The sequence below is a fragment of the Phascolarctos cinereus genome, unplaced genomic scaffold, assembly GCF_003287225.1.
Source record: "Phascolarctos cinereus isolate Bilbo 61053 unplaced genomic scaffold, phaCin_HiC Scaffold_2;HRSCAF=192, whole genome shotgun sequence".
NCBI classification, from domain to species: domain Eukaryota; kingdom Metazoa; phylum Chordata; class Mammalia; order Diprotodontia; family Phascolarctidae; genus Phascolarctos; species Phascolarctos cinereus.
Window position 1 is genome coordinate 352464478 of NW_027555625.1, and position 110815 is coordinate 352575292.

The 110815-nt window shown below is 41.2% G+C and overlaps 1 protein-coding gene and 1 long non-coding RNA gene across 2 annotated transcripts; one reads left to right on the top strand and one right to left on the bottom strand.

Annotated features, from left to right (window-relative positions):
• Positions 1-9022: 9022 nt before the first annotated feature.
• ADSS1 (adenylosuccinate synthase 1) lies at positions 9023-98979 on the bottom strand. The gene is given in 14 exon segments (XM_020979480.2): positions 9023-9208; positions 17262-17411; positions 21072-21169; positions 22776-22900; positions 25495-25649; positions 26958-27084; positions 28341-28422; positions 28676-28783; positions 36508-36551; positions 36553-36575; positions 37424-37474; positions 41146-41208; positions 62725-62827; positions 98650-98979. Coding segments are annotated over 14 exon segments (1374 nt in total). The 5' UTR covers positions 98842-98979; the 3' UTR covers positions 9023-9155.
• On the top strand, positions 28659-38341 carry LOC110203052 (uncharacterized). Its single transcript, XR_002322851.2, has 3 exons — positions 28659-28746; positions 29745-29946; positions 34226-38341. It is a non-coding gene; the product is annotated as an uncharacterized LOC110203052 (long non-coding RNA).
• Positions 98980-110815: the final 11836 nt, after the last annotated feature.

The window sequence follows — 110815 nt, forward strand, 5'->3', positions numbered from 1 at the left end:
TTGCCCTCTGGTTCTAAAATATCAGGGCAGTTTTCCTTGATAATTTCTTGAAAGATGATGTCTAGGCTCTTTTTTTGATCATGGCTTTCAGATAGTCAAATAATTTTTAAGTTCTCTCTCCTGGATCTATTTTCCAGGTCAGGTGTTTTCCAATGAGATATTTCACATTCTTTTCTATTTTTTCATTCTTTTAGATTAGTGTTACAGTGCTGTGATTTCTCATATAGTCACTAGCTTCCAATTGCTCCGTTCTAATTTTTAAGGAAGTATTTTCTTTAGTAAGCTTTTGGACTTCCTTTTCCATTTGGTCAATTTTGCTTTTTAGGGCATTCTTCTCCTCATTGGCTTTTTGGACCTCTTTTGCCATTTGGGTTAGGCTAATTTTTAAGGTGTTATTTTCTTCAGTATTTTTTTGGGTCTCCTTTAGCATCACTCTCAGTTTTTCCCCTACTTCTTTTACTTGCTTCTCAAAAATCCTTTTTGAGCTCTTTCAACAAATAGAATTTTTTTTAAAAGAAAAAAAAAGAAACAAAGCATAACTGATCAACACAGCAAAGAAGTTTGAAAATATATGTAACACTTGTGGCCCTCCCACCTCTGCAAAGGGATGGAGGTGAGTATATCTTCTAGTGTCTCTTTTTTGGAGCCATGCTTGTTTTTTGTAATTTTTTTCAGCATTCACTTTCGGGTTGTTTTATTTTTTTTTTTGGTCTTTTTATTTACATTGTTGTTGTCATTGTGTGTATTGTTTTCTTGGCTCTGCTTCATATTTCATGTTGAATTTTCAGTGATTCTCTGTATTCATCACATTCGTTTCTTATAATACAATAATATTCCATTACTACAGTTTGTTTAGCCATAATCAATGTGTATCTATTTTTTTTCCAATCTTTGCTATCACAAAAAAGGGCTAATATAAATATTTTGATATATACGGGGTCTTTTTTTTTAATCATTGGCCTCCTTGGGGCATAAGCCTATTAATGGAATCTCTGGTTCAAAGAATATGGACATTTTGGTTACTTTATTGTCATAATTACAAATTGCTTTCCAAAATAGTACCACTTCACAGCTCCACTAACAATGAACTAGTCTGCCTATCTACCCACAGTCCTCCAACATTTATCATTCTTATCTTATGTCATCTTTGCCACTTTGGAGGGTGTGAAGTAAAACATCAAGGTTATTTTGATATACATTTCTCTTATTTAGTGATATAGACTATTCTTTCCTTTAATTGTTAATAGTTTGTATTTTATCATTTGAGAACTCTTTGTTCATAGCCATTGACCATTTATCTATTATGGGATAACACATTTGTTTATCTACCTTGTGTACCAAACCCTTATCAGATAAATTTGATACAAAGATTTTTTCCCCCCCAATTTGATTGCTTTTCTTCTTTTCCTAAGTGCATTAATTTTATCCATGCAGAAGCCTTTTAGTTTTATATCGTTGAAATTAGCTTTTTTATCTTTTGTAATTGTCTCCATCCTCACTTGGTTAAGTATACATTTGCTACATATATCTGTGAGAAGTATGTGATCTGATTCCCTTCTGATTTTTTTTTTTCATTATGATCTTTTATGTTAAGGTCACATATCCATTTAGAATGTGTTATAGGATATGATGTAATGTATTGGTTTAAGCCCATTTTTCTGTCAGACAGTTTTCTAGTTTTCTTAGTAATTTTTATCAAATGGGGAGTTCTTTACTATGTGTTTTATATTTTCTAGTTTATTGAACACTGGGGTTGAGTTCCACGGTTTCTGATTCTCTTTTGTCTAGTCTTATGTATAATTTCTATAATTTTTTTTGTTTCTAGCTTATCTATTTATCCTCTAATTTTTAATATCTCCTTTTTTACACTTAATTTAAATTTATTTGTTGACTTTCTAAAATTTTTTTTAGGCAATTGGGGTTAAGTGACTTGCCCAGGGTCACACAGCTATTGTCAAGTGTTTGGTCTGAGGCCAGATTTGAACTCAGGTCCTCCTGACTTCAGGGCCGGTGCTCTATCCACTATGCCACCTAGCTGCCCCTGACTTTCTAATTTTTAATTATACATTCAGTTTATTAATCCTTTCTTTTTCTATTTAGCTAATAAATGTATGTAGGTTTATGATTTCTCCTTGAGGACTGCTTTATCTTAATCCTAGAAATTTTATGTTGTTTCATCATTATAATTTTATTTCACACAAATTGTTACTTGTTTCTGTGATTTGTTCTTTGAACCACTCATTATCTAAGATTTCATTGTTAAGTCTCTATTTTGGGTCTGTGTCTTTTGTTTTTGTTTCCTGAACTGCTTATTTATGTTATCATCTGTAAAGGATGTATTTATTATTGCTGCGTTTTAAACATTTGTTTTCAATATCGTCATGTCCTAATATAAGGTCAGTTTTTGTAAAAGTTCCATATGGTGCTGAGAAATATGTATATTCTTCAGCAATTCCATTTAGAAGATGCTATAAGTCTTAAACACTATTTTCTCCATCAAATTGTTCTGTTCTGTATTTTCCCTTTTGTTTTTCTTTCCATTAGACTTACCCAAAATGAGAGAAGGATGTTGAAATCTCCTGGTATTATTGTGTTGCTATGTTTGTCTTCTTGTAGTTCTGTTATTGTTTCCTTTGTGAATTTAGTTGCTAAGGCATTGGGAGCATATACATTTAATATTGATGTTGGTTTGTTGTCTATAGTTACTTTCAGTATATGTATTTTTCTTGTTTGTCCCTTTTTGTGTTTTGAATATTTATTTTTGCTTTGTTTGATGACATGATTGAAATTCCTGATTTTTAAAAAATTTACCTGACAAATTTTGTTACAGCATCTAATTTTTATCTCGTGCATATTTTTGTTTTTTAATTGTGTTTCTTGTAACTAACATATTATGGTGTATTATTTTATTATTCAATCTGTCATTCTTTTTTGTTTTATTGAATTGTTTAATCCATTCATATTTAAAATTATGAATTAGGTTTATATTTTTCTCCATTTGTGTCTAATATAGTTTTTTCCTCACATTAGAAATCCCCCCCTTTTGTAAACACAGTACTATGTCTCTTTAGTTATTTTAACTTAATCTGTTTTAAAGTAACTCTATTCCAACTACCTCTGTTCTCACCTTCAGGGGCCAACCTCCTTAAATTCCTTTTTGTTACCTTTTACCCCTTTTAGTGTTTTGCTTATTACTTCCTTTTTCATTCTTGATTTTATATCATTATTTAAGCCTTCCCCTCTTAGTCAAATAAAATACCTCTTTTTTTCCTTCGCTTCAACATGTGTTGCTTTTTAGTATTTAAAATCTCATTTGCCCTGCCTTTTTATAAAAAAAAAGAATTCTTTCCCTCATTCTTTTCATTATTTATCTTCCTTTTTTTGTTTATTCTAGACTTTATTCTTTAATTCATAGCTCTTATACTTTTGTACTTCTTTAGTCTCTGTATTGCTGATGGAATGAAAACTTTTAAGTTCTTATTTAGGATTCTTTTTTTCTAAATAGTTTTTGCTTATTTTCTTGTAGATCTTGACCCCCCCCCTCCTTTTTACTGTTGTGTATCATTCTTAGAAATATTAATTCTTGCAGATGACAGAGAGGATATTGTCTCATGATAGGATTTTTCCTAGGTCCCCAACTGTACATTTCGCTGTTGACCTTTGCCTTCCACTTCGTCTTTTTTCCCATTTGTCTAGACGTTTCTGTCCTGCTTCCATGCCCTCCTCCTCTTCTGAGCATCAGTTGTCCCCAGGAGCTTTGATTCCCCTGGCACGACGAGTAGTCTCTCTGAGCATCAAATCCTTTTGGGAGTTAAATTTCTCTTCATTGTTAGCCTTTACCATGATTTAAGATTCGTTATACATTCCTTTCTATGTTCTCTCTCCCCCCTCCTTTATATGCCCTCCAATTCTGTAATTTCATTCCATAAATAAACATTGATTCGCATTGATTTGGGCAGAGCATTGTAAGGTTTAAGGAGGCTAGGTGGCACCGTGGATAGAACACTGGACCTGGAGTCAGGGAAGAACCTTCTTCCTGAGATCTGGTTTCAGACATGTACTAGCTGTGTGATCGTGGGCAAGTTACTTAACGCTGTTTATCTCAGTTTTGTCATCTGTAAAATGGGCTGGAGAAGAAAATGGCAAACCGCTCCTGTATCTTTGCTATGAAAAACCCAAATGGGGTAATGAAGAGTCAGATATGACTGAAATGATTGAACAACAAATTGTTAGATTTAATCTATGGTGTTTCAGGCCTATTTACTATCTTTTTTTATTTGACTTCTCCTTTCATCCTTATTACCCAGTGTGCATTTAGAAAAAAATCTCTTAATGATGTCTCTTGTTATTTTGTTGTTATTTTCCTTGGTCACCATATTTCCTTATTTATTTTTCCAGTTACCAGAGCTCTTTTATTTTTTTAAATTTGTTTCTTTAATGTCATTGTATTTTTTACTCTTCTTATATTTTAGTTGTCTAGGATATTTCAGAAGCAGATAATTTCTTCAGGTTTGTTATTCTTCCTGGGAATGTTTCAAATGACTCTTTTTATTGAACATCTATCTTTTTTCACTAATAGTTAGGCTCATATTTGCAGGGAAAGTCAGTTTGGGTTGCAGCTTGCACTCTTTTGCTTTTTCGAATATATTATTCCATTCCTTCCTCTGGTTTCTGGTGGTTGCAGAATAGTCTTGTGTTATCTGAATTTCTTTTCCTTTATATTTGAAGGTCTTTCTCCTGATCACTTGCATAATTTGCTGTTTGTCAATGGAATTGCTAATTTAATCACTATGGGTCTTAGAGTTTGCAGCATAGGGTTCCCCCCCCCCTTTTTTCTGTAGACTGTCTGAATTCTTTTAGTTGGTACTTTGTTTTCTATATTCAGATGTTCTGGGTGGTTTCCTTATATTACTTCTTGCATTGTGATATTCAGGTTTTTTACTTGTCTTGCTCTTCTGGGAAATTTATAATCTTTAATTTGTCTACCCTGTCTTTAAGATCAATATGTTTTGTTTGTATATTGTCATGCTTTCTAATGTCATTGATTTTTGCTTTTTGTCTTCCAGATTGTCCTTTCATAGCATTAAATTAAGCAGGGTTAAAGTTTCAAAACTGAATATGTAACTTTAAAACTCTATAGAAATAGCCTTCAACTTACATTGAAAACCATTTTGAATGACTGATTTATTATTATTATTTTTTGGACTAGGTCCTTGTGGAAGTGCAGCAGTCACTCATGGGCCTGATATCAACAGGGAAGCTTTGATTTGTTCTGGTTTTCTCCTGGGCCAGTTTTCCTGTCCTTAAGCATCCTGGTGGCTTCCAGCCTTTCCCCCTGGGGGTCGTCATGTTAGTGCTAGACTTAGTGTAGGCACTTGATTGGCTTTAGCCCTACTTCAGGTTAGAATTCCCAAGTTCAGGCCATCCACCTGCTTCAGCCTCCCCCGGGAACAGAAATTACAGGGAAGTGCCACCATGCCTAGTCCTAGGACTGATTCTTTTTTAAAAACTTCAATACTTTTTTATTTTTTGTCTTTATGTCACAGTTATTTTGGGGAAAAAGTGCTCCCCTACCCCCAGTAAACCAACCTTTCCTTCCCTTCCAACTGAACCATCTGATGTCGCAAAGAAAAATAATTAAAATACATTTGAACCTGTATGCCAGAGGTGTCAAAGAGATTAAAATGTAATTGGGAAATATTTAACAAAATAAATAAAAATGCAACAGAATGGAGATCATGTTAATATGTGGTTTCCTAAATCAATAAGGGGCCTTCAAGTATTCTTATGTATGGCTTAATGGCCCCTTGAGTTTGACACCACTGCAGTATACAATATTCTGCCTTAGTAGCCCCCCCTTTTGTTGTGATTGGGGAATATCTTTCATTATCTGTTCTCTGAGATCATCACTGATTTTTCAGTTCTTGGAGTGTAGCTTCCCTAAATGATTTTTTTAGTTACATTGCTATATCATTATTCTGTATATTGATCTTTTGGTGCTGCTTATTTTGCTTTGCATTAGTTTATACAGTTCTTGTGTATCTGAATTCCTCATATTTATTCCTTACTGCACAATAATAGTCCATATCATTTATATTCTATAGGTTTCTTTCAGCCTTTCCTCCCCTTGATTGGCACCCACTTTATTGCCAGTTTTTTGCTAACACAAAGAGTGCTGCTATGAATATTATGGTATATATTAATTGTATGTCTTGATGTCAAGTTTTCATCAGTTATATTTGGTGCAAACCTTTTCCCTACTGCTACAGCTTCTCTTCTAATTATTTGTTAATTTTATTCACGTGAAAGCCTTTTCACTTTATGTAGTCAAAATAATCTGTTTCATCTTTTATGATATCCTCTATTGCTTGTTTAGTTAAACAATGATTTATTCTTGAAGAGTCACTTCTCTTTGAACCAAACAAGTGCCACAACCCTGTCTTAGTCTTATTTAATATCACATTAGCAATTTAAAACACTAACATCTCACATTTATATTGCACTTTAAGGTTTGCAAAGCACTTTTCTTACAACAGCTCTGAGGTGGATAGTTCAAATATTATTAATCCCACAAAGAAACTAATCACCTGAAAGTTTAAATGACTTGCTCATGATCCTATGGCTTGTAAGTTTCAGGCAGAATTCAAACACAAGTCTTCTGATTCAAAGCCCAACACTCTAGCCACCTTAACCAAGCTGCAGTTTAATTATCATAAATCTTTTCCTTTAAGGTCTGAACTGATAGACCTCTGAGATCACATGGTTCACTCATTCTATAGCCAAGGAGATTGAGGCCCTTAAGGAAAAGATACTTGTCCAAGGTCTCACAGCTACTCTGTGACATGGCTGGGACTTGAACCTATGGACGCTTACACAATAACAATGATTATGATGGTAATAATGACTAGTGTTTATATAGTACTTTAAAGTTTGCAAAGTGCTTTATAAACATCTCACTTTATCTCCAGAACAACTCTGAGAGGTAGGTGATATTATGATCCCCATTTTGCGGATAAGAAGAGCAAACAAAGATTATAAGTGATTTGTCCAGAGTCACACAGCTAATAAATGTCAGGGGTTGGATTTAAACTCAGGTCTTCATACTTACAGGCTCAGCGCTCTGTCCGCTCTACTACATGGCTACCACACTATGTTGATTCCAGTCATCTTTCTTTTGTAGTGATACATCCATTTAGGTTGGGAGAAGAAATATAGAGCAGTGGACAAAGTCAGGTGATGTGGGTTGGGTTCCTGGTTCTGCCACTTGCTAGCTCTGTGACATCGTGCAAGTCATTTACCCATGGTGGGCCTCAAATTTTCTTTTTTGCAAAATGGGACTTTTATTTGTATTACCTAACTCACTGGGTTGTTGGGAGGATAGCATGTTTATAAACCTTAAAGTGCTCTAGAAGGCTGAGCTATTATTAACATTTCTATTCTTATAACATGTTTAGTTAGGTAAGACATTGATTGAGATTTGAAATAGCTTCTAAAGAGAAGTCATGAGGAAGTCAGTACAGAGAGAATAGTAATTAAAATCATTAGAGCCTCTCCCACACAGTCATTGTGGGATGGTAAAGCTATTTGATGTCATTGGAAATCCATTTAGAGCTGGGGAGGACTGTGAATGAGGGGACTGAGGCCTGGAGGAATTAAATGCCTCTCTCATACTGGTGGTGAGCAGCAAAACCAGGATTCAGATTCCAAACCCAGTGTTCTTAATTTGTTTTCCTTTATCCTTTTTTTTTTTTTAACACCAGTGGGTATTTACTGAGTATTCAAAGACTGTTAGGGCTGCAAAGGTCCTTAGAGATCACCTAGTTCAGTTCCCTCATTTTGTAGAGAAGAAAGCTGAAGTTCAGAGAGGAATAGACTTTCCCAAGGTCACACAGCTAGCTAACAATAGAGCTGAGAACTTGTTTTGTGCAAAATAGTTTCATTTCGCATTATTTCATCTGAAATGTGCTTTTGTATGCTCCTTGAAGAAAGGGATTGTCTCAGTTTATCTTGTATCCTCAGCACTTTGCAGTTTTTTTCATAGTAGGCACTTAGCAAATGTTTGTTGATTTTTCAAATACTGGCTTGTTCTGTTTTTGTTGCCTGAGAAAATGAGCTGCTTGTCTTTATGAGTCAGAAAAGATCCTGATGAAAGTCTCAGAGAAGAATCTTCAACAGAAGAGTTAGGATGGCAATCTATCCCTGGCCTTTTGGTGCTGAAACTAGATTAAAATTGTATTAAAACTTTGTATGTAATGGCTCTCGTCTGTTGGCAATTATTGTATATGTGTGTACATGTAGAAACATATGTATATTTCTCTCTCTATGTATATATACATATATAAATGATTATTGCTTAGAAAAAGGATTCACATTTTTATTGTGCTTTAAGGTTTAAAAGTACTTTCTTGCAACTCTTCTGTTAGATAGGTTTTATTTATATATACATACATATACATATGTGTATATATATGTATATATATGTATATATGTGTATATACACACACACACACACACACACACACACACACACACACACACACACATACTTTATTTGCAAGGAAAGTGAGGCACCAGTAGGGAAATGATTTGCTTATGGTCAAACAGCCAGTGAGAGTATAATCAGGAATTTAACCCTGCCCTCTTGATTGCAATTTGCCTGCTCTTTCCATAACCCTGTGGTAGCAAAGAAGTTCACATGGAAACAAAATTAGGTGGTTTACAAAACGTTTAGAGTTGGGAGACACTTTAAAGATCACTCTCTGGCCCACTTAATTTTACAGTTGTGGAAACTGAGGTCCAGGGAGGCCCATGGTCACACACACAAGGTGTTAGTGCCAGAGCCAGGCCTAGAGCCAAGGTCCTCCGACTTCCAGGCCATATCTCTTTCCATTGGATATTTTTGGTTTTTCTCATTCTTCACTACAACATTCCAAATTTTTGTGTTTATATGATTTTGTCTTCCAAACCCCTTTTAAATTTCCATGGAGCTTGAGGCCTGAAGGCTTAAATAAATATATAAAAATACAGAAAATATGTTTTTTATTTTTTTCATAATCTTTTCAATTTAGTCTGATCAGTAACAGAATAACTTCTGTGGCCTTGGGGAACAGATGACTATTGAATTGTGCTTCTCAGGACTGAAGTTCTTTCTCTGTTTAAAACAGCTGAATCATGGATTCTCTTGATTTTCCAACACCAACCCACTTAACTGAAAGACACAAAATAACAAATAGTTATTAGAGCAAACAAAAGACAAATTAATTTTAAACATGCTATAATTTTTACATTTCATTAAAAAACTAAAATGGGAGAAAAATGGAGGATAAGCAATATTCTTAATGCCACTAAGGAAGGATTTAATAACAGATTTTAAACATAATAAAGTGCTATATATGGAGGATTGTGAATAACTGTTAACCAAGATCGAATAAGGTTAGAATCTCAGAATTTCAGTGACCTCAGAGATTAATTTCCTTAACTGTAAAATGGAGCTACTACTCTGTGTAGTACAAGGCTGTCACGAAAATGCTTTGTAAATCTTAAAACTCTATAGAGTAGTGAACTATTATGATCATCTCATTTTTATAATTTTCAATGAAGTTCAGATAGAAATGGTTGTGGGACAAGTTGCCATTTTTCTGAAGCCAGGAGCTCTTGTAACCTGAGTTGTGTTGGTCCTTCAAGTGGAAGGCTGCTGCCTGGTCTTCTTGGGAAATGGGAGTGTCAGTCTAGTTATTATCTTTAACCCCTCACTGCCTCATGGAGGAATAATGAAACAATGAAAGAGGACGGCTGAATAAAGATGATGCTTAGGTTTTCTAGACAAAAGAGAGAGGTTCCAACAATAGGTGTGCTGGTAAATTTTTGATAACTAACTCTCAGGAAAAAAAAAGTATGTACAAACCAGTTTTAAGTTCAATTTGCATTATTAACATTTTTCTCCATCACTTTCTTAAGTCTAGGCAATCAACAAAACAATAAGTCAAGCCCTCAGTTTTAGCATTTATCAATATCCGAGGTGTAAATGCTTATATTGAAAATTCAACAGTCACTTAGGGATAGAGACAGTGTAGAGTTTTTCTCTTTAAATAGTGCTCGTTCAATCAAAACAACTCTGAGGTGCCACATCACACCTATCAGATTGGCTAACATGACAAAACAGGACAATGATAAATGTTGGAGAAGATGTGAGAAAATTGGAACACTAATGTATTGTTGGTGGAATTGTGAACTGATCCAGTCATTCTAGAGAACAATTGGAACTATGCCCAAAAGGCTATAAAACTGTCCATACCCTTTGACCCGGCAATACCACTTCTAGGTCTGTATCCCAAAGAGATCATAAAGATGGGAAAAGGACCCACATATACAAAAATATTTATAGTAGCTCTTTGTATGGTAGCAAAGAACTGGAAGTTGAGGGGATGGGGAATGGCTGAGCAAGTTGTGGTATCTGAATGTCATGGAATACTGTTGTTCCATAAGAAATGATGAGCAGGCAGACTTCAGAAACACCTGGAAAGACTTGTATGAACTGATGCTGAGCGAAGTGAACAGAACCAGGAGAACATTGTACACAGTAACAGTGGCACTGTGCGATGACTGACTTTGGTAGACTTAGCTCTTCTCAGCAATGCAAGGATCTAAAACAACTCCAAAAGTCTCATGATGGAAAATACTATCCACATGCAGAAAAAGAACTATGGAGTCTGAATGCAGATGGAAGCATACTATTTGCTTTCTTTTTTTTTTCATTTCTTCTTTCTCGTGGTTCCTCCCATTTGTTCTAATTGTTCTTTACAACATGACTAATGTGAAAATATGTTTTAACATGAATGTATATGTAGAGCCTATATCAGATTAAATGCCATCTTGGTGGGAGGGAAGGAGGGAGAGGGAGAAAGTTTAGAACTCAAAATCTTATGGAAGTGAATGTTGAAAACTAAAAATTAATTAATTAAAAAATAGCACTTGCACAAAATATTTATAGCATTTCTTTTGTGGTGGCGAAGAACTGGAAATCAAAGGGATGCCCATCAACTGGGGAATGGCTAAACAAGCTATGTAATGTGATTGTAATGGAATATTGTTTTGCTGTAAGAAATGATAAGTGGTGCCTTTTCAATGGTGGGGGGGGAGAGGAGAGAGAGAGAAGGAGAGAATTTGGAACTCAGAATTTTAAAAACAAATGTTAGAAATTGTTCTTACATGTAATTGGGAAAAATAAAATACAAAAAAGGAAAACGAAATGACAAGCAGGATGATTTCCGAAAAACTTGGAAAGACTTACAAGAACTGATACAAAGTGAAGTGAACAGAACCAGGAGAATGTTGTACACAGTAACAGCAATATTGTACGATGAAGAACTATGAATGACTTAGCTATTCTCAGCAATACCAGTGATCCAAGACAATCCCAAAGGACTAATGATGAAGCATACCATCTGCCTCCAGAGGAAGAACTGATATTGTTTAAATACCAACTGAAGCATGCTATTTTTCACTTTCATTCTTTTTCTTTTATTATAGTCTTCTTGTACAAAATGATTAATATGGAAATATTTTACATGATTACACATGTGTAACCTATATCTGATTGCTTACTGTCTCAGGGAAGAGGGAGGAGAGGGAGGGAAGGATAGATTTTGGAACTCAAAACTTAAAAAAAAGTTTAAAAATTGTTTTAACATGTAATTGGGGAAAAAAAAATTTTTTAAATAAATCGTGCTTGTTCTCAGGATAGCAGCAAAGGGTGGCCTGCTAGCTGAAGAAGGCTGGATAGGAGGTGGATGTGTGAGGAAGGAAGGAGTTCACAAAGGGAACTGAGGAAGAGGTAGCATCATGGACACCAGTCTCTGATGTCTGGGCAATGAATCATCAGGAAAATAAAATTTAGATTCAGGATGTTAAAGCCAGAAGAGATCTTAGATATCATTGAATCCAACCTTCTCATTTTACAAGTAGGGAAAGGAAGGCCCAGAGAGAGGAAGTGACTTGCCCAGGGTCATGCATTAAATTAGTGGTAGAATGGGAACTAGAATGTAACCTACTTGGTTCCCATTTTGGAGATCTCTATATCTTACCATGCTGCTTCTTACCTTTAAACCACAAATAATTTTTTTTCGTGCAAATAATTGTTTAGATGTACTTCCTCTGTTCTGTATTTGTGTATATGATTTTTGAATGAGGACTTTACATTGGTTAAATTTCATTGCATAAGTCTAGCCTGACCTTTGTTCTAGCAGGTCAGCATCATTTTGGAACCTGACTCAGTTGCCCAATGTATTAGTTATTTCATTTAGCTCTGTAACATCTGCAAATATGCTAAATATACTTGCATTTAAATCTTTGATAAACATGTTGAACAGCACTCACCTAAAGATGGATCCCTGAGAGAAATTCTCAGAACCTCTTCCCATAATTATGCCTTTGTTCCTTTGGGTTGAACATTGCTTTCTCTTGACTTCCTAAAAAATATAATTCCTGCAGGGATCGCATATTCAATCCTCAGCTTCTCCAGGTAAATGAGTTTATAAAATGTTTTCCTCGGACAAACTGGACTTGAGGCATTAGAAGGGCAGGGGTGGAGATAAGGGTTGAAGAGGAGAAAATGTAGGGGAAAAGAGTCTGAAAGGGACAATAAGGGGCGCTTTTTGGGAAAAGTTTGTGGCACCAAAGGAAACTGCTGACTTTATACTTTTTTCTACCTTTCTCTGATTATCAAATCAACTGGATCCCTTTAAGGTAGTCTGACAAGCATTGAGTATAAGGGCAGTAATGATAGCTGACCCTTATATAGCACATTAAAGTTTGAGTAAGGGAGCAGGGATTTTCAGTTATCCCACCTCACTTTAAAGTAAGTAATAATATGCCAACCCCTGATACCTTAGCCAAGTGAGAACATCATCTCAGTCAATCAATGAAAGACTTCGGAATAAGTTTGAAAAGTCCTTGAAGGCTACTGGATGAGCAGGAGTGACAAGCAACAGGTAGTCTGTTCTGATTGATTGAGGGGCCTGGTCATGGAGCTGGGAGCTACTGTATAAAATCAGGAGCTAGTTCAGTACCAAAGAGGTCTGGACCCAGTGGCAAGCAAAAGTTATAGTCAAACAATCCTCAGTGAGCTTTCATTCCTCTTTTTCCATTTGGCATTTCTCCTTTTTGAGGAGTTCATTTTTTCAGTGAATTTTTGTATCTCCTTTTCCATTTGGCCAATTCTGCTTTTTCAGGAGTTTTTCTCTTCAGCGGATTTTTTGTGCTTCTTTTACATTTGGCTTATTCTGTTTTCTTAAGGTGATATATTCTTTAGTATATTTTTTGTGCCTCTTTTACCAAACTGTTGACTCTTTTTTCATAATTGTCTTGCATCACTATCATTTATTTTCCAAAGTTTTCCTCTACCATTCCTATTTGAGTTTTAAAATCCTTCTTGAGTTCTTTCAGGAATTTTTGTTGGGCTTGTGTCCAATTCACATTTTTCTTTGAGGCTTTGCTTGTAGCTGGTTCAACATCCTTGTCTTCTTCTGAGTTTGTGTCTTGAACTTCCCTGTGACCATGGTAGCTTTTTACGGTCAGGTTCTGTTTGTTGTTGTTGTTCGCTCATTTTTCCAGCTTATTTCCTGACTTTTAACTTTATGTTAAAGTTGGGCTTTGCTCTTAGGGTGGAGGGGGCATTGTCCTAAGCTTCTGGTTTTTCGTCCTGCTATTTCCAGAGCTAGTTCTGGGGCTCTGTAAGTTTTCAGTGCTCCCAAGGTGGTATGATCCAAGAAAAAAATGTGGTGACCACTCTCCTGGCCTGTGCTCTTCTCTTTACCAAGGAAGGACCCCTGCTTCCTTGCAGTTGCAAACGCTGGTGCTCCTCTTGGCTGTGGAACTGTGGCCAGGTCCCCTGTACCCCTGCAGCCAAAAGCATTAGTGCTCCACTTAGCCGTGGAGCTGCAGCCCAGAACTGCACACGGGCAAGGTAACAGGGTCCTGTACCTATTACCAACAAAGGATTCCCTACGATCTCTTTCTGACCAGTTGTCCCACGTCCTTACTATCCATGGGTTTGGAGCTCCTGAAGCTGCGGCTGCCTGCATTGTAGTCACCGCTGAGGCCTGCTCCTGGTTTTGGGGTGGTGGTGCTGCTTCTGCCTGTGTTATACTTTGGGCCATCTGTGGTGACCTCCCAAGTTGTCTTGGGCTGGAAAAATGGCTCACCTTGACCTTTTGTTGGCTCTGCCACTCCAGAATTCGATTTGAGGGATTGTATAAAGTTGTTTGGAGGGGAAGGTTGGAAGAGCTCAGCTGAGGTTCTGCCTGTGCTCCCCTGTCTTGGCTCTACAGCCAAACAATCCTGAGAAGAAATTGCTAGAGTGGGAAGAGGGGAGGATGGAGTGGGAGGAGGAGGAACAGAGGAGGGGGGGAAGGAAGAGAATCTTCGGCTTCAGCCTCCTCCCTGCACTCCCTCATGCGTGGTCAGAGGATTCAGATTTTTCCATTGGCATCCTAACAGCATCCCCTGGTAGAGAAGCAGCTGGCAGCAATGTCTGCATCAAGAGCCAGGAACAGACTGGTTACAGTGAGGAACAGGGCTCTCCAAGAGGTCCTCTGACTGCAGATGCAGCATTCTTTCCATTGTATCACCTTGCTTCCCAAAGCCCTCTCCAACTGAGATGCTGTGAATGAGCAAGTCATTGCTTACTCCGAGTCCTGGATCTGGTATTTATTAGCTTTATGACCTTGAGCAAGTTACTTGCCCTGCCTTCCTTACTGAGATGTGAGGAAAGTTATTGGTAACCTACAGCACTTGTTAACTGTGACCTGTCTTAACCTTTGGCCCAGTACCATCATGCCCGACACTTTGTTCATTATTATTTGCTTGTTATTTCCTGATGAATCTGGACGGCGAAATTAGCCTAGTTAGAACATTTTGATCAGTCCTCCCTCTAATCTCCACCCTGCCATAAAAGATTTTTTAGATCAAAAAACAAATCAAGATTTGAAATAACAATAACAGTAATAATATTATGATATTGAAAATGATAACTTCTCTAGGACTTTACAGAGTGTTTTCTTCCTAACAAGCAGGGAAAGTAGATAATGCCAGGGGTTATTGTATCCAGGTTCTCAATCCTTGAGTCATCAGCCATGACTCTTGTCATTGACCTCCATGTACAGTCAATTGCCCAATCTTGTCAATGCTACCTCCACATTTCCCCTTCCTTCTATTTATACAACCTCTACCTTAGCTGAAGTGCATAATTTCTTGCCTGGACTACTGTGATAGCTTCCTAATTGACCTCCCTGCCTCACGTCTCTTCTTTCTTCAGTCTATACTCCACACACCTGCCAAAGCGATATTCCTAAAGCATAGATCTGACCATGTCATCCTTTTACTAAAAAAACCCTTCTATGTCTCACTATTATTGCTAGGATAAAATGCAAAATCGTCAACCAGGGTTTTTCTAGTCTTATTTTACATTACTCATCTTCATTCTAGACAAACTCTCCTCCTGTTCCTTGCACGTGACCTTGTATCACCCACCTCTGTACATCTGCACAGACCTTTGTCTGGAATGAGCTCACTCTTCTCTGCCTTAAGAATCCCTACCTCCTTCTCTAAGACACAGTTCAGGCGTCATCTCTTCCACGAAGTCTTCCCGTTCTGATTTTCTCGCCCCTCCCCCTAGTTGCTTTGTATTATTTGGTGTATACTTTATGTTTACTTGTCTTGTTCCCTCTGACAAAATAGAAGACCTTAAAGATAAGGTCTCTTTTGTCTTAGGATCCCCAGCACCCTGCCACAGAACCTCACTCATAGCAGACACAGCGTATGTTTGTTTGATTGACTCTTGACAGATGACAAAACTGAGAGATGACTCGGAGAACTGAAGTCACTTATCTAGTCGCACAGATGCTACACACGGGCTCCAGGGCTCAAGCTTGAGCATTCTGTTTCCAAGCTCGGCGTCTTTTTACTGTTACCTTTCAAGTTGAAATTAATTGTTCCCTTTTACATACCACTGTGGTTAATGATGTGGCTAGCTGGTATAGTAAGTAGAGTGCCAGGCCTGGAGTCAGGAGGACCTGAGTTCAAATCCAGTCTCAGACACTTACTAGCTGTGTGACCCTGGGCAAGTCACTGAACCCTGTTTGCCTCACTTTCTTCATTTCTAAAATGAGTTGGAGAAGGAAATGAAAATATCTTTCCTAATCTCTAATATCTTTGTCAAGAAAACACCAAATTGGGGCAGCTAGGTGGCACAGTGGATAGAGCACTGGCCCTGAAGTCAGGAGAGCCTGAGTTCAAATCTGTCCTCAGACCAAACACTTGACACTTACTGGCAGTACGACCCTGGGCAAGTCATTTAACCCCAGTTGCTAAAAAGAAAAAAAAAGGAATGAAAAAAAAAAAAAAGAAAACCCCAAATGGGGTCACAAAGAGTTGGATGTGACTGAACAACAAATGGGTAATGATGGCATTCTTTCAGTGCTTTATACTTTCACAAGTATGATCTCACCTGAGCTTCACAATAAGTGAAGTAGATATGATTGTCCTCTTATTTTATCCTTCCATTTTATATGAGGAAAATGAGACTCAGAGGTTAAAACAATTTGCTCAAGATCACCCAGAAAATCAGTGGCACAAACAGGAGCAGACTCCATGCCTGCTGATATCCAGACCAGGGCTCTTTCCAACTCTCTGTTTCTTTTTCAAAAAACCCCACACAGCTTACATTTCAGATTTTTACATTCCATCACTGTCTGTCCCATCATCCCAGACCATTTTAATTACAACATAGGTCAGCACTTGAGGAGATCTGAGTGTGCCTAGTGTCCAGGACAGACCTGGTGGGTGCGTCCCAACCAGACAAGTAGTGCAGGGCAGCTAAATGATGCTGCGGAGAATCAGAAAGACTCATCTTCATGAGTTCAAATCTGTGCTCAGACTGTGTGTGTGTGACCCTGGCAAAGTCACTTAACCCTGTTTGCCTAGTTCCTTTAACTGTAAAATGAGAAGGAACTGGCAAACCACTCTAGTATCTTTGCCAAGAAAACCCCAAAATGGGGTTAGGAAGAGTTGGAAGTGACTGAAATGACCCAATAAAAACACACCTGCTGGGGCAGCTAGGTGGTGCAGTGGACAGAACACCAGCCCTGAAGTCAGGAGGACCTGAGTTCAAATCCGGCCTCAAACCAAACACTTGACACTAGCTGTGTGACCCTGGGCAAGTCACTTAACCCCAACTGCCTAAAAGTTAAAAAAAAAAACCCCACCTGCTACGCCAATGTGATTCTCCACAAACCGGATGTAATTCTGAGCCTTAGGAGGGAGGTCTTCCCATTTTCTGGCCCCAGTTGTATCTGTTTTCCATCCAGGCATGGTTTCATACTCCACTTCCACCTTCTGAAGTATTTCCTGATTAGCTAGGGGAAAAAACATGGATTCATCGCATCTCATAGTCACAGAATCAAAGGGCAAACTTCCCACCCAATGAAGGAGTCCCTTCTACATCCCCTGTCATAGTGAGGTTATTCAGCCTCCTTGTATAACTCCAGAGACAGGGAACTCGCAGTGTAACAAGGTAACACAAATCTCCTTTGGAACCAATTTATATTCTAGTAGTACCACTACTAGGTCTCTATCCCAAAGAGATAAAAGAAAAATGGAAAGGACCTATATGTACAAAAATATTTTAGCATTTCTTTTTGTAGTGGCAAAGAATTGGATTATTAGGGGGATCCCCATCAATAGGGGAATGGCTAAACAAATTGTGGAGAATGATTAGGAAATAGCAATTGAATAATAGTGAACTAGGTATGATGGTACCAGGCTAAAATTGTGTGTGTGTGTGTGTGTATGTGTGTAGTCTGACAAGTGGGGGTGGTTTCAGAAAAACCTGGTTATGGGGAAGAGGAGGAAAGGCTTCAAAGAGGAGTTAGCATTTGAGCTATGCTTTAGAAGAGAGCTAGGAATATAATAGTGGAAGGCAAAGACAGGATAAAGACACATTGGTGGCATGTACAAGTCATGTTCAGGGTCAGTGAATGGTGCTGGAGCATAAACTCTCGAGAAGAATATGAGAGATAAGGCTGGAAGTGAGCATGGCCTCAGATTGTGGAGGATCTTGGATGCCTCACAAACAAGCTTTAATTTTAAAGTGAGCAATAGAGAACCGTGGACAATTTTTGAGTAGAGAGACAGGCAGAGCTCTGTGTGTATGTCTGCTGAGTTGTTATTACTGTAATGATGACCAGGTATATGAATAAGGAAGATGATTTTGGCTCTATAAATTTTGATCCTATCCCCCACTTGGCCTGTCTCCTTCTGGAGACCTCAAGGGCTGTACTGATAGATTCCCAGAAACAATATTCAGACAACCTTTAGGATCACTTCTCTACTGTACTTATCATGTGATCCTTTATTTTGGTGTTGTGTTCCAGGGTTACCTGGCTACAAGCCTGCCCTGTTTATTCTCTCTGTGAATGGAGGAGGGAGTCACAGGGCTCTGAGTGCTGGCGCTCTGTTCCAGCTTCAATTTCCTCATCTGTCAAATGATATGTGTGTTATCTACCTTACGGGAATGCTGTGAGGAAAGCACTTTCTAAACCCTTAAGTGTTATGTAAATGTGAAGTATTATGTAATAATAGTTGTGTAACCATGAACAATTCATCTGACTTCTCTGGGTCTCAATTTATTTGTTAAATGTGGATAGTAATAGCTATACAGACTGCTGTTACTCAGGACTGTTCTGAAGAAAATGTGTAAACCCTAAAATGCTTTAGAAAGGTAGGTATTGTTGTGGTATCATTTTTTATACAGTGTACGGTGTGGCCTAGTAGAAGGAGAGGAAGGCAGACCTTAGTTTAAATCTCACCTTTGATGATAGCTGTGTGACTCTGGGTAGGTCACTCAATGTCTTTGGCTTTAGGCAATTTTGTGGGATTTATCTACTCAGTCATAGAGCAGTTGTGATCAGCATTCATATATTCTGGTATCATCTTTAGTCACCCCCTTTCACTGCTTCTTCATTCCTCCAAGAGGCAGTAGGGGTTAAAGATAATAACCAGGCTGACACTTCTGTTTCCCATGAGGCCCAGGTAGTGTCCATCCACTCAAAAGCACAAGGCAACTCAGGTTACAGTGCCAGAGGGCTCAGATAATGAACCAGAACACAGATGAGGCTGGAGGTGGGATTGGGGGGGAGGGGACAACCTAAGGCTTCCACTCTCTAAATACAGCCTGCTCTGAGCACAGCAGCAAAGGGTGATCAGCTAGCTGAAGAAAGCTGGGTAGAAGGTGTTGTGTGTAAGAGGGGACAAAGCGAAAATAGGGCAGTGGGAAAGAAGTAGCATCATGGTGAAATACAGACTCAGTGTGTCATAGCCAGGAGGGATTTTAGAGATCATTTAGTGCAACCTCTTCATTGTACAGAGAGGGAAACTGAGGCCCAGGGGCAGGAAATGACTTGTCCAAGGGCATGCAGTAAGTTAGTAGCAGAGCAGAATGGGACTCTCTTGTCTCCCAGTTCTGGCAGCCTTCCACTATACATACTATTCTGCCTCTTTTTCTTTAAACCAAGGACAGTTGTGTGCCTTAAAAAAAAAAAAAAGAATGGGACCTGTCCATTTTGGTAAAATCAAAAGATTTTAAGTTATCCATGGAAAAGCTCCTTACTGTATGAAATTATTTATAGCAGTCCTTCACTTTCCAAAGGGCATTCACATGCGTATTTCTTTCAATACCCGTTGCAATTTCAACAGGTGCTTACAAATGTTTAATGAATGACTGATGAATGAATGAATGAGATAAGGAGGCAGGCAGGCATGTATTATCCTTCGTCTTCATCAGAGGTTTCTGAGACTCAGAAACCTGAAAAGAACTGTCCAATGTTACACGACTAGAAAGCAGAAAGAGTTAGAAATAGAACCTAGGTCTCTTGCCACTCAGTCCCAGACTTCTGTTGTTCTATTTCTAGCTGATAATAACCACAGTAAGAAGTAGTGAGTAGGAAGTTGTCCTCAGGGTCAGGAAGACCTGGGTTCAAGTCCTTTCTCTGACACATACTGGCATATAATCTCTCAGTGACGTAAGCATTGGTGAAAGGAATTCCTACACAATCATAGGTCCAATTAAAAAAAGCAAATCATAGGATCTTGGGGTTGGACAAGACCGCCAAGATGATCTAGTTCAGTCCTTACCTGAACAATAATCTCCTTGGCAACAACCCTGACAAATGGTTGTCCTGCTTCCCTGGAAAGAGTGACATGGAATCCACCAATTCCCTAGCAATCCATTCCACTTTTGGACAGCTTCAATTGCTATGCCCTCCTTCATGTTAAGCCCAAATCTTCCTTGCCGCAGATGTCTTACAAGTTCTGCCCTCTGGGGCTAAACAAGTTTAATCTCTCTTCTCTATAACAACCTTTCATATACTCAAGATAGCAATCACGTCCACCGTGCGTCTTCTCTCTTCCAGGCTACAGAGCCCCAGCTTCTTTGACTGAGCTTCCGGTAGGACGATCTGTAGTCCCTCCCTTGTCCTAGATGTCCTCTCCAGAAATCTCTAATTTGGCACTGTCCCTCCTAAAATTGATTCCGTGGTTTACCAAACATTTTACACATACCATGTTATTTAATCTTCCTAGCAAGCAAATACTGTGATTTACAGAGGAGAAGACAATCTCATAGAAGGGAAATGACTTATCAGAGGTTACAGAGAGGAAATTGCACAGTGAGACTTTGAACTCTGGCCCCCTGATTCCTGGGCCAGTGTATTCTCTACCATGTCCTGTTGCTTAAATGACTGCGCTGCGGTGCAAGCAGATCTATCTCACCGTAGTCCTATTTATTATTTTGCAAGGCAGTGTGTCTCAGTGGCTCATAATCAGACCATAATAATCAAAATTCTTGTGTCAAATTTTAGGGACTGAAGGAACGGAAAAGATGCCTTTCTAAAGAACCTTTAATGAAGGTCTGCCCCAAACTCTGCCCCAAATTCTGACAAAGCCAACAGGGAAGGTGATGCACATCATTTAGGAAGGAGAGCTGACTAGGAAGGCAACCATGGTATACTCTAACTTACCTGGAAAGTACGGAATTCTTTTTCCATTCAGTTTGTATGAAACACCAATTTTAATCTCATCTAGGGCATCCAAGATATCCAGTTTGGTTAATGCCAGCCTATTCAAAACCAAAATATTTGAGAAAATGGTATATAACCAAATATTACAATATTAATAGCTCATATAATGCTTTAAAGTTGACAAAGCAATTTCCCCACAACTCTAAAGTAGGTCTGTAAGGGATCCCCATTTTACAGATTAGGAAAGTAATGCCCAGAAAAGGGCCCCTCTTCCATTGTCTTGTTTTCAAATTTCATTTTTTACCTGTGTAAATATTGTTTTCCTAGCTGGGCTATGACCACTATCTGTGGGTCACGAACAATGTTTCTCCTCCATCGTGCCTAGCACTGTGCTGTACACAGCACAGTGCTCAGTAAAATTTATAGAATGTTTCCCAAACTCAATTGGCCATTGAAAATTAGGAGGTTGAAATCTATACAAGCTTGTGCAGGAGAATGGGGATCTGGATATTCTGGGTGAAAAGGGGATTTAGAGAAATTGTGGAGCAAAATAGAGGAAATTAAGCAAATTTTAATGCAAAAAACTTTCACTTTAGGTATTTTTCATACATATATCAGTAATATAATAAATCTAATTTTCATATGCAATATAATTATACTAATAATATAAATATTTCATACCTATAACAAAATTATACATACATATGATATAATTAACATTTGACCTTTAGAGGGGAATATAGTGCTAATGTTGAAAATGTTAACATTCTCTGCCCAGCCCTATCCACAGCAATGAACAGCATCTTATAAAACGCTGTTTGAGAATGCTGTTGGAGATGGCTGAACAAATCAAAGAAGTGAACCTAATCCCAGTGCTCATCTTTCTACCGGAAGAATATCATCATTGGATAATGGTCCTATGAGGGAGCATGATATACTGGAAAGAGCACTGCACTCAGGGGTCTCCACTGCTTATGAAATGTGTAACCTTGGGCAAGTTACTTTTCTTCTCTGAGGCTCAATTTCACTGTCTTTAAAATGGGAATAATTATAATAATGCAAGAACTAGATACCTCACAGGTGTATTGTGAGGAAAGTACTTTGTAAAATCTGCTTCTTCCTGTCTTTCTAGTGTTCTTACACTTGAGTCACCTCCATACACTGCAGTCCAGCTATACTGGCCTACTTGCTTGTTCCTTGCACAAGACTCCCAACTGAGCCTTTTCCCTGTCTGTCCCCCACACCTGGAATGATCTTCCTTCTGGCTTCTCTGGCTTCCTTCAAGGCTCAGCTGGGATGCTACCTTCCGAGAGAGGCCTTCCCTGGTCCCTCCAGCTGCTAGTGTCTTCCCTCTGAGAGTAACTTCCATTTTCATTATGTATATGGATGTGTATGTGTCTACCTATGATACATATCTGTGTATCTATGTATGTATATGTACAAACACACATATCTTATATTTACAATTTGTTTTGCATGTTGACCTTCCCCTTAAAATGTGAGCTCCTTTTTTTTGTATCCTTGGCCCATAGCAGAGTGCCTGGCACACAGTAGGTGTTCATTGACTGACTGGCTTCCCTAATACCTCAGACTGTGAAATTCCCTAGGTGCTACCTAGGGTTGTTCTTTCTCAGTCTTCTTCCCAGTGTGGCCTAGTACAGGACTGAACAAAGACTAGATGCTTATCAGGGAATGATTACTTACGCAGTAAATCCATTGATCATGTGCGCGTATCTCAGAATCATAAGGTCTAACCAGCCACAGCGCCGCTTTCTGCCTGTGGTCACTCCCCACTCATGGCCTCGATTCTGTAACAGGTCTCCAATTTCCTGCACAAAGAGAAGGGAGATTTAATGATGCTGATTTATGCCTCTATTCTTTCCTCTCTGCCCAGTTAAAACACTCATCCTTCAAGACCCAGCTCAGTTCCCACTTTGTCCGTGAAGACATCCTGGACTATTCCATCCCAACGTTATCTCTTTACTTTCCGGCTTCAGAGTGGGAACCCCTTAAATTTAACACTTAATTCACAGAACTCTTGAATACCAGTGCAGAGAATTTTCAAGGTTATTTACTCCAGTGCCCACACAGAGGGGAGCTGCTAGACTCAATACCATGCCAAGTTCAGATCAGTTTCAGGAACTAGGTATATTTAGCTTAAAAAGAAAAGACTTAGGGAGAACATGATAGCAATCTTAAAATAATACACCGAAGAGGAATTTCATTTGTTCTCTTTGCCCCCAGAGGGCAGAAGTATATACAGAGGTCTATTTCAGCTTGATAGAAAAGAAAAACTTTGAACAGTTGGACATGTCCAGGTGAACCAGAGTGAGTGCCTGGCGAGGTGCTGAGTTTGGCATCACCAAAGCTTGTCCAGTGAAAGCTGGAGGGCCAGTTGTCTGGGATGTCGTAGAAGGGATTCTTGCTGAGATATGGGTTGGGTCCCTTCCAGCTCCGAGATTCTATAATTTTAAGAGCCAGGACCAAGTTCACGAAGCAAGTTAGTGGCAGAGCTGGGGGTTTCCTTCCTAGCCTGAGTTCTTCCCACACTGCCATAATTATCCCTTTTCTTGTCCTGTTTACTCTTTTACATTTATGACTATGTTTCAAAACTATGAGATCCCTGATGGCAGGAATGATGTGTTCTTCCCCCAGACTCCCTGATGAATGGCTGGGTAAAACACCTGGGGTGTTGCTGCCCTTCTTCCCTCTCCCAGATGTGGGACTGGTCAGAGTCCCCGAGGAGTCTGACAGGGTCCTCTTAACATTCTAATTACAATAGCTAACATTTCTGTGGCTCTCTAAAATTTTCTTCACTATTGCACTGGGAAGCAGATGGTACAACTGTTAGTACCTTCATTTTATAGAGGAAGAAACAGAGGTTAAGAGGAAATGACTAATCTACAAGTCTTGCACAGCTGGTAATTTGCAGACTCTGGATCCCTTCCACTGCATTAGAATGCTTCCCACACTGACATTTTTACAATATCCTGCACCATGTAGAGGGCAGCTGTGTGGTGCAGTGGATACAGCGCTAGACCTAGACTCAGGAAGATTCCTTTTCTTGAGTTCAAATCTGGTCTCAGATACTTACTAGCTATGGGACCCGGGGCAAGTCACTTAACCCAGCTTGCCTTAGTTTCCTCATCTGTAAAATGAGCTGGAGAAGAAAATGGCAAACCAGTATCTTTACTAAGAAAACGCCCAAAGGGGTCACGAAGAATCAGATGCAACTGATTATGTGCTATGGACTGTGCTAGTCACTTTACAGATATTATCTCATTTGAAACTCACAGTCAACTTGGTAAGTAGTGCTGTTATTATCCCCATTTTACAAATGAAGAAACTGAGGGAAACAGAGGTTATGTGACTGGCCCAGGATCACACAACTACTAAGTGCTTGAGATTCAATATGAACTCAGGTCTGTCCTGACTCCAGGCTCAGTGTTCTGTCCACCACCTCACAGACATCGGAAGCTGCAACTCAAAGACTTGTTCACTGTGCATAGGCGAGGGTTTCTGGTTTTTGTCCCAGTTCAGCCCCATGGATTTAGAATCAAAGAACATTTGGACCTTGGAGATCATCTAGCCCGACTCCCTCCTTTTACCATTGAAGAAACAGAGATCCTGAGAGATGGAGTGAGTCTTTCCTAGGGCTGCTTGGATAAGTCGCAGATGCGTGATCGGGACTTGGGTCTCCTGACTCTAAGTCTGGGGCTCTTTGTAGTCCATTTCACTTTCTTCTTGTTTTGACATTGTTTGGGACATGAAAGTCAAGTCAGTCCTCAGGTTCTTGGGGGCCAGGACTGTGAGTTAGACTTCTTATGTAGAGCAATAATGCACATAGCCCAATAAGTCTCTCCTGTTTATGCAGGACTACCATTTTACAAAGCACATTCATACTCCTTTTCTCTTGGGTCCTTAAAACAGCCCTGTGAGGGAGGCAAGATGCTACTTTATAGATGAGAAAACCGAGACCTACTGAAAGGAAGTGATATCTAATCAGTACCGGCTTTTCTACTTATTACTTGTCTGATTAAAGGAAACATCTCTGGGTCTCAGTTTCTTCATCTATAGAATACTGTTGTTGTTGTTCAGTCTGACTCTTTGTGACCTCATTTGAGATTTTCTTGGCAAGGGTACTGGAGTGGTTTGCCGTTTCCTGCTCTAGCTCATTTACAGATGAGGAAAGTGAGGCAAACAGGGTTAAGTGACTCACCTAGGGTGACATAGCTAATGTGTTGGAGGCTGGATTTGAACTCAGGTCTTCCTGACTCTTAGGCCCAGCACTCTATCTACTGCACCACCTAGTAGGACTAAATGATCTCTGAGGTCCCTTCCATCCAGCTCTACATATTATGATCTCATGGTACTCAGTAGACTCTCAGTAAGATAAGCTAGATGGTTGAAATGGCAGACTTACATTGATTTGTTCAGTAGGAAAGGCACCAATTCCCACGCGGGTGGTATAGGCCTTAACCACGCCAAATACCTCTCCCACATTCTGTGGCGGGATCCCCAACCCTGTGCATACTTCCCCGATGGTGCAGTTAGACGAGGTCACGAAGGGGTAGGTACCTGAAAGAGACAAGAGATTTCAACTAATGACATTTGAGGTGCCCCTGTTTTCCTTATGCAATTAAAAGACACTTGTTCCTTGGGAGGAAAGCTATGGCAAACCTGGACAGCATACTAAGAAGCAGAGACATCCCCTTGCTGACAAAGGTCCACGTGCTCAAAGCTGTGTCTTTTCCAGTAGTAATATTTGGCTATGAGAGTTGGACTAGAAGGAAACCTGAGGACCTCAGCATCAATGCTTTCAAAATGTGGTGTTGAGGAAGACTTTTGAGAGTCCTTTGGACATCAGGGAGATCAAATCAGTCAGTACTTAAAAAAATTAGTTCAGGCTATTCACTGGAAGGTCAAATATAGAAGCTGAAGCTTAAATACTTTGGCCACATAATGAGAAGACAGGACTCATTGGGAAAGACTCTGATGTTGGGAAAGATTGAAAGCAAAAGGAAAAGGGGATGGCAGAGGATGAGCTAGATAGATAGTGTCATGGAAGCAATTAACATGAGCTTGGACAGACTTAAGGAGATAGAGAAGGATAGAAGGGCCTGTTGTGCTACGGTCCATGGGGTTACGAAAAGTCAGACACAACTGAAGGACTGAACAACAACATAGCTGAGTAAAAGACAACTGGAGGTAAACATAGCAATATATTAAAAGTGTATTAGATAAGTACAAAACCAACAGCGATGTGAGGTCTGAGGGGTTATAGATGACTGGGGAGATCAAGGAAAGTTTTGTGGACAAAATGGTATTTTGATGTGGCCTTTAAAGTATAGAAAAGGGTGAGAGAGGATATTCTGGGCATTAACACACAAGATTTAACTACCAGTGCATTAGAGAGGTTCAAAGAAAATGCTCAGTAATGGGGTGGGGTAGGTGATTTACTGACAGATTAGAGAGTTAAAAGTGCTAAATCGAAGCCAAGAATTCTTCAGCCTAATCCACTTCTGTTCCTATAGGGGACAATGAATGGACATTCCAGCTTTCCCTTGGCTACTTCTCTCCTGAGATCCTCCACCCTCACGAAAACCTTCAGAGAGCATTACTCAGCTCTAGGGCTCCCCCACCATCACCTCTGAGCTGCAGATCAAAGAAACGGGTTCGACTTTACTCTTACCTGTCCATGACCTTGTGAAATCAGCATCCCCCTGTCCATGCCTGAATGTGATCTCGCCCTCTGTTTATTGAAACCTATCCCTGTCTCTAGCCTAGCATTCTCTAAATCATGCCAGACACTTAAGTAACTAACTGTTCCCTAGATACCAGCTATGACTTTGGGCCTGAGCTGGTTCCACTGGATTCTTAACTTACCAAAGTCAATATCGAGGAGGGCTGCATTGGCACCTTCCACAAGGATCTTCTTTGGGGGCCCATGGAGTGCTTCATATATAAAATATACTCCATCTCGTACCATGGGTCTGATTCTTTCAGCAAAGACCTGCCAGTACCAGCAGAAATGGAGATGATGAGCAACTTAGAGGAAAAAGTTCTCTCGGGGGCAGCTAGGTGGTACAGTGGATAGAGCTCTGGCTTTGGAGTGAGTAGGACCTGAGTTCAAATCTGGCCTCAGTCACTTGATATTTACTAGCTGTGTGACTCTGGGCAAGTCACTTAACCCCAATTGCCTCACGTACACACACACACACACACTCACACAAAAAGGCTCCCTCCTCCCGCCCTGACTTCTTCAAAACTCAACAATACTTTCTTCCAGCAGAAACATAGAGAAATGAGAAACCGTGACTCTAGACCTTATTGGGAGGGAGCCATTGGTATATGTGTTACCATGTTTACTTCTCTGCCTTCTTAGGATTCTAGGATTAGAACTGGGACTTAGAGAGACCACCTAATTCAAAACTCTTATTTTTAGAGACCAGAAAATAGAGGCCAATGGGTAAGAGAGAGAGTATTCAAGGTTACATGAGTAATACTGAGTCAGTCTCTTGATCGGGTCTTCTGATACTAAATCCAGCCTATTTGCTCTTAAAACAATATTGCTGTTACTGTATACAGTGTTCTCCTGGTTCTGCTCATTTTACTCCTTGTTATTTTGTGCAGATCTTTCCATCACTGAGATCACTTTTAGATCACTGAACTCATCATTTCTTTTTTTCTTCCTTTTTTTTTTTTTTGGTTAGGCAGTGGGGTTAAGTGACTTGCCCAGGGTCACACAGCTAGTAAGTGTTATGTGTCTGAGATGGGATTTGAACTCAAGTCCTTCTGAATCCAGGGCCGGTTCTCTATCCACTGTGCCACCTAGCTGCTCCTGAACTCATCATTTCTTATAGCACAGTATGTGGCTTTGGTTAAGTCACTGCTACTTTCTGGGCCTCAGTTTCCATACCTGTAAAATGATGAGCTTGGACTAGATCAGGAGTTCTTAACTGTTTGTGTGTGTGTGTGTGTGTGTGTGTGTGTGTGTGTGTGTGTGTGTGTGTGTGTGTTACGCACCTCTTTGGCAGTCTGGTGAAGCCTATGAACCGTTTTTCAGAATATTTTTTTTTAATGCATAAAATAAAATAAACAGGATTACAAAGGAAACCAATCATATTGAAATATAGTTATCAAAATATTTTAAAAACAAGTTCACAGGTCCCAGGCTAAGAAGCACTGGATTAGGTCTTTTCAATTTGAATTGAATTATTCATCCCATTTTGCTGTCACCTTTAGACAGCCCAGGCGCGGCATCTGTACCTTGAGTTTCTTCAGCTGTCCTTCTGTATCCACTTCCAAAGTAGGAAACATGGACTGGTACTGATAGGCCAGATTTTTGAACCTATAAAACAGCAGACAATGTGGTCTTTTCTCAGGTAGACTTCCAGAAGTACCCAGATGTACTGAGGAGCAGCAGCCTTTGAACTCCCCATAGCCTGGCTCTTAGAGAAGCTGACCAGAGGAGGGTAACTGCTAACCCTAAGTGTGTCCGTTCTTTCTCCTGTCTCCTGGCTTTGCGGTGTGCTTAGGGGCAAACATTCTCCGCCTTCTGTCTCCCTTCGAAGCAAATCAAAGGTTGAAGCTTCTGTCCATACCTTGCAGAAAATTCATCAAAGTCTGAAAGGAGGTCACAGATGCGAAGTCCTGTCCTCGCAGCTTTCGAAGAGTATGTTGGGCCAATTCCTTTCTTTGTGGTACCGATACTGAAACAAAGAGAGTGGGGGTCTAGTTAAGATCTGGCAGAGTCCAAAAATATGACTGAAGTATTATATACAGGTTGAGTGACTATGGGCGGGAATATTGCTCCTTCTCTCCTACCACAGGAGTCTCTTTCCTGATGGGAAAGTCCTTGTATCCCTCTCCACTCTTTGGTCCCCAATTAGTCAACCAATCCTTACCTTCTGGCATGCTATTCAATATAGAGGGTATATTTTAAAATGTCATGTCTTTGAAAAAGTCATTTCTGCTATTTGAGCCTCAGTTTCTCCATCTGTAAAAGAAGGAGGTTGGACTAAATGGTCTCTAAGGGTTCTTCCAGCTATAACATTCTAGGATTCTATGAAATATATTTCAGAAAAGTCCAGTCAATGGAATGATTGGATAAATTAAAAATCTGTGTCCCAGCTTATTTCAATATTCAGTGATCTGAAGCCAATTATCCACTTGGTGATTTATCTAGTGTAACCAGTTGATGAGAAAACAAATAAGCCACAGTGTCCAACCCAGGTCTCAGCTGCCCCTACCCTGGGGTTTGAGGGGAGACAGAGAAGAAATGGATCTGGGTTTTGTCCTTGGGGACCTTACAGGCTTGTTAGGGGATGAGGAGAACACACGACCATTTAACTGACTATAAAACAACATATAGTAACTTCCAAATGAGGGGCACAGACCTATAAGAGTTGAGGGGAGAGAGGGATGTTTGTGGGCTGGGGTGATCAGAGAGGACCGTAGGCCTTAGGAAGGAGTCAGGACTTAGGCTTGAGCTTGATAATTGGACCTATGATTGTAGTCCAGAAGAATCTAGTCTAAACCCCCTCATTTTAAAGATGAGGAAACTGAGACCGGGAAAATGAAGTGACTCACCCAAAGTTACATAGCTAGTTGGGATTAGAGTAGGGATTTGAAGCTAGGACCCCTGAGTCTGACTCTTAATTCTCTTTCTAGAACCTCATAGCAGAAGAATGCTGTGTGAGCAAAGTGCCAGCGGTCTGCCTGGAGCAGGGATCCCAGCATCCTCTCTTCTTGCTCTTTAGGCAGGCCTTGGCCCGTCTTGGGGCTGCACCAGAATTACCACAGACCAGAGGCTCCTTCCAAAAGAAAATGACTGGGCTTTGGGAGGAGATGAGCCCTGTCATGTCCCACCAAGGTGAAAGATCAGGGGGACTGCATGAGACAGACCCCGAGAAAAGGGGAAAAAATTGGGGGGCAGGAGTCAGTGCAAACTCGGTCAGAAAGCAGCCATAGAAGAAAAGAGGACAAGGAGAGGAGAAGATGGTCAGGCAGGGAAGCAGGGTATAAAGGGGGAGGGTTCCTGTTGTGAGATTTGGAGGTGGTTTGTGAATCAAAGCCAATTATTATCTTTGAATTGACTGGGAAAAACTACGTGAAGAAAAGTCCTTTTTTAGGGATAGCAACTGTAATTGTGATTTTATTGCTATAGGAGTCTCCCAGTGAGCCTTTCCCACCTACCTCCAGTGAAGGTCCTATCTATACTACTGCTAAAATTTGGGTAGAGTGAGTTAGCTAACACATTAGTAAGTAATAGAAATGCCTTTGCAGGCCATCAGAAGGCTTTACGACTGACTAATTGTGAGCTGGGCATTGTAGAATGGCCCAGAGAACTGGGTCCAGAGAACCCAGAGAAGCCTGGTGGGGGTATGTATGCTGGGAGTGAATGACATTCTCATTCTTTTGGAGGCTGCTAGATTTGGCTGCCCAGGGGAATTAGGATGAGCCTAGCATAGGCCTGGACAGCTTCAGTTAAGGGCATATGAAAAGATTAAAGGGGTAGCTAGGTGGCAGTTAGATGGAGCACTAGACCCGGAGGCAGGAAGGCTTGAGTTCAAATCTAGCCTCAGACACAAGTCACTTAACCCTGTTTGCCTCAGTTTCCTCATCTGTAAAATGAGCTGGAGAAGGAAATGGCAAACCACGTCAGTACCTTTGCCAAGAAAACCCCAAAAGGGGTCACAAGGAGTCAGACACAGCTGAACAACAGCGGAGGACTTAAAGGTCACTCAGCCTGAGAACAGGGAGCTCTTCTGTTTACGTGCTTGTAATGGTCTTTCTGTAGCCTGCTGTTTCTGAATCTATATATTCTCTAGTCCCTTGTGAATAAATCCTGGAAAACACCCTCTTAGATTCTGAAATATGTGGAGATAAAGCGGAGAAGGAAAATAAGTGAGACCAAAATGTTGGAGAAAGTGACAGAGACAGGAAGAAAAGAAAAGGTAATTAGGGTCTGGAGATGGTATATACCATTTTTAATTACTTGACTTGTGATTTAATTATTATAAGAAACTTCTTCAGAGAGGAAACTCCAGTCTATCAATGCAAATCAGCAACTTCTCTGTGATTCACAGTCTTAAAGAATTACCTAGGTCACTGGCCCGTGGTCCCATCGGCAGTGTCAGAGGTGGGATGTGACCCCAGGTCTTCCTGACTCTGAGGCCTGCTCTCCACACCACGTGGCCTGTCGTGGGTATCCCAGGATCATGGATTCAGAGCCTCCAGAGACCTCGGCACTTAGCTGCCTACTTCTCTCGTAGTACAAGACGAGGGAGCTGAGGCCCAGACAGTTTATGTAACTTACCTAAGATCAGGCAAGTAAATGAGACAGCTGGGATTCAAGCCCAGGTTCTCAGACCCCACATCAAGCGTTCTTGATCTCTGATCCCAGGGAGCCAAGTAGGCGGAGAGGTCAGCAAGCTGAGAGAATCTGGGGTCTTGGTTGGCATTCAAAGATCAGGGAAGTTTAATAGAGAGAAGTGGCCTGGAAGAGTGGAAAGAGCAGTGGCCTTGCTCTCAGTGGCTCTGAGTTCCAGTCCTGACATTGCTACCCTGTGAACTTGGTCAAATCACTTAACCCAAAGGGGTGTCAATTTTCTGGTCTCTAAAATGAAGGGATGGGGTCGGATGATGTCTGAAGTCCCTTTCAGCTCTAAATTGTATGAAATGATCTTCTGTGACTTGGTGAATAGGCCTCTTGTGAGCCTAAGGAAGGTGCAAAAGGAGAAAATGCTTGGACAGAAGGCGAGAGTCTCCTAACTGGCCTGAAGATAAGGAGTTGGAACCTCAAGGAGGCTCAGAGCCATATCCTTCAGAGAACATCACTCATCTTTCACTTTTCCATTGGTCTGGGCTTGTGTGTGTGTTGGAATGTGAAGAGCGTGGCAAAGATCCCCTCTCTCCCCAGCTAAGTTCTCTTTTGTTGTTTTTCAGTCGTTTCAGTCATGCCCAGCTCTTACTAACCCCTTTTGGGGTTTTCCTGGCAAAGATACTGGAGGGGTTTGCCATTTCCTTCTCCAGCTCGTTTTCCAGATGAGGAAAGTGAAGCAGACAGGTCTAAACGACTCACCCAGGGTCACATAGCTAGGAAGTGTTTGAAGCCAGATTTGAACTCGGGCAGATGAGTCTTCCTGACTTCAGGCCTGGTACTCTATCTACAACATCACTTCACTGCCTGAAATTCCTCCATTATTTCTTCATTCTTCTCAGTCTTTTCACATATGTTCACTTTTGATAGCTAGGTGGTGCAGTGGATAGAGTGCTAGGTCTGGAGTTAGGAGGACCTGAATTCAAATCTAGCCTCAGATGCTTTCTTTAGCTGTATGACTTTGGGCAAGTCACTTAACCTCTGTCCAGCTCAGTTTCCTCAACTGTAAAATGGAGGCAATAATAGCATCTACCTTGAAGGGTTGTTGTGAGGATCAGATGAATAATACCTGTAAAGTACTTAGCATAGTGCCTGGCACACAGTAGGTGCCTAATAAATGCTTCTTCCCTTCCCCCTTCCCTCCTTTCCCCCCTCTTACAGGAAGGGGCACAGTTTTCAGCAGGAACAGGATTGATTAGGGGAATCCTTGCTAGGCAGTGATTGGCTGGTGATCAGAACAGTGACAATTCAGGATCTTGCTCAAAGTTCATTAATTTTTTTTCCCCCCAGAACAAAAACAAAATGAAACTTAACTATGTAATTATAATGACTAAACTTGGCCCTGGAGAAGAGTGGAGAAAATTTAAACGTTCTCCCTCTGCAGAAATGAGGGACTATGGGCGTAGAATATTACATATACTGATAAATAGGATTTGTGTCTTGGTTAATTTTGCTGAGCAGCTTTTCTTTTTCTTTTTAAATCTTGGCTATAAAGAGATGGCTTTCTGAGTATTTTTAGAAATGATGGAAATATAAAAAAAGAAAGTTATCAATAAAAACAAGATTAAAACAACCTCTTTGTGATTCCTGACAGAGGTTCTCAGGCCAGTCCCGATCAGTGTTTCTCAAACTCGTTTGGGTATGGTTCACTTTGGTGCTTAAAATATATGAATTGACCCATAAATCCTAGGATGAAGAGACTAGGTTGCTGAAAGACCCCAGGAGATGAGGGAAGGAATTTTTGGAGCAAAATAGAGGTGTAACAGCCAGCTGAAAGAATATTTACATGAGACTTTCCTCATTGGTTGAGATTTATCATTCAGTGCTCCATGCCTTTGTGAGGGGTGGAGTTATAAGAGTTGAAGGAGAAGAGATCTTGGCTTTTAACTGAGAGAAAGAGAGAGACAGAGAGACATAGAGACACAGAGAGAGACAGAGGTAGAGACAGAGGGAGGGAAGGGGAGAGAGAGACTGAGACAGAGAGACAGAGTCAGAGATACACACACAGAGAGAGAGAGAGAGAGAGAGAGAGAGAGAGAGAGAGAGAGAGAGAGAGAAGATATGTAATTCTGGATTCTCTTCAGCTCCCAGAAGGGAGAGAAAGACTCTGGTAAGAAACTGTTATGTAGAGAAGCTGGTGACCTCAATCAGTCATATCCTTATCCCCAGCTTACTATACTGGGAATTTTGGCTGCAAGGGAGGTATGAACAGATAGCTCTAGAATCTCCTCTGTCTACCCTTCTCCAAAGGAGACTTTGATTCCTGCCAGGAGGAGAAGCAGGAGGTTCGGGCCAGATGATCCTACTCTGCTCTCTTTAAAAAGAGGGGGGACTGGGCTAGAATTATATCTATCTGCTCTCTTAAATATTGTTAGCGCAGGAGAAATAATTTAAAAGTTCAAGCTGTGCTCCTGATCGCTATCCCTTAATGGGGCAAGAGTGCCCTGAGCTATATATATCCAAGGCTTGACTCCTTGCCACAATGAACACATGTAGTAAAGAGCAAACAAACTCATTTATCCCAGTCAACAGCAAAACTGACATCAGAGAAAGTATACATGGGAGACTATATATTAGACAATGCACAGAGTAAATGATGCCCTCCATTGAGAGTAAGATAACTCAGCTCATCCAAGAGAGAGTCTCAGATCTCGCCCATGGGAACATTCCCTGAGGTCTCTAGTGTAGCAAGCTAAGAATAGGGACATGAGTAAGGTCACCAGTTCCTCTACATATTGACCTCTTCCCAAAAATCTTTCTCTCCCTCCAGGGACCTGAAGAGAGTCCAGAATCAGGTGTCTACTCTCTTGAAGCTGGAAGCCAGAAGACCACACAGAAGATCTCCCTTCTCTCAAGCTCTCACCAGCTCTGCCCCTCATAAAAGTACAGAGCATTGAGTGATAGATCTCCATCAATGAGGAAGTCTTATGCAAATGACCTTCGAGCCAGCCATTGGAGGAAATGAAGCCTGTTTTTCATGTGGATTGTCAGGTATAGTCATTTGTTCACACACACACACACACACACACACACACACACACACACACAATTTGATATTTAACATTAAGAGGGAAGAAAATTGCTAATAGTAGATTGTTGTATTGTGGCTGTAGCTTTTTGTTCTTGAAGAGGACCATGACATCAGGAAGATGATGCCATGACTTGCAAATGAATTGGCTTACATTGGAGAGAGCTGTGCAAAGTCACCAGCCTCACTTTCTGCTCCAGAGCTACCTGGGTCCAGCGGCCAGATATAGATCAGGATGACTGGAGATGATCCAGGCTAATAGCAGAATTTCCTGACAGAACATGTTAGAGTCATGGGAGAAGAAGGGAATGGAAAGGAATAAGCATTTATAGGCCGAGTACCCTGCAAAATCATTTGTTTTTTTTAAACAAATACATCTCATTTGAGCCTTACCATAATCCTTCGAGATAGGTGCTGCCATTATCCCTGCTTTATAGTTGAGGAAACTGAGGCAAACAGAAATAAAGTAATTTGCCTAGGGTCGCACAGCTAGTAGGTGTCTGAGGCTAGATTTGAACTCAGCAAGATGAGTCATCTGGACTCCAGACTCAGCACTCTATGCACTATGGTGCCACCTAGCTGCCCTGGACCATGGTACCAGCTACCTAATTGTTTTCTTTGCCTTAGCCTCTCCTTCCTTCAGTCCAGCTTGAACATACTACCCGAGTAATCTTCCTAGTGTGAATAGGTATTACTCCTCTACTCTAAAGCCTTCAGTAGCTTCCCATTGTCTAGCAGAGTACATAAACTTCCTAACCCTACATGTGAGGCCCTCTCCCATCTGGCTATTCCTCCATGAGTAGACGCTTGATTGGCTGAAATCCACCGGGTACCTCCCTCCCACTCTAAGTAAATAGCACTTTCCAGGACCTCTCTTTTGTACTTACCTCACTTTCTTTTGTATCCTAGATATTAGTGTTCTTTCCCCATTGTGCCCATTAACTATGTAAATATTTTGAAAGTAGGTTCTGAATTGTAAAATAATAATAATAATAATAATAATAATAACAGTGGCATTTTAGGGTGCTTTAGGGTTTACACAGTGTTTTAAAAATATGATTTGATTTTATCCTCACAACGTTAGGAGGTAAAAAACAAACAAAAAGCATTCATTAAGCACTTACTGTTTACCAGGCACTCTTCTAGATGCTTTACAAATATTATTTCATTTGACTCTTACAAAACCTCTCTGAGGTGAGTATTTTACATTTTACAAACTGAGGCAGGCAGAGGTTAAATGACCTCTCCAAGGTCACACAAATACTAAGTGCCTGAGGCTGAATTTAAACTCAGATTTTGTCCTATCCTCTGCACCACCTATCTACTTCTTATACCCCTCATGATGAACAACAAGGCCTCGCATATGGTACTTATTTGCTGAGTTTGTTGAACGAAGCATCAGGATTCCATGGGACACTAGATGGGAAATGTTGACCTGGAGAATGAAAGGAAAAAATCCTGCCTAGGAATGAGGGACCTAGAGAATACAATTAGTGCAGGCCTTATTGTGATTCATACTTCAAATAGAATGGAATTCCTCAGAGCAGAGAAGTCTTTGGGTCACATCACCCAGCCTTATGTCCCAGCCATGTCCATAGTCAGGATTAGAGATTGACAGTTGCAAGAGACAGATCCCATGAGACAGTTAGCTCCTGGAGAGCAGGGTCTATTTTCTGCCTTTCTTTGTTTCACTAGCACTTAGCATAATGCTTAGCAAATAGTAGGTGCTTAATAATTGCTTGCCAACTGACTGAATGCCTGACTGAAGGGATCTTACAGGTCACTGAATCACCTCCCCTCTCCCATTTTACTGATGAGGAAACTGAAGCCTAGAGACCTTAAATGACTTGCCCAGAGCCTAACAGCCAGTAAGTTTGAAGTAGGATTCAAACCCGGGTCTTCCTGACTCCGGTCCAGCTTTCTCTCCATCAAACCAAGCCACCTTCCCCCCCACCCTCACCCCATGCACCAACTTGCCAGACTGAAGAATCACTAACAGAAGGAAGATGTTGAGATATAATTACTTTTTCCCCTCTTGAGCCTGTCGTTGCATTTCCTGAAGTCCGTCGAACTGCTTGGTGAAAATCAAACACTGCCAAGCAAAAGGGGAGGGATGGGAGAATGGAGAAGGAGAGAAGCATTAGAAGGTGGACACCACGCCCAGCAGCATCAGTGTCAGCGTTAGGAAAGGAATGATGAAGCTTGGAGATGGGAGGCCTCTTGCTGGAGCAGAAAGGACATTTGGGAGGGGGGCGGGGAGAAGGAGGTGCCAGGGCCTGAGATTTCATGCTGGCTTCATTGCTTCCATACTATGTGACCTAATGCAAGTCACTTGACCTTTCTGGGTCTCAGTTTCTTCACCTGTAAACTAAGGATGACAGTCCTTGCCTGGTTGACCTCTAGGGGCTCTAAGAGGAGTCGTATGAAATAATGCATGGTAGAGGGAACTGGAAACAATAAAGCACTATATACACATAAGGAAAATGGGCAGGACTGAACTCTGCCCTATGAAGAAAAAGGTGGCACCAAACGCCATTGCCTTTTGGAGCAGAACAAGCCCAGTTATGGGACAGACAGATCAGGACTTTTTCCTTTGGCTGATAAGCTGAGTGTATTCCCTCCAGGAGGAATGTTACACTGTAGGAAAGGGACTGCTTACTCTTCTTCTCATTCATTTGACTCTCAGGGCAGTGTGGCCCAGTGGAAAGAACACTGGGCACTACTAGTTGGCTCTTCCACATATTAGCTAATGTGACTTTGGGCAAATAAGTTCCCTGAGTCTCAGAGCCTCTTATTGTAAAACAGAGATAATACTTGTACAGTTTACCCTCTAGAGGTATTGTGAGGAAAGTACTTTATAAACCCTAAAGCTCAGTAGAGATGGGAAGGAACTATTCCGGTTTGTCTGGTGGGGCTCTCTGGAAAGGTGGGAGTACTCACCAATGTGGGCTCTGTCTGAAATGATGAGTCTTTTTTCCCAGTCTTTCAGACCTGCCAAAGACAGAACCCCATAGCTCAGAGCTTGTGATACTTTAATTATGGTGAAAGAATAGAAGAAAATGACTTTCTTTTTCGCTAGATCTCCCTGCTCTGACTCTCCTGGTAACGTGTACCTTTGTGTAGGATGGTCTAAAACATCACTGAAAAATTATTTCTGTGCAGGCATATCCTGTAATTCTGTCATGTGTTCATGATAGCTTCAATGTATCTTGACCTGTACCAGTGTTTTTAAACTTTTGGGGCTCAGGACCTCTTTACATTTTAAAAAATTAATGAGGATTCCAAAGAGCTTTTGTTTATGTTAGGTATATCTATCAATATTTTCTATATTATCAAGGAAAACAAAATTTTAAAATACTTATTAATTCATTTAAAAATAACAATATGTGGTATATGATTGTAATAGAATGCTGTTGTGCTGTAAGAAATGATGAACAGGATGATTTCACAAAAACTTAGGCTTACTTAAACTGATGCAAAGTGAAATAAGCAGAACCAGGAGAACATCGTACACAGTAACAGCAACATTGTATAATTATCAACTATGAACGACTCAGCTATTCTCAGCAATATAATGATCTAAGGCAACTCCAAAGAACTCATGATGAAAAATTCTATTCACCTCCAGAGAAAGAATTGATGGAGTCTGAATGCAGATTGCAGCATACTATTTTTCACTTTATTTTTTCATGTTTTTTTGTTTGTGTTTTCTTTTATAACATGACTGATATGGAAATATGTTTTACATGATTGCACATATTTAACCTATATTAAGTTGCTTACCATCTCAAGGAGAGAATTTGGAACTCAAAATTTTTTAAAATGAGTGTTAAAAATTGTTTTTACATGTAATTGGGGGAAAACAAAATTTTATTTTAAAATAACAACAATAAACTCATTAGAAATTAGTACAAATAATGTATTTTTATAAAATAACTATATTTTCCAAAACAAATTTAGTGAGAAATGTGGCGTCTTTTTACATATTTTTTGCAAATCTTTTTAATGTCTGGCTTAATAGAAGACAGCTGGATTCTCATATTTGTTCCTGCATTCAATCTGTTGTGATATGTTGTTTTGGTTGAAGTATATGAAGAAAGTACAGACTCATGCAGATATGTAGTTGGAAAAGGGAGGAGCATTTTAATAAGCAAATTACATCTTAGTATTATTAAGAAAATAATTTTGACTTTACAGACCCCCTGCAAGGATCTCAGGGATTCCTAGGGGTCTGCAAATCACAGTTTGAGAACTGCTGGTCTATACTTTCTGTCCTCAGAACTAGACAACTTACAATATGGGGATGTCATGGAACCATATACTCATAGTGTAAGAAGCCTGGAAAGACAGGAAGGGGAAGGTTGTGAAGAAATTTGTATTTGGTCCTGGAAATAACAGGGAGTCTCTGGTGCTTATTGAGTAGTGCGGGGGGAGGTGACACGGTCAGACATATTTTAGGAAAATCATTTTGGCAGCTGAATGGAGGATGGATTGGAATATGGAAAGACTTGAGTCAATAGTCCAGGTGAAAAGTGATGAGAGCCTGCACCAGAGTGGTAATAATATGAATAGAGAGAAGGGAGCATGCATGAGAGATGTTGTGAAGGTAGAAATGAAATGATTTGACAACAGATGTATGGCGTGAGTGAGAATGAGGAGTTGAGGATGGCACTGAGGCTTGGGAGTCTAGGTGATTTGGTAGATGGTGGTACCCTTGACAGTAATAGTAAATTTGGGAAGAAGGGAAAGTTTGGAGGAAAAAAATAATAAGTTCTGTTTTGGATATGTTGAATTTGTGATGACTGTGAAGCATCTAGTTTGAGATATCCAAAAAGCAATTGGTGATATGGGGCTAAAGCTCAGGAAAGAGGCTAAGGCTGGCTATATGGGGCTCTATAGAGATGATAAACGGATTCACATGAGCCAATGAAATCACCAGTTGAGATAGTATAGAAGGAGAAAAGAAGTGCCTGAACAGAGCCGTACTAGATACCTATATTTAGTGGGTGTGATGTGGATTAAGCTCTAGTTTAGGAGGGGTCAGATATGTGGGAGGAGAATCAAAAAAGAACAATGTAATGAAAAGAGGGTTGGGGTTTGGCAAGGTGGAATCAGTGATAGGCAAGGGATTGCTGAGTAAAGGAGAGTATAGAGTTGAATTGGTTCACCAAGGGGTCAAGATGGGGAAGGAAGGAAAGCACTGCCAGGGAAGGAGTAATAGCTTAAGAAAAAACTAAGGGATGGAGGGATTAGGGATCAAGGTAAGGATGAATAACAGGATTAGATGCCATAAGGCATAGAAAAAAATGGAATGATGAAATATAATCAGATAAAGGAATTTCAGAGAACATTTTTCGGCAATGGTAAGATTAAGGCTGTGGCTGTGTCTGTGTGTAGCTGAGATGGAGGGGAGGTGTAGGTAATGGGAAATGAGTAAACTGAGCAATGGGGAAGCTCGAGGGTTTGCGGGAATATCAGTTTGTATGTTAAAGTCCTTTACTATGAGGGAAGGAGTTGGGGTGGGGAAAAACACTAGGATCCAGACACCGAGCTCATTGAGGAAGCATGGAGAACTACTGTGGATTGATAGATGAAGGTCACTGGGGTCCAGATTGTCTTGCTTCTCCTCCTACCGTCTGCGCTCCAGCACAGCTAATACAATTTCTCTTCCACATCATAGATGTTTTAAATACTTGAAGACAGTGATCGTATCTTGACCTCCCCTTAAAGCCCCCTCATCAATGAGTCTTTTGTAGGCTCCACCTGATCCTCCTATGGATTGATTTCCAGTCCTCTCCTCATTCCTGGCTGCCCTTCTTTGGATGCTCTCTAGTGACTCTAAAATGTGGTACCCAGTACCCCACGTCTGAGCAGGGCAAAGGATGGTGAGACTGTCAACTCCCTCATTCAAACATAATACTTTTGGCAAGGTCAGTTCAGATCCCCCTAGCTTCTTGTGGCTGCCATGGAACTTTTGAGTTTTATTAAGCTTTGCAAAATAAACTTTTAAGAATGAAAAACTCTATGTCTTTTTTCAAGAACTGTTGTCTAACAATATCTTCTACAATTACTTGCATAATTAGTTTTTTTTTTAAATCCAAGCAGAAGACATTGCATTGATATCTCTATTAAATTTCATCTTGTTAGATCTGGTGCATTGTTCCAACTTGTCAAAATCTTTCTGGATAGCAACTCTGCCAACAACTCTGTGGTCATCATATGTCTTCACTTGGTTTTTAAATCAAAATACTCTCAACTTATCTCATAAATTTAGTGTATAACTAAAAGGTAAAGAGGGTAGTTGGTAACAATCAGATAATTGTAGACTGTGGAGACATTTAATCCCTAGTTTCTTACTGATCTGAACCACTGTGTTCCAGGTAAGTTTAATACTTGGGTCTTATTCTACAAGACCAAAGTGAATCAGAAAATCCATGTGATCAGCTGGGTAAACCCAAATGAAAACACCCCTGTACTTTGGCCAGAATTAACCAGTAGCTATTGAACTGGTCCTGCCAAAATTCTCAGGGATTTGAAAAGAACTAACTCAGAAAGGAGAAGATCTAAAAGCATTGTCCATGAAATGCTTTCTCGGGACCTAATGGAGTTGGAAGAGTGGATGTGGTTTTCAGAGTAAAGGAAGCAAAATATGTCATACTTACCTTTCTTCTCATTTTTTTCTGCTTCTTCAAATAGGCCAGGTAAGTGGATGACCACACCATTGCCTGAGAAACATACATGGGAGAGAGGTTTATTGCTTAAATATGGAAACTAAGAAAACACACATTTTAAAATAGTTTATTTTTAAAAAAAAGAAAATTGGAGATAAAAAGTGCAGTTAATGACATCCACTTAATCTGGTCTCTCTCTCTCTCTTAACATTTTCTTGGCACCCATATTATCTGAATCTTTCTTTGCCCCATCACATTCTGTCTTGCATCATAACTTTTTGTTTACATATCATGTCATATTTCTATATGGCACTGTAATAACAATAATGATTCCCATTTATGTAGTACAACAAACCTGGGAAATAGACACCATAAGTAATAATAATAGCTTGTATTTAAGGTTTTCAAGGTGGTTACAATTATTATCCCATTTGATCTTCACAACAACCCTGGGAGGTAAGTGCTATTATTATCCCCATTTTACAGATGAGGAAATTGAGGCAAACAGAGGTCAAGTGAACTTTCCAAAGTCACACAGCCAGTAAGTGTCTGAGGCTGGATTTGAACTCAACTCTTCCTAATTCCATGCCCAGCACCCTTATCTACTGTGCAATTTCGCTCCCCTATCCCCTATTTTACACATGAGGATGCTGAAGACGAGCACAGGTAAGTTTTGGAGGCAGTATTTGAACCTTGGACTCCTGACTCAAGATACAAGACACATTCCACTTCACCACATTACCCCACTTAAGTCCAAAGACTGGTGGTATTTTTCATCTTTGCCTCTCCAGGGCCCAGCACACAGCTCTTTGTATAGTAGTCCTTTAATAAATGTTCATGCTTCCATACTTTAAGAATCTGTGATTTTCACTGGCATGGTTACTAGCATTGACACCAATGGCAACCTCCATGCCTTTGCAAATGGACTTTGTGAGGAATTTGTAACTTCCAGTCAGCCTTGTCCATTATTGGACCTATACTTGAACACTTTCTGTCCTGACCTTAGAATCTTCCAGAACTTGCTCTCTTTCAATCAGTCAAAAAAAATTTATTAAGCAGCTACTCTGCTCCAAGCCCTGGGAAATACAGAGACAAAAGTGAAACAGGGTCTTCAGTCTTGCCAGTACCCTTACCTAACAAAGGTAGAAAGGTAGGTTGGGGTCAGATTGTAAAGGGCTTTAAAGACCAGATGGAAGAATTTATATTTTATCCTAGAGGCTATGGGAGCCACTGGTGTTTACTGGACTAGGTGGGTAACCTGGTCAGAAATGCATTTAATAGGATAGCCACTTTGGCAGCTATATGGAAGGCAGATTATAATAAAGGGGGACTCAAGGCAAGGGAACCAAATAGGAGATCGTTGTAATAGTACAGGTGATAAGCGATGCAGAGCTTGAACGAGGGTGAAGGATGGGTGGGTGTAGAGAAAGGGTTGGATGCCACAGGAGAGGTAGGAATGGCAAGAACTGGTATCTCGTGCAGTATATGGGATGTGGGAGAGTGAGACATAGAAGTTAATGCTGAGTTCACAAACCTATGAGACTGGAAGGATGTTAGTTCTTGACAGAAATAGAGAAGTTCTGAAGAGGGGTGGGTTTAGGGGGAAAGATGAATCTTGTTTGGGACATAATTGTGTTTGAAATGACTCTGGGGCAATTGGAGATGATAATTGGATGCTGGAAATGTCCAACAGGCAGTTTTTGAGATAGGACTGGAGCTCAAGAGCAAAACTGGGCTGGGTGTGTGATTTTGGGAATTGAATACTTAGAGATGGTAATTAAACCCACGTAAACTGATGAGGTCATGGTTTAGAGCTGGAAACAACCTTAGAGGTAACCTAGTCCAACACCCTGATTTTACCTCATTTCCTTTGGTTTCATTTCTTTTACATCAATTCATAGTACTCTTCTCATATTCATGGCTCATTAGAAGATAATAATATTTCATTACATCCATTTTTTTCAGCTGTTCTTCAATTGATGGACATCTTTTTAATAGCCAGTTCTTTGCTACTACAAAGAATGCTACTGTGAGTAATTTAGTATATGTTGGGACTTTGTTTTGATTTTTGAGCTCTTGGAGGATATGCCTGGTAGTGGGATCACTGGGTCAAAGGTTATGAACAGTTTAGTTACTTTTCTTGGATAATTCCATTCATGGTTTCACCAACAGTGTATTAGTGTGCCTATATTCCCACCTTTGCCAATTTTCATAGAGTAAGGTGAAACCATAGAGTTCTTTTAATTTGTTCCTTTAATTTGTATTTATCTTACAGCACTATGAGTAATTTGATTATATTTTCAAATTGTCATTTAGTTTGCAGTTCTTTTTTGGAAAACTTCATTTTTTGAGCCCTTATCTATTGGGGAATGGATCCTGGTGTTATATAATCAATTCACTATATATATATTGAATATCAGACTTTTTCTTGGTGCCATTTAATTTAAATGTTTTCCTAGTTGACAGATTCTCTTTTTTTAATTAAACATTTTCCAATCAATGAAATTCTGTCTTCTCTTCCTCCTACCTCCTCTTTCCCCATTGAAAAAGAAAGGGAAAAAAAAAATGCCACAGTGAAGCAAAACAAGTTTCCACATTAGCCACGTCCAAAAAAAATTTCTCAGGCTCTCACTTCTCTATCAAGTGGTTAAGTAGCATATTTTCTTATGAGTCATCTGGAATCATGGTTGGTCATTGCTTTGATCAGAATTCTTAAATCTTTCAGAGTTGTTTGTCTTTAAAATATTGTTGTTGCTGTATAAGTTGTTCTACTGTTCACTTCACTCCACATGAGTTCATAAAGTCTTCCCAGGTTTCTCTGAAACCATCCCCTTCATCAGTTCTTACAGGTGCAACAGTATTCCATTCCATTCATGTACTTGGTTTGTTTAGCCATCTACCAATTGACAGATACCCCCTCAATTTTCAATTCTTTGCCACCTCAAAAAGAGCTGCAGTAAATTAAAAAATATATTTAGGTCCTTTTCTTCTTTCTTTGTCTCTTGAGGGTAAAGACCTGGTAGTAAGCAATTTGGCTGGGTCCAAGCATATGCATGGTTTAATAGCTTTTGGGGCAGAGTTCCAAATTGCTTTTCAAGAATGGCTGGAGCAGTTCACAGTCCTACCAACAAGTGCGGTATCTGTTTGCCCACAGTGCCTCAAGCATTTGTCATTTTATCTTTTTTTGTGAACTTTGCCAATCTGATTAGCGTGAGATACAATCTTAGAGTTGTTTTAATGTGCATTTCTCTAATTATTGGTGATCTAAAGAATTTTTTTTATATGGATATTGGTTGGATTTCTTTCTCTGAAAGCTGCCTATTCATCTCCTTTGACCATTTATTGTCTGGGGAATGGCTCTTATTCTTATACATTTGACTTAGTTCCCTATATATCTTAGAAGTGAGACCTTTATCATAGAAACTTTCTTCAAAAGTTTTTTTTCCTCCACTTATTTGCTTCTCTTCTAACCTCACCTTCATTTGTTTTGTTTGTGCAAAACTTTAAATTCTATGTAATCAAAATTTCCACTTCACTTTCTGTGATTCTGTGTCTGGTTTCTTCATGAACTCTTCCCTTTTCCATGGACCTGACAGGTCATTTCTTCCTAGCTCCTCTAATTTGTTTATGATGTCACCCTTTTGTCTAAGTCATGTACCAATTTGGAGCTTATTCTGGTTGCTTTCCAGTTATCTCAAAAATTTTTGTCAGTTGGTAATTTTTTACCCCAATACTGGGATCTTGGGGTTTATTAAACACTAAGCTATGGTATTTGCCTTTGTATATGGTATATATAATCTGTTTCATTGGTCAGCCTTTCTATTTCTTACTCAGTTCCAAATGTTTTGATGATTACTGCTTTGTAATATAGCTTGGGATCTGGTATTGCTAGGTTTCCTTCCTCTTTAATTTTTTTTTATTATTTCCCTTTAGATTCTTGAAGTTTTGTTCCTTCAGAAGAATTGTGTTTTATTTTTCTAATTCTGTAAAGTAATCCTATTATAGTTTGACTGGTATGGTACTAGAAGGTAAATTAATTTAGTTAGGTAGCATTAACAGATTCTCTTCTAATTTTCTTTATTCCTATGTAAGCTTTTGGATTTTATGTAATCAGAATTGTCAGTGTTTTATGATCTCTACCCCTTGTTTGTTTCAGAATGTAACTTGAGGAAATCTTGAGATGCCTACATCTTCCCTTACTCGATCTAGTATCTCAGGTTGTATGTTTGTGGGGGGGGCGGGGGCGGGTAGGGAGATGTGAATCTTATCACTCATCTGCTTTGTTATAAAATTAATAGTTAAATTCCACAAAGGTTGGATACTATGCCCTGAGGATATAGATACGGAGTGACTCACAGAGACCCTGGTGGGATAACACCTGATTTCTGCTCCTCCTTAGCTTTAGAAAGAAAGATTTACCTTTCTGCACAGGAGCTTCCAGGGCCCTCTTCCCCAATGAGACAACTCCTGTTATTCCTGAGAATAGGTGGCCTGGGATTTCAGAAAAACCTGGAAAGGCTTACATGAACTGATGCAAAGTGAAGTGAACAGAACCAGAAGAGCATTGTATATAGTAACAGCAACATCATGTGATGATCAACTATGAACAGCTTAGGTTTTCTACAGTGATCAAAGACAATTCCAAAGGACTCATGATAGAAAATGCTAGAGCTAATGGAATCCAAATGCGGATCAAAGCATACCATTTTCACTTTTTAAATTTTTGAGTGGTTCTTTTCTTTTGACCTGCTTCTTCTTCCATAACATGATTAATATGGAATGTTTTACATGATTGCATATTTATAACCTGTATTAAATTGCTTACCATTGTAGGGAGGAAGATAGTTTGGAACTCAGTATTTTAAAAAATGAATGTTAAAAATTGTCTTTACATACAATTGGGAAAAAAATACTTTTAAAAAAAGAAAAAAAGAAGAGGTGGTCTGGTGTAGTAGAAGGAACAGGTCAGAAGACCTGAGTTCAAGTGTTTGTTCTGCTAGCAGCTCCCTGAGCAAGCTCGAGCAAGTCGTTCTCCCTCTCATGGCCTTTCTTTCCTCCTCTGTAAAATGGGGGGTGGTAGTGGTGGAAATAGATAACCTCTTACGTCCCTTCTAGCGCTCACATTCTGTGATTCTCCCAGGATTTCAGAAGTCTCTACTCGGAACTTCATTGGTTGAGTCAGGCCTGCTGCTACTGAGGCACTAAGCCATGAATGTTCCAAGGGGGACTGATCATCACCCTGGGAAGGGGTCTAAAGCTAAAGTGATGGTGATGAGGAGCTAGATGGCACAGCAAATAGAGTGTTCTGTGATTCTCCCAGGATTTCAGAAGTCTCTACTCGGAACTTCATTGGTTGAGTCAGGCCTGCTGCTACTGAGGCACTAAGCCATGAATGTTCCAAGGGGGACTGATCATCACCCTGGGAAGGGGTCTAAAGCTAAAGTGATGGTGATGAGGAGCTAGATGGCACAGCAAATAGAGTGCTGAGCCAGGAGTCAGAAAGATCTGGGTTCAAAACCTACCTCAGATACTTATTAGCTGTGAGACCCTGGGCAAGTCACTCTGTCTGCCTCAGTTTCCTCGACTGTAAAAATGGACATAACAATAGCACCTACCTCCCAGGGTTGTTTTGGGGATCAGAAAAGATATTTTGTTAAGTGCTTAGCACAATGCTTGGCACAGACTAAGCTATTAATAAATCCTTGTTCCCTTCCCTCTAAGCTAATGATTAGGAACAAATAACAGTGGAAAGATCTTTCCTTGGAAGAGAAGTTGTAATGAAAGTTGTGATTAGAAAGAGAATAGGAAGCCTGTTGTGGTGAAAGCAGAGTTCATAGGTTAACCAAATCTGAAGGGCTAGAGTAGATAGAAAAAACGCAACTGGTCAAAAGCTTAGCAAGTCAATATGGATAATAGATACTACAGAGAGAGACTATACGTTCCGTTGTGGCAGCTAGATGGTGCAGTGGATAGAACGCTGGGCATGGAGTCAGGAAGACCTGAGTTCAAATCTGCAGCTTACTAGCTGCATGACCCTGGGCAATCATTTAACCCCTTTTGCCTCAGTTTCCTCCTCTATAAAAATGAGTTGGAGAAGGAAATGTCAAGCCAGTCCAGTATCTTTGCCAAGGAAACCCCAAAAGGAGTCACCAAGAGTAGGACATGACTGAATTGACACGTTTCCTCGAGTCTCTCTCTCTTTATACTCCCTTGAGAGACTTAGTATTTTCCCAACATGCCAGGTGGCTCTGGACTGCAGGAGGAAAGAGATTAGTGTGGGTGTGAGGGTGGTAGGACAGGATTTAAAGAGAAGAATCATTGGACTGTCTTCAGGGGAGTATCAATCATATTCCAGAAAAAATATATTTTTACAATTTACAATTTAAAATTTAAAAAGGAAATTTTAGATTTCAGTTGCCCAGTTGAGGCTTTAAGGATATGTAAATGAAAGCCAAAATAAACAGTTTTGTGTCACAAATAAAGCAGAAAGAAAACCTGTAGGAAATATTGATGGAAATCGTTATCCTCACCAGACCTGGAAGGAACCTGGGAGACTTTTTAATTTAATTCTTCTTATCACAATTTCCCCTAAAGCCTACTTATTTGGTCTGTATCACAGCCCTCCCTGTTGCCTCCTTACCGTCTCCTCTCATTAGATTCTGATCTCTTTGAGGGAGAAGACTGGTTTTTCCAACTTGTATCTTCCCTAGTACTGGGCTGTGAGACCCAGGAGAAGTTGCTTAACCTCTGTCTGCCTCAGTTTCCTTAACAGTAAATTGTGTACCCTGCACATGACCAGAATGTAATAAATATGAAAGGGATGAGGGAAGTGACTTGTCCAGGACTAGAGTCTAGGCGTTTGACGCATCCTCCAGGCAGGCCACTTCCCGCTTTAGCTGGCTGCCTCTCTGATCACCTACTACCACCCACTCCTTCCCTTGGGACACAGAGAAGGCAAATACCTTTCTACCACGTGTTCTTAAACATAGGAGATTTGTCTCCAGTGGGATTAGATGTAGATGAGCGACCCTGCCAGGCAGAGGAGCGACAGGGTATGAGTTACATTGTGGGAGTGACTCAAAGGCTTTGGACACGTCTCAGGAACCAAAGGTCATTCGAATGCCAGATGCGCTTTGTTGGAAATGACTGAAATAAGTGGCAAGAGTGCTGACTGTGGCGTCTGAGGCCCTGGGTTTGAGTCCCATCTCTTCTCCTTGGTAGGTGTGTGACTGTAGGCAAGTCATTTCCCCACTTCTGGGTCTCAGTTTTCTTCTTTGTAAAATGAAAGGGTTAGAGCAGATGATCCAACTCTAATCCCCGTAATCCTATGAATGTCTAAAGATGGCCTCCTGGGATGTTTCCCGGGATGAGAAGCAGCAGCTGCTGCTGGGTCAGGACATTCTGCCTGTTGCTAGGAAAACGCAGAGAACCCTGCGTACACCTTGACTCCAGGGCCATCCGACCCTCTGGAGGAATTACCTGGCTGCCTCCTCAGGACCAGCTACAGGTCTGGTAGGTTTGGCCTTAGCTCACCTGGAAAAGTGACTGATTCATACAATCACTGCTTTAGAGCTAGAAGAGACCTTGGTCAGGTCTTCTCATTTTGTAGATGAAGAAACTGAGGCTGAGAGAGATTCAGTGACTTGCCCAAAGTCACAGAGATGGTAGCAAGAGCTAAGATTTGGACCCTCTAGCTTGTTAATGTTCTTCCTAAAACATACTGGCTCAAACAACATGGCACTTGGGCCATGGCAGAGCACAGGAGAACTAACCTTTCCCTCTTTCTGGACATTGTGACTCCTTGAATGTTGAGTAAGATCAGCTTAATCAACAAGCATTCATTAAGCACCTACTGTGTAATGGGCACTGTGCTGAGGGCAGAGCAGAGAGAAGGGGACCAATGGGAAAGATCATCCTACTTTGTCCAGCTGTCCCGTATGTCATTTTTTTGACTTTACACCCAACTCAACCTATCTCCCCTCCACCCTGCTTTGATATAAATTGTTATTTATCCATGCCTATCCCTCTTGTATTTATAAGGTTAATTACTGGCAGTCAAGGGTGACTAAATTTATCCATACTAAATTCTACAATATTAGATTCTGCCCACCTTTCCAACCTGAGAAGCAGAATATGAGTGTAATGGGGGTTTGGCACATGCCCACCTAAACTGGAGGCACCCATGTGGAAGATGCCAGGGACCTGCTTCTGGGAGTCAGAAGGACCCGCACAGGTGGGGACGTTCTGCATTGGTCTACTGTGTGGTTGGGAACAGCTTCTTTGCAGCAGTAAATCGACCTGACAGAAGTACAGTTACTCCAAGGGTGAAAGAGTCATTCACTCCCAGCAGGTGACACCATTCAGGAATCAGGGAAAGGCCTGTGGGCCACTTCTCCTTCCCCTTAGGCTATATGGTCCTAGGAAGTGGGATTGGGTTTTTTTTGGGGGGACTTGATTTTTGTGAGGCTAATGCTACATAAGGACTGAGTTAAGCTATGAATCTAATCCCTCCCTCCTGAGACTGAAGTGGTGGTGGGTGGGGGAATCTGTACCCCCATATGTTGGGGAAAATATTTCTATATTTACCCTTGTTAAACCTTTTAAGCAGATGTTCCTTTGTAAGAGCTAATCTGTCTGCTAAGTGGAAGTAGGAGACTTGGAACCCTAATATTGAGAGAACACAATTAATGAAGGCTCTTGCCAATGGTTGAGAAGAGGGACAACCTCAACTCTCTAAGGGTACTGGAGAAGTGTGGGAGAGGGATGAAATGTAATGGACTTTACCCTTTGGGAGAAGGGTCAGAGGAAACTCATGTCACTAGAAAAAAGAGCAGGATTTGGAATAAGAGGCCCTGGGTTTGAATTGTGACTGTACCACTTGATTATACTCTTGGCTTCTTCCAGCAAACTATTAGATAAAATATTTGGATGTGATTTCCAAGATCCCTTCTGGCTCTATAATCCATGATCCAACTGAGATCATTTTGCATCTAGTCTGTCATTCAACATGTCAACTATCCCAATTTCATGTCATCTGCAAATTGAAAACTCTGCCTTCTTCCCAAGTCATGGATAAAAATGTTGAAAAACCACGAAGTCAAGTGGATGGATTCATGGCCTACTCCTCTACAGATTTTCCTTCAGTTGGTATTACATTACTGATGACCCTTTGAATCTGGTTATTCAACCCATTCCAAATCCATCAAATCATACTGTCATTTACTTGTACCTCTCTTATTCACAAGGATAATGAAATGTCAAACCCAGGACCTTGAATAATTTGCTGAAGTCTAAGGGTCCATTGTCTATATATTCCTTTGATCTGCCATTCTAGTTATGCCGTCTAAAAAGGAAATGGAGCTAGCCCAATGTGACCTATTTTTATGAAGTGTTGGGCCAACTACCAGTTCTTTAAGAGTATATTAAAAAAAAAAAGTAGTATAGTCGACGAGCAGCTAGGTGGGGCAGTGATTACAGCACCAGCCCCTGGAGTCAGGAGTTCAAATCCAGCCTCAGACACTTGACACTTACTAGCTGTGTGACCCTGGGCAAGTCACTTAACCCCACTGCCTAGACAAAAAAAAAAAGAGTATCGTCGAGACTTCTGCTGGGAACTAGCAAGCTCATGGCCTATAATTTGAACACTCCATCCCTCTTCCCCTTTTGGAAAATCAGGACAGCCGGTTCTGTATCACCTCTCCCATTATCCACCATTTTTCAAAGATCTCTTACAGCGCTTTAGCAAAACCACATCCACCAAGGGTTTCAGTACAAAGTGTAATTTGTCCAGGCCTGGTGAATTGAGTACCCCAAGATGCTGTGACCTCACTTATTTCGAGCTTCAGTGTCTTACCAACTACTCTGCTTCATCTCACCCAGTTTGGACTCTTAGAGGCTTGAGTCATTCTTCTATTCATACTCTTTCACTTTGATGATCTATATATGTCTTTATAAAATTTAAGTGGATTGAATAAGTCCCTATGTAGCCATGTCTTTCTCTTTAGCTCGCCATCTTCTTCCTCATTAGGCCCGCTGGTGTTTGTGGCTTCCAAATTTCATTCTTGAAAACTTCCTGTCCCTCTTGGGTTCACTTCTGCAGAATTTTAGATCATGGGAGCAGAATTGTAGAATTTCAGAGTTGGATGTGATCTTAGTGGTCATTTAGACCAACCCAGACCCAAAAAGAATTCCCAATCATTCAGTCGGTCAATAAACATTGATTGATGTCTGTGGTATTCTAGGCATGCAAAGAAAAGTAAAAGATAGTCTCTATTCTTTCTAAAGGAGCTCATAGTCTAATGGGGGAGATGACACACAATTATGCAGAAACAAACTATATACAAGATAAATTAGAAATGATCAACAGAAAGAAAGTAATAGAATTAAGAGGGATTGGAAAAGGCTTCCTGTAGAAGATAGGATTTTAAATTAAAAAAAAAATTTTTTATGCAATTGGGGTTAAGGGACTTGCCCAGGGTCACAAAGCTAGTAAGTGTCAAGTATTTGGTCTGAGGCCGGATTTGAACTCAGGTCCTTCTGACTTTAGGGCTAGTGCTGTATCCACTGCACCACCAAGCTGCCCCAGAAGGTAGGGTTTTAGCTGGGACTTGATGGAAGCCAGGAGATAGAGATGAGGAGGGAGAGTGTTCCAGGCATGGGAGACAGCCTGGGAAAATGCTGTGGGAGGTGGAGTGTTATGTGCAAGGAACAGAAAGAAGGCCAGTCACTGGATCACAGAGTACCTTGGTGGGGAGGGGGTGAAAGGTATAGGGAGACTGGAAAGCTTTGGTGGAGGCAGGTGATGAAGGGCTTTAAATGCTAAACAGGATTTTATATTTTCATCCTGGAGGTGATAGGGAGCTATTGGGGTTTATTGAGAGAGAGAGAGAGAGAGAGAGAGACAGAGAGAGAGAGAGAGAGAAGAGAGAGAGAGAGAGAGAGAGAGAGAGAGAGAGACAGAGACAGAGACAGAGAGAGAGAGAGAGAGAGAGAGAGAGAGAGAGAGAGAGAGAGAGAGAGTGTGTGTGTGTGTGTGTGTGTGTGTGTGTGTGTATGTGGTGCTTTAGGGAGATACCTTTGACAGCTAAGGATGGCCCAGAGTGAGGAAAGACATGAGGCGGAGAAAAGGCTGTTGTAGTAATCTAGGTATGAGGTGATAAGGGCCTGAAGCAGAGTAGTGGTAATGTCAGAGGAGAGAAGAGGATGTGTGCAAGAGATGTTAAGTAAGGTATACTTGACAGGCCTTGGCAACAAATTGTCTATGAGGGGTAAGGGAGAGTAAGGAGTGGAGGATGAGATGTAGATCATGGGCCTGGGTGACTTGGGAGGATGGTGATGCCTTCAACAGCATTAGAGAAGTTAGGAAGAGGGCAGGGTTTGGGGGGAAAGGTAGTGAGGTCAGTTTTGGACATGTTGACTTTAAGATGGGACACAGAGATAAACGATACATGTGATAAGTTGCCATCTGTCCCCTGCTTTAGGACCTCTAGTGTAGGGAAGCCCACCACCTCCCAAGGCAGCCTATCCCACTTTGGGACGGCACTAAATGTTTGGAAGTTTCTCTGGAATCAAAGCAAAATTTGGCTCTGTGCAACTCCCAACCACTGCCTAGTTCTGCCCTTCGGAGTGAAATAAAACCGACCTTGCCCCTCTTCTACAGGATGATCTTACAGGTACCTGAAGATAATTATCGTATCTCCCTCTGAGTCTTCTCTTGGGAGTAGCATCCCCACTTCCTGTAACCAATCCTCACGTAGCATGGATTTGAGGCGATTTTGATTGCTATCCACTGCACATTCTGCAGTTTTATGAATATTGTTTCTAAAATGTGGTGTATTAAATTCACTCCTCCGGATTGTGGGCTGACAGGGCAGAGGAAAACAAGACTATTGTGAACATAGTCCTGGAAGCCATGCCGCCCTGACTGCAGCCCAAGATTTTTTTATTCTTTTGCTGAATGTTTGGAAATTTTGTTCCCAGAATCCAGGGTGCACATCAGGCTTACCTCGTTTTCTCTGGATATTGGTGGGCCTCTCTGCTGATATTCTTCCTGTATTTTACCTGGTCCTATCTGTGGTGTCTGGCTTGGTAGACATACAAAGGCAGGTCTTTCTTACTCCATTTTTAGTTTAAATCCCTTTGGAAGAGATTCACAAGACTTTAAGACTTCAGTATATTTTTACTGGCCCTCATTAGGTATACTGTACCCCACTGGTATATGAACAGTATTGGTATATATTTGTGTGTGTGTATGCACATACATATATATATAATATACATACATACATACACATACATATATGTATATATATCTTATATCTTAAGCCATGGCATAGAAATATAAATCCTATCCTCACCATCTTCTTAACCTGCTGTTTACTTAAAAAAAATAAAATATTTATGGTTTTATTATAAAATGAATTACTGAAACATCTGAACAAATCAGTGTTTGGGCTTCAGAGGCAGCTTCTGTTTTCTCCTATTTTGTTTTTAATTTACAAAAGTAACTTGGAAACTACCAGAGCAACAATGCAAATGTCAAATTTCTGACTAAAGGAGATAATTATAATTAATCAATGAGGTTTGTAAGAAGAACGTAAAAATTGGTTAGAATATAAGAATATTAAATATGTTTTGCATGACTGCACATGTATGACCTATATCAAATTGCTCGCCTTTTCTGTGGGTGGGGTGGGAAGAGAGGCAGAGAATTTGGAACTCTAAATCTTTTAAACAAATGTTAAACATTGTTTTTTACATGCAATTGGGGAAATGAAATATTGAATTAAATTTTAAAAAAGAAAATAATGATGTTGTGAGAAGAGCAAAAGGGTTTTTGAAATACATTGAGATAGTTACCATGATAATAACTACGCAAAATTCAAGTGTTCTCTTTTGGCTGTAACTGTGTGTGTGTGTGTGTGTGTGTGTGTGTGTGTGTGTGTGTGTGTGTGTGTGTGTGTGTGTGTGTATTCTTGAAATGTGAATCCTGAAATGAGAAGCAATTTGTGGAAATGGACTGAAATGAATTCTACTGAAAAACAGAAAAATGTGAAACCTTCTACTTTCCATATAAAAGAAATAAAAGCTTATTTTCTTGTCCAAATAAATGGTACAGCAATTTTTAAAAAGACAACTTTTTTTTAAAAAAAAGACAACTTTTTCTATTTCTTAGTCTTTCTGAAGCACTAACTTGTACAACAAACTTCCTTCGTCCATTGCAGCTAGTTGACTTCTAGATATCATGCGCAATAAATGCTTCTGCCACTATATGGCGGTTACTCACTACAATCTTGCAGGTTTGTGTATGATAGTTGGAGTGTTTCAAGGGGGTCAAGGGAAGGAATGTGAATGCTAGAAGGAAGAGAAATAGAGAAAGGGAAAGAGCCTGAGTGCAGCAGGAAGAGGGGGCTCAGCCAAAGTCATGCAGTGCTAGCCTGAAGGTGTAATTGGTTTACACCCAAGCATCACTGAAGTTATTTCATGGGAACATCTGGTAGACTCTCATGATGGGGGCTTCATCAACTTTTAGCTATCCCATGGACCATACTGAGTATAAACCTGTCTAGGTAGGGTGGGCTGGTGGCCCTGTGTGTGGGTTTGGAAATTTACTGTATGTCTCTCATTTGAGGACCGGACTAATGATTTTTTTTTCAGCTTCAGTAACACTAGAAGTCCAGGGACTTGTGATTGGTATTGATGGGAGGGAGGGAGGAAATAAGCATTTATTAGGCCCCTACTATGTGCCAAGCACCATGCTAAGTTCTTCATAAATATTATCTCCTTTGATCCTCAAAACTCGGTGAGATATGTGCTGTTGTCACCCCCATTTTACCAATGAGGAAACTGAGGCAGATACAGGTTAAATGACTTGCCCAGAGTCACTTAGCTAGTATGTGTCTGATGCAGGATTTGAACTCAGGTCTTCCTGACTCCAGGTCCTATCTGCTATGCAACATATTGATGGAGAAATATGCACACTGATAAAATCACAGATCCTTAAAATAATGAAGAAATCATCATAGGAGTTTGTAAGCTAATCTGTAATTGGTATAAGACTTTTGGGGTGGGGGAAGGCCACGAACTAGTAGTAATAATTACAATAACTGACATTTGTATAGCAGTTTAATTACAAAGCACTTTAAATTCATTATCTTACTTGAGCTTCACAAAAATGCTGTGAGAAGAGTAGTAGGAGGAGCAATGATGATGATGATGGTGGTGGTGGTGGTGGTGGTGGTGGTGATGATGATGATGATGATGATGAGTACTGTAAGGGTCATTATCCCAGTTTTACACAGTAGAAAACTGAGGCTCTGAGGTCTGGTGACTTGCCCACGGTCTCCCAAAGAGCTTCTATCAAAGGTAGAATTTGATCCCCTGTCTTTTCTGCCTCAGAGTCTGGCACAGTGCCATCTTGTCTGTCTAGTGAACCTCACTCAAGCCAGTCCGCATACCTGCTTCTCATTTCTTGTGCAAACCTTGTCCTGGTCCTCCCATAAATCTTCCTTAAGTGGAGGCACTGCAGGCTTTCCTGTAGTGGATATCAGGGCTTCGGTTCAAATCCTGGTTCTGCCACTAAATCTTGGGCAAGTCAGTTCAGCTATCTGAGCCTCAGTTTCCTCATCTATAAAACAAGGGGGTTGGACTAGATCATCTTGGCAGTTCTTTCCAGCTCTAATTGCTATGATCCTAAATCTCTTCCCACCTCTGGTCTTCAGTTTTCCCATTAGTAAAATTAGGAAGAGAGAATAGATAACAAGATGATAGATTTAGAGCTGTGTGGGAATTTGGAAGCCACCTAGTCTAATCCCCTCATTTTATAGATGAGGAAGCTGATGCCAGAGAGGTTAAGTAACTTACTCAAGGTCACCCAGGTAGTGAGAATTGGATCTAGGCTCTCTCACTCCAAACCTCGCATTCTTTCTGTAGCATTACGTGGTCTCCTAGGTCCTGGTCCGTTGTGTTCAGTTCTGATGTTTTCTTCCAGCTTTGACATTCTGTGGTTCTGTGATTGTAATTGAGTACTGAAAAACTTCATCTCTCATTAAAAGAGAGTGAAAAAGGAGGAATTGGAAGTACCAGGAACCTCTGATACCTCCGAAATGTGAATGAGATGAAATCATCCATAAAATGGAAGAATATAACAGAATGGATAAGAAAGCAGAATCCAACAATATGTTGTTTATAAGAAACACACTTGAAACATAAAGATTCACACAGTTAAAATAAGAGGCTGGGAACAAAATCTGAAATAAAACCTTAAAAGCTCCGATCAGTCTAGTTACCAACCATAATTCCAGAGGTCTGAAGATGAAACATGCTATCTATCTCCCGACAGAGGGGAGATGGATTCAGAATGAGACACGTTTTTGGATACTGCCAATGTGAGAACTTGTTTTGCTAGTCAACCAGGGGGAAGAAGGCATCCAGAAAAATAAAAAATTAATAAAACCTGAAAAAGAAAGTGATCACTTCACCTTAGCATGTGTGATTGAAGAGAAGAAGGTTAGGCATAGTTTAACATGCACTCTATATTTTGGGAGAGCAGATTTTAAAAGTTTCATAGAAAGGGTAAAGTAAGTCAGAATGGCCTAAAATCCTTCAGAAAAATCCATCCCCAGGCTCTCAGAAGCCCCCAAGGATGAAATTCTGAAGATACAAAGAGAAGTTAGGAGAAGGAATGAATAGTCTAAAGCTTCAGTTTCCTCATGTGTGAAACTGGGATGATGATACTGGTCATAGTGTTAGTTATTATTATTGTTATTATTACTACTACTACCTGTCTGTCAGGGTTATTGTGAAGTGCAAATAAGATAATGAATGTAAAATGCTTTGTAAACATTAAATTGCTACGTATGTGGTCTCCTAACTCTTTTCATTACATGCTCTTATCAGTAAAAAAAATTTTTTTTGAGCATTTAACATATATATATATATATATATATATATATATATATATATATATATATATATTTACAGGGCAGCTGGGTGGCGCAGTGGATAGAGCACCAGCCCTGGATTCAGGAAAACCTGAGTTCAAATCCAGCCTCAGACACATAACACTTACTAGCTGTGTAACCCTGGGCAAGTCACTTAACCCCATTACCTAAAACAAAACAAACAAAACCATATATATATTTACTTATTTATAAGTTATACATATGTACTATTGCACTAATGTATATTATAAACCACATGAAAATAAACATTAGAAATGATGAGATAAAGATGAAACAATATCTTGAAAATAATATTTACTTGTTAATGGTTCATGTTCAGTCATTTTGCAGTAGTGTCTGATTCTTTGGGACCCCATTTGGGTTTTCTTGGAAAAGTTCTGCCATTTCCTTCTCCAGCTCATTTTATAGATATGGAAACAGGCAAAGTTAAGTGACTTACCCAGGGTCACACAGTTCCTAACTGTCTGAGGCCAGATTTGAACTCAGGAAGATGAATCTTCCTGACTCTAGGCCCAGCGCTCTATTCACTGTGCCACCTAGCTGCCACTTATTAATAATGCAAAAATATTTTTCTCTAAAATATTATTAATAATGACATTTTAAATGAGAACAATGAGAGAGTATATGCTTCATTATTTTAAATACTTTTCTATAATGGCAATTCAGAGGTCTAGTTCTAAGTTCACTTTATTTCAATACATGCTGTAGCTGAAAAAGATACCTTACAAAGATACATTGATCCAAATGAAAGAAATACATCATTGGGTAGCTTATTAAATCATGATACTCATTTTTTGATCCCATCTACCAGTTATTCACAGATTTCTTATTAAATTCAACTGGTAAGTTTCCATCTTTAAAATCAAGCAGTTGTTCTTGCAAATTATTGGAAGGTGCTGTACTATGTACATATGTATATGTATACGTATACATATATGTAAATGTATACATATACGTAAATGTACATGTAAGTGTATATGTATGTATATATGTATGTGTATGTGTATGTGTGTATGTGTATGTATATGTACACGTACATGTAAATGTATACGTACATGTACATGTATGTGTATGTGTATGTATATGTGTGTGTACATGTACATGTAAATGTATGTGTATGTGTATGTGTATGTGTGTATGTGTATGTGTATATATGTATATGTATATGTATATGTATATGTATGTACGAGTTCAAAATCCACTGAAATCCTTCATTTGAAAGATTTTTAAACGTTAAAAAATTTTGTCTGAGGTTTTTAAGTGTGATAATATGAGAGTTTTCGATAGGTGATACACATTTTCTGCCTCTAGCAGAAAAGATGGTAAGCAGTGTCAAATGCTTCAGAGGTCAAGAAGGTTGTGGATTGATAGAAGACTGTCAGATTTGGTAATTGTCGTTGGTAACTTCGAAGAAAGCACTTTCAGTTGAATAAAGAGTCAGTGATAACACAGGGTGTCCTCAAAGTCTTAGCTAATATTTTAAAACTATTCAAGCTTAAAACTTCCCTAAGACTTTTGAGACCCTCTGTACACACAGCTAGGTGGCACAGTGGATAGAGTGCCAGGCCTGGAGTCAGGAAGACTATCTTCTGAGTTCAAATCCAGTCTCAGATACTTAATAGCTGTGTGACCCTGGGCAAGTCACTTAACCCTGTTTGCCTCAGTTTTCTCATCTGTAAAATGAGCTGGAGAAAGAAAAGTATCTTTGCTGAGAAAACCCCAAATGGGGTCACAAAGAGTGAAACACGACTGAAAAACAAGAACAACAGTACATACAGCTAGCGTTTTATAAGGGGCTTTAAGGTTTGTAAAGTGCTTTACAAATATCTCATCATCACAATAATGCAATGAGATAGGTACAATTACCCCATTTTACAGATGTGGAAACTGAGGTTAAGCAACTTGCCCAGGGAACTGGGATCTTCCTGACTCCAGGTTTGGTGCTCTATCTACTGTGCAATGCACCTCCAAACTCATCTATGTTTGATTATCCGTTTTACTCTTTCCTCCTACAAGTGGGGCTGTGAGGCTTGGCCATTGCCATGGAAAGCAAAACCTGTCCATTGTGGGGCACCTTGGCAGCCATGGTCTGATGGGAGGGGAAAGGGGGCAGGCTGTGGGGATGTAGGTGGTGGTGGTGGGGGGATGGATTTTGCCTGCACAGCTGCTACAGGTCTCTAGCCAGTGGTGGGAAGAGGAAGAATGGAGAAGTATTGGACTGTAATAAATGAACGGAGTTGTGTACTTGTGTTGAAGACAAGTACATGATTGGCTGTCATAGGGATGGTGCTTTCTGATTGGTTGTTCACACATTTTAGGGTATAGCCTCCCAGGCCTCCCAGCCTTACTTGAGAGACCACCTATCTAAAGGATAACAAAAAGGTGATTTGTTTTGTTACATTTTTAGTGATATTGGGGTGAGGGGGTGGGGAGAATCAAAGAAGGCCCTTGTACTAGAAAGGAGAGAATAAAAATATCTGATGTGAAATTAAAAACCAACAGTAGTAAGAAATAAGAGAATTCTTAGTTACTCTTGTTAAGTTCAGACCGGTCCCTATGATTAGTAAGTCACTAATGATCTTTGAAAGATCCTGGACAGCAGAGACTGAAGGAAAGAAGAAAGAAAGGACGGGAGGGAGGGAGGAAGGAAGAAAAAAAGAAGGAAAGAGAAGAGGGAGAAAGGAAAGTAGGGAGGAAAGAAGGAAAGAAGAAAGATCAGACGTAGACAAGAAAAAGAGTGTGTCTCCATTGTCAAAACAGGAAAGAAAATGGAGACTGTAATCTATAGCCTTGTGAGCCTGAATGGTATTTTTTGTAAAATTATAGAGTATATTTTTAAAGAGATTTTAGTGGGGGCAGCTAGGTGGTGCAGTGGATAGAGCACTGGCCCTGAAGTCAGGAGGACCTGAGTTCAAATCCGGCATCAGACTAAAACACTTGACACTAGCTGTGTGACCCTGGGCAAGTCACTTAACCCCAATTACCTAAAAAAAAAAAGAAATAAAGAGATTCTAGTGAAGATCTAGAAAAGAAAGAGATGATCACAAAGAGCAAGCATGGTTCATCATGCCAAATTGACTTCATTTCCTTTATCAGCAGAGTTATTTGACTGTATGTATAATTTACCTAGATTTTAGCAAAGCATTAAACCAAGTCGCTCATTAAGTCATTGTGGAAGAACTGGAGAGATGCAGGCAAGATAATAGTGGCATGGATTTGGAACTGAAGTAATGGATGCAATGTTCATTATTATCTTAGAGGGCAGTGCCTCAGGGATCTGTGCTTAGATCTTTTCTGTCTGACATTTTATCCATGATGTGGATACTGATAAAATTTGCAGATGACAGAAGGCTGATAGTGATAGGCAAATTGTTTGGATAAAATAAAATCTGGATTAGATCTCAACAAACTAGACTATCTAATCACATAAAATCTAATAGGGATAAAAAAAATTACTTTCCCAAGTACAGAGTGTGAGAAGTTTGTCTAGATACGAGTTTATGTCAAAAAGATCTGTGCTTTTAATGGGTCACAAACTTAAGGGATCAACAGTTCTACACTAGCAAAAAAAGAAAAGAAAAGAAAAGAAAAGCTCATTTGGGCTGCATTAAAGGAGAGGTGGAGGTGATAGTCCCATTACGCTCTGTGCTGGGCAGATTACACCTGGAGCGCTGTGTTCAGTTCTGGGCACCATATTTAAGGAAGGACATTGATTAGTTAGAAAGTGTTCAGAGGAGAGTGATCTGGATGATAAAAAACCCAGAAGATCAAACTATATGAGGATCAGTCAAAGAAACTGGGGATGGTTGGTCTGGCAAAGGGAGGAGGTAGGTGATAGTTATCATCAAATACAACAACTGTCTCAGAAACACCTCTACCTTCTTTCTTTTTCTGCTTTTCTTTGTATTTGCACAGGTGCAGAGGAGGGAGACAATGTGGTAATGGTTGGGGAAGAATACATTTCTCATAAATTTCCAGCTTCAAGAGCATGGTACTGATTGGAGAAGAGCAGGGATTAATTTCCTCAGGAGTCCAGGCAACCTGGAGGTTGGCACTGATTGGTGGGGAGAAAGAAGGAGATTTCTGGTGCTGAGGAGGATCCAAAGTGGAGGGAGGGAAAAACAACGGTGGCATCCAAGAAAACCAGAGGAATGTGGTAGCTTTAGCTCCCAGGCCACCCATAGAGAGTTAATGAGATAAACAGAGCAGGGAGAGGAGGCATTCTGGCTGTAAGAAGCCGCAGAGCTTGGCAGGACCCAACGAGGAATGGAGAGAGATGCAAATTCTGTCCTTGCCGGAGTCCTCAGCTCCTCATTTCAGCCATAGAGATTATGGACTTTGTCTAGGACTGTGTGTTTTTGGAAGGCATTAAGACCCTGGGATAGAAAAAGAATCAGGAGAAGGGGAATAAGACTAGAGTCCCTGGGAGTATGGGGAGTGACTGCTTTGTGGCTTTGTTTTCCATTTCTGTCCTGAATAAATAGTGCACACTTCTAAACTGAGTGGTGGCCTTGGTGTCCAGCAAGCATGGACCCAATAACTTAGATACAAGTTACCCATGCCAGAAATGCCAAGAAGCATTTGGGTGGGAGCGAGAGTTATTAGTTAATGAGAAGTCTCCAAGATAGAACCTGGGGTCTGTGTGAGTCCAGAGCTGCCTTAGGCTCCAGATGTTTGATGCAGAAGGACTGAAATTGTGCTGCTTGGTCCCAGAGGGCCAAATTTAGTAGGCAGATTGTTTGGACGTAGGGAAAAGCTTCAGAGCTGTCCTTAAGGTTGCCTCAAGAGGAGGGAGTGCATTCTCCATCACTGAAAGTCCTTAAGTGAATAATAATAATAATAATAATAATAATAATAATAATAACAACAATAATAATAGCTAACATTTATATTTATATTTAAATGGCACTTTAAGGTTTACAAAATACTTTACACATTAACTCATTTGAGTGAAGACTGCTCCACCCCCTGTTGGTGATGTGGTAAGGGGGAATTCTTGATTAGGCACAGATTGGGATAGATGGCCTCAGAAGTCCCTTCCAACTGTGAGATTCTGGGATTCTGAGAGAGGGAGAGGGAGCTGTCCAAGGTTACTAAGCTAGTAAGCTAAGGGGTGGTGAATATCAACATTGTTAAGACAAAGACCTTTGAAAGACTTAAGAACTCTGGTCATTTTAAGGTTTTTTTTTTGTGTTATGGTGAGGCAATCGGGGTTAAGTGACTTGCCCAGGGTCACACAGCTAGTAAGTGTCATGTGTCTGAGACTGGATTTGAACTCATGTCCTCCTGACTTCAAGGCCAGAGCTCTATCCACTGTGCCACCTAGCTGCCCCAAGAACAACAATGATTCCAGAGGACCTGTGATCTCTCTCTCTCTCTCTCTCTCTCTCTCTCTCTCTCTCTCTCTCTCTCTCTCACATGGACAATGGAGAAATTTGTTTTACTTGATTATGCACATTTGTTACATGGTTCCCCACCACCCATCCCACTCCGCAGTGATGAGAAGGGGGAAAAGTGGCAGGGAGAGAAAACAGATTTTAGTTAAGTGAAAAAAAATTAAATCTTTGGAAGGCATAACAGTGGAGGTTGCATAGGATAGTCTGCTTACCAATGAAGGACACAGCCTTGGTGTTGATGATGCCACTGGGCAGCAGGTGGAAATCGAACTCTTTACCATCAACCACCACAGTGTGGCCAGCATTATTTCCTCCCTGGAAAGGAAAATAATTCATCAGAGAGTGAAGGGTCTTGGGAAGACTTGGCTGAGCCCCTAGCCCTGGGGCCAAACCTATATACTCTCATCCCTCAGTCACATCACTCTATCCAGGCCTTGGCCTGGCTGAATATTGAGTTATTTAAAATGGCATCTTTTGGGCCATCGAACTCAACACTTGGGGAAAGGGAGTCAGTTCTTACAGGGCTAGTTAGCTGTGCATAGAGAGTTACTGCTCCCGCTGGCCACAGGCTAAACCTTGACCCTGGCTCCAGAGAGTTTCAACCCTAGTCCCAGCCTGAGTCCTGACCCTGTCCTCAGAATGAACCTTGACCCTAGCTCTGTCAGCCCAGTCAGGGAAACAATAAATGGCAGCCCATTTTCTCCTATTCCATTATGTCCCACAGGCAACTTCCCAAGGAAACGTGGCTATTTAGTTGTTGGGTTTTTGGGGGGGGGCAGAGAAGGGTATTGATAGGGTGTGTGAATAATCAAAGTCCCTTATATTGCTTTTCATTTCATGTGCCTTCCTGAGCCCTTCTGGAAACCTACGCCCCATCTTCCTTTAAAGAATAAAGAAAAAAAAATGCACAGTCCAGCTTCTCAGGGTGCAGGATAGGATTAATTTTGACCACAATTTAGTTGGTTTTTGCCTTTCTTATTTCTCTGGCTCAAACCATTTCTAGGACAAAGACCCTTGGACCAGAGGCCAGAACATCTGGGTTATAGTATAACCTTGTCACTGACTGTGATTTTAGGCAAATCACTTGCCCTTTCTGATCCTTAACTTCCTGGTCTGCATAAATCCTTGCCCTGCCTCTCTCTCTGGGCTGCTGAGAGACTCTAAAGAGACAGCAGATGGGTGCTTTGTACTCTCTAAATTGGTCTAGGATTGTGAGGGAATCTCATTTAGAACAGAATGTCAGAACTGGAAAGCACCTTAGAACAGAGAACAAAAAAGGTCTGAGTTGGGAGGGAGCTGAGGGATTAGTTAGTCCAGTCCTTTTGTATTCCAGATGAAAAAACCAAGACTCAGGAAAGGGAAAAAAGGCATTGAAAGGTCATAGTAAAGACAGAATTAGGACTGGAATCCAGTTTCCCTGGCTCTACTCTTTCCACTGCACAAAACTATTTGCTTCCTATGGGCTCACTTTCAATGGACAGCAGGAAAAGCAGGGATGGGGAAATCGAGAGGGTATTTTACAATGTGCCCCAGATAATGTACAAAATAGGTAGCTGAGTTATTGACTACAGTTGGAGGCAGCAAGATCTATGGGAAGACCATGGGTCTAGGATTCAGTAGGCCTGGGTCTGAGTTCCTACTCTGCTACTCATTTGCTGTATGACCTTGGGTAAGTCTCTTCAATTCTCTAGGTCTCAATTTCTTTATATGTCAAGTTTTTGTTGTTGTTCGGTAGTTTCCCTCATGTCTGACTCTTTGTGATCCCATTTGGGGTTTTCCTGGCAAAGATACTAGTGTGGTTTGCCGTTTCCTTCTCCAGCTCAATTTACACATGAGAAAACTGAGGCAAATAGGGTTAAGTGACTTGCCTAGGGTCACATAGCTAATAATAACAATATTAATATGCCCCATCTTCCTTTAAAGAATAAAGAAGAAATATTTTTGTTTTATATTATTTATAATTATAATTATATTTTGATATGGTATTAAATATATAACTGATTATAATTATTAATAATAATAATAAGTTTGGAGCTGAATTTGAACTCACCAAAGATGAGTTTTCCTGATAGCTCACATTTATGTAGCACTTGTATATGTTAGGCATTGTCTCTTTTGATCCTCACAACATCTCTAGGAGATAGGTGTTATCATTACCCCGTTGTTATAGTTGAGGCAACTAAGGCAAACAGAGGTTAAATGATTTGCCCAGGTCACACAGGCTGGATTTGAAGTCAAATCTTCCTGACTCTGGGCCCAGCACTCTGTTTCCACTGCTGTACCTAGCTGCCTCCAATTAGTTATAATAATTTCTGCCCAGCCACCTTCAAAAGGTTATTATGAAGTCCAAATAAAATAGTGGAGGTGAAAGTGTTTTTAAAAGTTCGAAGTGCTTATATCAGTGTTGGGAATTATCACCAAAGCCTGCCTGTTTGGCTAGTAGGGACCCCTCATCCTACAGGCCCTGAGTCTGGGGCTTCCATTGCTGTGATGACCCAGACCCTGAGCCCACCAGATACCATAAGAGCCTAGGCAGGGGCACAGCTAGATGGAAACACAAGCAAGTGTTAAATACTCCTGTGATCCTTTTAGTGATTAATAGTGAGGGCCTCACAGATGTGTGGCATATGGCCAGCCACAGTACCCACAGTCTGCTTGCCCATCAGGAGCCAGATGCAGAAAGGGCATTTTTGGAAGGAAGGATGCTCCAAGGCTCCCTTATCCATCTGTTGGTCCTTGCAGCTGGACAGCATTACACATAAACTGGGTGTCTAGAAACTTTGGGAATGCTGGATTCAGTCTTTAAAATGGTCTGCCTCATGGAATGGTCCCTGGACTTGGAATCCAAAGATCTTGGTTCATATCCTGGCTGTCGCTGATGGTGAGACCTAATGAAAGTCCCTTTTCTCTGGGATGCAGTTTTCTCCTTGGTGACTAGAGAGATAATAATCCCTGTCCTTGTTTCCATCAGGTGAGGATCAAATAAAATAACGAAGGGAAGGAAATAAGCATTAATATAGTATCTACTGGGGCAGCTAGGTTGCTCAGTGGATAGAGCACTGGTCCTGGAGTCAGGAAAACCTGAGTTCAAATCCGGCCTCAGACACTTGACCCTTACTAGCTGTGTGACCCTGGGCAAGTCACTTAACTCCACTGCCTCGTCCCCCTCCCCCATATATATATTATCTACCATGTGCCAGGCACTGTGCTAAGCATTTTACAAGTATTATCTCACTTGATCCACACAACCACCCTGCCAGGTAGGTACTGTTATTATCCCCATTTTAACAGTTGAGGAAACTGAGGCAAACAGAAGTTAAAGGACTTGCCTAGAGTCGCATAGCTAGTAAGTGTCTAAGGCTAGATTTGAACTCAGGTTTATCCTGGCTTCAGGCCTAGTGCTCTATCCACTGTGCCATCTAGCTGCCTCACATTAAAGTATTTTGAAAAGTGTAAAAAATGATAATCAAATAAAAGATGTCATTCTGGTTCCTTAATGTGTCTATATTATGTCCCCAAGATATTCTCATTGTGAGGCAATGTAGTATAATGGTAAGCACTGAATTTGGACCCTAACATTGGGCATGTCACCTAACCTCTCTTGTGCATAGAATAAAAGTAATATGAACTACTGTTATTATAGCCCCTCCCTACAACCTCAGGGAATCCTAGCTCCTTCCACACCTCCCTCCTGGACTCTGCTCATAGCCTAAGCATCCTCTCTATCCTCCTGCAGGTCTTTTTTTTTTCTTAATAAGGCTATTGGGGTTAAGTGACTTGCCCAGGGTCACACAGTTAGTAAAGTATCTGAGGTCAGATTTGAACTCAGGTTCATCTTGACTTCAGGGCTAGTGCTCTATCCACTGCACCACCTAGCTACCCACCTCCTACAGCCCTTGCGAACAACCCCTCCCTGTCCTTCATCCTTCACAACCCTTTATCTGTATGGAGAAAAGAGTCAGATTTCCTGCATGGCTTAGAACTGAATGAGCTGAGGATGTGACTCAGTATAAGGAAACACTTCCTAACAATCACAGCTGTCCCAGACTGGAATTGTCATGATAGGTAGTGAGCTTCCCCTTCTAGCAGAAGCACCTGTTCTAGCTATTGTAGAGAGGGTTCCTGTTCTCTGTCCTGTTCTCTGTAACATCTGAGATTCTTTCCTTCTGACTCTGAAATTCTGTGATTCTGTGGTCAGCAGAACTTTTTCCAATGTGTCTTTATGACCTTCCTGAATCAAGACTACTGAAGCTTGGAATGGCCTCCTCCCTCCATCCCCCCAACCAGCCTAATGATCTTAGAGCTTAGTTACCTGTCTATCAATACCAGTTTCCAGGACTGTATATATGTGTGTATATGTATATTTTATATATTATATACACACACACACACACGCATGCATACATATATACATACATATATACATACATATATATGTGTTATAGATGTATACATGTGTGTGTATGTGTATATATGTATGCGTGTGTGTGTGTGTGTGTGTGTGTACACACACACACACACACACACACACATACACACACAGGCAAGTTAGATGGCTCAATGGATAGAGTGCTAGGCGGACAAGTCACTTAACCTGTGTTTGCCTTATCCACTGGAGAAGGAAATGGCAACCCACTCCGGTATCATTGCCAAGAAAACCCCATGGATAGTACTGCCATGCTATTTGCGCTGTCTGTCCACGGGGGCATGAAGAGTGGAACACGACTGAATGACGATATAATAACCATGTATGGGTCACAAATATAGGTGCAGTTCTGAGTCATAGGTTTTTGAGGTTGGAAGGGACGTTACAGACTCTCCGGTCCAACTTTCTCTTTTACAGAAGTGAGAACCCAGGCCCAGAGCTAGAGGAAGGTGCTTGCCCATGGTCATAGGGCCAGCAAGAAGACAGAGCCACTAGAACCTAAGCTTTCCTACTCGTAGACCACAGAGTGGCAGAACTAGAATTGGACGTTAGAAATGATCTAGTGCAACCTTGTCATTTTACAAAAGGGGAAATTGAGGCTTAGAAAAGAGAAGTGATTTGCACAAGTTCACACAACTGTCTAGTGGAAAAGCAAGGACTAAAATCAGAGAATAATGCAGTATGTAATCAAGTGCATAATTACATGCTAGGGGATAATTTAATGAAGGGGGCTTTTGTGCTCTCATTGCAGATACCCTGTGAAACTTTTCTGTCTCTTCTTTATGTTTCTGCTGCATGGAATAAAATGGGTTTTCTAAGGGAACTGAAATCTGTGGGGAGTGACTTCAACATTGGAGTATGAAAGAGGGAAATCAGAGAAAGGATTCCTGAAGCACCTAGAGGCCGCATTTGTGAAAAACTACAAGGGTCCTTTGATTATATGTGCTAGTAAAATGGAAGATTCACTGTCATGGCTGCAAAGGCTTTTGATACCAAGCTGGCCGGAAGATCTAAAGCAGAATTTCTTAACCTGGGGTCGTGAACTTAGCGCATATATGTGTGTGTGTGTGTGTGTGTGTGTGTGTGTGTGTATACACATATATATGTGTGTGTGTATGTATATGTATATGTATGTATGTATGTATGCATGTATACACATGCACATGTGTGTATATAGATTGATATATGTATAGGTATAGATAGATGTAGATATCTAGGTATAGATAGATATATGGATATAAATACATATATATAGATATATAAATTATATATATTATATATATGTATGTATACACATGCACATGTGTGTATATAGATTGATATATGTATAGGTATAGATAGATGTAGATATCTAGGTATAGATAGATATATGGATATAAATACATATATAGATATATAAATTATATATATTATATATATGTATGTATACACATGCACATGTGTATATATAGATTGATATATGTATAGGTATAGATAGATGTAGATATCTAGGTATAGATAGACATATGGATATAAATAGATATATAGATAGCTATAAATATACATAGGTATAGATAGATACACACAGGTATAGATATATAGATAGATATAGATATATAGATATACATAAGTATAGATAGATATAGATAGATGCACATATACACATGTGTATGTCTACATGTGTATGTGTATATCTAGATATACATATACGCATATACGGCTATATATTGAAATATAATTATATATTTTATATATGTATGTATGTATATATGCATATATACATACAAGTATAAAGTATATAATTATATTTCAATGGAACTGGTTTCCTTTGTAATTCTATGCATTTTATTTCATACATCCAGCCACACTGAGTCTTAGTTTCTTCATCTGTGAGATGGGGATAATAACAGTCTTCATAGCACCTTGTATCCCTCCATGTACCCTTTGACCCAATGGCATTGGTCTCCTTGCTTTTCCTCATACACCACACTCCATCTCCTGACTCAGCATTTTCACCAGCTGTGCCTCATGCCTGCAATGTTCCTCCTCCTCCTCCTCTTCACCTCCTACCTTTCCTGGCTTCCTTCAAGTCTCAGCTAAAGGCCTCCCTTCTTTAAGAAGCCTTTCCTGATCCCCCTTAGTGCTACACAGCCTTTCCTCTAGTGATTATCTTTAATTTTAGCTGTCTGCACATAGTTGTTTGCATGACACAACTCCATGTGAACACCATGAGAGCAGGACTGGTTTTTGCCTTTCTTTGTATCCCTAGTGCTTAGCACAGTGTCTGGTACACGTTGTTTAGTTGTGCCTGATTCTTCATGACCCTCTGGTCACACCAATGCGATCCATGGGGTTTTCCTGGCAAAGACACTGGAGTGGTTTGCCATTCCCTTTTCCAGTGGATTAAGACAAACAGAGGTTAAGTGACTTGTTCAGGGTCACACAGCTAGGAAGTGTTTGAGGTCACATTTGAACTCAAGCCTTCCTGACTCTAGGCCCAGTGCTCCATCCACTGAGCCAACTAGCTTCCTCTTAAACGCTTATTGACCGACTGGGATTTTAGAAACATTATTCAGAGGAGATACTGTTCTGGGCTTCACTAGAGTGCCGTAGAGGTCCAAGACACATAAAAAAAGTTAAGGACCTCTGGGCTGTTAAAGCTCTTTTCCAGTTTCTGGAGGGAGCTTCAAAGGAGATAGAGGATGACTTAGAAAGGAGGTTTCTATTAAAAGTCTATGACTAAGACCAGGATTAGATTGAGCTGTGGTAACAACTCACTGGAAGAGTTATGCTGTATGTAAGTAGGTTGAAACACTTGACCACTGATATTGTCTGCATAAGACGTGGCGTAAAAGGTATTGTCAAGGTGACCAGGGTCTAAACTAGAGTGGCTCTGGGAGTAGAGAGAAGGGGACCAGGGGGAGAACTGTTGTGGAGGCAGCCTTATTGGATGAGGGGGATGAGGAAGAAGGAAGGGTCAAGAGTTCTTAAGGTGGAGGTTCTAAAGCTGTGATCATTGGGAGGACAGCTAGGCCCTCAGCAGAAATAGGGAAGATGGGAGAAGGAATGAAGAAATCATGATTCCATTCACATATTGACGTAAATATTGTATTTACTTGAAGCATTTAATTTCTCAAATGTTTGTGTTTTGATTATAACCTTGGGTAAGTCAGCTGCTCTGAGGCTCAGTTTCCATCTGTAAGACCCAGATAATCATAGCTATAGTGCCTACATCATGGGAGATCAAATGAGATAATACAGGTTAAATGCCTATAAACCTTAAAAGTGCTATTTACCTGTCTGCTATTATCATTGGCTTATAATATGCTGTGCAACTGGATTGTGAGTTTACTAAGAGTGGGCCCTGTATCTAGTCCTTTGATTCCCGTCTTCTCACAAATGTGTGTACCTCCCTACTCTCCACCTACCTCTGTAGCCCAGGTTAGGGCTTGTTCCCTGTGACCGCTAACAAACAAAATTTGGTGTTCTGAATTTTCATTGGATGGCAGGTTTAGGTCTCAGGTGGTGATCGAACCTTTTCAAGACTGAGTCTGCAAACCTAATTATAAACTGGTAATAGCCTCATTCTAGCACATCTGCCCTGACAGCTGAGGAAGAAGGCAGACAGAGGGACAACGTCCAAAGGGAAACAATGCAGACCATTCTCTCAGGTCTCCCTGGAACTTCCTTCAGGATACCCAGAGAGGGTAAAAGCATAAGATTCCTGCACTGGCCTTGTAGGTGCCTGTGTCTATAGGAGCATTAGGATTCCATAATCCATAGGAGCCAGACAAGGCCTGGGCCTCAGAGGTCAATCTTGGGGCTCCCTCTCTCTGTTAGCCAGTCAATCAATGGACCACCCAGGATCCATTCAAATAGAGAAGGAAACCTGAGATCTTCACTTGGGGAGCACGAAGTCTGGGGAGAAAAAGAGGAGGAATAATATTAGCACCTGCCCTCAGCGAGCTTATAGTTTTTGAGGAAGAGAAGAAAGAAGAGGAATAGATCCAGCTCATTCCTCACCCTCAGGAAGCTCCCAGTCTGTTGGCTATGGGGGGAGATGGGACTCACATACATAAAAGAGTCAGAGAACAAGACAAGACAGAGGTCTAGTGTTCTGCTCAGAACATAAGCCTTGCCTTGGATTAGATGAAGAAATCTGGACGGGGGGAAGACAGAAAGGGGAGACTTTCATGCAGGGGACACCACGTGAGCAAAGGCTAATTAACAAGGCGTTGATTCACTAATGAGATTGTTCTGCCTGGAGCAGAATGGGAGTTGTTAGAGATTAAGCTGGAAAGATGACTTGGGTTTAGACTGTAGAGCGCCCTTAATTCTAGTATATGGGATCTATACTCTTTGGCAATACACTTAGAAGCCGTGGAAGCCAAGGAGTTATGTGATGGGATCTGTGCATTAAGAAGATAACTAGCGTGTACAGAGGATGAGTTGGAAGCCAGTTAGAGGCTATGAATGCACTAGTTCAGGCCAAAGGTGATGAGAAGCTAAACTAGAGTTTAGGCCTTGGTCATGGGGGTGTGAATGGGGGACACATTTTTAAAAGGAAGAACAAGAAGATTCAGTAGATCGACTTGCTAGAGGGGAGAAAGGAGAAAGAAGAGTCAAGAGTGACTAAGGTTTCTTGCCCAAGATGCTCCATCCCAGGCTCTTGTGTCTTCCTTCATCCTCTCTTGGTGGTTCTGCCTGCCTGCAAAGCCTCCCCACTTCAGTTCATCCTTCATTCAGCCACCAAAATGATTTTCCTGAAGTGCCGCTCTGACCATGTCATGCCCCTACTCAGTAAACTGTAGTAGCTCCCTGTTTCCTCCGGGATGGAATACAGAACCTTCTGTTTGGCATTCAAAGCCCTTTCTAACCTCGTCCTTCCCTATCATTCCAGTTTTCTCACACTTTATTTCCTATCCTATTCTCTTAAGTGGCCTCTTTGCTGGTCCTTGAACAAGACACTCCATTTCTTGGCTCTGGGTGTTTTCTCTGGCTGTCCCTCATGCCTGGAAGGCTCTCCCTCCTCATCTCTGCCTTCTAGCTTCTCTGGCTTCCTTTAGTCACAGCTAAAATCCCATCTTCTATGAGAAAGCCTTTTCCAATCCCCCCTTTTTTATTGCTTTTTGGTGAGGCAGTCGAGGTTAAGTGACTTGCCCAGGGTCACACAGCTAGTAAGTGTCAAGTGTCAGAGGCTGGATTTGAACTCAGGTCCTCCTGACTCCAAGGCCAGAGCTCTATCCACTGTGCCATCTAGCTGCCCCTCCAATCCCTCTTAATTCTAGTGCCCTCTCTCTAGGATCATTTCCTATTTATCCTGTATATAGTTTATTTGTATGCTGTCTCCCTCTTTAGACTGTGAACTCCTTGAGGGCAGGGACTATCTTTTGCACATAGTAGGTACTTAATAAATGCTTATTGATTGACTGATTATCTCTACATTTTCTCTGTCCCCTTCTCCTTCTCCTGTCTCTTCTCCCTGTGTTCTTAAGCTATAATATTGAGAGGGAGCTTACGCTTATGATCATAGATCCAATACTCTCCTTTAACAGATGAAGAAACAGCCCTGAGAAGCTAAGAGGTCACACAACTTCTAAATATTAGAGCTGGGATTTGAACGTAGGTCATTTGACTCTAAATCTAGTATTCTTTCCACTGTACCGTGCTGCCTCCTTGAACAGTTTTAGAAGAAGATCTCACTACCAAGCATTTGACCCAAGGAGGCCAAAGACAGAAAGAAAGGTTCCACATATGGCAAAATATTCGTTTCAACACTTATTTTTTTGGAGACAATCAAGGTTAAGTGACTTGCCCAGGGTTACACAGCTAGTAAGTGTCTAAGGCTGAGATTTGAACTCAGGTCCTCCTGACTCCAGGGCTCTCTCCACTGTGCCACCTAGCTGTCCCTCATTGTAACACTTTTTGTGGTAGCAAAGAACTGGAAATAAAGTAGAGCCATTGACTAGAGAATGACGAAACAAATCATGGAATAGGAATATAATCAATACTACTCTGCCCCAAGGAAAGATCAATATGAAAAATCCAGAATAACATGGCAAGTCTCACATGAACTGATGCAGAGTAAAATAGAACTAGTTAGACAATGTAGATGATGCCTTTGTAGACATAAAGAACAACACAACGGAATGCTGTGTAACTATAATGATTAAGTTTGGACGCAGAGAAAAGTTGAGAGGATGTACCTTCAATACAGAGGTGGGGAGGGGGAGAACATTGCATATGTTTCACACATAATTGATAAGCAGCTTTTCTGGTTGGTTTTGACAAACTGTTTTTCCTCTTCCCTTTAAATTCTTTGTTACTGGGTAAGGGATGAGGAGGGATATATTCAGAAATGGATATAATAGGGAAAAAAAGGAAAAGATACAACTTTAAACGGGCAGGTAGGTGCTAGGCCTGGAATCAGGAAGACCTGAGTTCACATCTAGCCTCAAGCACTTACTAGCTGTGTGACCCTGGTCAAGTCACTTAACCCTGTTTGCCTCAGTTTCCTCATTTAGAAAGTGAGCTGGAGAAGGAAATGGCAAACCACTTCAGTATCTTTGCCAAGAAAATCCCAAATGGGGTCCTAAAGAGCTGGACACAGGGGCAGCTAGGTGGCCTTGGAGTCAGGAGGACGGGAATTCAAATACAGTCTCAGACACATGACACTTACTAGCTGTGTCATCCTGGGCAAGTCACTTAACCCTGATTGTCTCACCAAAAAAAAAAAAAAGAGTTGGATACAACTGAATAACAACAACGTTACTTAAGGAGGCATTCCCCAATATGAAAGAAAAAGGAAAAGACTTAGGAGACAAGATCATCATCTGAAAGGCTGTCATGTGGAAGAGTGATCACACTTAAACTCACTGAGCCTTGGGGGCAGAAGTACAAGGAATAGAAGCAAATTTTATCCCAAATATTAGAAAGGATTTCCTAATGCTCAGAGCCATCCCAAAATGGAATGAATCCCTCTTGTGGTAAAGGACAGGCCAATGAGTCCACAGTCCTTAGAGTGGGGGTTCTTAACCTTTTTTTTTTATTTTTGTGGGGTAAGGAGAAGGGCAGGGATGGACACCTCTGGCATTCTGATGAAGTCTATGGATCTCTTCTCAAAATAATGTTTTTAGTTACATAAAATAAACTTATGAAGGAAATAGCTTTCAAAAGATGTATATTTTTAAAAAATAAGCTCCTGGACCCCAGGTTAAGAACTCCTGGTCTAGAAGGACATGGTGTCCTTCTTTTATGGTGCTCTTACAAAGTGCTCCTCCTATATGGGAGCAGGAGCGGCTGGGCCTCCAGGTTAAGAACCTCTTCCTTAGAACAGCATGGATTCAGACAACATGGTAGGGGATAATAAGATGGTTTGGGTCAGTACCTGTTGCCTCTCTCTCCATCCCTGAGGGATACAGCAGTTCTTGCCTAATTTGCCACCAACCAGGGAAGGTTCTTCAGTTCAGCTGAGCCTTTTGTATACACAATTACAAATTACACAATTACCAGGCTTTCCCATCACCACTCAGTAAGCTTACAGGAAACAGTCAAGGGATACCCAGGCATGCTGTGAATTAGGGGCAGAGTCCCTCCTTTACACACCATCACCCAGTTACAGAAACAGGTTCAACAAACATTCTCATGGGATGGTGCCAAATAGAACATATTACACACATGCTCTAAGGACTGTGCCCTCATTGGCCAGTTCCCCTTCCCCCCACTCCTTATACCGTGACAGGTAGTGAGCTCTCTTATCACTGGGGGTGTTCATGAAGGAGAAGTTGACTTGTCAGAGGGATTTCTATACTGAGAGGAGATTGCACTTAGAGAGCTAACCTTGTCACTCTCACGGTTATCTAATGCTGACAACACAGAGATTAAACCCAGTCCTGAAACACCCAGCACAGCAAAACATACACTGGCTGCCTTTGTTTGGGGGAAACACAGAATCCAAGGTTGCCATGGTAGGGACCGAGTCAGTGGGCATCAGGTGACTCAAAGGTCAGCGCTGGCCTTTAGTGGTCTGTTTACTTATGTTTTGGGTACTCTGTCCACAGTCTCCCTTGGCATGCAGGCACAGAGCCCAGGAATTAGGCTTGGGACCAGGCCAGCTTTTGGCTCCCCATCTAGGCTACTGACAGTGTCTCACCAGGAAAGCAGAGAAGTCCTCCTGGCTCAAAGAGTGAAGGAAGCTCCTGTGAGAAACAAGATAGGCCTGAGTGATTCCTTGTATACTCACTAAGTTGTGGTGTCGGGCATTTGTAAACCTCAGAGCATTACAGAAAGGCAATTCATCCAATTCATAATGAATTTTTCAAATTACAAAGAACAAGTATGGCCCCAAAGAAGAGATATGAGAACTGCCACCAAAATGTTTACAGAGGGGAGTGTGTGTGTGTGTGTGTGTGTGTGTGTGTGTGTACATGTGCATGTGTGCGTGTGTGTGCATGTGTGTGTTGAAGTGTCTAAGAGTGTGTAACATTTTACCTATTGTTAGATTTTTAAAGATATATTGTTAAGTTGTGGTATATGAATGTAATGGAATACTATTGTGCTATAAGAAATGATGAACAGGTGACTTCAGAAAAACCTGGAAAGACTTGTATGGTCTGATGCTGAGTGAAGTGAGCAGAACTAGGAGAACATTATACACAGTAACAGCCACATTGTGTGATGACTAATATTGATAAACTCAAAAGCTTATTGAAGTGATTGTTGATAATTTAAAATAAATTATTAAAAAAAGAAAAAATAATAAAGATATAGTTAGATATATTGTTATATCAATATAACAATAGATATATAGTTAGGTTTTTTGGATATATTGATTAGTTTTGCTGATATTTTTTCTTTTTCTTAAAGAAAAAGAACTTTGTTACATGGAGGGAGAAGAGGAGGGATATGGGGGAAATTTTTGTTGTTGTTGTTGTTCATTCATTCAGTCATGCCCAACTCTTTGTGACCCCATAGACCACAGCACGCCAGGCCCTTCTGTCCACTGTCTCCCAAAGTCTGTCTAAGCTCATGTTTGTTGCTGCTATGAAACTATCTATCTATCTCATCCTCTGCCATCCCCTTTTCCTTTTGCCTTCAATCTTCCCCAACATCAAGGTCTTTTCTAATAAGTCCTGTCTTCTCATTATGTGGCCAAAGTATTTAAGCTTCAACTTCAGTATTTTTCTTTCCAAGGAATAGTGTGAACTAATTTCTTTAAGTATTGACTGATTTGATCTCCTTGCTGTCCAAGTGACTCTTGGAAGTCTTCCCCAGCACCACAATTCAAAAGTGTCGATTCCGTGCCCTGAGCTTTCCTTATAGTCCAACTCTCACAGCCATACATTGCTACTGGAAAAACCACAGCTTTAACTATATGGACCTTTGTTGGCAAGGTAATCTCTCTTTTTTTTAGTATGCTGTCCAGATTTGTCATAGCTTTCCTTGAAAGGAGCAAATGTCTTTTAATTTCATGGCTGCAGTCACTGAATGTAATCATCTTTGAGCCCAAGAATATAAAATCTGACATTTCTTCCCCCTCTACTTGCCAGGAAGTGATGGGACCAGTTACCAAGATCTTGGGTGTTTTGATGTTAAGCTTCAAGCCAGCTTTTACATTCTCTTCTTTTACCCTCATCAGGAGTCTTCTTTATTCTTCTCTTTCTGCTGTCAGAGTGGTAGCATTGTTGATATTTCTCCTGGTAACCTTAATTCTGCTTGCTCATCCAGCCTGGCACTTCACGTGATGTCCTTTGCATATAAGTTAAATAAATAAGGTGACAATATACAGCCTCGCAATACTCCTTTTTTAATCTTCAACCAATCAGTTGTTCCGTGTTTGGTTCTAACTGTTGCTTCTTGGACTGCACACAAGTTCCTCAGGAGACAAGTAAGATGATCTGGTATTCCCATCCCTTTGAGGACTTGCCACACTTTGCTGATCAAGTGCTTTAGTCAATGAAGCAGAAGTAGACGTTTTTCTGGAACAACCTCGCTTTCTCTATAATCCAGAAATGGTTGGCAATTTGGTCTCTTGTTCCTCTGCCTCTTTGAAAACCAGTCTGCTCTTCTGGTAATTCTCAATTCACGTATTGCTGAAGCCTAGCTTAAGGATAACCTTGTTGGTGTGTGAAATGAGCACAATTGTTTGGTAATTTGAACACTCTTTGGCATTGCCTTTTTTTTAGGGTGGGGACATAAACTGATCTTTTCCAATCCAAAAGTAAAAGCAAAAGATATTATTAAAGATTTATTTTTTTAAAAAGATGTTATTATTTTAAATAATAATTTCTCCCTATTCCAATGCCTCAACATAGTGTTGAGGTTATCCCAAGTATTTGAAGATGCTGAATACATTCCCAGTTATGGACTGTCTACTACTAGAAGACCAACCTACCAAAGCACAATGAGACCAGTATGTTGAATAACAGATGATTAATTATTTGCCCATGAGAACCCACGAAATAAACAAGAAAAGCAAAATATCCCTTAGTCTAACATGGTCCCCTTCCACCTGGAGCATTTGTGTCCAAGTAGCAGTAAAGGGGTGGAATGTACAAAGAATCACATTTTTTAAAATCTAGAAACATGAAATTATTGTACTCTAAATATAAGATCATTTTCATTGAGTTGTTATTCTACTAGAGGAACTGAACCATATCAATATTGGCATTTTCCCCCCTATAAATAAAATCGGTAGACAAAAGGAAATTGAAGCTAAATGAAAGCAAGGAAAGTAATCTGGAATTATAAAAAAACAAAAACAAAAACAGCAACCTTACCAAACAGCTTAAGCCACTGCTAGACCTAGGCAGAAAAGAGGTCAAAGAAAGAAGAAAAGGTCCTTTATGTACAAAAATATTTGTAGCAGCTTTTTGTGTGGTGGCAAAAAACCTGGAAACTAAGAGGATGTCTGACAATTGAGAAGTGGTTGCCTGAGTTGCAGCATAGTTGATAGTTGAGTACTGTTGTGCTCTAAGAAATGAGGAAATAGATGATTTCAAAAAGACATGGAAAGATTTACGTGAATGGAAGCAAATTAAAGTAAGCAGAGCTGGATGAATAATTTATACCATAAAGTTGATATAATTTGAAAAATGAGCAATTTTGAGGACTTCTTTAAACTAATAAGTAATGAAATGAGCACAACCAGGAGAACAATTTCTGTAGTGACAACAACTTTGAAACAGAAATAACTTTGAAAGCTGTAAGAACTAGGATCGGTACATTGACTATCCATAATTTTAGAGAACCAGTGATGAAACACGCTATCCATCTCCTGACAGAAAGGTGATGGATTTAGGGTGTGGAATGAGACATGTATATTTTTTTGTGCACAGCCATTGGGGGATTTTGTTTTGCTTGACTATGTATATTTGTTACAAGAAATGTGCTTTTTTTTCTTTGTTTTTCTCCAGTAGGATAGAGAGTAAGAAGAAGGAAGCTAGGAGATGCAGTAGACACAGCACTGGGCCTGGAGTCAGGAAGACCTGAGTTCAGATCTGGCCTCAAACTCTTACTAGATGTGTGGCCCTGGGCAAGTCACTTAACTTTTGTTTATCTTGGCTTCCTCATCTGTAAAGTGAGAATAATAATAGCAACCCAGGGTTGTTGTGAGGATGGAATGAAATAATAATTGTAAAGTGATTAGCCCAGTGCCTGGCACACATAGTAACACTATATAAATGTTAGCTATTATTATTATTATTATTAATTTTAAAAATTAGAGAAGTTGAGGAGGTGCTACACATGTGAAATGTTGCATGAATTTAGTGTTACTTAACTGATTAAGAAATCTCTCACAAAGTGAGAGTAATCTGTAAATGTAACATAAAAACAATAAAATGAAAGTGTAAAAAAATGTTTTTTAACTAAAAGAAGGCTTAGATTCCTCGTGAAAATGACAAATGAGGGAATTGGTGGAATTGCTTTTATCATGTTTCCAAAGGCATTTCACGGGAATGATCTTCTGACTGTTGTGATGTTTATGATGAGCATAAGCAAAGAAATCATTCTGAGGATAACTGCAGCTTATATTTGTTACAATATTTGTTACAAAGGATGAAGAGGTAGAGAAATTTTATGAAGAACTGGCAAAGATTTTCCAGTCAGTATATACTGATACTTGATGACTTCTATGTGAAAGTAGGCACAGGAGAAGATGGTGAAATATTTTTCAGAAAAAAATGATTTCGCATTAAGAGTTAAAAGAGACAAAAGGCTTTATTTAGGCTATGTAAGAATCTCACATCTCTATGTCATGAATACTTTCTTTTATAAGAAAGTTGGAAAGTTCTGGACATGATGAGCACTAAACATCACACACACAAAAAGAACCTGACTGTATTTTAACAGATAGGAAATGATTGGTCACCAATGTGAGAATCATTTCTAAATCAGCTGTTTGTAAACAGGAAGGCTATTAGTAAGTTAGGGCAAAAGTAAAAATCAATACCATACTAAAAGAAAAAATATACGAGAACACATTATGGATAATTACCGTAGCTCTAATAGGATCTTTTGAAAAAAGCTATTTTAAAAAATGGGAAATAGATAAAGTACAAGACATTGATTCGGATTATCACTATTTTCTCCCAAAGTTTATCTGAAATGTAAATTGATTAAAAGCAAACTCCATAAGCAAGAGTCCAGAATAGCCCAGAAATTGCCTTGGTCAATGCTTGATCCTCTTGGACTACTCCTAGACTTCATCATGGTCTCCAGAAGTTCATTATCCTGCAAGATAATCAACTCTGAATCTCACACCTCCTCAGTATCTCTCCTACTCTTTGTCTCTTCCTCTAACTGGAGAGGGTAGAAGGTGCTCATAGGTGAGAGCTCCTCCCAGATTCTCTGTTTAAGGAAAGGACCCATCCTGTCATTTCCCACCCAGACTTCATCATGTCCCTGCATCTGGTTCTTCTTCCCCTTTCCACCCCCTCCTTCAGCTTCTTTTTGTTTACTGTCTTTCCCCAATAGAATGTGAGCTCCTCGAGGGCAGGGATTATTTTTTGCCTTTCTTTGTTTCCCGAGTAATTAGCACAGTGACTGGTACATTAATTGACTGGTACTTAATAAGGTTTATTGACTGACTGAGTGATTGACTCTTGCCAAGCAGAAAGACACAGCTGCTAAAGACACCAGTTTGATATATAAACATTTCTAAAGAAGAGAAGGATAGAAGATTACAAGCAGCCATGCTTCACAAAGCAGCAAAGTATGCTGGAGAGGAAAATGAATCTGGTAAACCTGACTAAGCCACATCATCTCGAAAGCATTTCTAGATGAACCTGTAAGGAAAATAAATAGACAAAAAATGAAACAGATCCGTGAAGATTTCTAAAATGATATATTTTCTTCTTCAATGTCAATAGAGCTTTACAATGAATATTTGAACTCAACATTTCAGTCCCTATTGTGCTACGTAGAGAAGTTGAAATGGAACTTTAAAGTTAGAAAGAGCAATTGGCCTGTAACAAGTAGAGTATACATAGAATCAATCTATTGTCAAGGTAGCACTCTTTTTCAAAGCACTGAATGTCTATTCTCAAGACATTTGAAAAAGGATAAGATACCAAATGACGGTAAGGTCCTCCAGATGTTAGTGTCTGTAGATGACATAGTATTGATTGCATCAACCCACAAGAATAATGTGGAGTCACCTCAGTGAGATTCATGACTCTTCTAAAGAGATTGGCTATATTAGCCATTCTGTATGACTAATGTTAAAATACATTTCTTTCTGAGTGCAGTGTTTCATTTGCTGTTGGTTAAAAGTCACTATATTAGATGTTAAAGTGCTTTGTAAATCTTAAAGCTCTAAATAAATATTAGCTATCATTGTTAATGACTATTATTATTTAAGAGAAGTTATAATTGGAGGCTGTATATTGCAAAGTGATTGTTGTGTCAAAACAAAATGTATAAATAAAAAAAGAGACTAGATAAATAATCTACATAGGAAAAACTGAAGAGATGAAGATATCTATTGTTCAGACTATGACATGCAGTTGGGATTAAGTGAATATATCAGTGCACATCTCCTGGGCAGTCACTATGGATAAACAATAAGTCTTCCATGAAATCTCTGCTGATTCCCCCGTCTGTTAGGACTCTGTCCTTCAAACATTCCTAGAACAAGCACATTGTCAGATCTATCTTTGATCGCCCTAACTCCCTAACCTTTCATCATGTAGGCATGTTTTATTTCCTCAGTAAAATATAAGTTCCTTGGGAACTTTTCATTTTTGTTTTATAGGTGCTTAATAAATATTTAATACACTAAATTGAACTGAAATGAAATGAACTAAATCCAAAATTGAACAAGAAGGAGAGTGTTTGAGATCCTGTTTGGGAAACTGCCTATCACTTCAGGAATCCTAAGCTGCTCTTTGATGCAAGAACCTACTTTTTAACCTTAAATTTCTCCTGGTGATGCTATATGGCTATGAATCCTAAAATACTACAGTCTCTGAAAAATCAAAACTTCAGATGACGCCAGTGGTGAAGGAGAACGCTGTGAACAGCAAGCATCAGTAGATGGCAGCATATGACTCACACTCAAGAAGTGGTCTAGAGGTCAGCAAATAAACACAAGATTCAGGTTAATCATATGGTAAAAATGAGGGATAGCCTAGGCTGTGCTGATTCCCACGTAATGTGAAAAAGACAGTCTTTAATGTATTGGATTGATCCTCTTTGGCACTGGTTTTCAAAGCGTAGTCTAGGGACCCTTGTGGGTCACTAGGACCTTCTCAAGGTGAAACTATTTTTATAATACTACTAAAATGTTTCAACTTCTAATGCAGCACATTTGGATAGATATTACCCACATAAACAAAAGCTCTTAACTTCTAAGGACTTTTAGAAATCTCTAATTACAACCCCCCCCCAGTTCGGCTTACAGAGCTCCTAAACTTTCAACCTGGGAAGCCCCAAGATAGAAATCACTTGATCCCCAAAAGGAAAGTGCAAATCAGAATTTCCTTATGAAGCTCATAAAGGATCAGCCTAATGCTTAGAGCATGGGTTCCTTTTTCCATGGAAGAGTTAGGTTTATCTTGTTTTCCTGATTTACTCTTGCTCCAAACTGAGCCTCACCTTTGACTATGGATTTTTTTTTTCCTGACTCAAATCTCCAGTATGTTAATATCCACTGATAAGGAGATAGAGGGGAGAAGGAGAGGAGGCATCTTCTCAGGAAAGAGGAGAACTTTAGGAGAACTTAGGACAACTGATTGACTGACAGCCCCATAAGGGAGACAGAAGGGATTAGTATGGGTTACCATGGCATTCCAGAGAGGGCTGTAGCTAAAGACAGCAGAAGAACTACAAGGCATTCCTGAGAGAAGCAGAGGAGAGGTGCTGCATACAGAGATTTGGACTTGGTTCCCTAAAGGAGAAGAAGACTGGGCAAAACTGAGGTCCCTCCGATGGACTCATGGGAAACCACGTGGCCCCGGGAGAACGGGGAGCCATGTAACCCTAGAGGCGGCAGTGGCTAAAGACGGCAGTAGAACTACACGGCGTTCCTGTGCCAGGCCAAGCTGGGAGCTGCAGGAACATGAGCTGACAGGAGAGAGGTGACAGTGACAGATTGATGGAAGAATTCTGAGACCAAGAAGCCGCTGAAGCCAAGAAGCAGCAAGGGGCACTTATGATATGGAAGGGCCAACCTCAACTTTGCTTCTCACTAGTACTTATGAGTTATGTGAATGGTGCATGCCCAGGGGATATTCTGCTTTGGGGAGTTGACCCAACCAGGGTGATACTCTAAGGCTGAAATACTGGGGCTCCATCAAAAGGGTTGTTTGATACTGTGGCAAACCTTAAGTACTTTACACCCTACTGGAGTGGGTGTGGGTGGGTGTGGGAAGGACTGGGGCTCAACCAAGGTAGTACTAGAAGTCTAAAGGTGACTATATAGGAGGCGGTGCTCATTAGAGAGAGGGGTCAACTTTTTATGGACCCCAGTTCTTTTCCTGTATGAGAGAGAGGGGAGAACTTTCAACCCTGGGGTAGTCTCAGAGACGGGAGCTCACCATAGGGGAAAGGAAAATTTTTTACTTATTTCTAGGCTTGGGGTGTGTGTGCGTGAATATTTTCTGTTTTATTCTTTATATTGGGCCAAATAAAGCCTGCCCTATGTTCCATGTGTTGTTAACCTGAATGCTTTCATAGAGGCTGAGCCCTTTACCTTTTTTGTACAGACCTACCTATATGTGGAATGAATCCTGATGCTCCCTAAAGAAACCTTGAGTGGGCGCTGCAACCAAAGAGGATGATTCATGAGAAGACTCCCTCCCCCCCCCAGCTTGAACCCACTTTGTATAAGCCAGCAGCTGTGGTTCCGGGCCACAGATTATATTGTTATTGGCATAAGTGCCTTGCCCTGTTCCTGGCCCTCGCACGTCAGCTAGCTCCAGCCTGGGGATGGGTGCCCCTAAACTATATAGTCTGTTTTCTGGGCTGGACAGGCTGACCAAGAGACAGGTTTGTTCTGAGAGAGGATCAAGAAAATCAGGCCGAGATTTGCACCTGAGTAGGGTAGCTGTGGCAGTAGCTGTGGTAACTTGACCCCCCTGACCTTCTCCTTCTGTATTTATAACCCTGGGTGACCTCACACTCTGTCCACCAAGAGAGGACTGGCTCTCAAAACAGCTGTGTCAGAGTATCTCCCCTCAATCACCCAGACAGGTCAAGCCCCAACCAGCCTTATCTGAGGGAAAAGCCAGGTGGGTTGTGAACCGAGTCCTGTAGGGGATGGCTCAGCAACTTCAGAAGAACAGAGATGAGGCACCCTACTGGGGTTTGGAGGCAACGTACACACGGCCTCTTCCAGGAAGCTCTCTCAGATTCAGGGGAAAAGTCAGGATTATCCTCATACCCTGCCCCAAGAAAGTGACCTCTATTTAGTCAGGCCAAGAAAACCTGACTCAGCCCCCTTCCAGGGGAGTAAAGAATGCTTGGGGGGGAGGGTGGGGTGCAGTGGGAAGTCATTATTATGTTGAAGTACTTGACTGGTTATCCCATGGAAGATCTTGTTGAATTGATGCATCATTCTTGTTCTGCTTGATCTTAGAGGGCACTTTTAAGAGCAATAGAAGTTGCCAGGGCAGATTTTGGCTCAATTCAAAGAAACATTAATAAATAATAATAATATTAACTAATAAATGTATATCATACTCTATAATAATATATAATAATTAATATTAACTAATAATAATAATGAGAACCACACCAAAATTGAATGGTCCATTTTGCAAAGCTATTAGTTGTCACTGAAGAAGAATTTCTTCATTCTTCTCTTTGCATGTAGGCTGGGTAACTAAAGTCAGATAATCTAAGACTGGAAAGGGATCTTAAAAGCCACAGGCTTGTATAACTCCCATGCATTCAGCCTGACTATGACCACGAATTCCTTCTGTAACACTGTTTACCAGTGGTCAGTATGTGTATTTTTATTTTTTTCTACTGTTCTGTGTTCCCAAGGGAAAGGAAAGGCTGGGATAAAACAAAGTGACATATAATGCCCAAGTCACTTCAATATTGGTTTGGATAGTTAGACACACACCTTTCTGTGCCAGCTACACACCTCTTGGCACCACCCTGCTCAGGTGCTGGCAAGGACTTGAAGAAGGCTGGGGTCACACAGAGAATTGAGAACTGACTTTAAACTGAAGGTGTGTGGGGAGATGGAGGGAAAAGAGACAGAAAGAGAATAGAAATCAGAGAGGGAGAAAATAAAGAGAAAAAGGGAGAGTGGAGAGAAAATAGAGGGAATGAACAGAAAAGGGCAAGAACAGAGAAAGGAAGAAAATAAAGAGGAAAGAATAGAGGGGAGGAGAAAAGGAATGGATAGAGAGAGGATACAAAAAGAGAAGATGGAGAAAAGGAGAAAGGGAAAAGGGAAAGAAAAAATGGAAAAGAAAAGGGAGAGAGAGAATATGAAGAAAAGCAGGAGAAGGAAGGGGCTAGAGATGATTATGGTAATTCTATAATTAGGCGGAAGCATGGTAGTAGATGTAGAGAAGGATAGAAAATCGAATAGGATGCCCATTGACTCTTGAGTCAGGAGACCTGGTTTCAAGCCCTCTGGTGCTTACTGCCTATGTGACTGTAGGCAACTCATTTAAACTCTCTGGGCCTCAGTTTCTTTTTTACCAAATGGGGAGATTGGACTAGAAGTGGTCCTGTTCATCTCTAGATTTATTGTCTTATAATAATATTTCCCCCTTCCATAGTGCTTTAAGGTTTATAAAATGCTTTCTTCACAATAATGATATTGGTATTATTATTATATTTATTATAATAATTATATTACCATGATATATTATCATTATCATTTATTGTTATCATTAGGATTTTATTATTCCTATTTTATAGATGAAGAAACAGACTCAGAACAGTACAATGACTTGCCCATAGTCACACAGAAAGTGCCTGGACTGAGCCAGGCTTCCTGAATTCCAGGACAGCACTCCTGTTCTACCACCTGGCACAATATGATGGAGAAAACCCTGCCTAGAAAGTGGGAGATTGGTTCTAGTTTGAGCCATGCCACTTAATAGCTACATAACCTTGGGGAAGATGAGCTCTCAGATCCGGAAAGTCTGTTTTATGTTAAAAGATCTGGCACAGCTTTCACATTGAATGTTCTAAGGTTCTTCCTTCAGTAATGCTGTGTCTTTGTAGAACTTAAAAACCTAGAAAGAATCTCAGTGGCCAACTAGATGAACCATGGATCCCCTCTACAACAGCTCCCATGAGTGGAGCTTGGCCTGTGTTAGAGACCTTCATTGTCAAGAAACTCATCACTTACTGAAACAGCCCATTCTATTTTTTTAATATTCATTTTACCACATTTTATCCATTGCTCCTAATTCTGTCTCCTAAAACCAAGCAAAACAAATATAATGCTTCTTTCATATGACAGCCTTATAAATACTTGGAGAGACATAGACCATTTTCCTGCAAAATTTTCTTCTGTGTATTAAATACTCCTAGTTCCTTCAATCTTCCTTAAGTGACATAACATTTGGTTCCTTCTTCTAGATCAAGAACTTTATGTCATTTCCAAATTGTGGCACATCAAAAGGAACACCGACCATGGCAAAATACCTCTATTAATTCAGCCTAAGATTACATTAGCCTTTCTGACTGTCATCATGCTGTTGACTCACACAACAGAGTTTGTAGTCCATCCACTAAAACCCCCACTCCCTAGAATATCAGACCTTTTTCTTCTGGACTATTGTTTAGCTGAACTTCCCCAATCTAGTTCTTGTGTAATTAATTTTTTGAACCCAAGTGTAGGACTTTACATTTATCCCTATAAAATTTCATCTTCTGAAATTCAGCCCATCATTCTAATCCCAGTTTAAAACCCACCTTCTTTAGGAAGCCTTTTCTCAGTCTCTTAATTCTAGTGCCTTCCTTCTGTTATTTATTATTTATTATTATCTGATTTTTCCTTTTTATTCTATATATGGCTTATTTGTATTTAGCTTTTGCTTGTTGTCTTCCTCCATTAGACTGTGGGGAGAGCAGGGACTGTCTTTTGCTTTTCTTTTTATCCCAAGTACTTAGCTCAGTGCCTGGCATATAGTAAATGCTTAATAAATGTGTACTGACTGACTGACAAGCCTGATGTTATATATCCTTCTCAGCTTTGTTTCACTTAATGTGATCAACATGTCTTCATCCAAGTCTTTGACTAAAATATTGAACAGTACACATAAGGCCAGTATTCATGTGGTAATCTATTAAAGACATTCTTAACTAATTGGAATTAACTGGAATTAATTCAAAGCATTCGTGAATTTATTAATCACTGCTTTCGGGGTCCAGACAACTGGCTTCAAATCCATTTATATCATATAGCCTACATCTCTTCATTTTGTTCACGAGGATGTTTTAAGAGACTGCCAGATTCCTCGCCAATATACAAGTATGCTGTGGCAGTCATTTGATTTTAATAGTTTACTGACCCTATCCAAAAAAATGACATTAGTCTATCAGGATTTTTTTCTGTGCTGGTTCAGAGTAATCACCACTTTCCATTTTAAGTGTTCACAAACCATACCTTGAGTAATTTGTTCAGAATTTTGCCAGGAGTTAAATTAAGCTGACTACCCTAGGCCATAAATCTGAAGAATGTATCTTTTTTTTTTTAAATGCAGAACATGGCATTTGCCTATTTTCATTCTTGTAGCAGCTCTCCCATTTACTACAGATTTTCACAGATCACCAACACTACTGGCTCAGCATTCACAGCTGTCCCTTTCAGTAACTTGAGATATAGTTTGCATAGGCCTTCGTGACCTGAAGTTAATTAAGGACTGCTAGGGCAGCTCTGAACCATCTCCCTCATTTATCTTCGGTTTCATTTCCTTGGTAAATCATTTTCCTCCCTATGCTTCTAAGTCTGAAGATCATTCTGTTTAGCAGAGAAATGTTTTAAAGCCTCCTAAAAATTGAAGGCAAAAGGAGAAAGCAGAGGATGAGATGGATAGAGTGTCACAGAAGCAACAAATGTGAGCTTGGGCAGACTTTGGGAGACAGTGGAGGATAGAAGGGCCTGATGTGCTGTGGATCGTGAGGTCATGGAGAAACGGACATGACTGAGTAACTGAAGAACAATAGCAAAAATCACATGTGGAACTTCTCTTTTTCAGGCTAAGCATACTCAGTGTTTTCAACTACTTGACAGGGCTTTCACCTTTCGGTCACCATTCTCTGAACAGGTGCAGTTGATCATCCTGAGTGTTTGAAAATCTAAATTCAATATTAAAAGTACAACTTTGACATTCTATGTACTAAGGTTCTTTCTTTAATGATTCTATATCATCCTGGACCTAGGTACAATTTTGAGGAGGTCTTCCACTAAATTGTTCTGGCTTCTAATCCCAATCCAAGAAATTTTAGGAATGCCTGTATTTGACTCATTTTTGTCTCTCCTACAGGGCCCTCAGGTTCCTATGCAAGCACTCAGGCTAACAAATACATCTATATGATGGGTTTAGTTTATCCTAACAAAGAAATCTAGAATGGGTTTATAGCCCTTTGACCATCAGGAAAATTCTCCTCCACCTTCCACAGGATTCTAAACAGTCTTTCCAACATACAGTGTTAGATTTTGTTGCTCATGGTTGCTAGAGTCTATCTCCCTCCTGGGAGCCACCAAGGCCATGTAACTCAGAGTACCCAGAAAAAGGATAGCTCCATGTACCCTGAGTGCATCTGTTTCCCTGTTGTGCTGATCCCTCTAGTACTAACGAGAGCAAAGTCCTCAGGTTTGTTCCTCCCATGATGCCTCCTTAGTTATCATTCTTCAATGCATGGGGTTCTCTAATAGACCTTTAAGGGAAGACAAGGTCCTTGGTTTGACTTTCTCCCACAGTTGCTCCCATTGCTCTGTCTCCATTGGCCATTGGTTCTTCAGCGTACATGGCTTTCTTTCCAGATCCTTTGTGTAATTAGATTTGTATATCTCTTTCTAGTCTTATCTCTTTCTAGACTCTTTCCAGTCTGTGTATTCTCTTTTCTATCTGAAAGCAACCCCAGGAGTTCCCTGCAAATAAAGGGGGAGAAGTTTGGCTGAACTAGTGGAGAGGGGCTTATCCTCATGCCCTATACCCAATGCTCTTCCTAAAGCATAATGCTCAAAATGAAATCTAATCCTCCCGCTAACCTGACCTCATTTTATAGAGGATGATGATGAAGATGACACTTTACATTTCTATGTTGCCTTGAGGTTGTCAAACACTCCTCACAAAACCCCTTTGAAATTGATAGTACAACTTTTAATCAAAATAATTGTATACATGAAAACAGAGGCCCAGAGAGAAATCAACGAAATCTCAGGGTTGGAAGGGCCTTTAATTTAGTACTGCCCAACTCTCACGTGAACAAAGCTCAGCTATGTTACCCTGAAATTGGCAATCCAGCTAGTAGCAGTCAATCCTTCTTTGATTCATTTCTTTTCCTGAATACACCTACCTCATCTATTTTAGATGTCTTTACTGTGTCTCCCCATCTACCTTACCTCCTAACAGGAATCTTATAGACATGTGCTATGCTTTTATATTCAGTGTCCAATATTTGCCCTTGCTTGTATCTCTCAGACATGGGTATTTTTCTTTAAAGAAACCCATTTATCCAAATTGGTAGTAAGATAAAATAAAAATAAGAGAAAGCATACATAGGAGAATATTTACCAGACAGTACAGAGTGAAGGAACTCTCCCACTGGGAGTGAGGTAACTCAATTCAAGCAAGAGAGTCCTGTCTCTTACCCAGGGAAAAATTGAAGTTGATTGGTGAGTTCTCTATGCATCCATATCAATCTCTTTAGACAATTAGTCCTTTTTCTTCACTGTAACTTTTTCTCTTTGTGTATTCAGGTAGTTATGTGATACAGTGGAAAGAGTTCTAGACTTAAAACTAGGAAGACCTGGGTTCAAATCCAGCCTTTGATACTGTTAGCTGTGTGACCCTGGGTAAGTCACTTAACCTCATGGAGCCTCAGTTTTCTTGCCTATAAAATGGGGGTAATAATAGCCTACCTCATAGGGTTGCTCTAAGGATCAGATGAGATAACATATAAAGGACCTTGCAAATCTTAAAGTCCTATGTAGTTCTAGCTATTATTATACCTCCTGTACTGACTTCTCCTGTAGAATTTTTGTCCATAGAATCTTACCCTTTTTCTGTAGCCTTTGAAATTGACTCTTTAAAAATTTAGGGAACATCTCTAGCTTTCCTCTTCTTGATCACAAATTCTAAGGTAGAATTGTCACTCCCTACCAAAGTTCCCATCATTGCAACCGCAGGAAGTAGTTTTTCCTAGTGATGTGAATCTAGTCCTTTAAAGCAGAGAGATAGTTGAGTGTAATGGATGGAGAGCCATCTTCAGAGCTAGGAGCATCTTAGTTCAGTTCCTGCCTTTGACATCCAATGGCTTTATGAGCCTTGGCAAGTCATTTAACCTTCAGAAATGCATCAATAGAGGGAGTTCCTTCATTCTCATGTTCCCTTTAATAATAAAATCACAGGTCTGGTCATGCCTTCATGCCAGGTATCTGAGCCCTTCTAAAAACCCTCATCTATTTCCTCCTTCTAAGTCCAAGTGGTCTGTAGTATATTCCCACAAAAATATTGTTTCTATTTTTGTCTTCATTGACCTTCATCCAAGTGGTTTTTCTATGCTTCCCTCCTCTGATTCTTGGTTTTCTTCCATTTGTCTTGTCTGTCTGTCTGTCTGTCTATCTATCTATCTATCTATCTATCTATCTATCTATCTATCTATCTCAGTATTTAATTATAGTATATGTATATCTATAAATGTGTATATATGTTTGTGTATAGATGTATATGTATATGTGTATATATGTATATACACACATGCACACACATATATACATAATACTCTGCCTTCTCTTTTGCCTATCTTATTTCTTCTGAATAAGGCATACCTTTCCAGGGCCATATTTTAGTCATGGGACTCATTCCACTCAGTTTCAGTGAGACAAAAGAAGGGAAAGAGACTTGCCCAAGGTTTCGTGGAAATTCACTAGCAAAGTTGGGACTGGGATCACATTCTCCTGATTCTCAGACCAGGGCTTTTCCCATGTACACTCTCTAGTGGACCAGCCCCTCAACTTGGAGTCACTGTTCCATTAGCTACCTGGGAAAGGACAGGGCTGCCAGATAGGATTCTACCCACTTGGCCCTGTTCTTGCTAATTTCTGCAAGGCCCAGGGACTGGATTCCCAAACTTACTGCTCAGTCTTCTTCAGTCCACTGGTCCGCTCCTCTCACTAAAAACTAGATAGCTTTCACAACTGCCTTCTGATGGTTTCCAGACAGGCCTCTATCCATTCTCTTCTATAACACCTCTCTTCCTATTGTACAAAAGTCCAATTCACACCCAAGACCTGACCCAATATATTAAGGATTTAGATGTTACTTATGCACATACCAAGTAAACATGCATATTGAAAGTTAGTTTTCTTCTAGGTATGGACACTGAATTAAGAGTATAGTTTGTAAAGTAGTTTTATCTTTTCCAATCTAGAGGTAGAAGGAATACACAACATAGTGCTTTAAATATAGCTGGCACTTAATGAACATGGAATTGTTTTATCTTGGGCAAATTATTTCCCCTCTCTGAGTCTCAGCTTCCTCCTTTCTAAAATGAGGATAATGATAATTATATTCCCTACTTTATAAGGTTATGGTGGGAAAAGCACTTTGTAAATAATTTTGTGGCTTGGGTTTTTTGGTGGTTTGGGGATTTCATCAATGTGAGGATCTCCCCATTCCATATAGATCAACAAGTGGGCTGTAAATCATAGCTTCAGAGAGTTGCCTGGGGTCCTTTGAAGTTAAATGACTATTTCTTGGTCATGTAACTAGGACTTGAACTCAGGTCTCCCTGATGCCGCAGCCAGGGCTAAAGATCCCCTACCCCAGCAGTTCTCCAACTTTTTGGTCTCAGGACCCTTTTAGTCTCTTACAGAATATTGAGGACCCCTCCCCCTACAATGAACTTTTATTTATGTGGGTAATAGCTACCAAAATTTACTGCATCAGAAATTAAAACATCTTGGAATTATTATGAACGACAAGTCTTTGTTGACTTCGAGGACCCCCTTGAAAGAGTCTCAGGACCACACTTTTCAAAACTGCTACAGTACATTATGCTGCCTGTTAAAATGTCATTTTTGTTGCTGTTCCTGTTATTGTGATTGTTATTATTACTATTTGTCCTGGTTCTGAGAGTCACTTCTCATTTTCTGCCTTGTGGATTATCTAAGGCTAATTTTTAAAGCCCATGCTATTTTTAAAGTATCTTTAATGACTCTGAAGTCCTGGGCAGGAAACAGAAGGATGTGGGACTTCAATGTTATTATTATCTCTTCTCCCAGCTCTAGGTAGGGACTCTGGAGGAGAGAGGAGGATGTGAGGACAGAACAAGTCAATAAGCATTTATTAAGCACTTACTGTGTGCCATGCACTTTGCTATATGCTGAGGATACAAAGAAAGGCAGTCCATGCTGTCAGGATACCCACATCCTAATCAGGGGAGACAATATGCAAACAACTATATACTTATAAGACATATTTGTATAAATGGGAGGTCATCTCAGAGGGAAGGAACTGGGAGGAGGGGCTGAGGAGGAGGAAGGAGCAAAAAGCCACAACTGGGAAAGGCTTCTTGCGGAAGTGGGGATTTTTAATGGAGTCTTGACAGAAACCAGGGAAGCCAGGAGGCAGAGATAAAGAGAAAACATTCCAGGCATGGGGGCAGAAGTGAAAAGCCATAGGTGGAGCTAGCAAAAGGTAGCCAGCGAGGTGGCATAGTAGATAGACAACTGGGCCTGGAATCGGGAAGATCTGAATTCAAATTCAGCCTCAGATACGTACTAGCTGTGTGACCTTGGGTAAGTCACTTAACCTCTGTCTGCCTCAGTTTCTTCAACTGTAAAATAGGGATGATAACAGCTTATTCCCTTCCCTGTCCCCCATGAAGTCTAGAGATGCTTTGATAAGTGTGAGGAACAGCAAAGAGGCCAGAGTCCCTGGATCATAGAGTGATCTTACAGAGGAATGAAGTGTAAACAATTTGGAAAGGTAGGATGGTACCAGACTGTGAAGGTTTTAAAAGTTCAAAAGATTTTGTTTGGTCCTGGTAGCTATAGGAGCACTGGAGTTCATTGAGTAAGGGAGTGACATGGTTGGAGCTGTTCTTTAGGAAGACCATTTTGGTAGCTGGGTAAAGGATGCACTGGATAGGGGAGCAACTTGAGTCAGGGAAACCAACCAGCAGGCTATTGCAGATAGCCTGGAAGAGAACTGAGAAAAAAACCGTTAGACTTGACTGTGGAGAGATGACTGGTAGCTTTGGAGAGAGCAGTTTTAGTTGAATGATGAAGTTGGAAGTCAGGCTGAAAAGAGTATAGAAAGCAGTGAGAGGAGAGAAAGTGGAGGCACTTATAGGAGTTTAGCCATGGAAGGAAGGAACAATATAGGATGACAGCTAGTAAGAAGGTGAGGGTCTTTTTTAAGGATGGGAGACATGTTCGTAGGCAGCAAAAAATAGCTAGTAGACAATAAGAGAGGGATAATTATTAAAAGTGGGGATGATGGAGAGGCAATCTGCTGGAGAAGATGGGAAGGATTGTGTGGGATTAATGGTTCCTGGAGATGGTTCTGGGCAAAGGGAAAGGGGTCAAGTCTTCATGTGAAAAGGGGTGAAGGAGGAGGTAATAGGGGAAGACGTGTGAGTGATATGAGATAATGAGGAGAGGGAAAGAGAAAACTCTTGGTGAGTGGCTCTAATTTTTTTCAGTGAAATATGAGGAAGGGTTCTCAGTGGAGAGGGTGAAGGCAGGAGCTACCATAGGAGGTATGAGAAAGAAGGGATGAAAAGATTTGGAGTGGCTGTTCTGGTGAGTGGATTAGGGACGTGTAAAAGGATCACTTTGTGCCAGAGAGGGAGAGTTGAGATTATGTAACAAATTTTCAGGGGATACACTCAGCATGGTTTTGTGGCTTTTCTCCAGCTCTGTTCAGCAGCATGGGAATAGGGGCAAAGACAGTGAATGGTAGGAGTAATACAACACTGAGGCCTGGCAGGTGGAGATTGGTGATAGGATAAGGGGGAAAGACACTCGAGTGTACAGTGCCTTGGTGGAGTCAAGATAGGAAATGGATGAAAAGGTAACCAGCACGGGGGGGATGGCTTGGGAAGGAACTGAGGGGTGGGGAGATTGAAGGTAGAATTGAGCAAAGTGAAAGATAGAATGATAAGATGTTATGATCAGATAATGGAATTTCATGGTTAATTAAGTAGAACACTTGTGGGTGATGGCAAGATCAAGAGTATGACCATCTTTGTGTATGGTGAGATAAGGTGAAGATCATGGGAAATAAGTAAATTGAAGAACCAGGAAACTAGGGTATTAGATGGAGTATGAATGTATATATTGAAGTCCCCTAGCATGAGGGCAGAGGTGGAGAGAAAGACTGTGATCTAAACGTTGAATGCATTGAGGAAGGAAGGAGAGTGTCCTGCAGATGCTTGATTGGGTGATGAATATGGATTGAATGAACCTCAAAAGGAGGAGAGCTCATTGAATTACTGTGGTAGGACAGTCTGGAAATGGCAGTGGGGATCAAGGAGTATTATGACTCTTGTACCATGACAATACCTTCACATAGCATGAGTGAAAGTTCAACTGGTACTGTAAAGGGTGGCCAGAGAGGCTGTGTCCTAAGGACGGAGCCAGGTCTCAGTGAGAGCAAGAAGATGGGAGGAGTGAGAAAGGCAAAGGCTTAAGATGAAAGCAAATTTGTTACCTATGGAACAGGCATTCCAGAGAGCACAGTGGAAGGCTCTGGAATGGGACATTTCAGGGGGTGTGGGAGGGCATTGAGGGGTATGGGAAGAAAGGAACTCAATGGGGGTTTGGGAAGGGGATTTGTAAAGAGTTCAGAATGGGGAGGGGAAGTATGATAAGGTGGGTGTATGCTACCCTTTGAGGAATGAGTCCCACTAGCTACAAAGATGGTATTAGAGAATGGAGTTTTGTTTTCAGGGCTCAGTGGGCTCCTGCCAAAGGATGTATCGAATAAGTACTGGGAAGAACGTTTAACAGGATATTCCTGAACCTGATCAAGAGATTTCTAAATGGGGGAAGAAGGGGAGATGTGAGATAATTGTGATATAGCCCAAATAACACTGGAATCAAGAAACACTGGGTTCAAATCCTGGTTGCTATCTATTAGCTGTGTAAATCTGGGCTAATCCCTTTCTTTCTCTGGGCCTCAGTTTCTTCATGTGTAAAGTGAAGATAGTAGTAGGTATGTGAGCTATCTTACAGGAGCATTTCAGGGAAAGTACTCTAAATCTCAAAGCGCTATAGAAATGTGAGTTGTTATTGCTACAGTGAGCAGAGTACGGTAACAAACTGATTTTGAGATCTTAATACGAGAAAGCATACCAGACTAGGAGTCAGGAAGACCTGAGTCTAGATCCTGTAGTAGTCCAGAAACTTGCTGACTTGGATGTGACACCAGGAAAATCACTTTCTCTCTCTTAGACTCAGTTTCTTCATCTGTAAAATGGAGATAATAAAAGTGCCTACCTGCAGGATTGTTGTGAGGATCAAATGAGATAATATATGTATAGTACTTTGAACACCTTAAAGTGCTATATATATTATACTATTACTATTATTCAATATTCTAAGGCCCCTTCCATTTCTAACATTCTATGATTTTAAAATTCTGTGAATCACAGGTTTGGTGGAATGGAATATAAGATTAAAATCCAGAAACAAAAAGTTGTGTTGCCAGAAGAAGCAAGGTTTACGTGTGTGTGGAGGAGAAGTAGGCATATAGAGCTACTAGACCATAGCTCTACCAGGGAAGGTAAGATGTCGTATTTCATTTTGTGTCCTCTACGGTGATGGCTACCAAGCCCTGTTCATGCCATTCCTCTACCCAAAAACTTTCAGTGGTTTCCCACTGTTGTTCAGTTATTTCAGTCATTTCTGACTCTTTGTGACTCCATTTGGGGTTTTCTTGGCAAAGATACTAGAGTGGTTTGCCATTTCCTTCTCCGGCTCATTTTACAGATGAGGAAACTGAGGCAAACAGGGTTAAGTGACTTGCCCAGGGTCACACATCTAGGAAATGTTTGACTTCAGGGCCTGTGCTCTATCTACTGTGCTGCCTAGCTGCTAGCTCCCCATTGCCTATCAGATAAAGTATAAACTGGCATTCAGTGCCCTCCAGTCTGTCTCGGACCCTATCTAGCCAACCTTACCTCACACTACTCCCCTTCATACTACATTCCAGTCAAACTAGACTACTCTCTCCCATCTCTCTGTCTTGATTTAAACCCTACCTCATGCATACCCTCTCCACCTCCATTATGCCATTAGACTGTGAGCTCCTCAAGAGCAGGGATTGTCTTTTGCCTTTTTTTTTTGTATCCCCAGCACTTAACACAGTGCCTGGCATTAGTAGGCATTTAATAAATGCTTATTGACTGCCTACGTCACTGTCTTGTATCACTCCTTCCTAATTGGTTCCCTGCCTCAAATCTCTCTCTCTCTCCAACCTCTTTACAATGGCCAAGGGGATATTCTTAAAGCTCAGTCTCAACAAGTCACTCCTCTGCCCCAACATGTCCAGTCCCCCCATTGCCTCCAGGATCATATACAAAGTTCTTTGGCATTTAAATTCCTTCACAATCTGGCTTCAATACAGCTTTCTAGACTTTCTATAAGAGCACATGACTTCCCTTCATGGGTTCTACTTTCCAAAAAAACTGGCCCTGCTCCAAACAGGACATTCCATCTCCAGTCTCTGTGTCTCTGTACCTTTTGCACAGGCTCTCCCCCAAACCTGGAATGCACTCCTTTCTTATCTCCACCTCCTAGAAACTCTAACATCCTTCTCAACTCATTTCAACTCTTATATTAGCCTTTTTCTGATTCCCCCAGCTATTGGTGCCTCCACCTACCAAATGACTTTGTGTTTGCTTTCTATCTATTTTACTTATTTATTTTTTTTATTTTTAGGCAATTGGAGTTAAGGGACTTGCCCAGGGTGACACAGCTAGTAAGTGTCAAGTGTTTGGTCTGAGGCCCAATTTGAACTCAGGTCCTCTTGACTTCAGGTCCAGTGCTTTATACACTGCGCCACCTAGCTGCCCCTGCTTTCTATCTATTTTATACAGACCCAGGAAGCCATGGGTTCAAGGACCATTTCTGACCCATGTTAGTTGTATGACCCTGAGTGGGTCACATATCCTCTTAGCTTGCTAGGCAACTCCCAGACTATAAACTACATCCATTTATTGGTAAAGCATCTACATCAGGGAGATTTCTGGGAAATCAGGGTCCAGTCCCTATCCCTATACATGTTATATTTTACTTTTATTTCTACATGTCATTTCCTTTCATATAATGTAAGGTCCCTGAGGCTGGGATGGTTTCATTTTTGTCATTTTTACCCCTATTGTCTACTATAGTAGCTAGAACATAGGAGGGGTTTAATAAATGCACATTGGTTGATTGGTTTGTTGAAATCTCTTGTGAGTTCTGGAAGTCAGGGACTGTTTTTTGCCTCTTTGTATCTCCAGTTGTTAGCACCAGTGCCTAGCACGAGTAGGTACTTAATAAATATTTATTGACTGACAGTTCCAGGCTCACTCAACTGAAATGCAACCAAGCTCCACGAAGTTAACTCTGATTTATCCAAGTGAGAGAAAGTCATAATTCTGCCTTCATCACTCCTTTGCACTTATCTTATGGAGTCATTCATTTAAAGCTGGAAGACACCTTACAGTTCTTTTGAGCTCAAACCCCTCATTTTACACATGAGGAAAGTAAGGAACAGAGAGATTAAATAACTTACTTTAGGGTCACCCACCATACTAAGACACTAACATATACTAGGCAGGATTTGAATTCAAGTCTTCTTGATCCAATGCTTCATTCACTATACAGCCTGTTTATTTCACTCCCTTTGCATGGCAGTTATTTGTGTGGTGATAAGCAATTTGAGAGGAGAGTTTTGCATATTCCCAAGCACTTAGGACAAGGATGTGTTTAATAAATGTTGCTTGAATTGCTGAAATATTCCATTTTATAGATAAGGAAATTGAGGCATCATGGCTTTAGAGCTGGATCTTAAGGGTCATTTAATAAAACCTCCTTGTTTCAGATGAAGGAACTGAGGGGAGAGAGATTAAGTAATTTGACCAAGTTTACACAGGTAAGGAACAGAGCCAAGATTCAACCTAGGTCCTCTGACTCTAAACCGAGTGGGTATAGAAGGAAGAGAAGGGAAGGCAGATACCTGACACTAGGCACTGTCCCAGCCCCCTCTCCTCCTCCACCTCCCCCCACCTCAGGATCTGGTGTCCACAGCTGAGTAGCTTCTGTGGCTTTTGTTTATTTATAGCTCAGCCTTGCACCCCACCCCCTCAGCCTTGTCCCTCTCCTTTACCCTCAAGGGAGGAGGGGGCTATTTGGGACCAGGGCCGCTGTTGGGGGGGGCACTCTTGCAGGGCAACCTCCATCTCCAATCCACCCCCACTCCCAGAGGATTGCCCTGAGAAAAGGGGTGGGGGGCATTCCTCACTCAATGCTCTTTTCTTTTCAGCTCTAAAATTGTATGAGGGGGTGTCCAGAAGGAAGGGTGTATGGGAATGGAGTAGGGGTGTTAGCAGAATGAGGGAGAAGATAAGAGGAATCCTGGTGAAGAGAAGTGTGTGTGTGGGGATCTGTGTAGGTGATGTTTCCTGGGATGGCAGCAGTTGATATTTGAGGAAGGGGAGTGAAGCGATTCTCAGGGGTCTCTGAAAGCCAGGAAAAGATTTGAAGGGGTCCTTGAGGAAGGATTATCCCGAGTCCCAAGTTCCACGGCACGGTTGAGGGCCTCCAGGGAGGGAGATGTGGGTCCTATAAGTAGGGGATCCCGAAGGTCCGAGGGAGGGTAGGGGGTGGAGATTCTGGAGGTCTCTGGGGGTGGGGGATGAAGCCCTGGGGAGGTTATGGGGTCCCAGGTGTTGGGGTGGGGTTGGAAAGGGGTACGGAAATGGTTGGAGCTGAGGAGCCGGACTCCAGCAATTAGAGGCCATCGAGAGGAGTGCTGCCCCCCCGTCCCCAGTTTTTGGGGGAGGTCGCGGCCCCTCGAGCCCTCTCGCGTGCACGCACCTGGCAGCGGCAGATGACGTCGGCGTCGGTGGCCAGCAGGTCCACCACCTTGCCTTTGCCCTCGTCCCCCCACTGTGCGCCCAGCACCACGGTCACCCTGGAGCCCACGGCCCCCGCCTCCTGCTGCAGCCTCCCGCGCTTCACGCCCCCAGGGCCCGCTGGCCGCTCGTTGGGGGCCCGGGGCCCGGACATCTTCCCGCTGGCTCCGCTGGGCTCCTCCTCCGAACTCTGCTCGGCCGCCACTGCCTGGGTGCTGTCCCCGCGCGAGGTCCCAGCGTCCCGACCATTAAATGGAGCCGGGGACTCCGGGAGGGGGTGGTGACGTCATGTCTGTAACCTCCCGGGCGGGGCGGGGGTGGGGGCAGCCCCTTGGCAGGGCCAGGGCGCCCTGACTGGCAAGGCAGCGGGGGGCATTGAGCGTGGACAGCGGGCATCGCGGATCTGTGTTAAACTCCTCTCCCGAGCAGCCAGATGAATTGGAAAGGGAAACTCGGCTCGAGTCCTGACTTTCCTGCCGTAACCTTGGGCAAGTATCTTGCCCCCTCCTGTCCTCATTTCGTCCTCAGTATGTAGAAGGGGTTGGAATGGATTATCTACGAGTGCGCTCTGAGCTTCTAGGGTTCCGCGAATCGTGGGCAGGGGGCTGATAAAGTAATTCGGCTCGGTTACTTACTACATGTATGACCTTGGGCAAGTCTCTTCTATGTTTTCTCTCTGTAAAATGAGGGGGTTGATCTCTAAGGCCACTTCCAATCTGGGGGCCCCCCTTCCAAGGAAGGGGGCACTTCCGGTGCAGACATTAGGATTGGGATGACAGAACAGAAGTGCTCTCCTTAGGCCCAGCTTAGAAGCCTGTGTGTCTGTAAAGGGCGACACTTAATCTCCCTTTGCCCTGGCTTCCTTTGCCTAATTTTGGCTTTCCCTCTGGTCTACTCCACCAATTTTTATTTGCACCCGAGGATGCCCCACCCTCCCTTCCTCCCCCAACCACTCTCAGCGTGGACCGACTGTTCTGTAGGCAGTGCTCTGTGCTGGGCCCTGGGGATGCAAAGATTCAGTTCAACAAACATATGTGTACAGAGTACAAGGCTCTGTGAGACCCTGGGGATACAAAGATAAAGCCAAAACAGCCCTTAGTTCTACCCTCAAGGAGTTTACAATCTACTGTGGGCAGGGTGGGGGGAGAAATACAAAATGCATACAACTAATGAAGTACAAATATATACAAAGTTTCCAAGTCATTAGAGGCAGTACTAATTACTGGGGGCTGGGGATCAAAGAAGGACAGCTCTTGTCCTCTAGAAGCTTGTAGTTTAAGAAGCATATGAAACACAAGGTAGAAAGTGATTGGGCAAGAGATAACTTTCCATGGTGGAGATGGCATCTGAGTAGAGGACCTTAAAACAAGCAAAGAGCTTCAGTAGAACAAAGGCAAGTGAGATGCACAGCTCCGAGGTACTCTTACTTGCATGGTGTCTAGTTTGACTGTGGAGTGTAGTGTACGTGAAGGCACAGTAATTTGAGATGTCCAGACAAGTTAGAGTTGCATGTCAATGGTAGAGTTTATATTTTATTGTGTAAGCCATTGAAAGCCACAAAGGTTTTTGAGATGAGTGATGTGAAAGCAAACATTAAGAAGATAGTTCAAGTAGCATATAGATTATTATTTTGGGAGAGGGAGATTGAAGGCTAAGACACCAATTAGAAAGCTGTTACCATATTCCCAGTGAAGACTTTGAAGTAGGGTCTGTACTGGGGTGGCTTCAGTGAGAGGAAGGGAGGGGGAGAAATGTACAAAAAAAAATGTCGTGGAGGAAGGATCCAGAGGATTTGCTGACTCTGTGTGTGTGTGTGTGTGTGTGTGTGTGTGTGTGTGTGTGTGTGTGTGTGTAGTGTGAGAGAGAGAGAGAGAGAGAGAGAGAGAGAGAGAGAGAGAGAGAGAGAGAGAGAGAGAGAGGAGGAACCAAAGATAACTCTGGCTTGGATGCTGGAGAGGATTGTGGTGCCTTCAAAAGAGTTGGGAGAAAAAGCAGACTGGAGGAAGGAAGCAGATGAGTTTAGGTTTTGACTTGTTGAATTTTATACCAATGGGAGGCACATGTGGTCATAAGGGACTTGGGCTGGATATACAGATTTGGGAATTGTTGAGATCACACAGGGAAAGAATATGTAGAGAGAAAAGGCTAAGGACAGAACCTAGGAAAACACCTACAGTGAAAGAAAGAAAGGTGAGTCAGCTCAAACTGCCTCAGGAGAGCTGGTTATTAAATTTTTGGAGTGAATATTTGTACCTCAGAAATGGGCAAATGCTATAAATTAGGGCTTGATGTATTGTTTTATTGATTGTCTAGACTTAAGAAAGTGATGGAGAAAATTCAGATGAAACTTAAAACTCTACCCTCTATTATTCCTGTAAGTTACCCAGACAGTGTAGGTCCTAGGGGAAGGACCTTTAATAGCAACCCTGGCTTTGTCTTCCTCTGGGGGGAGTCCTTAAGACAGTACCATAAGACTTGCCATCTGTACACATGCAAGGGTGAGATTGGGGCTTACCAGTTGTGGGGTTGCCTCTCTAGTAACATCAAGTTCCTCTTTCAAGGAGAATCCAAACCAGGGGGGTGATGTTGAGTCTAAAGGATGATATAGGGCTCAGGGGCAAGGGTGGGGTGGGGGGCAGGCTGGTCTTAACAGACAAAGAGAAGAGTTATGTTGATTGTTTGTGAACTACTGTGAGTCCTATTCTTGATATTCCTTATTACCTTGAGTGCTTGTTTAGGAGCTAGAGATCCTTTTATACACATCTCTGGAGACCCAGACATGAGCTTTGTTCTCGTTGTACTTGGAGATTTCTTGGAGGCTCTGGGTGGACCAAAAAGAGCCAAAGAGAGTGATTTGGGGAAACACTCCCAAAATTTGACCTAGTTAATGAAAATGCAGATTTTAGAGCATCTGGAGCACTGAGCTACAGTATGCACAAATAGAAGAATAAAACAATCCCTGCCCTTAAGGAGCTTGTATTCTGATGGGATATACAATATATACATAGATATGTAAATGGAAATTGATTTGAGAAAGGAGAGAACACTAGCAACTGAGCTGAACCTTGAGAAAGCTAGGGATTCTTATAGAGGTGAAGAGAAAGTACCGTCCAGGCATGGGGGACACCGGGCAGGAGACAAAATGCTGAGTTGAGGAACTAAGTAGGCACATTTAGCTAGACTATAGATTACACATAGGGGAGTGACTTGAAATGAGTCTGGAAAGGTCAGTGGGAACCAGGTTAGCGAAGGCTCTAAAAATGGTTTGTATTTTACGCCAGAGGTAATAGAGAGCTACTGAAAGTTTCTGAGCAGAGGAGAAGCTGCTCAAATTGTCTTCAGGAACTTATTGAGGCAGTTTGGGGAGGGTCGGTTGGACAGGAGAGAGACTGGGATCAGGGAGGCCAGTTAGGAGGCTATTAAAAGAGTCCTAGGGAGAGGCAGTGAGGGCCTGAACTAGACTGGGAGCTCTGGGACTGGAGAGGAGGGGGCAGATTAGAGGGATGTTGTAGAGGCAGAATTGATGACTTAACAATTAAGCAATATGGGCGTGAGGAAGAGAAAAGGGTCAAGGAGGGCTACAAGGCTGTAAACTGGGTAATGCTCATAATAGAAACAGGGACATTTGGCAGAGGGAAAGTTTGGATAGGTGGGGGGACGAGTTCTATTTGCACAATGGGATATTGAGGTAAAGATGTCCAGCAGGCTATTGTTGGCTTTGGCAGTCATTTATATGTATGTACATATGTGTCTGTGTATATATGTGTGTGTGTGTGTGTGTGTGTGTGTGTATAATATATACACACACATATATACACACATACACATATATACACACATATATATATGTATGACATAATCACAATTTTATTATTTGCTTTTAGCATTCTTTTTTTTTTTTTGAGGAAATTGGGGTTAAGAGACTTGGCCAGGGTCACATATTCTGTATGCCATGTAACAAGCCTAATCCTTCTTTTTGTCTCTAAGTAAAATAGCTTGCAGGTTCAGAACCTCAGTCTCCCTCCCTGAGGCTGGATGTATAATCGATAGCTCTCCTACAAACTGCTAATTAAAGAGAATTTCTCAAGGGAAACATTATCTCAGATGCACCTGAAAATCATGCCTGCTGAGAGAAGTTTGTTGCTTCATGTAACTTCGGTCTCTGAGAAGCAGAATGATATCTGTGTGCCATCCTGAGAACCAGATTAAGTTGATCTTGTCCCACACTAAGGTCCCATCCTCACAAATTTCAAGTGACTTTATCTTAAGGCCAGGTGCCTCCAGGACTGGTACGCCTGGTATCCTGATCTGGTGTCCCGGACCTCAAGATGCAGCTGGACCCCATAAATTCATGCAAGCATTCCGTAGAGACAGAGAGGGGTGAGCCAGATTGCCTTCTGTAACCAACCATAGTTTCCTAAATCCATGATGTTATCAATCCTGTAATCAATGATGTGATTTTTTTTCTCTGTTCTTTGTTCTATGCTTATAAAAGTGTAATACACCTCCAATTTGGGGTCTTTTGACTACTTGAGGGACTTGGGTGGTAGTGCCCCCATTAATAAAACATACCTGTGCTCAGAGAAAGCCTCCCTCGATTTACCCCTTTGTTAAATTTCAATTAAAATAAGGCATTCCCCATATCTAGAAAGTACTTTTTATATCTACCTTTCAAATTCACTTCCTTCTGGGCTCCACTCAGGTACTACATCCTCTATGGAGCCTTCTCTTGATCATAGCTATGCTCCCATGTGAGTACTCTTTTACCCTTCACTTCATATATTCCTAGAGCTCGTTGTTCAATCTTTCCTTTACTTCCCTGACATCCTATCTGGTGTATATGTGTGTGTGTGTGTGTATGTGTATAATATACACATATGTGTGTGTGTGTGTGTGTGTGTGTATATATATATATATATACACACACACACATATATCCTATTGCTGATACTTTTTCCACATAGAATGTACAGTAGAATGCAAAATCAGTAGAATGTAAACTCCAGGTTTATTCTCTCTCTCTCTCTCTCTCTCTCTCTCTCTCTCTCTCTCTCTCTCTCTCCTCCTCTCTCTCCTCTCTCTCTTGTTTAATGATAATTTCTAAGCAGATGACTCAAAGAGGTATGTGTCCAGTTCCAGTATCTCTCCTGAGCTCCAGCCTCTCATCACCATCTGCCCATTGGACATTTCAGACATCTCAGACTAAAGCTGAGTTCTTTCATTATCTTTACCCCCAAACCCACTTTTCCACTGAACTTCCCTATTTCTGTAGAGGACACCACCATACTATTCTCAGCTCCTCACTCTCCCTAGTCCCATATATCCAATGTGTTGCCAAATCTTGCTCTTTCTCTTAGCTTAGGTTCTCCACAGTCTTCATGCATCCTATTGCACGTTTATGGGCCCCAAGTCTCTCCCCACTTCAATCTATCCTCCGCTGAGCTGCCAGAGGGATTTCCCTTAAGCACAGGTCTTGCTGTATACCTTTTCTTTTTAGTAAATTCTAGTGACTCCCTATTATCTCCAGGATCAAATATAAATTCTCCTGTTAGGCTTTTAAAGTTCTTCACAAACTGGCCTCAACCTGTATTTCCAGCCTCATTAAATTGTGCTTCCCTTCCCACAGTCTGCAGTTTCTTTGCTTTTCACCCAGAGCATCCCATCTCTGGCCATCTCCTGTGTTTATAATGCACTTTCTTCTCATCTCCACTTTAGAGAAGTCCTCACTTCAAGATAATGCTCGAGCACCATCTCCTCTAGAAAGGTTTACCTCCCACACCTGCTAGTGCCCTCCTTTCCTGACTACCTTGCATTTAACTATCTTGTATTTATTTTGCATATATTTTTTCTGTATGCATATATATGTGTATGTACAGATATATATATATATATATATATTTGTGTGTGTATGTATGTACATATGTGTGCATATATATGTATGTATGTATGTATAGTCTCCTCAGATGGGATGTAAGTTCCTTGAGGACAAGGATTCCCTTGAAGGCAGGGATTTTTTTGTATCTCCAGTATCTAGCACAGAGCTCAACACAGTAGGTGCTTAATAAATGCAGGTTGTTTGATTGAACTAGAACTCTGGGGTGGCAGAGGTATTAAGAGGATACTATGGTAGATGTGAGGTGTTGGGAGATCACAGAGGATCAGGGGAAGCACAGGATATTTGAGAGGGCACAGATCATTAAGGGATCCATGTATTATCAGGGTAACCCGAATCACTGGGGGGATACTACACTAGAATTGGACATTATGGTAGACACAGAGCACTAGATACATTTGGGCAAGGAAAAGAAGGTAGTTAGAGCTTATGGTAGATCCAAGACATTAGGGAAATCAGAGGAATTCAGAGGACACAGTGTCAAGGGAAGCATGGAGTCACAGCATTAAGGGATGCCTAGAGCATAGCAGCAGGTCCATCATCTCTCACTTAGAGTGCTGTAGTAGCCTCCTCATTGGTCTCCCCGGCTCAGAACTCTGCTCTCTCCAGTCTGTCCTCTGTTCCTTTGATCGTTAACCTCGGCTGGCTCCCTTGTACCTTGGACCAAATACAGACTCCTCTGCTTGGCTTGTAAAGCCCTTCTCCATCTGGCTCGGACCTGTCTTTCCAAGCTTCTTATGCAACAATTCATACATGCCCCCTCCAAGCACCTCAGTTTGGTTGCTCCTTACACATGACATTCCATGTCATTTTCTATATCCTTTGTACTATCTGTTTCCCAGGCCTGGAATTCACTCCTTCCTCACCCTCTCTCTCCAAGAATCCCTAGTTTCTTTCAAAATTCAACTCAAATACTATCATTTCCTTATTGGTACTTCCCCACATTTTACCTTGTATATATTTGTATGGGGCAACAGGTGGCTCAGTGGAGAGAGCACCTACCTGTGCTATTCAGCACATAGTAGGCCCTTAATGAGTACCTTTTTTTTGGGGGGGGCAATTGGGGTTAAGTGACTTGCCCCAGGGTCACGTAGCTAGTAAGTGTTTGATCTGAGGCCAGATTTGAACTCAGGTCCTCCTGACTTCAGGGCCAGTGCTCTATCCACTGTGCCACCTAGCTGCCCCTAATGAGTACTTTTTGATTAATACAGAGAGTTAGAGCTGTTAGAAAGAGAAAAAAGACATTGGGGCAATACAGTGTTACTGGATTCACAATACAGGACATGGGATGGTGGTGGTGGTACTGTATAGGACATTATGGATAGATATCAGGGGCAGCTAGGTAGCACAGTGGATAGACTGCAGGAATCAAGAAGACTCATCTTCCTGAGTTCAAATCCAGTGTTAGACACTTCCAAGCTGTGTGATCCTGGGTAAGTCACTTTACCCTGTTTGCCTCAGTTTCCTCATCTGGAAAATGAGCTGGAAAAGGAAATGGCAAACCACTCCAGTATCTTTGCCACGAATACCCCAAATGGGGTCATGAAGAGTCAGACATGATTGAAAACGACTGAGTAACAATAACAAAAATGGTAGATATAGGGCATTAGGGGAGGCACAGTCTATTGGTGAGGGGCAGAGGGCAATGGGAGGATATGTGGTGCTATGGGAACACAGGACCTTATGGGAGAATTGGGCATTATCACACAGGAGATAAAGGTGTAATGGGACACAGGGCATTAAAAACGGCACAGAATTAAAGGAAGTCACAGGTTGCTAGAGGAGACAAAGGCATTAGGAGAGGCATAGTGTGTGAGAGGAGACATTTGGCAGTAAGGGAGGCACAGGGTGTTTATGAAGGTGCAGAACAGAAGGGAGGCATAGGGTATTTTGGCAAGAACATGATGTTACAGGAGGCAGAGGGTGTTAAGTGAATTACAGGGTATTAGGAGATGCTTAGGGTATTTTTTGGGGTGATGGAAGCAGTTCACAGGGTGTTTAGGAAGGCACAGGGCATTACGGATTCCAAAGAGTACACACACGTCCCACAGGCTTGTTGTGGAAACAGGACATTAGGAGTGCACAGAGCATCATCTGAGGCACAGCTAAATTAGAGAAGTTCCAGGACCTTAGGGGAAACATTTGTGGACACACAGGGTTTTCTTGGAGTGGCACAAGGCATTTTGAGAAGTGCAGGACATCAGGAGTATAGGGCATTTTGGGAGACAGACTTCAAAGAGACAGGTGACATTAGGGAAATCATGGATTATTAGGATATATGTTAGGATATATATATATATGTATACATACATACATGCATACATATACATATATATATGAAGACAAGAATGTTAGAAGAGGCACAGGGTGTAAGAGGAACACAGGGTGTGAGGGATGCATCTGTCATTAAAGAAAACAGAAGGTGTTTGTCAATCCCAGGGGTGGGGAACTGTGGCCTCGAGGTTTGGGGCCACACTTGAAGACTTAGAGGGCCACATGTCCTCGAGGCTACAGGTGGCCTCTCCCTGACTCAGCATTGGGTGAAGTAGAATGTGTTAGGGAAACAAGGCATATTACAGGAGAAAGACACAAAGCATGAGAGAAGATAGGAGAAGTTATGAGAGACATAAGGCATCTAGCAGAAACAGGTCAGTAGGGACATTAATATGTGACATTAGGGAAGGTGTAGGGCAATATGGCAACTTGGATTGCTAGAAGAAGCACAAGGCATCATGGGAGGTACAGGATATTAGTAGAAAAAAAAATCACAGATTTAGGACTAACGTCATCTAGTCTACCCCTCTCCTTCTTCTGCTAAAGAAACTAAGGTGGATGGCAGTTAAGTAGGTTAATGTAGGAATTAGATGGCAGATTGAATTCACCTCTCTACATCCAGTGCTCTTTTGTCAGTGCCACCAAAGGGCACCAGGAAAGGTCTGGAGCAATGATGGAAGCATAGGACACTTGTGGAGACACAGGGCACTGGGGAAGACAGTGTATTAGAGGAGCCTGTTGGGTCATAGAGGAGACAGAGAGTGTGAGGGGAAGAAGAGGGCTTTCCAGTAGAATGTAAGTTCCTCAAGGGCAGGGGCTCTAGGTATTTAACAAGTATTTGTTGAATACGTGAATTAAGGGAGGCCTAAGGAGTGTGGGGAAGCACCAGATAATCGGGGAAACAAAAGAATCAAGGACCATAATTCAATTTAATGCTACCAATATTTATTAAGTGTCTATTATGTACAAGGGACTCTGCTAAATGTTGAGGATATAAAGGCAAAAGTAAAACAGTCCCTGCCCTTAGGAAACTTATACTCTACCAGGGGGATACAATATCTGCACAGATAAATAATTTGAGGAGAAAGAGAACACTGTCACCTGAGGAAAGGGTAGCATTCAGGGAAGGTTTCCCAGAGCAAGTGGGAGCTGAGCTGAACTGGATGGAATTCTCACAGGCAAAGGTGAAGGTAGGAGGGAGGGGAGGAGTACATTTCAGACATAGAAGCGTGCAAAAAGTATGGAGGTGGAGGAAAATGTTTAGTACTGGGTACAAGTAGGCTGGTTGGGTTGGAATCTATGGTATATGATGGGGGAAAATGTCAAACGAGCCAGTAAAAGTAGATAGGAGCCTGTTGTGGGGGTGTTGTCTGAGGAATTCTTATTTTATTTCGGGAGCAATGAGAAACCGTGGAAAATTTTTTTTTTAGCAGGGAAGGGACATGGGACATGTGCCTTAGGAATATCATTTTGGCAGTTGTGTGGAGGATGGATTGGGGAGGGGGAGGTTGAAAGCTGGGAAATCCATTATGATAGACCAACTGATGAAGGCCTGAAATGGGCTGGGCCTCTTAAGGGAAAAGAACTGAATGGACATGGCTACTTTTTGGACATGGAGATCATGGAAGCAGGAAGGGTCAAGGATGACTCTGAGGTGGCAGACCTGGGTGATTGGAAGGACAGTGGTGCCCTCAACAGACGTCAGGAAATTTGGGTCAGGTGGGGGACATTGAATTTGTGTTGGGGCACCTCAGAGATGTTGGCAAAGCTGTAGTAGAGTTCTGGTCTAGGGGACAGTTTTGGGCTAGACATATAGACCTGGGAGTCACCTGCATAGAGATAATTGAAGCTGCAAGAGCAGATGAGCTCACCAAGGGAAAGAGTTTTAAGGGACAAAAGATGACACAGACAGAATACTTTTCTCACAGCCTTCTGCAATGACTTTTGCAAGTATTACTTCCATTTTACAGATAAAAAACTATGAGGCCCATAGAGATTAAATGACTTGTCCAAGGTCATGTGGATAATAAGTATCAAAGACTGCTTTGTATCCTGTGTCCTGACTCTGGGTCTCACACTCTTCCTACTAAACTGTACAAGGCATTATGGAAGACAGAAGGCTGGGTGGGGTGAGGGGTGTCATGCGCAGCATAGGACATTGGTGGAGGCACAAGGTACTTGAGGAGACAGGGTGTTAGGAGGGCACATGGAAGTTAGAAGAGGCATGGTATCTTAAGGGTGGCACAGGGCATTGGGGAAATAACTGTGTGTTACAGGAGGCACAGTATCAGGGAGAGGTAATAGGGTTTTGTAGGAAGCACAGGTTGGCAGGAAAGGAAGAAAGGCTGAAGGGGGGCTTAGAAAGTTGTGGGAGGTAGAACACTGGAAGGTCTTCGATGGGGAGCAGAGAGGGTTATAGGGGCCAGGAGGCATTCAAGGAAGCAGCTAATATTATAGGAGGCACAAGATGTCAGGCAGCAACACGTTGGAAAAGCACAAGGCGTTCTAGGAGGTACACAGCATCTGTGCGGACATGAGACAGCCCAAAGGGCACAGGATAGACGCCACGGGAAGCAAAGCTTTGGTGGAAACACAGGCAGTTGTCACCAGTGGTGTTCCTGGAGGCTTAGGACATTGGGTGGGTGGGTAGGGGGCAGAGACTGGGGGAGGGGCAGATTACAGGGATTGAGGGGGACGTTGATAATGCAGGCCATCAGCAAAGTCACAAACAAGACTTTATTTAAACACAAAATGTTGAGGTAAAAAGAAGAGGTATGGGGTACATAGGTTGTTCTAGGCATATGCATATGCAGAATTCATGACAAAGGGCCTATGCATAAACAAAGCTCAAACCTGGGGCCGAAAGGACCTGGGGTTGGGCCATCAGGTCCAACCCTCTGCTTCTGCTCCGGGCAGGCTCGGGGCACACACAGCATGGCCTCAAATAACTGCCGGGCTGAGCCAATGAGAGGGAAGGAGCTTTTCTAAAAATGGCCGGGCTGGGCCCAGCAGCTGGGGCTCAGGCCTGTCACATGCAGGTCTAGAATTAGAATCACCCTCCTCTCCTCCAGCAGGCCCATGGCCTGAGCCGGAGTGAAGGCTGTATTAGGGATAAATGGACTTGTCTCTACAGGAAGCCCTGAGCCCAACGGAGAGATGGGAGATGTTAATAAAATTCTTAACTCCCCTCCTGCCATTTACAACACGTGGGACCTTGGTAAGCCTCTTAACTTCTCTGGGCCTCAGTTTCCTCATCTGTAAGATGAGGGGAGTGTAAAATGCAAGGGTCCAGATAGCACACAGCCCTTTCAGGGAGCAGTGAATAGAGTCAGGTACCTGGGTCTGCATGCTATTTCTGTAATTGTGTGACTTTAGGCAAATCACTTCCCTTCTCTGGGTCTCAGTTTGCTCTTCTGTAGAATGGAGCTGATATTCCCACTCCCTCCCTCAGAGGGTTGTAGTGAAGAAAGTACTTTGTAAGCTGCAAAGCACTGCAGAAAAGGGAACTCCAACCCCTCACCTTCATCCCCCCTTGCTACCTTTGGGTATTTACATCTCTTCCAAAATGATTCTGACTCAAATTTACTGTGCGGCCTAGAACAAGTCACTTCCCGTTTCTGGGCCCAAGTTTCTTCATCCCCTTATTTTTAAGATCCTATCTAGTTCTGACAATCTAAGTTTATGAAGACACAGTTAGGAAAGTTCTCTTCTCAGGAACCAGAGATGTTCCTGAAAGAGTCCAAAGAGGGTTTAAAGACTGGACCTGGGAGTTGATTGATATAGAAAAATCCTATCACTCAAGTTATATAGGAGGCAGGTTTCATTTCAAGGTAAATGAAAGGGATAGGAGTTGGTGCTGTGATTTACAGGACTGCTCCCTGTGTGAATGAGGAACTCCAGAGTGAGGGAACTCCCTCCACCAATGCAGGTAACCACCAAGTCACTCACCCCCCCCCCCGGG